General features: G+C 32.4%; 8 protein-coding genes and 1 long non-coding RNA gene across 16 annotated transcripts; 6 read left to right on the top strand and 3 right to left on the bottom strand.

Moving 5' to 3' along the window:
• Window positions 1–6,682: 6,682 nt before the first annotated feature.
• Window positions 6,683–76,732, bottom strand: LOC105226835 (muscarinic acetylcholine receptor DM1). 4 transcript variants are annotated; one of them, XR_007422406.1, is made up of 7 exons: window positions 36,420–36,955; window positions 32,030–32,468; window positions 26,822–28,070; window positions 26,583–26,754; window positions 24,729–24,865; window positions 23,147–24,187; window positions 6,683–6,823 (listed from the first exon to the last, which is right to left on the bottom strand). XR_007422406.1 is itself a non-coding variant. In XM_049453501.1 (6 exons), exons 3-6 carry the CDS (start codon window positions 27,742–27,744, stop codon window positions 23,365–23,367), a joined length of 2,055 nt encoding a protein of 684 aa, XP_049309458.1. In that variant the 5' UTR covers window positions 27,745–28,070; window positions 32,030–32,468; window positions 76,596–76,732; the 3' UTR covers window positions 22,895–23,364. The 4 variants fall into 4 exon arrangements, 3 of the variants coding, with proteins under 3 accessions (XP_049309458.1, XP_049309457.1, XP_049309456.1); XM_049453501.1 differs by lacking the exons at window positions 6,683–6,823; window positions 36,420–36,955 and adding an exon at window positions 76,596–76,732 and having other exon boundaries at window positions 22,895–24,187; XM_049453500.1 differs by lacking the exon at window positions 6,683–6,823 and having other exon boundaries at window positions 22,895–24,187; window positions 36,159–36,955.
• On the top strand, window positions 10,087–13,868 carry LOC105226834 (uncharacterized). Of its 4 annotated transcripts, none has more exons than XM_029550475.2 (3): window positions 10,112–10,198; window positions 10,751–11,245; window positions 13,265–13,868. In XM_029550475.2, the coding sequence occupies exons 2-3, from the start codon at window positions 11,104–11,106 to the stop codon at window positions 13,645–13,647; spliced, it is 525 nt and encodes a 174-aa protein (XP_029406335.2). In that variant the 5' UTR covers window positions 10,112–10,198; window positions 10,751–11,103; the 3' UTR covers window positions 13,648–13,868. The 4 variants fall into 4 exon arrangements, with proteins under 4 accessions (XP_049309462.1, XP_029406335.2, XP_029406336.2 ...); XM_029550476.2 differs by having other exon boundaries at window positions 10,114–10,185; XM_011205916.4 differs by having other exon boundaries at window positions 10,193–10,209.
• Window positions 38,109–40,059, bottom strand: LOC105226833 (activator of 90 kDa heat shock protein ATPase homolog 1). The gene is made up of 4 exons (XM_011205915.4): window positions 39,720–40,059; window positions 39,008–39,641; window positions 38,808–38,943; window positions 38,109–38,734 (listed from the first exon to the last, which is right to left on the bottom strand). Exons 1-4 carry the CDS (start codon window positions 39,865–39,867, stop codon window positions 38,591–38,593), a joined length of 1,062 nt encoding a protein of 353 aa, XP_011204217.1. The 5' UTR covers window positions 39,868–40,059; the 3' UTR covers window positions 38,109–38,590.
• On the top strand, window positions 40,886–46,831 carry LOC105226832 (uncharacterized). Of its 2 annotated transcripts, none has more exons than XM_011205914.4 (4): window positions 40,886–41,118; window positions 43,505–43,569; window positions 43,635–44,018; window positions 44,084–46,831. In XM_011205914.4, the coding sequence occupies exons 2-4, from the start codon at window positions 43,546–43,548 to the stop codon at window positions 46,700–46,702; spliced, it is 3,027 nt and encodes a 1,008-aa protein (XP_011204216.2). In that variant the 5' UTR covers window positions 40,886–41,118; window positions 43,505–43,545; the 3' UTR covers window positions 46,703–46,831. The 2 variants fall into 2 exon arrangements, with proteins under 2 accessions (XP_011204216.2, XP_029406332.2); XM_029550472.2 differs by having other exon boundaries at window positions 40,886–41,396.
• Window positions 53,548–57,341, top strand: LOC105226831 (neurotrimin). Its single transcript, XM_011205912.4, has 6 exons — window positions 53,548–54,111; window positions 55,693–56,175; window positions 56,245–56,688; window positions 56,756–56,836; window positions 56,898–57,032; window positions 57,089–57,341. The coding sequence occupies exons 1-6, from the start codon at window positions 53,934–53,936 to the stop codon at window positions 57,298–57,300; spliced, it is 1,533 nt and encodes a 510-aa protein (XP_011204214.2). The 5' UTR covers window positions 53,548–53,933; the 3' UTR covers window positions 57,301–57,341.
• Window positions 58,311–59,523, top strand: LOC105226830 (tubulin-folding cofactor B). The gene is made up of 4 exons (XM_011205911.3): window positions 58,311–58,546; window positions 58,603–58,962; window positions 59,042–59,163; window positions 59,229–59,523. Exons 1-4 carry the CDS (start codon window positions 58,424–58,426, stop codon window positions 59,347–59,349), a joined length of 726 nt encoding a protein of 241 aa, XP_011204213.2. The 5' UTR covers window positions 58,311–58,423; the 3' UTR covers window positions 59,350–59,523.
• LOC125777804 (uncharacterized) lies at window positions 59,929–60,592 on the top strand. Its single transcript, XR_007422407.1, has 2 exons — window positions 59,929–60,150; window positions 60,488–60,592. It is a non-coding gene; the product is annotated as an uncharacterized LOC125777804 (long non-coding RNA).
• On the top strand, window positions 62,621–84,014 carry LOC105226829 (obscurin). The gene is made up of 7 exons (XM_049453502.1): window positions 62,621–62,818; window positions 72,300–72,602; window positions 72,669–72,991; window positions 73,077–73,472; window positions 73,539–73,700; window positions 79,560–79,794; window positions 79,955–84,014. Exons 1-7 carry the CDS (start codon window positions 62,752–62,754, stop codon window positions 80,122–80,124), a joined length of 1,656 nt encoding a protein of 551 aa, XP_049309459.1. The 5' UTR covers window positions 62,621–62,751; the 3' UTR covers window positions 80,125–84,014.
• Window positions 84,015–86,797: 2,783 nt separating this feature from the next.
• On the bottom strand, window positions 86,798–108,904 carry LOC105226915 (uncharacterized). Its single transcript, XM_049453503.1, has 3 exons — window positions 108,213–108,904; window positions 93,311–93,523; window positions 86,798–91,052 (listed from the first exon to the last, which is right to left on the bottom strand). Exons 1-3 carry the CDS (start codon window positions 108,298–108,300, stop codon window positions 90,733–90,735), a joined length of 621 nt encoding a protein of 206 aa, XP_049309460.1. The 5' UTR covers window positions 108,301–108,904; the 3' UTR covers window positions 86,798–90,732.
• Window positions 108,905–110,519: the final 1,615 nt, after the last annotated feature.

Below are 110,519 nucleotides of genomic sequence, written 5' to 3'. Positions count from 1 at the left end.
ATATAAGCCACTATGACAATGCCTATCAACTTGCTATTTTTTTTGATTTCTATTTAATTTTTTTTTTTCAATTTTATTTACATTTAAAAAAAAATTTTTGATTTCTATTTATTTTTTTTTTAATTTTATTTAAATTTAAATTTTTTTTTTTAATTTTATTTAAATTTAATTTTTTTTTCAACTTTATTTAAATTTAAATTTTTTTTTTCAATTTTATTTATATTTTTTTAATTTTTTCTAAAGATTTATTATTATATTTCTAAATTTATGAAATTATGTTATTACTAAATTTTATAACATGATCATAACAATTAAATTTAATAACTGATATATTTTGATTGTTCAGTTTTGTTGAAAGATATCTAAAATTCAAATATTTTGAATAATTTTTTAAAATGATGAAACCGATTTTGTCAAACTTTTGTACAAAATTATATATTTGTGTTTGTAAATTGTATATTTTATTTTGTAATAATACATTTTTTTTTTAATTTTTTATAATAATTATTATTTTTTTCATTTATTTATTTTTTTTTAATTATATTTATTTTTTTTTTTGCATTATATTTTATTATAAAAATATTCAAAAATTTTTTTAATTTTTTATCATGAATTACTTTTTTTTTGTTATATTTATTATTTTTAGAATACTAATTAGTTATAAAATTTTTGTATTTTTATAAAAATATTAAATAACATTTTTTTTTAATTTGTTCAAAATTTCTTTTTCCAATCTTTTTATTTTTTGGTTTGAATTACGTTTTTTTTATTTTTGTTATATTTATTATTTTTAGAATACTAATTAGTTATAAAATTTTTGTTGTAAGTTACTTAATAATATTTTTTTCTTTAATTTGTTCAAATTTTTTTTTTAATTTTTTTATTTTTTGGTTTGAATTACGTTTTTTTTTATTTTTGTTATATTTATTATTTTTAGAATACTAATTAGTTATACAATTTTTGTTGTAAGTTACTTAATAACATTTTTTTCTTTTATTTTAGTATTAATTGGCTATAAACTTTATTTTAAAGTTTCTTTATAATATTTTTTTTTAATTTTCTTTAATTATAATGTTAATTAGTTAAATTAAAAAATTTTAATTATGTATGTATGTATAATTCTTTTACAAGAGAATGTTTATAATAATCTTTATTTTCAATTCTATATATTTTTATTCTTTAAATTATATTTTTTTGTTTTTGTTATTGTTATTGTAATACTAATTAGTTACACATTTTTTTAAACAATCTTTATATAATAATATTTTTTTAATTTTCTTTAATTATAATGTTAATTAGTTAAATTTATAAAAATTTTTAATTATGTATAATTCTTTTACAAGAGAAAATTTATAATAATCTTTATTTTCAATTCTTTTTTTTTTCTTTAATTTAAATTTTTGTTATTGTTATTGTAATACTAATTAGTTACACATTTTTTTAAACAATCTTTATATAATAATATTTTTTTAATTTTCTTTAATTATAATGTTAATTAGTTATATAATATTAAAAATTTTGTTTTTATTATTTTTTCCCAATTCTTTTTATTCATTTATTTCATTATTTATTGTTTTGCTTTGAATTATGTTTTTTTTTATTTTTATGATTTTTGAAATAATAATTAGTTATAAACTTTATTTTGAAGTTTCTTTATAATATTGTTTTTTTTTTAATTTTCGTTAATTATAATATTAATTATTTAATTTTTTTTTTTAATATTTTATAATTTTTTTGATAAAGAGAATATTCCAAGATTTATTATATTTTTTTTTTATTTTAAATTTTTATTTATATTTTACTTAAATTATAATTTTTTTTTATTATTGACTTTTTAATATTTTTTATTATTATTTTTATTTAAATCATTTTTTTATTGTTATAAGTATTATTTATAAAATTTTTTTATTAATTTCTTTTAGAAGAGTTTAATTTTCGTTATAATTTTTTTCAATATTTTTTATTTATTTATTTAGTATTTATTTTAATTTTTTTTTCTTGATTGATTTGTTATATTTTTTTCAGAATATCAGCTAAAATTGTATAAAATTTGCAGGAAAAAGTAAAACTTCTAAAATGCTCTCGCTTACTTTCCTCTTGAAAGAAATATTTATGTAATTCATGTGTGTCTTATAATTTATTAGAATTCTTGTTATTTCGTTATAAATATAAATTGAAGCCAATTTATTTAAAATAACAATTTTTGCTGTAAAAAAATTGCTGCACAATAGCTTTAAGTTATTATTTTTGTAAAAAATAGCTTTACCATATTTTTAAATTCCTTGTTAATTGCTCCAATGTGTTTATTATTATTCAAGTGCTAATTTCCTTAAGCCAATTTGCTTGTGAAATTGTATAACATTATTCGATTTTTTCATTTAAGCCTTGCCTACTTAACTTATACACACATACATGCATATATTTAAGTATATTTTACATATTTGTGCCATTACTGTTCCTATATGAATTTTGTAATATGTAGTCTAATTGCACGCGGTCGCGCCGCCAGCTCCACTGCTAATTGTCTAACTCGCTAACTCTGGCTTATTCAGAACTTAGCAATTTGATGACATTATTTTTATCGATTATGAATTATTGTCGTGCGCACTCGCCGCAAATGTAAGCTCACTTAGCATGCTGGACGTACGAACGCTGACTTGCGCATGCGCTTCTTCTTATCATGCTTATCCCGTACGGCCGTACGGGAGACGCACAAGTATGAAGATAGTTATGCACCGGATGAAATCGCACTAACACGCTTCCCGTAGCGCTAAGCAAATAACAATATGCACGACTATATGTGTGTGTGTGTGTTTGTGCTTGTTGTTGCCTTTATTACGCATTATTAATTTGAAATTTGTGTATGCAAATGTTGTCGGCGACATTCGCCCGAAATGGTAACACAAATTTTTCAACCAATTTCTTCTTTTGTGTGGGTGGAGATGTGGAGCTGGTGCACAAACACACACTTATAACTATGTGAGGTTGACATGACTAAAACACACTGTTGTGTGTTTGTAGCTATGTCATACATAAATATAGCTGTAAATATGTACACTTGGGCGCCCACAATGCAAGACAGGTTAGCGCTATACACACACACACACATGCACACAGGTATAATAGCATCCAATAGCCGCTTTTATCGGCGGCTGCCTCGCCTTGCGGCAGCCTCATCCAGATTTCACTCTCATTGACAAGTGTTTTTGTACCGAAAAGGGCAATTGCAAGTTTCAATGTTTGCAATTTTTGCTTTTTATTTTTTTGTTTCTCTGTCTGTTTGCTTTTGTTTTTATTTTCTGCTGTGCACCGCATGACTTTATAAGGCGTGTGGCGTTGATTTCATGGCTTTGTGCTTAACTTAATCTAATTAGTTAATTTTAAAATGGTTTTTACATAATATACGTATGCACATACTTACATACACATGTACATAAATGCTTATAAACGTTTGAGCAAACAAGTGACTTTCTCTTTGAGAGACTGAATTAATTATTTTTGCAAAAAAAAAAAAGAAAAAATAAAATTTTCGTTTTCAAATTGATATGATGATACAATTATAGATGATATAGTACATACATAGATAAAAAAAAAGTTTATTAAGCTTTAATAATTTGCAAAAATTATAAAAAATAAATATTTTTGAACTAAAAAAATTTTCTGAGCATCCTTTTAACGAAAAGTTTGAAAAAAAAATTTTTAAAAATTTGTAAAAAAAATTAAAACAAAAAAGTAAAATGGTAAAACAAAATTTTCGAAAAAAATTTAAATTACAAAAAAATATTTTTTAAATTACTTGTTCATTTTTTTTTTCTATATAAACTAATTTTTTAAAATTACTTGTTGGAAAAATATTGAAAAGTAAAAAAAATGATCAAAATTTGCTTAATTCAGTGTTATTGCGAAAACTAAAAAAATATGTAAATAATTTGTTTATGCATACACACATATGTATGTATGTACATACATATGTACATTAGAGCGAGTCGTTTTTTTTCTAAAAAATTGCATTTGCGGGAAATGTTTTACTATTTAATATTTGTTGGCAAAAAAAGTTTCTGAGCATCCTTTTAACGAAAAGTTTGAAAAATAATATATACATACAAATAATTTAAAACAAAATTAAAGAAAAAATAAATGGTAAAACAAAAATTCTGAAATAATTTCAAATTTAAAAAATTGTAAATGTAAAAAAATTTCAAAATTACTTGTTTGAAAAAATATTGGAAACAAAAAAAAATTGCTCAAAATTTATGCATAAAATCGGGTATATGGAAATTGTTCTACTCGTACGCTTTATTCTTAAAAACTTTGCCTAAGAGCTATGAATCTATAACTGGTTTCAGGACAGCATTTTTAAATTGAAGTTTAAAAAATTTGATTGATTATATATGAGATATGTGATAGTTGTCCAATCTGGCCGCTGCCGACAAATGATTAATAGAATATCAAAATGCATCTACTTATTAAATTTCATTTGGATGCCTCAAAAAATGGTCAACAAATTTGTATAATCCCTAAACAACTTCGTTTTAAAAATTGCTGGCTTAAAACGGGTTTTAGACCGATAGGTGCTAAGCAAATTTGCTCAAAATAACCCGCAGAACATTTCAAATTAGTTTTACAATTTTTGTTTTAAACTTTCTTTATAATTTTTTTTAATTATAATATTAATACTTAAATTTTTTTTTTAATTTCTTTATAATTTTTTTTTTAATTTCTTTATTTTTTTTTTAATTTCTTTATTTTTTTTTTAATTTATTTATTTTTTTTTTAATTTCTTTATAATTTTTTTTAAAACAGATTTTTGTTTAAATTTTCTTAATTATAATATTTATTAGTTTTATTTTTTTTTTACTATTTTTTTACGAAAAATTTATAATAATTTTTATTTTCAATTATCCGCAGAATATTTCTGGCATACGCGATTTTTTCGTTTTTTTGACTCCTTATAAATCGACCCGCTCTAACATTCATATGTGCATACACTTACATATGTACGTGTTATATTATTTATATATTTATTTCTATTACGTTAACAAAAAAAAATTAATTTTTTCGATATTTTTTCTCGTTGTCAATATTTTATTGAAAAAAAACTTTAAATTAAATAATTTTAATAAATATTAAAAAAATAGCGGGCTTTAAGGTGGTTGTTCTACTATAGAGATATGAATTTCAGTTAATTTTTGAAGTGTTGTAGAAAAAAGGACAATGTTTTTATTATCAATTTTTTATAACAACTTTTGTTGGAATTCGAAATATTTTTATTTTAATTGCTTTTAATAAATATTTTTACACATGAAAATTACTTTAAAAATTATAAAAATGCTATATTATTTAAAAAGTAGGAATTAAAAACCATCTGAAACAAATTGAATAAATATTTACTATAAAACATTCGCCTAACCATAACTATACCCTATAGAATACCAGCATATGTTGAAATGCGATAAAAGTAAGTATTTCAAAAGCAAAATAGCATATTAAAAAGTAGTTTAAAAATAACATGATTTCGCTTTCTTAAATTTTCTAAGAATTTGTTCAATCTAAAATATTTTTAATAAAATTTCCTAAAAATCCATAAAAACCATTCAAATTACTCGTATCACACGCATTCTACCACTCACACACACCAGCAAGCGCCACTTCCGTGCGCTGCAGGAAAAATAAAAATTGCGTACCGTTTGTCAGATTTGTCGCTTTTCACCAGGCGACCATAATCGTGCAGAAGGCTGCTGTCGCAACAAAGTTGCCAGCCACATGTTGCTGGCACTACAAGTGGCCGACAAAAACCGTGCTGCCAGCTTGTTTGTTTAGTTCATATGTTTTACTTACTTGGTTGAATTCGTACATAAATTAGGTGTCAATCTCAAATTTTTGTGAAAAATAAAAACAACTAAATTGTTTTGTTACGCAACGTATTTTTTATTCATGGAATTACTCTCTTATTTCGTTAAAATTAAGCAATTTGTTTATAGAAATGTGTAACACTGCCTTATCGACGTGTGTTTAAGCGCTGTGGCATCACCGTTTTACCCCCATCGCTTTGGAAACAGCTGTTTGACAAACAACAAAACAATAATAAACAAAGTAGGCAACCAATGGGAATGCATCTCTCTTTTATTAAATTATTATTATGGCAGAAGTGCAAATACAAGCTCTTTTTACAGAAATAAATATTATAAGTATAATAACTTAGCGCTGCAAGTAATGTTTTAAACAACTAGTTGCAGAAATGACAGCTATTATACCGACTGGATGTGATGGTCGCCCCTGGCTGCGGCTTTGGCAGGAGGTTGGACATCTGGAATATTTTTCATGGATGTAATGTCGGAACATTTTTTAGATACTTATTACGGGTTTATTCGGTTGTTTCTAATACGCTCAAATTATAGCGATTGTCTTTTGAGGATTAACGTACTACATACATATGTATGTTTTCAGATATTTTATGCCGAAGTATTGGAACCAGCGCTGAAATACATAAGTAACAAATCCTTATGCTACGTAGTACTCTCTTACAGCACTTGACAATATAGCAATAAACATTGTATTTACAGGTAGTACCATTGTCATGCTAATGAAACTGCAAAGTACTTTGTTCCTGTCGCTTGTGGTTGGTATAAAAACAATCAATTTACTGCCTGTTGAGCCAGCGTGTATTGCGGAATGATTTTGTTGGAATTATGCCATTTTACATTAAAAGGAGCACTATTACAGCAGCGGTAGCGTTGGCAATAATTTCTGTAATAGTTTTACAGTCAAATGTAGACTTTTTGGTAACAGGATGGACGAATTTTCCCGTAGGCAACAAGTGTAACTACATTTGAAAAAAGAATAATGATAATGTAAACCAAAATTAATGTAAAAGTTAATTTGTTAATAGACAAATAAAAAGCTAAATATACTATATTATACTAACAAAATTCTTTCTCTACAACAACAACTATATTATACATCATTTTGCCCCCACACCACATTATAATTATGTCGTATGATTTACTTATACCCATTTATATATGTAAGTTTGCTTACTACATATATTTTATATACCATATATTAAATGTAAGATTTAGACAAACAATCATTAATATTAAGAAAGTTGTCAATATCAAGGTTTTAGGCCAATAAAAAAGCTTGTTTGCCTACGAAATGTTAATATTTGTACAAATTCGCTATTTATGCTTGGATGTTTATGTATATGAATTAGGCAAGCGTAAGCATACAAGAAACTGTCTAGATAAGTGCAGCATTTACTTAAATGCTTTTAAGGGGTCAGTAGGGTAATCTGGCAGGGTTTTTGACATTTTTTTATAGAAATTTTTATTCTACAATAGAACTTTTTTCACATATCATGAGGTACATATATCGTGGAGTGTATAAAAAAAATTTTTCGGTTTTTGATGACATCTGTCGGAGAAATGACTGGGTGAATGAGTTGTGTTTTTCACTGGCGGACACGATTTTTCATGTTTGGATCATCTGAACACAAAAACCCAATTTATACTTAAAAAGTACGTGAATGGTTATCGTTCCTACTAGAATCATGAAAAAATGTTGATAAACAAAAAAGTAATTATCGTTTTTATTTAATATTTCCCCATGTTTTTTTTACATAAATTTTGTTAGAACATTGTCAATAAATTATAAAAAAATATGAATCTAGTAGGGACGATAGCCAGGCGTTTTGTGTACATTAAAAAAAATTAAGCAAATCGTTTGAGTAGTTCGATCGGAATCATGTTCGCCTGTTTAAAAACATGTGTTTTGAGAAAAAACGCGTTTAAAGTTTGAGGTGTGCACTCTGAGCGCTCCGAACGGCGAGCGGTATTATTATTTTTGGGCCTCTTTCGAAACCTTCCAACGGTAGAGTGTTTCTACATTATTTCTAAGGGTATAAGGGAAATGCAAAAAAAAAATTAAGAAAAAAGATTACCCTACTGACCCCTTAAGTGCTTTCGAATAGATCACACAACCATATACAGGTAAAAAAAAAAGTTGATTGAAAGGTGTTAGTTAATTACTTGGATATAGTATGAATCATATGCATATGTATGTACATATGAATGTATACTTAATTCATAGGTATCTTGCATATGATGGGTATAGGGATTAGAATATACTTATATACATACATATGTATATAAATAAAGAAGTTCTTTATAAAATTTTCAAAATAGTTTTCTGTGTTACTACAACAGTAAATTAATTTAATTTGAAAAGAATATTTATAAAAAAAAAATTAAATAAAAAAAAATAAAAAATATATTAAAATAGAAAAATAATAAAAAAAATAAAATAAAAAAAATTAAATAAAAAATAAATAAAAAAATTAAATAAAAAATAAATAAAAAAATTAAATAAAAAAATAAAATAAAAAAAAATTAAATAAAAAAAATAAAAAATATCTATATTAAAAAAAAAAACATAAAAAAAATTATTTTCCATAACGATGCGATAAGGAAAAGGAAAATTATTATTCTGTTCCCACAATAGTCGGCTCTACGTAACCGGAACGAACCCGGATTTTTATCATTTTTATCCGGCCAAGGACTGTCAACTCGACAGATTTCAGCCACTACAACAACAGCAACCAAAACAAGCACAAAATTATTATGCTTTCGGTCAGATTTGAAATATTGTGCAAATACATGACTGTAGATCTTACTATATACAAATTTCTTTAAGAAAAAACTTAATTTCTTTTTAATTGTCTATAATTTGTTAATTACCTATAATTTATAAATATATTTTTTAATAATAAATATTATTTAATGATGCAATTAAATACTGGTTGAAATTGTGAGAAAAATTGTGATTTTTGCACGTGCATTCGTAGAAGGATATGTATGTGTATGTATGTATATGTAAGTATGTCTTTATTGATAAAAACAACGGTTCGGTTGCGGTATGAAAGGATCTTTAACTTAATTTTGATCAGTCAGTTTGTTTGGCAGCTATATGCTACAGTAAAAACCAGTACCCATATGCCCAAAGCTCCCCACAGCAAACATAAAACAGCGGTTTATTGATGGACTGAAAATGTCATTCGCAGCGCCTACACGAGATCCAGGCACAAAGAAGCCGATCAATACAAAGCAGCAAAAACCTCTGGGGACTTGGGTATAAAATAGTAATAAACAAAATCGGTGTTCGAGCATAGCCACCTGACTCAACTGCTGCCAAAATGGATCAGGGTTAGTGATCCAGAACATACTCTAAGAATTCCGCGAAGCTTCCAGTTTACACTCGATTTAGCCTAGACGCAGAAATCCTGCGAATAATCATTGCAGAGCGACCGGCATTACTATTGAATATGTACAACGCCCGCCTCGAAGCTGGAATATTATTGAAGCGGCTATCAATGAAGCTCTTCCCTAGACAACGCGGCTTTAGATCCGGCAGATCAACACTAGGAGCTATAAAATGCGTCATTGAAAGTGTAATAGTGTTGCTGGCGACTTTAGATGTCCGTAACGCCTTTAACAGCGCTAGATGGGTGGATATAATCGAACCTCTTGACAATGTGTGCAAAAGTTCAAAACGATATTTCAAAAACTGAAGGACTAGTTCGCGCTTATATAGACAGACTGACAGCCGGAAATGGCTAAGTGGACTCGGCTCGTCATGCGGATCTTTTATGTATACCTACTTGCATTTTATGGGGTCTACGTCGCTTCCTGCTGGATATTAGAAACTTTTCTTCTTCCTGTTCAGGGCATAAAATCTTTGTTTATGTATTTTTTATGACCTGTTAATGCCAAATATTTACCTAGCACGTTGTAATTGTCCATATACTATGTCTGTATAAGCATAGGTGTAATAAATATATTAATTAATAACATATAGCTACAATATATACATATCTACAAAATATAATTGACCAATGGGCGTGCATTGCCGCACTGACTTACTGCCGCTCAGCGCAATTAACTTATATTCAACACGTAAACTAACATTTAACTAACGCTGACGTTGGCTACAGGTGATGTATGTACATATGTTTGTATGTATATGTAAGTATATACAGCTATGCGCCCACATTCCGGCCTTTTGGTCATATATTTATGAGTTGTGCAAATCCTGACACTTTAGTCCTGTCCGAATGATTGAACCGGAAAGTGCCGATAGTGGCGCAAATTTTTCTGTTTTTGTTGCTCGAATGGTTGGACAGTAATGACGGTGTGCACAACATGTAAAATAACGGTTATTATATACAGACAGACATGTGATTTGCATGCATAAAGGCATTAGAAGAGAGCGAATTGTGAAATATATGAGTTAATGGCGCAAAGTCAGTGGGGAAAACCACATGAACTTACAAACAAATAGACAGTTATGTAGTTATATGCATGCGTATGTATGTATGTATGTATATACACATGCAATTCGAATATTTGCGAAATCCATAGATCTAAAACTCTATCAGTCACACAGTGTGGCTGACATTGATTTTGTGGCTTTGTGGCCAACTAACTCGCAATAGTCGCAACCGCAAACAGCAGACGACGATGACAACGACAATGTCTGTTGGCGGAAATCGAATCATACACGACTTTGAAACTAAAGTAACAGGATGTCAGCTTCAAGTGTATGCTTGCCAAGTGTAATGTGTGCGGTTCAGTGCTGAAGGACATTATCCTCTCGTACATACATATGTATATGTGCATGTAGATGTGCGTATGCGAGTTATTAGTCGTGTGTGTTAACATGTAGCGGCACTATTATGTGCATATTTAATCTCTAGGAAATTGTCATAGTTTTGATTGCAATGGACACTCGATCAGAAATCGATTGACAGCGGGAAATTACAGCCGAACATTCAAATGCGCATATATACATACATACATATATACAGACAGACAAACATTTCGTTGCGAGCGCAATTAGAATGGCAGTCATTAGAGTAAAAAACGATTAGTGGCAGGAAAAAAATTAAATAAATAAGAAAAAAACAGAAAAATACAAGAAATAAGAAAAAAATCGAAAAGGAAAAAAAATTAATAGAGAACAAACTTAGAAAGAAAAAAAAATACCAAAATACAAAAAAAAATAAACAAAATACAATATTAATTTAGCTTAAAAACAACGCCCGTTAATATGGGCTGCTCAACTTCTGCGCCAGCCGTCAGCGAAGCAAACAGTAAAAGAACCTTGTCGGCTAACAAAGTAAGTGACAACGCCACGGATTCGAAATCGAAAATGGGTGATCAAGAAAATAGTGGTGAAAAGGATACATATCGTAAGTAAAATTAATATACACATGCATACATACATATTATATAACAAAATATATGCATGAATATTTTTTTTAACAGACAAACAAACAAATTTTAGAAAAAAATACATCTTTATAACAAAATAAATAAATACACAAGTACATTTTATAAAAAAAAATATTAAGGTACCAGTGGGTACACCTAGTAAGGAACAATGTGTGCGGTATTTTGTGAAAGTAATTTAGAAAATTTAAAATTTTAGGCAAAAACATTGCTGTGAAAGTTACAAAATCAATATTTGCACTAAAAAAAAAAAATTAAAAAAAAAACAGTAAAATATTATACATACAAAAATATAAAAAAATACATATGTATGTATGTACATACACAAAATAATTTATATAAAAAAATTTAAATTTATTGCGTAAATAAAAATTGTGTAGTAAAAAAAAATCATTTAAAGCACAATTTTATTAATTTTAGTAAAAAAAAAAAATGCTGTGAAAGTTATTAAAATTAATATTCGCATTGAAAAAAAAATTAAAAAAATAATATAATACAAAAAATATAAATACATACATATATACACACACACACATAAACATTAATGTAAAAAAATACTGTTTTTTTTGTGTAAATTATAATTTTTTATTTAAAAAAATGCATTTGAACACTATTTTTTAGTTCGAAAATATTATTGACGCAAAATTTATAAATTAGAGGAATTAGTTAAGTGCTTTTTCGGAACTCCAATTAGCAATATACGCCTTTTTATTTAAATAAAAATTCGAAAAAAAATGTTTTTATAAAAAAAACTTTTTTTTTTTAGAATTAGTTAAAAGCTTTATCGGAACTCTATTACTATTAAATTGAGTTTTAAAGCGTCAACGATTTTTCAATAATAAAATTTCATGTTTTATATTACAAAATTATTAAAAAAAAATATTACAATATATATAGTATATTTTGTTTTTTAATACACGTACATATAAAATATACAAATAAAAATTGTCACATATTTTTTGTTATTCTTTTTAATTTTTTTTTGGTTAGTTTTAATAAATTTAATTTGGCCTGGTTTTTATACAAAACATACAATAATATTCAATAAATAAGAATAAACAATAAAATTCGTTAATTAACAAAAGCAAGAAAAACCTCAACTTCGTCTTTTCCGAAGCAATATACCCTTCATAGGTGTATTTTTTATAGCATCAAATAGGATATAAAAGAAATATTAGAAGAAATCAAAGTGCAACTTGTATGGCAGCTATATGCTATAAAAGTCCGATCCGAATAATTTCTTCGGAAATTGTACCGTTATCTTGAACTATCTTTGGTACGTCAGATTTCGAGCAGATAGCTTGTCAATTAAAAAAGTTTTTCATACAAGACCTTGATTTTTATCGATCAGTTTGTACGGCAGCTATATGCTATAGTAGTCCGATCTAAACATTTTCTTCGTATATTGTAGCTTCGGCTTGGATAATAATCCGTGCCAAATTTCATGAAGATATCTCGTCAAATAAACAAGTTTTCCATATAAGAACTTGATTTGGTTCGAGGTCAGGTGGTATGGCAGCTATATGTTCCAGTGGTCCGTTATTGGCGGTTCCGACAAATTAACAGCTTCTTCGGGAGAAAAGAAGGTGTGAAAATTTTCAGAACGACATCTCAAAAGCTGATGGACTAGTAGGCGTATATACAGGCTGAAATACAGATGGGCACGTACATGACTAATTCGGTTCAAGTGATATACATATATACACATGCATAAAGTATATACTTTACAGCCATGACTCTTTCTTTCCCTGAGTGTTGAAAACTGGCACACTTAATATAATATATTAAAGCTATAAAAAACTGTAGACGCCATATACTTTTTTTTTAGAAAAATAATGTCCAATATTTTTTCAAATATTGTTGTTAAATTAAATAATTTTTTTTTGTTATTTATTAATATTTTTTTGTCTTTGCATTTTTGTAATCCACACTTTTAACCCACAATATTAAAAAAATCTCCCGATCTTCACTTCTTCCAGCCGCTTCGGAAGCCTATATAATACCATTAAGCGATGATGCCGAGACGAAAGTTTACACCGCAGGTGCCCCGGAAGCAGAAGACCTACTCGCTGCTACAGTGAAAAAACAACCACCAAAACGCATACAAGAATTGATGGAACAAGCGGCCGAAAATGAGACGGCCACGCTAAATCTACAAGATTTGGAGGAGAAACTCGAAAAAGCGGAGGAGAGGCGCAAGGAATATTTGCAACAAAAAATTACAACAATACAAAAGACAACACAAATGCTGACACGCAGCGGCAGCAAGGAGCTTTTAGATAAACTGGAGACAACACAAATATTTGATGGCAAGGCAGCAGAGAAAGACAATCCGGCCGACAAAGAGGCGGAGAAGAAGTAACTATTTTAGGCTTAAAACTGACTTATGTCACAATCATATGCTTATATATACGTTATAAGTAAATAATTATACACGAAGTATGAAATAAATTTGGTTTTAAGAAATATGCGCCCAAAATGCTGCTTCAAAAATATGTAAAATATTCGTTTTAAAATAATTTTGTGATGTTTTTCATAATTGCGTTTTTAAAACTTACCTTTCAAGACTTAGTTAGACTTAGTGAATTTGCAGTAACTTTTTAAAAAATTTGAACTTTTTCTAAATAATTAAAAAAATTGTAAAAAAAATTTTCGAAAATATTATCTGTTTAAAAACATGAACAATTTCTTTAATGTTTTTTAGGAAAATATTGTATGTATAATTTATATGAAACATAAAAGTTTGCGAATAAAAATTTAAATTTTTTTTTTAATTTATTTAAACATTTTTAAATGAAATTAATTTTTTTATTGAATATTTTTATATAAAAAATTAAAATTTTAAATTGCTTGTAAAAAAAAAAACATTTTATATAAAAAATTTAAATATTAAAATGTTTTCCAAATTTTTTTTTTTTTTTGCCGAAAGGAAAGTGAAAAACAAATTACTTAAATAATTTAAAAAAAAAATTATTAAAACAAAATTGTTGCTTAAAAAAATAAATTAAAATAAATAATAATTAAATTAAATTAATTAATTATTTAATTAAAATTATTTAAAATTTAATTAAAATTAATTTAATTAATTTGTTTGGTAAAAAAAATTAAATTCTTTTAGTATTTTTTTTTAATTTTACCTTTGAAAATAACCTTGAAAGTTTTAAATGAAATAATTTAAAATTTAAATTAATTTATTTGATTAATTTTTTTTAAACTTAAATTTTTTCTAGTATTTCTGTTAAATTTAACCTAAATGGATGTAAAAAAATAATAAAATTAAATTAATTTTTCTTGTTAAATTTAAAATTTAAATTAATTTAATTAAATATTCAATTAATTTTTTTGCAAAAAAATTAAATTTTTTAGTATTTTTTTTAATTTTACTTTAATAGATGTAAAATTTTTTTTTATAAAATTAATTAATTAATTATTCAATTATTTTTTTTGCAAAAAAATCAAATTTTTTAGTATTTATTTTTTAATTTTACCTTAATAGATGTAAAAATTTTTTTATAAAATTAATTAATTAAATTAAATTAATTTGTTTATACAAATTAATAAAAAATTTTAAAATAATAACAAAAACAACAAACAAACGTAAATGGCATTACAATAACAATATGCTCTAATAGCAAAAATTTAGTTTAAAAATTAAAAATTATTCGTTAAGAAAGATTAAAATTTTTTTTAATTAAATTAATTTGTTTTAATTATTATTAACTATTTTTTTGTCAAAAATTAAATTTTTGTTTTAATAATTTTTCAAATGTTTATTTATATGAATGTAAAAAAATTGAATTAATTAATAAAAATTAAAAAAAAATTAATAAAATTAATTAATTCAATTAAATTGATTTTTTTTTATTCAAATTAATATATTAATAAAAAAATAATAGCAAAAACAACAAACAGACGCAAGCGAAATCACAATAAAAATATGCTCTAAGAGCAAAATGAGACCACATTTTGGCATATTTTCCATTTTTGAACTTTTATTTGAACATTTAGATCTTGAAGTTTACGCGTTTTTGCTTCAAACTATTTACAGTATTAATACTATAACCATTTATCGCCAACTGAGTTTTGCTTAATTTAATTCCACCTTTTATTTATTTTATTTCTTTGTTTTTTTTGTGTGTTTTCTCATTTTAATTATATCCAGTGTGCGTGTGTGTATATTTTTCTGTACGCCATGTAACGCCGCAATGCACACATACACATCTAGTTCGTACATACATAGCAAATTTGCCTTAAACTCTATTGATCATTGCAGATTGCACTTAAACCTCTAAGCATTTTCCATTGCGTTTGCGCCCAACTTGTGTTATTTTGCATATATTGTATTTTTTAGTGTGTTGTTGTTGTTTTGTTGTAGTAGTTTGCAATTTTCAATATTTGCATAGTTTTCATTATTCATTTATTTGTTCTTGCCATAATAAAGTTCTGTGGTGGGATTGAATATACGAGTATTTGTTGCTATAAGTACCATTTGTGTTGTTGTTCTTGTTATTATTTTCTTCTGTCTTTTTTTTTAATATAAAGTAACAGATTTTACGCTTCAACTCTTACAACTTCGATAAACGCTTACTGAAATGTATTAATTCATATTAGTGTGTGTGTGTGCGTGTGTAGCTGTGTGTGTGTGTAAGCGCCTAGTCGATAACTGAGTTGTCATTTGCCTTATTGTGTTGTTGTAGATCGCAGTTTGTGTATGAATTAGGAAACTTAATTAATGCATTAACAATTATAGTTGAATTTACAAATATAACAGATACATATACTATATAATATAACGGTGTTATTGTACTATTTCTCAAACGGTTTGCATTGATATATGTAAATCTCTTTTAATTTGTACATATGTATTTATTACTATTTTACTAATAATTAGTTGTTGTTTTTTTTATAAAAAGTCACAACGAATGAAATTTGGCGAAAGAAATTTTGGATTGTACATACATACATACATATCGTCATCTAAAATGCAGAATAACGTAACATCACTTTTCATAAGTTTACAAGCGAAGGAAACACGTTTTAATGGAAACCACTCATATTGGAAAAAAATTTTGGTTTTGGTTAAAAAATGGTTATATATATCTGTGAGGAGTTTTGGTTATTTTTTGATGATACGTTGTTTTGCATTTTAGATGACGATATGTATGTATTGATTTATGTCTGTTTGTGTGTATGTGCAGAAAATATCTTTTTCATGACTCATACAAAAAAAATTTTATAAAAGAAAATAATTTTTAACAAAAATATTTAAATCATTTTAATTTAATACATATATGTATGTATGCATGTATGTATGTAAGTTTGCGGTTTTGATATTCTTTTAGGTCCCACTTTTATTTATTTATAACAGTTTTAGAATTCTGCAAGGCAAGGTTTGGGACTAATACTCGTAATACACATATACTAAAACGCATTAATTACTCGTATATACATATTATATGTATGTTAGTTGTATGCATGTAAGTTTATATATGTACTATGTCTTTGTAAACGTAACATTTTTCTAATCACAAATAAAAAGTCTTTGGTACAAGCAATTATTTGTTTGTTTTTCTGCTCAGCATTATATTCGTTGTTTAGGAACATTACACAGAAGATTGGTGCAAAAAAAAATATAAAAAAAATAAAAATTAAAAAAAAAAATAAAAATAAAAATTTAAAAAAATTAAAAAAAAAATAAAAATATTATATAAAAAAAATGTAAAAAAAATAAAAATAATATATAAAAAATATAAGTTATTTCAAAAATATAAATAATTAAAAGTATATAAAATAAAATTGAGAAAATTAAATAGAGAAATTAATAAGAAAATTAAATAAATTAAAAGACATTTATAATTTAAAAGTATTCAAAATATATTTAAACAAATAAAATATAAATAAAAATCACTTAAAAGTATAAAAAATAAAATTAAAGAAATTTATAATAATTAAATAATAAAAAATAATTAATCAACTGAAAGTAAAATAATAAAAAATAAAAAACAATTAATCAATTAAAAGTAAAATAATTAAATTAAAAAAAATAACGAAAAATTACCAAAAATTAAAAATTAATAATAAAACTAAACAAATTAAAAGAAGTTAATAATAAAACTAAATTAAAGAAATTTATAATAATTTAAATTAACTAAAAAATAATAAATCAATTAAAAGTATAAAAAATTAAGAATATTGCAAAAAAAAATTAATAAGCAAATTAAATAAAATTAATAATTTAAAAGTAATGAAATTACAATTAAATAATTAAAAAACAATCAATCAATTAAATGTATAAAAATATCTTAAGAAAATGAAAAATAATTGAAATCCAACAACAATTAATTAAATTAATAACTAAAGTAAAAAATTTAATTAGCAAATTAAAATAATTAAATAATTTATTCAAAAGTATACAAAAAAAATTATTAAATTAAAAAAAATATAATAATTAAATAAACAAATTTAAAAATAAAAAATCTATTAAGAGTATAAAAATAAAATTAAAAAAAATAAAAAAAATAAAATAAAAAAAACAAAATTATAAAATTAAAAGAAATTATGAATGAATGAAATAATGAAAAGTAATGAAACTAAAATTAAATAATTAAAAAACAATTACTAAATTAAAAGTATAAAAATTATATAAAGATAATTAAAATACATTACTAATTAATTATTCAAAAAAATTTAAAGAAAAATTTAGAAAATCACAAATAATTAAAAGAAATTTATAATTAAAAAAAAATTAAAAAAAAATAAAAAAATTTAAAAAAAATAAAAAAATTAAAAAATTTAAAAAAATTAAAAATAATTATTATAAAATTAAAAAGAATTAATAATTCATTTAAAAGTATACAAATATAATTAACTAAAAACAGTTTAAGAAATACCCAACTCAGACGTATGTACATATATGCCACCGTCTACGCAGATCCTATACGAGATCAAGGCACAAAGAAGCCGAATCCCGACAAGCCGATCAACACAAAGCAGCAAAAAAGGTGCAGAGGCACGCCATCAAGGAAAGCAAAAAACTAAAAAATGGGAGTAACTACACGAGGATATTAACAAAATCCCTGGGTACTTGGGTATAAAATAGTAACGAAAAAACTCGACGCTCGAGCAAAGCCGCCTGAGTTAACCGCTGCCAAAATGGATCAGATCATGGACGCACTCTTCCCTACATACGAAAAAAGGGCTGGTGATCCAGAATATACTCTAAGATTTCCGCGAATTCTCCAGTTTACCCTCGAAGAGCTGCAACTTGCCACTGGCAAGCTCAAGGTCAACAAATCACCCGGCCCGGACGGAATGCCAGCAGAAATCTTGAAAAAAAATCGCAGCAGAGCTAGCGGCATTACTATTGAATATGTACAACGCCTGCCTCGAAGCCGAAATATTCCCTGAACCCTAGGAAAAGCAACGACTAATGCTCGTGCTAATAAGTAAGGAAAAAGGAGATCCATGCTTGAAAGATCCTACGCCAGAAAATGTAAGACTACTTAAACCCAGACTCAAAGCGGCTGTCAATGAAGCTGGAGGAATCTCCTCTAGACAACACGGCTTTAGACTCGGCAGATCAACTCTAGGAACTATAAAATGCGTCAGAAGCCGCACAGCGTAGATCGCATTACAAAAGAATAGTGTTGCTGGTGACTTTAGATGTCATAAACGCCTTCAACAGCGCTAGATGGATGGATGCTATGATATGGACATAATCTCTAGCGCGCTACGCAAAAAACAGAGCTACAACTGCTAATAAATAAGCACACACCCCTCGAAATAAGTATGCAAATTACTTCGGACACAAAATGTAGTAAACTACCTAGGCGTAAGACTGGACCGCAGTCTAACTTTCTGGGTGTAAATCGAGCACACCGCAGGAAAAGCAGCAAAAGTCACCTCCCAACTTAGCAGACTAAAGGCTTAGGGGGGGGCTTAGGGGACTCCGGGCAAGAAAAGATAATGTCGACAACAATCAGCGTGCTATTAAACGGAGCTGAGATCTGGACAGATGTGCATAAAAAGGAAAACCGGTAGTGTAAGGTAGTGGCCAGTGTGCAAAAAGACAGATGAAACATGAAAACGATGAAAACGAGATTGAAATCTATACTTCTGCGTGTAAAATTTCGACAAACAGTTGTTGTAGAAACAAGTTGGGTAAAATTTTTACGAAAAACGGTATAGCGTGCCTTGAGATTCTAGGAATTTAAAGCGAGGATTAAAAGATTTCATACACTACAAAACTCTAATGTTGAACCTTTGGCCTCGATATTCACAATAAGTAAACATTTGTATAGGGAATTCAACGAATATAAAAAAAAACTAACGGAACTACAGTTGGGGCGAGAAATGCCTTTCCTGTTGTAAAAATGAAGGTTAAACATGCATATATTGGGGAGACGAAAAAGTCTTTTCGTATTTTGTCAATAGATGTCGTTGCAATCGTATATCTCCACTGCTACCAATCACATTGTGCCATACCATGTAGTGTTGGAAAGGTTTTAAAATCGAGGAACTTGACGTTCAGAGAAAAATAATTTGAATTTAAAACGTCACACCCTAATACACAGTGGCGCATAATGGCGGAAGTGCACTACAACCGTGCGAAATTTGTGAAAATTAAAAGGCTTAAAACCTCAACAGATACTCCATTGTTGAAGTGTAAAACCAAGAAAAATCAATAAAAGTAACAAGTAAATGTGTGAGTGTGTGTGTGCACGTGCCTTTGCCACATGCACAAACAGGTTTTGCAGCTATTTTGGTATGGGTGTATGTATGTCTGTTTGTAGGGTGCTATGTGGGTTGGTAGGTAACGGTGTATACAAAACTGCATATATGCAAGCGCACGAAACGGATTAACGGTATAACGGTATGTGTACGCAGTTGACTAATGGAGTTTACGCGCAGCTGGCACTGCTCACCCATACAAACACATGTATTATACATATGTATGTGTGTGTATGTACATACATATATGGTGGTATGTGTTTACAAGGCAAACATGCAATTTTCACAGACACACACACACACACATGTACACATACATAGATATCGATATGGATATATTTATATTATTAGCATTTATCTATATATAACTGTATGTATATGTATGTGTGTGTGTGAGCAAGCTTGCTGCCGCGCGCAAATGCTTGTATACTAGTGTAACGGTATGCTGCTATATATTATATATGTATATATTTTTTGTTTTTTATTTTATTTATAAGCGTGGTGTTTCAGTTTTCATAGGTCAATGCCTGTATGTACGAGCATAATTTCGCATGTGCTTAGTAAATTAAATTTATTCGCTAGTTAGGCTAATGATTTGTTACTGTTTTTGTTTTTGTTGTTGCTTTTTTCTGTACACACAATTACATTTTCGTTTATTAAATTTATATACTTACATATATCCCTTCTATTATACATGCAAGTGTGTATGTATGTATGTATGTGTTAGTAATTTGTTTATATTTTTTGTAGTATTTTATTGTTCTAGGAATTACGCTAAACTTCATATATGTATATGTATATATGTATGTATAATATTTTTTCAATTATATTTACGAGTATTTATTAAAAAATCAGTACGTTGGCGGTATAAAATTGTTTCCTATTGCGCGAATACTTATAACAAAATATACACAAAAATAAAGGAATCAAGTCTTTCCAGATAACACAATTATCCTCACTTAGGTCCTTAGGTTAAATGTTATATTGGTTTAATTTTTTCATGTTTTTGGTTAATTTTTTCATTGTTGGTGCCAAAATAAAAAAAAATTTTATAATCTAGTTGATACAATACACCTATGTATATCTTTAAATATATATAAATGTTTATATATATTGTATATACGATTAAGTTGGGGCGCAAGTACGTGTACACATACACATACACATATGTGTATATATACTTATATACAGGGTTGCAAATATTAATTAAAAATATTTTTCAAAGTTCTGATGCCAAAACCATATAGAAAAATAATAAAATAAAACAAAAAAAAACAGAGAAAAGCGTTATCTTCGGTCTGAACTTATATGTACATATGTAATTTCACCCAAATAAAACGTTTTCCATATAAAAACTTGATGCCAATCGTTCAATTTGTATGGCAGCTATATGCTATAGTGATCCGATTTAGACTATTTCTTCCGAGATCGCATTACTAACTTAGGCAATAACCCATGCCAAATTTAATGAAGATATCTCCTCAAATGAAAAAGTTTCCCATACAAGCACTTAAATCCGAACCTTCAGTTTGGATGTCGGCTACATGCTATAGTTATCTGATTTGAACCATTTCTTCTCCGAATGCTTTATTGCGTTATAGAATAACCCATGCCAAATTTAATGAAGATATTTCATCAAATGAAAAAGTTTTCCATATAAACACTTGGTTTTGATAGATTAGTTTTCAAGGCAGCTATATGATATAGTGCTCCGACATCGGCGTTTCCGACAAATTAACACCTTCTAGGTGAGTAAAAGATATTTGCAAAAATTTTAGATCGATATCTCAAAAACTGAGGTACTAGTGCTAGTATATACACATATGTACAAACAGACGGCTAGGGGTAAATCGAATCAGCTCGTCACTCTGATCATTTATGTATATTGCTTATAGGGGCCACGATGTCCTTTTGAGTGCCACAAACTACGTCACAAACTTAATAATATCCTGTTCAGGGTATAAAACAGTAGATCCTAAAAACCGTATTGAAAAAAATTAATTTAATTGAAAAAATTATATAATTAAAAAAATTAATTATTTAATTTTTAATTCGGTTTTTGCAATCAAAAATTAAATTTTAATTTTTTTAACTAAATTTTCAAAAAATATTAAATTTAAAAAATTAAATTTTTAATACCGTTGTTTTTTTTAATAATTTAATTTTTTTTTTTGATTTAATTGCAAAAATTATTTAATTAAAAAAAATTATTTTCAACTTTTCGAACCGTTTTCGAAATAAAAATTTAAATTACAAATTTTTAATAATTTAATTAATCAATTTTTAATAATTTAATTTTTTAAATTAATTTTTCAATTTATAATAATTTAGTTTTTTTTAAATTTAAATGCAAACTGATTTAATTCAAAAAAATGCATAAGGTTACAAACTTCGTGGCAAACTTAATAATACTCTGTGCAGGGTATACTATTTTAAGCCCAAATACAGTATTGAAAGATATGGAATTTTTAATTACAAAAATTATTTAATTAAAAAAAAATAGTTTTAATTCTGTATTTGAATCTAAGAATTAATTTTTTATTAATTTAATTATTTTCATTTTATTGCAAAAATTATTTAATTAAAAAATAAAAATTTTGAACTTTTAGTACCGGTTTGCAATAAACTTTAAATTTTTAATAATTTATTTTTTTTATTTAATAATAATTAAAATACAATTTTAATTTTTTTTTAATTTAAAAATAATTAAATTTTTCATAAATATTTTTTTTAATTAAAATTAAGTTAAAATTTAATAATTTAATTTTTTTAATTTAAAAATAATTAAAAATAAAATTTTCAATACCAAAAGCGTAATTAAAATTCGAAAATCTAATTTTCAATACAAAATTTTTAATAAAGAAAATTTGCAACCCTGTTTATATAGCACACATATATTTACATACATACATATGTATGCATGCTGCAAGTACGCGCGTAGTTCCAACAAACCGGAAACCAACTGAACCCACTTTATACCTATGTAGTATATGTATATGTGTGAGTATGTATGTATGTGTTTACCAATATAGTATATCTATGTACTGCTATTGTTAATATATGTAAAGACAATATCTAAACCACATTACTGAAACATATAAACGCTAATATACAAATAGTATGCTACATACACATTGTTCATGCAGATACCCCGCCAGCTAAAGCAACGAAAACCGTGAGCTTCACACGTGCCGCAACGCAACGTACCGCACCGAACGCCAAGCCAGCGCTTAGCTTATGGCATACGCTTGCACTTTCATTATGTATTAGTTTTAGGATTCTGCTTCAATTCGAAGAGGCCAGCATTGCCCTCGCGGCGACGCATAATCGTCCCCTCCATAGGCCTTACTCAGTTGTACACGCCACGCGTCATACCCTCCCTATTGCGTGTGTGCCACTTGCAGGTGAGTATGCGTATATAGGTCTTGCGGAAGGATGCATTGCATAGCGCATAGCAAACCGGATTTATGGTCGAGTTGATGTAGCAGAGCGCATAGAAGAATTGCCACAATTCGTTCGGTATGCAATCGGAGCATGTGGTCAGCGGTTTGATTAGCACCAGTATATTGTATGGCGTCCAGGTGATGATGAAACTCAAGAGTATGGCCGATAGCGTTTTGGCCGCTTTTGATTCTTGACGCTTCTCTTGTGACTTCTTCTTCTTCTTGGCGACAACACGCGACGTGGCATGCACATGTTTGACCAATTGCCTGGGGATTACCTTCGCATTGAGCGGTATGCGTACATCGTGTGAAACGTGCGACATGCGTCGACCCAACGGTAAACTATATTCGGAATCACGTGATGAGAGTGGTCGTCGTGGTGGCGGTGCAGCGCTTATGATCGGTAGCGATACGTCTTCGTGTATCATTTTGATAGATGGCGCTTCTGGGCCATTATTGGCGGTAGCCCCATCCGAGGGTAGCCGTATTAGTATTGTATAAACGGAATCTTGACTTACCGAACGTGAACTGATGCGATTATTGCCGGGTAAAGAGCGTGAATCGCGTGCACCCGATGCCGAGGAGATCTCTTGCAGTTGCGAGAGTGGTGTCAGGGGCGGCCGTAGCGGTGTGGGTGAGACATCGGGTAGTAGTATGCTTGGTGGGCGTACGCCACAGGCGCTGCCGCCTAAAGAATAGTTGTCGCGTACCACGCTGACAGAAGTGCAGCTGAAAGGGTTTAGAGAACGAAGAGCATTAGTGTCAATTTGATAATAATTATTATAATAAAATATAAATAATTTAATTAAAAGACAACCACGACTAGCGCCAGCGCCTAAAACTATGCAAGTGATGAAAATTTATATAAAAATTTGGTTTTTCGATTTAATTATTTTGGAAAATATTTCTAAAAATAATAAACATTTAATTAATAAATATTAATCGCTAGCGCATGCAAATGAAATTTTTTTTTAGTTAAAAATAGCGTTTTTCGATTAACTTATGTTATAATTACTGTTGGACAGCATTTCTGATGATAAGAAAATTATCCAACGCCTAAAATTATGCAAACGATAAAAATTTACACAAAAATCCCGTTTTTCGTTCTAATCATGTTGGACAATATTTCGAATAGTAATAAATATTTAATTAATGGCTAGCACCAGCGCCTAAAATTATGCAAAACGATAAAAATTTTATAAAAATATCGCTTTTTTAATTGTGCTATAATTTTTTCGATTTAAACTAAACAATAAAAATTAAGATTTACCCATAATCCGAAGGTTCCTCCAACTCATAAGGAAAATCATCGGAATCTTCTCGTCCGGAATGCCACCACGCAATACACCATTCCTTAATGCCACCAAAGCAAGAATATGATTTTTTGATGGTATTGGTGCTTTTGATCTGTTTAAAAAAGTGTGCATTATAGTAAAATGTTTATTTAAAAATTAAAAAAAAAAAAATAAAAATAAAAAATACTTAAAAAAAATTAAATATGTACATATGTATATTAAAAAAATATATAGTATATATACCAAAAAAAATTAAAATTTAGAAAAAAAGTAAATATATTAAAATAATGGTGAAATACAAGTATAAAAAATAGTAAATAAATTTAAAATTTAAATATATGAAAAAAAAAAAATTACATATTACTTTTTTAATATTTTTTAAAACAATTAAAATGTTATGCTGTTAACAAAAATATACAGTAATGCCAATTTTTACAAAATTATAAAATTTCCGCTCATTATAGGGCGCCGAAAGCAATATTACCATTACTAGCCTAAATATAGGCTATAATAAAAGCCGTTTACTTATAAAGTAACACAGGTACCACATCCATTTCGGCAGAGACTTAGCAATTAGACAGTAAAGTTGTTTATATTTTTTAGATTTATATTTTTAAAGCTTGAACACTTCATTGCCATCCTAAATGTAGACTTTATTTTTCTAATAACACACTTTTAAGGAGATTTGGAAAATTAAATTAATAACTTCGAATTCAAAAATTGTACACCCTGAGCAAGTTATATCAAAGTTTGTTTGTAATCCCTAGACGGAAACGTCGGACACTTTATAAAGTATATATAAATGATCAGGGTGACGAGCTGAGTCGATTTCGCCATGCCCGCTGGTCTGTCTATCTGTATATACGCGAACTAATCCCTCAATTTTTGTGAAATCAACCTGAAATTTTGGACACATTGTTTTCTCCTAAAGAAGCTGATATTGGAGCACTATAGCCTATAGCTGTCATACAAATTGAACGATCGGAATCAAATGCTTGTATGGAAAGTTTTGTCAAGTGACGAGATATTTTCACGAAATTCGGCACAACTTATTATGCAAGCCAAAGCTACAACACACGAAGAAACTATTCAGATCGGACTACTATAGCATGTAGCTGCCATACAAACTGAGCGATAAAAATCAAGTTATTGTATAGAAAACTTTTTATTTGATAAAACATCTCCACAAAATTTGGCACGGATTATTATGCAAGCCAAAGCTACAACACACGAAGAAACTATTCAGATCGGACTACTATAGCATGTAGCTGCCATACAAACTGAGCGATAAAAATCAAGTTATTGTATAGAAAACTTTTTATTTGACGAGATATCATTACGAAATTCGACATGGACTATTATCCAAGCCAAAGCTACAATAAACGAAGAAATAACTCATATCGGGCTACTATAGCATATAGCTGCCATACAAACTTACTGATAAAAATCAAGTTCATATATGAAAAACTTTTTTATTTGACGAGATATCATTACGAAATTCGACATGGACTATTATCCAAGCCAAAGCTACAATAAACGAAGAAATAACTCATATCGGGCTACTATAGCATATAGCTGCCATACAAACTGAAAGTTCGGAATGAAGTGCTTGTATGGAAAGTTTTGCTAATTGACGAGATATCTTTCAAAATTTCGGGTTATTGTCTAAGGCAATAATGTAATCACCGAAGAAATTGTTCAGATCGGACCACTAAAGCATGTGGCTGCCGTACAAACTGAAAGATTATTAATGTCGATTGTAAATAAAAAATAACTTTTTGAAATTTAAAGTTTCTTAAAGCAAATATTCGATACTAGACAATACTCACGCTTGATCTGCGTGAATGTAGACCATGATAGCCGGTATCAATGACCACATTGGTCATATAAACACTCTCAGCATCGGCAGAGGATTCGGAGCGCGGCCGCCGCCAATCATGGCCATCACCAGCATTGCCAAAGGGCAACATGCCCGTGTGATTAACAGCGGTATTCTCGTCACTGAAAAAAAAATAAAAATTATAAAGTTTTATCATATATTAGAAAGGTAGAAACATGCCGCGCTTACCTCGAGTTCGAGCGCTTTGACGAGTCCTTCTTGCCCGCCTGCAGATTGGGCAAGTCCTTCTGACGCTTCTTCGTCTCACGCCAAATACGATAGTATAGCACGCACATAATCGTTACCGGAAAATAAAACGCCGCCAACGCTGTGCCAAATGTAATGTACTGATTGGTCTCGATAAACTGTATATAGCACTCGTATTGCGGTACCGTGCGTTGCCCCTCAATATATGGCCAACTGTAAATCCACGGCGGCCACAACAGCAGACTTACGCCCCAGGCAGCGCCAATCATGACCGCCGCCCGATTGGTGGTACGTTTAGCGCGATATGTCAGTGGTCGTGTAACGCTAAAGTAACGATCAAAACTGATGATCAACAAATTCAGCACCGATGCATTCGACGCTAGATAATCCAGTGCGAGCCATGTATCGCAGATATGTGGACCCAATGGCCAATAGCCGAGTATGGTGGTGACCGCAAACAGTGGCATCGATATGAGGCCGATAGCGAAATCGGCAATGGCCAATGAGAAGAGAAAGTAATTACTGATTGTTTGTAGTTGTTTGTCGATTTTGAATGAGATCATAACCATAACATTGCCCGCCACTGTCAGCAAGCTGAGTATGGCGGCAATTATGCCCATGATCACCATTGATGAGATGGAATAGCTGGGTCCCTTTGGACCGTAGATGCCGGTGGCGTTTGTTTGATTTTGTGCTATTTCATTATCTAAGATAATCACTGTGGTCACATTGTCCAACATAGCGGTGAATACAGATGGCGCTAATGTTGTTGTGGTTGTCGTGGTGGTTGTTGTGGTCGTCGTCGTCGATGTTGTCGTTGTGCGGAATGACGGTGCCAGCGGTTCCAGTATGCTTGGCGGCCCGTGCGCCGGCATTGCCAGACGTGCAAAAAATAGTGGGCCCATTTTGATTTGTTGTTGTTGTTGTCTTATGTGTTTTTTTTTTCTTAGTTACAATTACAATTTTCCTTTTTTCGTTTTGGTTTTTGGTTTTTCCTTTTTGGTTTTTGCTTTAGTTTTTTGTTGTTTGTTACGTTTTTGCTTTTTGGTTTTCCGTTTCTTTGTTTGCTTGTTTAGTTTTAATTATTCCACTGATAGTTTTGTGCAAATATACATATGTATTGCTGTTGTTCTTTAATTAAAGCTTTTGTTGCCAAGTACCCAGATGATTAAGCTTCGTGCAAAACGAATGTATTACGAAAACGTACGAATGTGTTGCCCATTAACTGGATCTGAAAAGAAGCATAAGAGGCTTTGTATGAGAAAAATATAAGAAAATATGTTGATGTGAAATATATACGTATGTATGTATATATAGGGTAGTCGAAAAAGTCTTTTCGTATTTCTAAACAAGCTTCAACGTATTTTTTATACTTCTAATGAACTTTAATGAACCAATATATTTTGATCGACCACTTTTTGCCATTTTTCCGCTGGAGTCATTATTTCATGAGTGTAAAATTTTTCTGGTTTCTCGGCGAAAAATTTCGACAAGTAATTTTCATAGGCTTCTCTTGAAACCAACTTTACTCCACTAGAGAAGTTCCACATTGACCGAAACAAATGGTAGTCCGTTAGTGCAAAGTCTGGGCTATATGGTGGTTGCATCAAAACTTCCCAGCCAAGCTCTCTCAGTTTTTGCCGAGTCCTCAAAGATGTGTGTGGTCTAGCGTTGTCCTGATAGAAGACGAAGCCCTTTCTTTTGATCAGTTCTGGCCGGTTTTTTTCGTTGCTTGCTTCAATCTTATCAGTTGTTGGCAGTAAAATGTAGAATAAATCTTTTGATCAGCCTGGAACAGCTCATAGTGGATGATTCTTTTCCAATCCCACCAAAGACTCAGCATAACCTTTCGCGGCGTCAATCCCGGCTTTGCGACCATTTGTTGAGCTTCATCACGCTTGAACCATGCTCTTTTTCGCACTTTATTGTCGTATTTGATCCACTTTTCGTCTTCTGTTACCATTCGTTTCAGAAATGGTTCGATTTTATTTCGTTTCAGTAAAGGATCGCACTTATTAATTCGGTCCATTGAATTTTTCACAGACAATTCATTTGGTACCCAAACATCGTGCTTCTTTTTGTAGCCCGCCTTTTTTAAATGGTTCAAAACCGTTTGAGGATGAATGCTAAGTTCCTTAGCGATGTCATGACTGCTTATATGATGGTCCTGGTCAATCTTTTTCATAATTTCAACGACTTTTTTAACGATAGGTCGAACAGAGCGAGGTGCATCTTTCACATAGAAATTTCCAGAACGGAAACGAGGAACCATTGCTGTGCTACACGATACAGCATCGTCTTCGTAAACTTCTAAACTGAATGGAACAACATCTTTTGACAAAATACGAAAAGACTTTTTCGACTACCCAATATAATGAGATAAAACTTTGCACGAATAGTGCCTTTGAAGTATAGTATGTTATCTTATGATCAGAAATTATGTAAATCGAACCAAAACTGTTGAAGCACCCTGGGCGCATTTTTATTAATCTGTGGCATATTAATTGTAAAAACTTTAAGAGTTGCGAATCGAACAAAGTGGTATAAAATAAATATCTCGCGTGACATAAACGTTCTACAACCTTTTTATCGATAGAAATCTTTTATTGCATTCAAGGGTAGCTGAAAAAAAATTACAAGATTTGAATGCAACGCCCACCCCGTGCCACCCATACCACAAAAAATCAAGTACCTGTAATAACTGTAATAAGTATGAGTACTAGCATTGCTCAACGCAATGAATGGATGACGGAAGTTTCACTTCCAATTCAACACGTCCGATATGTTGATCGATTCGTTGGTGTAAGCGGCAGTTGCAACTATGCCGGATGCTGCATGAACAGCTGATATGCGTGTCTAGTTTAACTGACTGACATGTATTATGCAAAGATGCTGTAGATAATGTAGAAACATAGCAGACACGATATCACTTATAAAGTTTCTTCTTTTGACTGTTGCAAATCAATATCAAACTCAGGGCAAGAGGATGTTCTGGATTTTCTTGCTTAAAAAATAAGCATTTGCGTAGCGTAGAGGCCCACCTATTGTGTATATATTATAATTTATGTATCGGAAAGGCGTATATAGTCCGAAACTAACGCGGAATATAGCAGCTCTGTTATTACTCGATAAAGTTTCCTTAATACCTTACCGCTGGTGGGGGGTAAAAGACTTATATTGAGTGAGAATTAAAACATTCTAATTTTTATTCGGTGTTTCCTTTGCTTTTATACAATTTTTAAATCTAACTTATCTGATTAAATTTATGTATATTAGGGCGGGTAAAAAAAGAATCTAACTTATCTAATTTAATGCATGTATATTAGGGTGGGTCAAAGAAATGTTTACGGGTGTCATAAAGTACCTCACATACTCTGGAGTAAAGTCAGGCGGATGTTCGAGAATCTTCATATATACAGTTATAACTATGGGGGCTAGGTCAAGTTTTCGCTCAATTTTATCTGTTTTAGGTACAAAGTTACACTGTTATGGGTAGCACACGCTCTCTCATTTTCATAGAGATAACTCATATATTGGGAGATATATGCAGTATAAAGTCACCCGAGAGATCCAAAATTGTTATATTATAGTATATGGGAGATAAGGGAACTATTGACCTGCTTCAACCCATTTTGGACATACAGACTTACTGCTGTCAGGAAAGGATTTCAATTAAATGTCTCACACACTAGCCGATATTTGCGGTAAAAAGTCGACTATAGGAACTGGAATTCAAATATTCGGTACTTAGGGACTACAAGCGCTTCATTGGATGATGTGTTTCTGGCTATATCAGTGAAAAATGTTTTGAAATTATAAAACTAACAGCTGTGGTCTTGCGGCATTCATAAGCTGACTCAGCGGAGAATTTATAAAAACTGTTGCTCCTTGATATTAATATTACTTTTAACCTAGGAAAAAAATATTTATTGAATCAGTGAAAACGTTCTTTTTTTCGTTTTTGTTTTCCATAAATACGCGTAGTAGTCTGCTAGAGATCTACAAAAGGAAAATATAGCTCTTCTTAAGTAGTCGCACGAGCTCATTATTAATACAATGCACGACAGCAACCGTTTTGTAAGTGTTAGATCAAAAGTAGACTAAACAAAGTAAACAAATTTATTAGTCTAAGTTGAACGCTCAACACGATTGCAGCGTAGTTTGACTTATACAGGTCTTGAAACAGTGTTTTGAGTTCTTGTATACGGATTGAATCCCAATCAGATCTGAAAAATCAGTAGTCCACCATATTTTTACAGAGATTCACAACTTTTTAGCACAATTTAGGCACCGCTTACTTCGTTCCCTTGACTTTCGGGTCTACATCTGATATTGAAACAATCTTAGCAAGAACAAAACAATCCGTTGTATACACGAGAATAACTCGGATTGCATGCAGATGGCTATGCTTCTATAATTTTACAGTCAAAGGTGTGGCTTGGGGCTATTAACAGCGAATCTATCAAAATTTCTTATATTACGAACAGGGTATATTAAGTTTAGCCATACCTGTCTAGCTTTCTTTCGTTAAATATGCGAATTAGTCTATCAGTTTTCGGGATTTCGATATGAAATTTTGTACACGTTCTTTTCTTGCCAAGCAGCTGTTCATTTGTCGGAATCGTTGATATTGGATCACTATAGCATATAGCTGCCATACAAACTGACCGATCCAAGTTAAGTACTTGTATGGAAAACTTTTTTGATTTCACAAGATATCTTTACGAAATTTGACACAGATTACTAGCTGAGACAATAATGCAATATCCAAAGGAATTGCTCATATCGGATCACTATAGCATATACATATGTATGTATGTAGCTGTCATACAAATATCGTGAAATATTTTTTTAAATTAATCTTATCACTTTTCACTGACTACCAAACCCAGGCCGTACTCCTTATCAAATCTATATTTTGCACACTAATCTCTCGAAGTTATGCCTGCCTCACCCAGAATGCATGATACTGCCACTAATGCATTTTTAATAGCATACAAAGAGGCGCACTGACTGCGCGCATGCATCTCAGCATGTAAATATTGACATATACATACATATATGTATTTTATGTACGTACATACATATGTACATATAGGTGAGTGTAACACATTTCATAGCTGTTAATATTCAATACAAATGGCTGATTTGTTCGATTTACTCTCGCATACATAGTTAGAGGGGACTTACCGCATTGTGTTTGTGATTGTGCGTGCTGGCGTTGCCACTGCCTCTACTTCGGCTGCTGCTGCTGCTGCTCCAGTCAATACTTTTGTCTGCAGTTGGCCGTCGTTATTATACCGCTGCTTATCGTTTGTGTAGCTGTCGTCTTCGTGGTCGTCGTTACTCATGCGAACTCGTCGCATTGCCGCTTTTGTTAGCGCCACAGTTTGACAGTTCATTTTACATGCAAATAAAGGAGTTCCTGTCTTGTGTCCTACTGCCACACTGTCAAGCTGGCTGTCATACGGGCGATTTCACGTCTCAACAAATGACATACATACATATACATATATGTATATAGCTGATGTAAATACATACGCATGTATGTGTGTGTGTGTGTGTGATTATGTACTCGGATGTGGCTGCGAATGATTGTTTATATTGTTTGCGGTTGACGTTGTTGCTGCTGTTGGGCGATAATACAATACAAAAGTTGTTGTTATTGTTATTGTTATTATAATTATTTTTTGTTGTTGTACGATTCTTAATATATGCTGTTGATATTGCGCTGGCTTTAAGTGCTATTTTGCTATTGTTATTGTTTTATTGTTTTCTTATTATTTGCAGTTGTTTTTGTTGGCATTATTGTTGTCACTGCCGTTGTTGCTTTGGTTGTTATTGTTGTTGTTACAGCTGCCATTGTATTAGCCCGTCACCACACTTTACTAATTCACAAAGTTAATCAAAATGAGAGCACTGGAAAAGCACTTTTACACACACACACACAGAGAGAAACACCTATACACGCACACGCACGCACGCAGGCGCGCAAACAAACAGAAATCTGTGTATGTATGTAATAGCGCACACATACATACACCTACGACATTTAACAATACAAAAATATAGCGTCTGTATGTCACAGCATTTGTGTACGTACATAGATAAGTATTAGCGTGACCGTTATTTTCCAAGTTAATTTTTTTTCTTTGAAAACGCCTGCTGAAGTATGCAGTTTTTGGCTTGAAAAGACATGTAACGTGAAAAGCTCTTTATTATGTCCTGAACAGGGTATATTAAGTTCGCCACGAAGCTTTTAATACCCAGAAGGCAACATTTAAGACCCATAAAGTATATATGTATGTATGTATGTACTATATGAAAGATCTACCTAACAAGCTGAGCCTGTTTGTATGTACATATATGAACCTTAATTTTTAAGTTATCAATCTGAAATTTGGCACACATTATTTTCTCCCAAAGCCGCTGCTTACTTGTCGGAACCGCCGATATCGGATAACTTTAACATATAGCTGTCATACAAACTGAACGATTTGAATAAAGTGCTTGTATGGAAAACTTTTTTGTTTGATGAGATATTTTCACGAAATTTGGTATAGATTATTTTCAGACGTAGCGCTAAAATATCTGTGGAAATTTTTCATATCGGACATATATAACATATAGCTGCCGTACAAACTGTACGATATGAATAAAGTGCTTATATGGAAATTTTTTTCTTTTGAAGAGATATTTTCACGAAATTTGGCATGGATTATTCTCGAAGGCAACACTAAAATATCTGTGGAAATTTTTCAGATCGGACATATATAACATATAGCTGCCGTACAAACTGCACAATAAACATCAAGTTATTGTATGGAAATTTTTTTCTTTTGAAGAGATATTTTCACGAAATTTGGCATGAATTATTCTCGAAGGCAACGCTAAAATATCTGAAGAAATTTTCCAGATCGGACCACTATATCATATAGTTGTCATACAAACTGAACTATGAAAATCAATTTCTTGTATGAAAAAATTTTTGTTTCTTAAGGGTATTCGAACTTCCAGGCAACCGAAGTTAAATTTTTTGGTTGTTTTTAATTTAAAACGTGCTTAAATCCGTTTAAAGCGTGTCTAAAACGTTTTACTCTTCCTATGTATTTAGCATGGATTTTTTTTAATATTTTGCTTTAAACAATAAAACCTACAACAAAAAAGAAATTATTCTACAACAAATTTTAGCTTTCTACAAACAGGGTCTAACTGATTTTTTTCACAAACACAAATTAAGATTTTAACAGTTATAACGGGTGATTTTTTTGAGGTTAGGATTTTCATGCATTAGTATTTGACAGATCACGTGGGATTTCAGACATGGTGTCAAAGAGAAAGATGCTCAGTATGCTTTGACATTTCATCATGAATAGACTTACTAACGAGCAACGCTTGCAAATCATTGAATTTTATTACCAAAATCAGTGTTCGGTTCGAAATGTGTTTCGCGCGCGTGTTTTGTTCAGCGATGAGGCTCATTTCTGGTTGAATGGCTACGTAAATAAGCAAAATTGCCGGTGAAGAGCAACCAGAAGCCGTTCAAGAACTGCCCATGCATCCCGAAAAATGCACTGTTTGGTGTGGTTTGTACGCTGGTGGAATCATTGGACCGTATTTTTTCAAAGATGCTGTTGGACGCAACGTTACGGTGAATGGCGATCGCTATCGTTCGATGCTAACAAACTTTTTGTTGCCAAAAATGGAAGAACTGAACTTGGTTGACATGTGGTTTCAACAAGATGGCGCTACATGCCACACAGCTCGCGATTCTATGGCCATTTTGAGGGAAAACTTCGGACAACAATTCATCTCAAGAAATGGACCCGTAAGTTGGCCACCAAGATCATGCGATTTAACGCCTTTAGACTGATTTTTGTGGGGCTACGTCAAGTCTAAAGTCTACAGAAATAAGCCAGCAACTATTCCAGCTTTGGAAGACAACATTTCCGAAGAAATTCGGGCTATTCCGGCCGAAATGCTCGAAAAAGTTGCCCAAAATTGGACTTTCCGAATGGACCACCTAAGACGCAGCCGCGGTCAACATTTAAATGAAATTATCTTCAAAAAGTAAATGTCATGAACCAATCTAACGTTTCAAATAAAGAACCGATGAGATTTTGCAAATTTTATGCGTTTTTTTTTTAAAAAAAAGTTATCAAGCTCTTAAAAAATCACCCTTTACATAAAGTGCACTGTATTCAACTGTTTTCATATAGTACACCATGTCGTATACGCAACATATTGTTCATAAGACAACTGTCTGAGCATACATTGGAGGCATAACTTTAACCGCATATAACTTTTAAAACAATGTTTTTATAGAAATAATCATTAAGACCTTTTTTATAGAGTCTGCAATTTTATATTAGAATATCTACTTTTCAAAATTATAGTTATACTTGGTTTGGAGTTAAAAAACTCAAAGCAAAAGATTAAAAATATCCATGTTAAGCCAAAGGGAAAATTCAAACGATTAATCAGTGTTTAAATTGATAATAAAGTGCTTGTTTATCTTGGATAATTTTTTTTGTATTTTCACGTTTGCAAAAAAAAAATTAACTAGGGTAATAACGCACACCCTAATATTTAAATATATGTATATGCGCGTATATATTTATTTATATTTGTATATATATGTATGTGTATATACATATGTGTATGTGTGTGCGCTGGTTTATAACAGCTGTACGTATGTTCCCTGTTATCGACGAGTATAACACCACATCAGCAGCAGCAGCACAGTGGGAGCGGGAGCAGGAACAGCAGCCCTTCAACAATAAGAACAACAACAACAAAAACTACAGCAACAGCACTGTACACATATGCTGGCGTCTTAAAAGCAACTGCAAGTGTGTATGTGTAGGTTTCCGTGTTCATATGTATGCATAAATATGAGTATATGTTTGTATGTATAGATCCATATATTTGTATGTGGAAGTATATGTTCATAAGTATATCTGTATGTGTGTTTACCATTCACATACACTTTGCTTGTGCTGCCTTTAGCAGTTGCCGCTCCCTAATAGCCAACTAGATGCTTTGCATTAGTTGATAGCGTTGCTGCTGCTGAAAATATGCTGTGCTGGTACAACACACACACACACACAAGTGCATGTGTAAATAAAAAAAATGTATAAATGTATGCTTTGGCTAAATGGATTTTCAACTTTTTCACACTTTCAACGACTTCACCCCACCCACACACACACATACATGCACGCACCTTGGCAACACACACGCACCTTGGCACATTTATGAAAATATTTATTCTTGCACTTTGTTTAATTAAATTTTAGCATAACATTTTTGTAATTACATTTTCCAATTTTCCGTTCACAAATCCGCTGCTAATCCACAGCCTCGCCGTTGCACAGCTCTACATATGCGCATACATAACATAACACTTTGTGCGCGTGTGTGTGTGTGTGTGAGTGCCACACATACAACCACCGCGATATTAATTCAACTAAACTGCCTCACAGGCTTGGCTGTGGGTATCCTTATTTTTCTGCCTTTTATGCTCAACAATCGGAGCAATTTCTAAACACACTTTTTTCCACACACAATTTTCACTTACTTCAATAGCAACGCTTTCATTACACGCATGTGTAGGTATGCTTTTGATTACAATTATTCATTATACATTAATAATTATTTTATAGAATTTTTTTTTTTTAACTTAATTTATTTAAATCACATTTTATGCACTTAATATGATATAAGTAAATAGGTAAGTGAGTAAGTAAGTGTTGATACGCCTAAATGTATACACGCTTATTATAAAACTCAAGTTTATTGCTTCAAATCTCATCCGGGACTGAATGTGTACCACCAACGGAGCAAGTAATCAGTCTTTAGTCTTTCAATTGTACACGCTCTCGCTGCTGTCGCGCTCTCGCTGCCGCTCTCAAATCAAATCAGGATGCTGTGTGCTGGCTTAATTCGCGTACTTACGTTTGTGTTCAACGGACACTTGCCACTAGTACACCCACCCGAAACGGTGGCAAGTGTCCATTGGAATTTCAAACACACACTATGTATCTATTGTGATGTTGCTCTTGCTCTCTCGCATTCTGTTGCTCTGTCATCACTGTAGCACCGAAATCTTAAAGCATTTGTTTGTGTGCGTGTGTGTGTGTGTGTGCGTGTTGTGTATGGCTGGGTTGGTGGTTATGTTAACTTAATGAATGAATGAATGAATATAGACACACACAACTGCAGCAAGGTGGCAGCACGACACGTTGTGAGCGCTCATTGTTTCTCCAATCTATGTAGTTGTAGTTGTAATGTATTGAGCAGCGGACTATTGGGTAGTATACATTTAGGCTGTTTACAATGTTAGACGGTGTGAAGGCGCAGTATTTGAATTCGAATCGAAAATGTTGCCATACTGACAAATGTTTAACGGAACGGTATTTATTTTTTTAATTACAATTATAATTTTTTGTTTTCGAAAATGTTTTTTTATATTTTAAATTAATATTACAATTTTTTTGTTTTCAATATATGTAGATACATAAGTACGTAACCCCGTACAGTGCATAACATGTTTTTCCCACAGTAAAACCAGCGATTTTTGAATTCGAAAATCATATGCGCTCAGAAATTTGTTCCACTACAAGTAAACCACGCGATAAATATGGCGATACTTGAAACGTTACAAATCAGAATTCGGTTCGGTTGAATTCTGCTGCTACAATAACAACAACAATAACAAAAATACTCGGTTTGATTTTGTAGAACCAAACTGTCGTGGCAGCGTTCGAGAATATTTATATTTAAACTCGCTATAACTTTGTCGAATATATTTTTGCTATGACAACAACAATAACAACAGATATAACAACTTCAAAAACTCAACCCTTTTCAAGCTACAAAATTACAGTAAAAATACCGTTATTGCGACGGCAGGAAGTAGCACAGTTGAGAGCCGTTCCCACGACAGTCCGGTCTAAGTAACCGGAACGAACCCGAACTTTTATCCAGCCAAGCACTGTCCACTAGACCGTCTTACTTATGGTATGTTTTCTATCGCTACAACAACAACAGTCTTCGGTTGGCTAAAAATCCGGGTTCGTTTCCCTTACATAGAACCGAACATTGTGAGAACGACCGATACGCTTTTCCTAACGGCGCATTTTTAGAAAATTTTTGTATGACACAATGATTGGTAGCGCTGGAGATATACGACTTCAACGATCTGTATTATTGACAAAATACGAAAAGACTTTTTCGACTACCCAATATTAAATAGAAACTCAATTAATATTTGCCTTCAAACTGTGGCCAGATCTTTCGTTTATTTGCGACTTTGTTTTCAAAATTACATCGACAATCTAATTTCTAAAATGAAAAATAAACAAATCGAGATAATTAATACATGTGTGCCCAAATTAAAATATACATTGATTTCATTACTTTGTTCCAACTTTTTTTTTATCCAAAGATTAAGCAATTTTCCTCATTGTTGTTTGATATTTTTGCGTAAGAAAAAGAGGCGATCAGCTGTAACTAGTTGAAGCCATCACCAAGCGCACGCGAAACTTGGCTGTTCTTAAAGCGTATATAAATAAATTCTAAACGGAAAATAATTAAATAACCTATAAAGTGCAGATCTTTGTTGTGTTTGTTTTTTGTTGTTGCTCATTCAATATACATAGTCATATATATAAACGTCTATGGGCAATGAGGTTTTTGTTTACATGATATTTTATTTTACTACTCAACGCCTAACACAACTAACTAGTTTTACCATAACCCCGATATAGATAAGCCGAAGCCAAACGTTTGCTTCATGCTCTCCCAGTAGTATCGGTGCCAGTTTGTGGTCATAGCATCATATTCGGACGCAGGAATGCCAGTTTGTGTTAGCTTCAATTGGGTGTTGTTTTTCTGCATATAAAAGAGGAAAACCTTGTTATCAAGTCAACAAAACAAAAAGCACAAGAAAAAAATGATTACTCACCGTCTCCTCCAAGTCTATCACAACCTGGGAGTAATGACCTGAAGGCCAGTTTTTAAGTCGCCAAGTTTGTTGAATCTTCTTTTCTGGTACCAGTTCTTCGAACTTACCTAGCACATTACCGCCATACAAAACGAATCTACAAGTTATATATGTATATGTAATAAATATAATTCAACATACATCATTAACATAACACTTACTCGCCACCGCGCGTGGGCATTACTTTAACTGGTGCACGGGTGAAAGCAGTTAACATATCCTCTTTTGTCAAGGCATTGTATAAATCGTTCGCACTACAATTGAACTCAACAGCCATTCTTAATGTCCTTACGTCTAACTTACAGCCAACATTATTCCCTGATTTATCACTGGCTTTCACTGTATTTGCACTATTCGATAAATTAGCTTCCGCTGCGATACTGGAACCGGCTTGTTTAATCTTTGGCGAGACTACAGTATTTTCTTCGCCCTTCTTCGGAAGTATTAAATTTTTGGAATATTCCTCTTTCAATTCCTTGATATACAACGCAATCTGTTTCCGTACAACATCTCGTCCAATATTATACATGAATTGTTTCAGATTTTCCGATTCATCATTGGACTCGTCAATGGTAATGGTTATCTCTATGTCATCTAAATCGTTTTCTTCGGACAAATTCGGTATAGATATTTTACCTTTATGCTCTAAATTGCTATTATTCAATAATTTTCCAGTCCATTTAAGTACCAATTTCCATTCGTAGAAAAATATAAGTTTCCCTTTACGATTGTTAACTGTAGCTTCACCAGTACAATCGTCAACATTATCTACAATACATTCGATGCCATCCTTTTCTGCAACATGCAATTAATAATTTTCAAATATTTTCCGCTATAAGTTTTTGAATTAAAGTGCATTTGCAAAATATTTACCAATCTTAAGTCCTTTAAATAATTGTGCTAAACGGTCCTTGGACCAAGGTGTAGCGTTTTTTTCCGTCCAATGCCAATTGTTGACATTCGTTGCGTCCGGACGTTCTTCAACAATCCAACGTGGATCACCTTCACCCCACTTTGCCATTTTTTTATTTACTAAATAATTTACTAAATCGGTTAGATACTAAATATTTGTTCAGTATAACGTTTAAAAAATTTCTCCGAGCAGTTGGTTCAGTGAAATTAAGAGGCAGAGCAATTTTCTATTAAATCACGTTCCGTGTGGCTGTTGACAGACAAAATGAAAATCGAGAATATTCGCGTATAAACTGACAGCTGATTGGTGTTACCGGATGAATTGGAAATGAACAGAATTTTAGAAACGAATATTCGTATTCGTTTCTTTGCGAAACTTGATAGCGGACCGAATATTAAACGAATTTAGTGTTATAGTATATCATTTAAAATATTTTATGATATAATAAATTTTGAAATACATATGTATGTACTTGTATTGTTAAAATTTTAGTAATAAGAATTATTTACCATTATTACTAGAATAAAAGTTAAATAACGTTTCTATATATTGGATACAAATAGGTCTCATTACAAATCCAATAAGTAGATCATTATTGTTATTGTAATTTATCATCGCTAATTGGTTTTTAAAATATAGTGGTTAGCTAATTGGGACTTAATTCGGAATTATGACAGGAAATTAATAATCTAATAATCTCGGGCAGTAACCAATACTTACTTCTAATATCAGAAAATACTTACTTTAACAAACTATCAAATATTCCAATTGGACTCTTAACTTCTCTCTGACTTAAAAAAAAATTATATTATGATTGAAAATTAAAAAAAAAATAAATTTCACAAAAGAAAAACAAAGTTGTGTGAAAGAAAAATAAAAATACCCAAAAAATTTTAATTTTTCAAATAAATTTTGAGTTTATGTCAGAACTTTCAAAAAAATATTCAAACTTAAAAAACATGTTTAAACATAAAAAAATATGTTCTAACTTAAAAAAAAATATGTTCAAACTAGAAAAAAACATGTTTAAACTTAAAAAAATATGTTCAAACTTGAAAAAACATGTTCAAAATATTCTCTGCCATATAAAAAGTATAATTATTTTAAACAGCGTTGCCAACGCGCCTGCCAACTAAGCCCATATGTTTTTTTAACCTCGCGAACGCGCTCTAAGCCAAGTTTGAGTTCGTTTTAAACCGGTTTTTGGCCAACAGCTATGCATTTGAGTAATTTCCTTTACGGCTGCGAACAGTTAATGTGAAGACTTTGAACGAAATGAATGTGGTAAACGGTGTTAGAAGTAGCTTATTGCCGTTTTCGCGCTCGTAGACACAAATATTTATTATACTGGAGTAGTGCGTAAGTGTGTCTGTATGTGCGATACACTAGTGTGTATATACATGTGTGTGTGTGTGTAAATACCAGCCTATGAAAATATTACAAATTAAGTATTGGAATTTTATGGCACAACTTTACGCCTGCGCTTTTGATTACGCCAAACAACTTTCGCATAGTGAAATTGATGCAACGCCGCATAATAAAAATCCAATGAATATGACAATTTTTGGAAAAATGTTTAGTGATTTCGTTTAAATGCAGCGCAAAAGTGTGGTGTGTGGCTTAAAACACATACGACTGTAAGTATGTAAGTGTATGTGTGTGTAAATTTTTTTGTATGCGCAGTTCGTAGGCTTAAGACACCAGTGGGAATCAATAGCCTACATACTAGCGCACAAACACACACACGCATACATAGAATTTTATGCGATTTTTATACAATATTCGCCAATTGGAATGTAAATCTACATACATAAACTGCAAATTTGCATGGAAAATATATAAATTATTAAAAATACAGTTAACTTTTTGAATTATATACATACATACATACATATATGTACATTTCACTAACTGCATATCAACAGAAGAGGTGTACGGTAAATGCACAAGCATATGGAGGCTCATTTTTTAGTGGCCAAGTGTTGTGAAAATATCTCAAGTAAACAGTTAATGAAGGCCAATGGCATTGGTGGTAACTAATCTTGCGATATTGTTCGTGTCGAACTTCATTTTACGCAGGCGCAGAGTGAAATATGCGTGAACATATTTGCTTTACATTTATGTACATTTGATATTCGCCTAATGTTGCTTGATATGCACAACACGGTGTGGTGAGGCTTAATGAAAAAGTTATAATACCGAATCAAAACAATAAAACGATGAATGAAAATATTAAAAAAGTGCGATAGCTATAGCGATGTGGGGCAATTTGGTGTGTTCTATGTTATATTTATAAAATATGACTATTTAAATTTTAAAAAATAAAATTGAAAAAGAAAATTAAAAAACTACAAAAAAATAAATAAAGGAAAAAAAAAATAAAAAAAAAATATTATTATAAAAAAATTTAAAACTACAAAAAAACAAATGAAAAAATAATAAAAAATATTTAAAAAAAAAATTGTTATAAAAATCAGCAAAATATTTCCTCTTTCTTAAACAAAACTGATATTGGCAGGCCGATGAGTTTGCTAGAGAGGCCACCATTTCGCCAATTTCATCCGATTGGAAGCGAGTCAGTTTTCCGATGTCTTCTGTCGTTCTGACGTTTGACCTTGAGACTTTAAATGAGCACGCAAAGTTTTGTGGCGACTGTGAGATCCTTCTGGTCCTCCGAGCTATTTGCTCTTAAAAAACCAATCTCGCCGCAACTGTATTGTTCCAACTGGTTTCTGTCCAATAGGTTACCACGCATTGCGACCAAAGCTGTATGTAGAAAGGCGACATAAAATCAGCGTTTCACTTTCCCCTCTATTGCCCGACTTTAGCCAGACTGAGATTGGAATATGTCGGTAGACACGCCATTGGTGAACCTAGCGAAGTTGCTGGGATTGTGATAAACTCAAAACGCTTCGTCGATCTATATGATTCTGGTGATCCACTTTTAGAAGTTTATCGAAAACAGAGAGACGAACTGTCCGCAATTTACAGAAGCAGGCTCAAGGCCCATTTCCATTTACGTGGATAAAGATCACATCTTCTCGGTCGCGCACAGCAGGCTCCTGGAGTTGGTCAGGATGCTGGACCTTTGTCATCATATGTGATAGCAGTACAAAGCCTCAGTTTTCTTAACTATCTATCTATCTACAGATTTGATGAAATTGGAAAAATAGTGGCCTTCTTAGCTAACGCATCGGCTTTCCGATTTTCGGCGACTCCGCTGTGACCTTGACAAGTTTTGAGCTAAAAAATACATTTAGAGGCAGTACATTTACTACTACCTTGTTGGCAGCCACATACGTTTCAAAGACGCTGCAGTGAGCTGGCAATCTGAAAACAGAGTTGATAGAGAGCCCTGACCGAGATTCCATCACCTTCTCTCCCTCTAAAACCTCACACCTTCACCCTTCTTCTGAGCGCTCTACACCAGACAATGAGCCTAAAAAAACTAAACCATAAATAAGGTTTTATAGAGCCATAACACCACTTTTGGTGAGAGGCCCCACCTCTTACCAATTGCTCTGCTACAAACGTGGAAGGCGAGCGATGCCTTACTCACACTCTTCTCGATTTTTTGGTATTCATGAGAGCTTTCTATCATGGATAATACCAAAGTATTTTACCCACCGGTTGAAGAATAGAACTTACCAACGGGGGAAACTTTGTATATTCTAATAAATAAAACTAGCTCAATTTCACCGAAGTAACCTTACTTAATTATTTCAAATATTTCTGTTGCTTGCAGATATCATATGAAATAACAACTGCTTGAGACCATAGTTTACTATGCTACCAAATACGATTAGTCAGGTAAGCGTATATAAGCCTTAAAGTTAGAACTTTGCTCACCAACCGCACTTTACTTTCACTGATAGGACCGCGGCAAGGACTGGACCTGTCTGCACGAGGCTGCCGCAAATGGCAACGAGGAAATGCTGCAGACGCTACTCGCTGGCAATGCAGACCACACGGCCAAGGAGACCAAATTAGGCAATACACCGCTGCATGAAGCGGCGTCGCGCGGCTACAGCCGCTCGGTAAAGTTGCTCTGCGCGCCCAAACCCAACACGAAACCGCCACCGAAGAGTAAGCAGAAGCAAGAGGCAACGAAACAAAGTCGTGGCACATTACAAAATGCAACGCTGGGCTTACAAAACTTTGCCGGTTTTACCGCCTTACATTTGGCGGCACAAAACGGACATAATCAAAGTTGCAGAGAGCTGCTAATGGCCGGCGGCAATCCGGATATTGAGAATTATGTAAGACCATGGTCTTTAGAGATATTTCGACTATTTTCAATTTAATTTTATTTTACGTTCACTAGTATGGCGACTCGGCGCTGCACACGGCCTGTCGGTATGGACACGCGGGTGCCGCACGCATTCTACTCTCCGCCTTCTGTGACGTCAACAAGAAGAATCTAAATGGCGACACACCCTTGCATATAACCAGCGCCATGGGTAGACACAAATTGTCGCGCATACTGCTGGAAGCCGAATGTGAAATCAATATACGCAATTCGCAAGGTGAGACGCCGCGCGATATAGCAATCCGTAAGGGTTTCGGCAAAATACTGGACATTTTAGACAATCCACATCGCTTACGCAATAAGAAAGGCAAACCGGCAACGGGTGAAGAGGATAAGACGAAAGCTGCGCCCTGCACGTCTAAAACGCATGCGAATGAGGTCAGTTGGTCGCCATACGGCTGTCATTACTTTCCAGATATGCGCGCATTTCCATCGCCAAAACTGGAGACACTACCCAAAGAGCCGCTGAAGCGTGGCGAACAATACTATTTGGATCTCGCCGGGCATATACGCAAGGGACCGATTGGTATCGGTAATATCTGCTACTGCGGTCCATTCTTCAAGCACATTGAGGATAAAATCAATTCGAATAAGCGACATTTGCGCAAATACGTACACACTGCTAAGGAACATTTGGACGATAAGGTGCAAGCTTTAGCGGCGCGCACAAATCATCAGATTGAGAAGTTAACGCGCACGATGATAGCCGATCGTGTGGAATGTCAAACTCGACGTTTATATTTGGAGAACTATTTGAAACGTGGCGATCCCTTACGTTTAACGGCGGACGTTACGACGCGTGGACGGGAGGCACGTGAAATGTTCGACACCTTGAAACGCTGTCGAAGTCTTGAAGTTCTGGAGAAACTCGACATGTCGGAGGGTAAGTTGGCGAACTCGCGCAGTTACGATCTGCTCGATGCGAATGCGAATGCGCCGGAAGTGGTTGTTGAAGACCGTATGAATGAAGCGCTGTGCTGTCCACACTCCACTGAGTTGCAAAATCATTTGAGCGAAGACTCAAACAATGAGTTTTATGATGTTTCGAAACGTTTGGGTAGTTTACTAGCGAAGACGAACACATTTCTGACAGTGCCCGCACATGCAGTACCAAATTCACCGACCAAAGCAGCAGCGGAAGCATTGGAAATAGACGCGAATGACGATGGACTGAGCGCGCGTGTGCAAAATATGCATTTGAGTCCATCGAATAGTGAGGCATCGAATATCACACCGGCTCAGTTGAGTTCCGAAACTGGTGCGATATCGAGCCCCGATTACAATTGTAATTTCCGTACGCCACACGGCGCGGCAAAACGCAAAGCTTTTGCAGCGACAACAGAAGAAACTACAACCACAGCATCATCATCGATGGCATCACCAGCCGAACGTACACAATACAGAGATAAACCGATTACTAACTACGGTAATGAACGACAGCTGGAGTACTTGTACAGCATACAGAAGCGCGGCAGCGTCATACAGAATGTGATAAGCGCATTGCGCAAAAGTCATCAGAGAGCCGATGACAGTTTGGTGTTGGCGAAGACACGCAACGAATCAGAGTACACACAAGAGGATAAGCTGGGCTATAAAGATGAACTCTTTCAGGTGCAACGTTCGGCGGAATGTGAAAGCAAAGAGGCTGCGATGTTGAAAGAGGTCGGTTTGCCACTTGAAAATTTGAGCGTGAGCACGCATGCCTTCGCAATGAAGGGACGAGACTTTAACGAAATGCAACGCTTACAAACACAAGTTGGCGAATACACAACACCAATATACAATGAGCAGGAGGAGGCGCGTTATCAGGATTCCTCCTACACGGAAAGTCATCCGGGCGAAGACTGTTTGGATTCGTTGGAAAGCGTACAGCAACAACCGTCACAACAATTCACGGGTGCGAATAATGCGCCATTATATGCGCAACAAGTCTTTGACAAAGTCGGTGTGGCGACTCATGGCTCAACGCCCTCACACGCCACAGACTCACCGGATTCGCAGAATTATGTTTTTCAGACAAACTACTGGCCCGAACGTTATGTGCCGAAAGACGCCTACTTTCACGATTTGTCACAACGCAAATGCAAAGTTGCACAACCAAATGTTGCAACCCCGGCCGCTTCAATAGTAAAACCGTCAACCGAAGAGCCTACGGCATACACGAATGCTTTGCCGAAGTTCAAAGTTGCTAATGCGGTAAAAAGTATAGAGAAGCTTAATGGTCAAGTGCTGGCGAATACTTATATACGTGATCCCACCGTTAGGAGTAGCCTTAAAGCCAAATCTTTTGTAGTGCCTGCAGTCGTAAGTGCAAGCCCGAAGAGTTGCAGCGCTTGTACCGAAGCGATTTGTAATGGAAATTGCACTTATGACGAATCGCTGAATATAATACGCGAGCCGCGTATTCGGCGCCCAATTCACGAGGAGGAACAAAATGAAGCAGTGCCCATTGATTTCACGACAACACAAGTGGCGAGTTTGAACGAAACTGGCGTTGTTACGACATCAGCAGTTCATAATGGCTTGGGACCCTATAGCGCTTACAGTCACGACGAAGCTGGTGCGCTCGCTGGCAAAACCAGCAGGCTGCCGGCAGCGGGCTTCTATGCGAGTAATGTGTCTAGTTTGGTCTGACGTTGCTATTAATCCTAAAATTTGTTTAGTGTTTAAATATTGTATTATATTATATAACTAGGTATATATGTATGTATGTGTGATCCTATAAGTTATGTAGGGGTGTCCAAATAATTGTAAAAAATATTGCTAGGCATTAAATATATTAAATTAAAAATAGAGATATAATGATTTTTTTAAAGTTGCTTTGAATTTCTATAATTGCCCTCATGTTACGCTTGAGGTTAGGTTAGGTTAAGAGACCGATTTAAACAGTGATCTCACTTGGAAATCATAGAACGCTAGATTATTAGATCCTTAAAAATCGACAAAGAGCTTTGAGACGGCTAATGCCAGTTTCGGTTATATCTTCTGGATTGCCGAAGGTAAGACTACCGAGATGTTTCAGCCTAAGTCGTGCAAAGTCTGGACAATGGAAGCGAAAGTACCTGGATGTTTCTACCGCAACATTCACCATACAAGTTAGACAACTAGCGTCCGCCAAGATTCTTAGCCTTACCGCATGAATGCACGTTGGACATTGTCCAAAAATAACTTCTACGAATGCGGCAAGATAAACTTTGTTCAAGGCAATGAGTTCAGTAGATCTCCTACGTTCTTCTCTAAGCAAAAAAAAAAAAACAAAGGGTCGCATAAGACCTCTAAGCGTGATACATTGGTTCAGTGCTAGAATACCAGACGCCAAGATCCAACTCAGTCCGATTCCGCTGTGAGTAACGCAAAGGTGTATCCTCTGCAGCTACCAGAAATTCCGCTATGACCAGGCATGAAGTAACTTGATGCTATTTCTAGTAAGGAAATGTGATCCTAGACTAGATTTAAGCACACAGTTAGCGATATCAGGGTTAGTTTTGGTGTAGAGCTGTCATAGTGAATGCTCATCTTCCTGAAGGAAGCTGCACTCGCCACCTCGATAGCGATCATTTCCACCTTAAACACACTACAGTGGTTCGTTAGTCTAAGATTAACGGAGAGTTCATTTGATTGTTGGAAAAGGCTTAGGCTTCAGTTTTATCAAAAATACAAGCCTATGAATGGTATAAAGTCTTCAAAAACGGACGAGAGATCGTTAAAGACATGCCTTGTTCTCGACGACCTTCGACCTCGTCAACTGATGAAAAAAGTGAAAGATGTGTGGCTTGAAAATCGTCAGGCAAGTGTTAGAAAGATGTCCAGAGCATTAGACATATCTCGCGAGTTCGTTTGAACTATTTTGGTGGATATTAATCCGTAAAACAACGCCAAATCAGCTCAAATCAAGGCGATGCTTATTATTTTTTCGATATTCGTGGTTTGATGCATTAAGAATTTGTTCCTGACGGACAGACGGTCAATAAGGATTTATGTATATTTGCCCGCATTAAGGCGTTTGCGTGAGAACATCCGTAAAAAACGGCCGGAATTGTGGAAGAACAATTCAGAGATTGGTTGATTATAGCCGTTGATAACGTCCAGGAAATATCGGTGGAATGATGAGATTAGTGCATACACTTTGATAGTAGGAATTTCCAACAATCACACTATTGAATACCAAAGAAATTGTATAAAATAGGTATAGAGGTTATGTTGCTAAGAAAAATCTAGGAATTTCGAATTTACTTAGTGTAACGTGAAGCCTTCGTTTTTTTAAATAGATTTCTTGTGATCTGATATCTTCCTGATATCAATATTAAGACGGCGAAGGGCTGCTGAGATCCGCTTTGGACACAAAAACAATTTTAATAAATCTCAAATATGCCTTTTGACGTAGTACAGAAATCGGAAATACTATATACCAAGCAAACTTATTTACTCCAAATATGCGCTGCTGCTGCATTTCTTTTAGCACTTACATAAACATTTATTCCAAGCCACGAACTTCCTATTCTTCGTTTCATATACTTATACTCGTACATACTTATTCACGGATATATATTTATGTATGTAAGTACTAAAATAGAATTAACATTGAATTGTCTGTCAAATTGGAAAATAAAAGCCTATTATTTTCTTTTGCATTTGAATGTGTTCGGCTGGAAGAAAGCGCGACAAAGTGGAAGAAAGCAATAAGTGGCTGACAAAAGGAGCATGTATCCATACAAACAGACAGCATACAGCGTAACTGTATTAAAAATGATATTGAAGATGTTATTTACTTGATTTTAATGTCAACCAAAACGGAATAATCGGAATAATAATCGCAATGTACGTACTCGTAGATAAATACATATGTATACAGTTAATCATAACAGATTAATTTTTTGAATATAGTAAACAGCTTGATATGTATGTTATTATTTTCCCGACCACGCATTGAATAAATATTGAATACGTCAGTTATTTCGAGGCGTCACATGTTTTAAGAATCGCCGAATAGTCGGAAAAAATTAAAAACTTGAAACAGAAGTTCGCCATTTAACTATTATCAATTTCATAAGCCGGTTAAGAACTACAAATAAGTTCTTTTAGTGAATGAAATGAACGAGCAAGTAAATATAGGGTTATACACAGTCATTTCTAGCTCTCAGAGCAGATATTATCTAACAAAAATACGATTTAGTTAAAGTTAAGACCAAGTTAACCAAGCTCAAAATCGAAGACGCAGACTTTTAACTCGAACCAAACACCCTAAAATATGACAAGCAGTGCTATTTACGGCCCGTATACCTATCATTGACGTTCTATCCCTATTTAAGTTTATTTGGAGAATACTTCCCATATGTTTTGCTTGATCTGTAATCCGAAAAACTCTGAATTGAATTGCAGAGAAGTAGATAACATCCTGTCTCCAGTTAAAGTTGGGATATCTTGATGAAGCAAGCTCTGCTGTACTCTGAACAGGTTCATATAGAACTTGGCCGGAATTTCGAAAAAGTGCTATAACTCTGTAACCAAGTAAGCAGGTCAGATTAAGTTAGATAGCTGATCCATCAGCATGGCGGAGGAACCACACCTAAACTGTTATGTTCAGTCCTTTGTGAAGTAAGACGACAAAAATCCTGTAGTTGGATATTCGCTATCGACAAAGCACCCTGAACCTATCACAAACCCGCTTAGATGTTTTTTTTTTATTTTCATCCAATGAGCTTTTTCCTTGAGAAGGAAATACAAGGAGGAAGTTTTGAGATTATTCTACCTCATCTTCTTCCAAAGAACTGATGCTGCTGCTATCTTAAAATCTTACAACGTTAATCCCGATCGGACAATGTCTAGTTAGAACCACTACATTGAAAGGTGGTCTTTGGTGGGAGTAAAGAGTCCGCTAGACCTTGAGCGATTTATCCAAAGCCAAAAGGACCTTGCGACTGCACAGCTGCTGATAGTTGACCAACGCTTGCTGAGCTGGTCTGAAGCCCAACAGTCCAATAGTGAGCCACAAGAAGCCTACGGAGCTCCTTTGCTTTTCTATTCCGCAGTTATTGAGATTGAAGTGCCCAAACAAGCACGCTCATCACCCTTAGAGTTTCCTACAATACCGCTGTGGCCAGGTATCCTAACCAGTGTAATCGTCAAATAGCTTGATGGTAGAGATAGTGGATAGTATCCACTCTGATGGATGCTGCGCCCCGAAGCAGTAGATCTTCGGCTATCTTTACAGCAGCCACCTCCGTTTGGAAAGCGTTGCAGTGATCAGAAAGCCTAAAACTGATGGAAAGTTCCCAACATCAAATATTCCCCGAAAGCTTTAATCCATCCGTAAAAAAGCCCACTGCCCCTCTCCCTCCCATTTTTTAACATTTTATTCTTAACTTAACTTTTTCATTTGAAAATTGCATGCATTTTCTTTCCATAATCCACTAGCAACAACACTGTAATTTACAACTAGTTCGTGCTTTGACAGTTATGTGGAAAGGTCAGCAACATTGCGACTCTTACACATTACACCATCTGTCTCGATGTCGCAAAGGCTTTAATTATTTTTCAATAGTTCATTCTTAAGAGTGGACAGACACGCTCACACACACACAAACTGGGCCACACATTCCCCGCATGTCGATATATCAATCGAATTAATGCCATACTCACACACACGCACTTGAGTTGTTGTGTTGTATGTGCGTGTGTTGCAAGTTTTTAATTAAGTATTCTTGTCAACATGCTTAGCCGCCGTCGTCGATTGGCGTGACCGATGATGATGCTCATCTTTTGGCTACACACTTTGTGGTATCATCGTTTAAATTCAATTCAATTTATAACCAATTACTTCATTAAATTTAACTTGAGCCATCATAGCGCTCGCCTTGTCAATGTTTGGGGTGTTGTTCGAGTCGTGCACTTTTCGCTGTTGTTGTTGCTGTCAAATATTTGATTTGGAAAATTAGTTGTATATTTATTTGTATTTGGGTACCATTCAATTTCTAGTTTTGGAAGTATGTTTGATAGTAGTAGAAGCAGTAAGAGTGACGCAAAGCTTTCATGTCTGACATATAATATATGTATGCAAGTTTCGTTTTGACCTCAATATGGATTGTAGTCCGGCATGTACAACTTTCCTCTGAGAAAGTAATGAGGTGTACTTAATTATCATAAAATGTTTCTCCTCATCATCTTCTTCCAAACAGCTGATGCTGCTGGCAACCAGTAAAAATCTTACTACATAAATTTCGATCGGACAATGACTAGGTTGATCCCCTACAACTATTGAAGGGTGACCCTTGCTGAGAGCGAAGAGTTCTCTATACCTTTTGCGATTTACCTTGGCAGTTGACCAACGCTTGCTGAGCCTACGGAGCTCCTACGCTTTTCCATTCCGCAGTTATTGAGACTGAAGGACCTGTCCAAGCTAGCTCATCAGCCTTACATTTTCCTGCAATAGCGCTGTGGCCAGACTTCCAAGCCAGTCTAATCGTACAATAGCTCGATGGCAGAGATAGGAAGCTTAAACAACCCTTCCCTAGCCTTGAGTACACAGTCAGCGAAATCAAAGCTAATATCAATGCCCTACTATCAGAGTGGATTGTAACCACTCTGTAAGAGACTGCGCTCTGAAGCAATAGTTCCTCAATAGTTTCGGATTTATTAGCGTACTTACTCGGCTTCACAGATTTTAAACGAGTTTTTCTCAAAACGCTTTCCCAGAGTCGGTGAGAAAATTACACCGAAACGGCTAGACTGGAAAATTTCACAACACCCTATTAGATATATTCTGTAAGAAAATGACTGAAGTAATAACTGTAAAATCAATAACTAACCAGATATTAAGCAAGCGCCAAACCTTGGAAGAGGCCCGTGAATAGAGGATCGACACACACCACCTGCTGCTTTTGACACCACGAGAAGCAATGACACTGAGCAATACCAAAAGCTCCGTCAGAATCGGGAAAGACCTCTCCGAGCCTTTCGATACCAAACAAGGTTTCAAACAAGGCGACTTCCTATAGTTCGACTTCTTCAATCTACTCCTGGAGAAAATAATTCGATCTGCAGATTTAAATAGAAAAGGTATAATCTTCTATAAGATTGTATAGCCGCTTCGTTAGTTCTGCTTTATCCAGACTGGATAAGGAAGCAAAGCCAATGGGTCTGGTAGTGAACGAGCGCAGGACGAAATATCTCCTGTCATCAGACAAACAGTCGTCGCACTTGCCTTGAAATCCAACGCAGAATAACTCTTGTCAACAGGTACTACTTCGGACTGAATAGGCACCAGAGAAGTAAAGTCCTCTCTCGATGAACAAAGACCAAACTCTACAAGTCATTCATCATCACCGTCCTTCTATATGGTGTATCTAATGAGTCTGGTTACGAGTTTTCGAGATAAAGGTTCTGGCGAATACCGCAGTAGATGGAATGATGAGTTGTACGCGATATATGACGACATTGATATAGTTTAGCGAATTAAGAAACAGCGGGTAATATGGCTAGGTCATGTCGTCCGAATGGATGAAAACACTCCAGCTCTGACAGTATACCCGCCGGGGAAGCAGAGGAAGAGTAAGACCTCCACTTTGTTGGAAAAACCAGATGGGAAAGGACCTGTCTACACTTGGAATCTCCAAATGGCGTAATCGTTGGAATCTTCTATCTGCGAGTTAACAAGAAAGGTCTTCGCATTTAAATATACATATAACGGAACTTTGAGTGCTCTATGCCGGTTGTTGAGCTCACAACTTCCGGACTTCTCCATCTCCGCCATTATAATAACAACTTTAATACCGTTAATTAGCAGCTCCGGTAAAATATTCATACTTTTTCTTAGTCTCACTCTTCAAATTTATGCTTAAACTGCTGTCTCCCGCAGTCACATAATCCCGCTTTTACGGCAAACGCTCATTTTTCTCAATTTCCGTTCGCCATTGAATAATCGCTTTTGAATTAAACGACACACCGCCCGCTAAATTGTCACCTTACAAAGTCGTTTACATATGAAATCAAACACACTCACACGCACGCGCGTTTATATGTGTGCGATCTTTTGTCCGTTCAGAATTGAGAATAATGTTTCTTTCACTCGTCTGCGCAGAGCAAAATGCAGCCACGAAGCGCAATCTTCCCATGACTTTCTTCTAATGATTATCTCTAGTTATGCGGCGGCAGCACGTTTATGGGTCTTAAAAAGTCGCCGAAAATTTGGACTTGTAAACATATATAAAATACTATAACTAACATGTGTATGTGTGTGTGTGTGTGTGTGTAAGTCGAACGCATTTTATGCATTCTTCAAGTGAAGCTGAAGTGTCTCTGCATTTGTTTGGCAATCGACGAAATACAAAAATAGGGAACAAGAAAAAAAGCGGAAGGCAGCAGAAACGGAAGCCAGCGACGTCATTCGTTCGCAATTTGTACAGCTCGCTCTTAGAATGAACTGTGATCAACAGCGTGGGGGCATGATCACTGAAGCTGGCAATAAAGCGGCGCTTACAGTGCTCGAGCCATTAGAAAGCACGAAGCTAAGACACTTTTTGGTATGCCGGAGGCGCTCAGTTCGCGACAAACACTCGGACGATGCGCAACGCTGGCGAAAATGCAATTTCGGAAGCGCTAATTGATCGCAAAGACGCCAATACTTGTATAAAAAATATATAGTGCAGTGAGAAAATTGTTGTGTTGAAAGAAAATATACACGGATAATTTATGAGAAAAAAACATAAAAAATTAAATAATCAAAGAAAAATAGTATTGAAATAAAAATTAATAATAGCTTTGCTATTTAAGTGTTAAGCCGCAAGTATTTGAAATCAGCACCAAAACTAGAAAAAGTATCAAAAGTTACTTTAAAAAAATTAACTTAAAAAAATCTAGTAAACCTACAATGACACCAGCCATTTCAACCGCAATCCACCTTATCACATTTGCGGTTTTCTTTGTGGTGGCGAGTACAGCTTTGACGAGCTTGGATAATACTGTAGAACCCGCTGAGTTGAAACGTGACGATTTGGCGAGAAGATTTCTGGAAAATGACACCGTTTTATTAGCTTGTGACAATCATTGTACGTATTCTGCTTCGTGTAACTATTTATAAGGAAAGTCGATATTGAACTTCAATGAAGGGGCATGAGAGCTTTAAGCGTGTATTCTAGTCTCAAGCCCTAAATTTCGAGCATTTTTATTTATATTTGAAGAGTACACAAAATTAATTTAAAAAAAATTTATTGAGTAAAGCATTCTTTAAGTAGAGCGTCATCATGATACTCTTGGGGTCATCTGAAAACAAACACTTTTAACAAAGAGATTCTGCAATTTTTGGAAAAAAAAAGTATTTTATACCCACGCGACGCCATTTCCGGTGACGTTCGGAAGAAAGATGATCGCGTTGGCAGGATAACACCTTACAGGATCATCTAAAGTGAAAAAATACGTGTTTAGTTGAAACCTTAACTTAGAACTCGGGCGAAGGAAAAAAACTGAAAATTGGATTTTTGGCAGACATTTTTCCAAAAAAATGTAAATTTCAGTGAAATATACGCGACGAAACAAATCCTTCGTTCAAGCCTTGGGGAATTGTATTTCAAAGACCTGTGTAAAGTTCCATGAAGATCGGTTGAGTAGATCTTGCTAATCGGCTTCAAGAATACAGTTTCCAGAAAAACGTGTTTAAGGACGGCACACAAGTTCTCAAGTCTGTATCTCCGAAACTATTACTCGGATCAACATGAAAACTTAGGATAATATTCTAGAGGTGTTGTAAAATTTAATAAGACAATAAAAAATTCGATTTTTTGAATCTTTTTTATTTCTTCTTCAAATTTCTGGACTAGAATACCCCCTTAAGTCGTCTTCGAAGAAATTTGTTGAGGTTCTAAATTTCCTATTTTTAGAAAAACTTTCGGGTTTGGAGCAAACAATTCACCGAGTAAAAAATACCGGTTGCTAATTAGTATAGATTTTTTTGGAGAAACTATTCGCCGAGTAAAACTTAATCGGTGGTAACTTAGTATAGATAAAACAGAAAGGCAATGTTATTGAGACTTCTAAAGCAGGATATGGAAAACACTCGCACCAGGCAAGTTTCGCTGACTGCACGATCTAAATTTAATGCTTTTTGACACTCAAATATTGGTGTTCGTGATATAGTAGACTCCACAAAATACTTATGCGACATTTCACGGAGCGGCAAATTCAGTTTGGGGAACAAGAAAAAATCACACAGAGCCAAATCTGGTGAATATGGTGGTTAATAGATGGTATGCACTGAGTTTTTGGATTTAAATTCGGCCACAAGCGTACTCTTTTTGAAAAAAAAAAACTAGTTATAATAGGGCGAGTCGAGCAAGAACGCGTTTCATACCCAAAATATTCAACTAATTCATTAGAACCTACTGACGAGAGATCTTAAGCTCTCTTGCCATCTCTCGAGCGCTCGCCACACCATTTTCAAGCACCATATCCTTCACTTTTTTAATATTTTCATCAGTTGAATTCGTCCAGAACGAGACATGCCTTCAACGATATCTCGATTTACTTTAAAATATTGCCTGGAATTAAAAAAATGTTAACGCAGGGCTGTATTTGGACAGAAAACCTAGTTCAAACACGACTGCCCCCTAAAACTCATAACTTCTATGAACTAGTTTCGTTTCAGTACGTGCGTTGGTACAAAGAGGACCAATTAATTGTCGATTCACGCGACAGCAATGAGACATTAACGCCCGATCGCATACGACTTTGGTCCAACGGTAGTTTACAAATTGCGCAGCTGCAACCGATGGATACCGGCGATTACAGTTGTGCATTGAAAACCGACAATGACACGGAAGTGCAGAGAGTGCACAGCATAATAGTACAATATCCGCCGACGGTCAAGACGGAACCGGAAGGTATTATTGAGTTGCCAATCGGCGCGGTATTTCAAATAATCTGTGAAGCTCGCGGCGTGCCACAGCCCAAATTGTATTGGCGTTGGAATGGCAAATTGGTGGATAATCAGCTGATCGGCAATCGTTTGAGTATGCAAATCGAAGTGGGTTCACGTGCGCAAACCGGGCCGATCGAATGTGTGGCCAACAATAGCATAGGTGAACTTGCAGTGGCGGGCATGTTTTTGAAAGTGCAATGTGAGTAGTTGGGTATAAGATTTATATATATGTATGTATATAAGTATATTTTATGAAACCCGTTAATAGTTCCACCAGAGGTGCGTTTGGAAAGGAATATAATCTACACTAAAGTCGGCATACGCAGCGATTTGGAGTGCCTGATCGAAGCGGTGCCACGCGCAAGTGTTAACTGGTTTCACCATGGCGTACCGATGACCTACGATTCCCGAATAAGTCGCTATGAGCTCGAAATGCAACCGAATGTTTCAAATCTACAATACAACACTGTCATTAAGCATACATTGTCTATTAGAAATGTACGCGACTCAGATCTCGGTTTGTATGAGTGTCGCGCCGAGAATAAATTGGGTTTCAAGAGCGCGGCAATCGATTTGACTGGTCGTCCCATGCCGTGTGTCTTCAAAATCAATCCAGGTGTGCAGAGTTCAACCTCACATGTGCTGGTATGGCAGACGGAAAGCTTGTCGGCGTTAATGGAGTTCAAGTTAAAATTTCGACAGATACCATCAGGTAAAAATAGGCAATTTAGCAGAGTAAGACGGCATTTTATACAATTTAATTTTACTTAATGTTGCAGCCAGCATAACACCGCAAACTTTGGATACTGATTTCAAAACCGATTGGACTATTTTGACCATACCATCAGAGCTATCTGCCGGTAATTTAGTCACATTAAGATATGAATGTAAAAGTTGTAAATATTATTTATCTATTTTTAGGCCCCATCCATATTACAACATACACCTTACATGGTCTACAGCCAGCAAGTGTCTACGAGGTGGTAGTATTCGCACGCAACCACTTTGGTTGGAGTGAGAGCAGTAAAATTGTGAGATTCGCAACGGGTGGCGAAGGTGAGACAAACCAAAAACAATTATAAAATATGTTTTGATATTGCTGATTCATTTAGTTGAATTACCAAATTACTCCACGGAATCGGAGTTGGATAGCAACGAGGAGCAGTCGTCTTTAGAAAGTGTAGAGCAGCCGGAGGAAAACTCGGTGCATTTGAATGAAATTTATGAAAGCAGAATTATTAACTCGGCAGCGGCCAAAGTATGGCGGTTTATGAATTTAGCAGGTTTCATGGCATTTGCTTATGTAAAATATGTATTAATATGATATTTTATAATAATAAAAAAAAGATAGTAATATTACAATTAGCAGTGGATTTTGTACATTTTTAAGCTAAATATATAATAATAACAAATATTTTAAATACCTTATTGGACCTTTCTGTTGCAACTGCATTAAAAATATTCCAAATTGAACGGCGGTTCTTGGCGCAGTTGACAGAAAGTTCATACACAACTTCCATCTCAAGCCATAAAGATACTCATGCACACGCATTTGTTTACAAACAGTCATGAAATCAAAAAACCACGAATTTTCCAAATAATATTCTAATTAGAATTTACAGGTTAGTAATTCACTTTGCAATGGTTATGAGGGATTTCTTTTGTATAGTAAAAGTTGGCACTCAAGAACTGCTCTTTAATATTTATATTCGCGCTTTATTCTTCATTAACACTGGCACAAACTCACATAGACACAAAAATATCACTTAAAACACACACTTTGCTCAATAAATATAATAATTTCTATAAAAGTGTTTATTAAATTGATACGCACATTATCTGCACATATGACTCGTAATGGACACATACTAAATTAATGCACTTGGGAAATAAATCTAATATACTACGCACACCTTTTATAAACACGATAAATTTAGTTGGTTGTAACTTTTTAATATGTATATTAAAATTCACATTTATTTCAAATTAACAAACTTAAAGCGCAGCGGAAAAATTTTAACCGGGAACTGTCAAATTTGCGAACTGAAGATGATTGGCAAGTCAACGATAATTTCGGAAATCGATAGCTGCTTCCGAAATTTCAGCTATTTATTTATATTTATGTTATTATTGTCACTATTTATTCTAATAACAAAACTTTGAAACATTTAAATAAACAAAAATAATAATAATTTAAAAAACCACATAATTAAATAATAAACCAAATAATTATAAATTAAGAACAAACATGAACTGCTATATCGACACCAAAACAGTCCAATCTGTGAGACGCTTCACAAACGAAAATGTAACGCCGTCACATTAGTATGCGTGCAGCACATTACTAAGCAACTGTCAAAGCGAAACAGAAAACAACAAAAGCGAATTTCAAGTCTGATTTCATTAAATTAAACTAGATTTTGTGGTACACAGAAACCTACGTAATAATGGAGCCCTTGCAGATCAATAGTGGTGAGGATTATGTTAAAGTCAATATATCGAATTCCAAAAACGACAGCATCGCGCTGGACTTGAAATTTGCAAAAAGCCTTACAATCGGCCAACTGAAGGTTTGTAGTTTAACACAACTAAACATTTCTAAGCTGAGCCACTTTCCTACTCATAGTGCAAATTGGAAATCATAACAGGCGGCAATGCAGCCACAATGCAATTGGAGTTGTATAATGGCGATCGACTGGTCACAAGTCTGCATGATGACAGCGTTTTATTGGGCGCGTTGCCCATAGAAACGGGTATGCGCATACATGTAATCGACAACTTCAATTGGATAGCGGATGTGGAGAAATTCGAGCTAACCGATGAGCAATACGAAACCAAACAGGATACTGTGCGTAATTTTCTGAAAAAGAACCGTATGGGCAAGTACAATGAAGAGGAGGCGCGTCAAAAGGAGGAAAAATTGCAAAGACAACGGCAGCTGGAGCAGGAGCGCGCAGAGTTGTGCACTATCGGTGCGCGCTGTCAGGTGTGTGCTTAAAGTGGTGTTTCGATTTTGATTTTTATGTTATTGTTTTTGAAAGTAATTAAATGCTTGTGTACATTAGGTGACAGTGCTTGGCAATCCAGTGCGTCGTGGTACCGTCAGATACAATGGGGCAATTGATGGCAAGAAGGGTATTTTCATTGGTGTGGAGTATGATGAGCCACTTGGCAAGAATAATGGAAGGTACGTGCATGCTAAATTTTTACATTTTTTATTTATTATACTTTATATTTTGAAAATATTCACAGCGTTGATGGCAAGTCCTACTTCTCTTGCGCACCAAATTACGGCGGCTTTGTGCCACCGACGGCAGTAGAAGTGGGCGATTTCCCACCAGAGGATACAGGGCTCGAAGAAGATGAGATTTAAAACAAGACGACTTAAAGTATACTCTACGCATTTGTGATTGATTTTATTTAAAAACTTAGTAACGTATATACATATATATATTTTATAAAGCTAATTTTGTATAATTTAAATTAAAATTTTTGGCGCATATGGCGTAATGAAATAAATTTACAAAATCAATGAGGAAAAACACCACCACCCACACACACCTTAATTAACGAGCCGGAACACCTTGCGACAGTTGCGCCTTTTGCGTTCAATTATGGTCATAACTAGCACAACAACTTCACTGCCATACTGATATGTATACCATTTATTGTTGTTATACGCGTCATCTCATGACTAAGCGCCGGCAAAATGCGAGCAGCCAAACATATGCCGCTCCGTTGCTGTGCCTCATGCTTTGGCAGCAAAGCGCAATGCGCGATAAAACTTGTAATGGCAGCAAAGTCGACAAAAGCATATACAACAACCGGCTGGGCTTTGGGTGCACACACATACACAGACGGACGTCGTTTTGACAGTTCATTCATTGCGGCGCTAAGGTGCACAAGTGCTAGCATATACTTAGCCAAACGCTAGTACCAACATTTAGTAAGATTCAAATACGAACGCGGTTAAGTATTGCTAGGCGCGCGCGCTGCTAAACGACAGTAAACGGACTATATATTGGAATTTACGCTGTTGTTGTTGTATTTTTAATTAGTTTTGTTTTTTTGTTAACAGAAAACAAAGCGCTAGTCAATATTGATAAGAATGCAAATTGATATGCAATCAAGTGCAATTGTGTAGTTGACGGAAGCAAAAGTAACAAAAAATAAAGTAAAAAAAATATAATAAAATCGTAAAAATAAAAATAAATAAAGCAAGCGCATATACTTACTTACTTACATACATATGTAAGAATGTTTGAAAGGAAGCTGCTTGAGGGCGCGCGAATAAGTGAAATAAATTTAAAATTCTCGTTTTGTAAATGAGTTCGCGCACAAGTCTGCCATATATAGCATTGTAAATTTACATACGATTGATTTGCTATATTATTGGACTTGCATATGCCCGTCTGTAGCTGCTGCCAGCGCCGATTTATTTAGTTTTCATACGATTTTTGTTTGTTTTTATTGTTTTTGGGGTCGTAAAACAAGTGTGAATTTTATTTTAGTGCCAGTAATTTGTGTACAATACAATACGCGCTGCTTGTTTTTGGAAAATTTATATATAACTGTGCTGGTATTTGGTACAGCAGATGCCCCTCAATACAAGTAGCGTGAGTGTGTGTGCGTATGCATATGAAAAGTCGTGCTGCTGTTTAAAGTGTAATAATGCAATGCAATTACGTCTGGCAGACTTTCCCAAAACTATTTATAAATTAAACGGCTGTTTATATTTTGTGAATCATAAAACCGCAATTAACTGCAAATTTGTTGAAAAATTTGGAAACACATTACACAAAATTATTAAAAACAAAAAAAGCAAAGCGGCGCAAAACGCTTTTTGTAAAAAGTGACGTAAAAGGTGGAAATTATTTAAAAAATAATTTCAAATTAAAACCCATAAAAAAATAAAATAAAAAAAAAATTTAATCGAAAAACTATTTTTTTTAATTGAATTAAACATTTTTTACTATAAATGAATTTAATTTTTTTACTATAAAATTTCCTTACTTTATAAGAATTCTTAACTATAAAAAATTTCTTGCTATAAAAATTTGTTTACTATAAAAAAATTTTATATTATAAAAAATTTACTATACAAATGTTTTTACTATAAATTTGGACTATAAAAATTTTTGGTTATAAATTTTTTCTATAAAATTTTTTTACTATAAAATTTCTTTACTTTATAAAAATCCTCAACTATAAAAAATTTACTATACAAATTTTTTTTCTACAAATTTGGACTATAAAAATTTTTTGCTATAAATTTTTTCTATAAAAAATTTTTTACTACAAAAAGCTTTAAATTAAAAGCATTCACTATTTACCAAAAAAGTCATATTTTCATTAAAAAATTAAATAAAAAATAATTAAATGTGAGGCGAAAAGTGGAAATTATATAAAAAATTAAAAAAACATTAACAAATCATATAAAGAAATTGAAATTAAAAATTAAAAACTATAAAAAAAATACAATTTAATTCAAAAACTAAATATTTTAATTGAATTCAAAATTTTTTACTATAAAACATTTTAATTTTAAACCTTAAAACCTTAAATCTTAAAAAAAAACATACAATTTAATTTAATAAGTAAAATTTTTTTATTAAAATTTTAGCTATAAAATTTGTATACTATATTTTTTTCTACTAAAAAAATTTATTTTGACCACAATAAAATTTAAATTAAAAACATTCACTATTTATTTTTGCTATAAAACGTTTTAAATTAACTAAATTTTACTATAAAAAATTTTTAATTTATCTTTAAAAAAATTTTTACCATAAAATTTTTATTTAATAAAAAAAATTTTTACTATAATTTTTACCATACATTTTTTTTACTATAAAAAACATTTTTACTACAAAAAAATTAAATTAAAAACATTTACTATTTATTTTTGCTATAAAACATTTTTAATTAAAACCATTAAAAAATGCAATTTTATCGAAAAAGGAAAATTTTTTAATACATTTTTTTTACTATTTATAAAAAAATTTAAACCATTAAAAATACAATTTAATTGAAAGCCCAATTTTTTACATATAAATTCCACCATAAAACTTTTTTTATTATAAATTGTTTTTTACTTTAAAAAATATTTTTAGAAAAATTAAAAAAAAAACATTCACTATTTATTTTTGGTACAAAACATTAAAATTAATTACATTTTTTTACTATAAAAACTTTTTTGGTATACAAATTTTAATAGTAAAACAATTTTACTATAAAATAGTTTACTATAAAAAATTGTTAATTAAAAACATTCACTATTTAACAAAACAAGTTATTATTTAAAAAAATTAAATCAGAAAGAATATTCGTGGGATTCTCAAATGAAAAAAAAATACAAACAAAATTCAGTATAATGGTTAAAAAATAAACAAAAGCAATAATAATTAAATAAATATTAAAAAAAAATATTTTTTTTTAGCTAGAAAATTTAAAACATAAAAATGTCATTAAAAATTGGATTTAAAATTTCCACCCTCTCAGAAAAAAAAAGATAAAAAACAAAACGAGTAATACAAAAAAATAAAAAAAAATTCAAAAAAAAAAAAATTATTTTGGCGTATATGTAGAATTAATCTTCAAATTTGGAACCACATTTTATAAATTATAAAAAAAAACATTAAAAAAATAATAAAAATTTTATATTAAAAAAAACACAAAAATTAGAAATTACATTTCATATAGTACAAAAACCCAAACCACATTTAAAAAAATAAAAAAAATCGATTACTCTACAAAACAAAAAAAAAAAATCAAAATGAAGGGCGGCACAGCACTTCTGTTAACCTTATTTTTTGCAACTATTTGCCTGCAGTTTAACACTGGTAAGTGGGGAATTATTTGAGGTTTTCGCTTTTGCGATAACACTTGTTGAATTATTTGCAATGCTATCGAATAATACTTTTACTAATAGCACTTAATGCGGTTGATAATAACCAATGAAATTAGCACATGCTAGCAATATTTTTTTTTTAAATATATATATTATATATAAATATTATATATTAGCTTTGATTATCAATCATCTGCCAACACATACTTTTGCAGTGGTGCTGGGAAAAAGGGGTGTATAATAGGTTCTTGTGAACTATTCGACACTTACTGTCAATGAAGGAGGGGCACACAGAGTTAAGGTTCGGTTATATTTGGTTATAGTTTATGTTATAGTTGGTTATAGTTTAGGTTATAGTCGGTTATAGTTTAGGTTACAGTCGGTTAGGTTAGGTCGGCAGTACGTAGACTGACTAGAGGTGCAGTTTAATTTGAATTGAAGTAACTAGCTACGGCACGGTGCCTGCTTTTCTTTTATAGAGCCAGCTAACAGCCAGCTTCGCATGAGGTTACCTTATGACTGTTAAATCACATCTCTGTTAAATCACATCACTGTTAACTCCCATCACTGTTAAATCACATCCCTTTTAAATCACATCACATCGCGGTGCCTGCCTTTCTTTTATAGAGCCAGCTAACAGCCAGCGCCCCTTAAGTTACTTTATGACTGTTAAATCACATCTCTGTTAAATCACATCACTGTTAAATCACATCACATCGCGAGCGGCACCTAACACTGGCCAGGCATGGTGCCAGCTTTTCTTTTATAGAGTCAGCTAACAGACAGTTTCCCGTGAGGTTACATTACATATTACTGTTAAATCACATCACATCGCGGTGCCTGCCTTTCTTTTATAGAGCCAGCTAACAGAAGGGTTCGCCTTTACGACTGTTAAATCCCATCACTGTTAAATCACTTCCCTGTTAAATCACATCACATCGCATGCCCTCCTGTACAAGCAAAGCGTGGATCGAGGTCACCTTGGTGGGAAAAGGAGCGCGCTTTTGTCAGGCGTTGCATTAAGGAACTCTTCAAGCTGGCTAAGTTGGCCGATGAAGAGACCTGCTGGAAGGTATGAAAAGATGTACTTCAGGAATATAAAAAAAGAAATTTGTAAAGCCAAGCGGGAGTCGTGGAAGAGCTTTTGCGACAAGTTAGAAAAGATAACCGCAGTAGCTGGGCTTAGAAAATGACTGTCCAAACTTTTGGGTAACAGCAGGCTGCTACACAAAAAATGTGGAGAATGGTCTGAATTCAGTAAAGAATTACTGGTAGACTTGGTCAACACAGATTTTCCAGCAGACGCTACAGATCTTCAACCTGTAAGAGATAGCATCTATACGGAAATCATTATGAAGGACTAGATATTTTGGGGAATCAACGGCTTCGAACCGTGTACATTGACATCGGTAAACACCGCAGTCGATGGAACGATAACGCTCTGCGAGATTTACGTCGTCATTGACATAGTTCAGCGAATGAAAGGGCAGTGGCTGCGCTAGCTAAGTCATATTGTCCGGATGGACAAGGTTTCCGATTCAGTACCCGGTGAAAGCAGAGGAAGAGGATGATCTTTGGAGAGAGCAGGTGGAGAAGGACCTGGTATCACTTGATATAGACGGTATTTGTCCAGCCATGATGCAGGACAACAACGCTGCTACTTTATCTGATCACAATATTCGAAGGTTGTTTAAGGGTTAACTACCAAATGAAACTCTTTGGAGCGGCGAGGCTCGTATTCATACCGAAGGCGCCCCTTTATTTCAAATGGAGACCAAAATCGCTTATAAAACTAATTTTTATATCATTTTAGGAAACTTATAACCATTTTGGGTGTTTGCCACCCCCTCAAATGGCTTTAGGCGAGAAAGTGTAGTACTCGTATATTCGAATTTTGGTGACAACACTTTGTCGAAAAAAGATATATCAAATTATTCTTTCTTAAATTAATTTCTAAAACACGAAATTTTGTGGAGGATTAAGCGATTTTTGACATGATCCCGGAAATTTTAAAATGGTTTCCAAAATACTGAGACCATTTTGTAAGCTTCGGAGTTTCAGTACTACTGAATTTATTACAAGCCACAATATCTATGTTTTTGATTTAATAATAAATCATTGTGTCATATAAAAAATATATATAATATTTCTGCAAGCGTGTTAGTGTTAGTCAGCCTTGAAAGCCTCATTAACTGTCATTGCAAACGGGGCTCATGCGGAACGATTCAGTTTTTGCTGACATAATTTCCCTTTATAATTGCAACAATTCGCTAATAATGATGAGTTTAAAATATTTGTAATACCCGGAATGACATAACTAACATTCGCAAATTTCAAAAAGTATGCGTAAGAAAAGAAAATGAAGACCCGCCGAGTTCTAGAGCAAAAAATCGACTACTCTGTTTCAAAAAGTAGTCGCAATTTGTGGATTCCACTGCATTTTTTCGAAAAACAGGGTCTATAAAACAATGATTTCCGACTACCGAGGATGTCATGAAACGTATAATTACTGGCAATGAGTCCTATGCTTGCAACCAGGAAACAAACGATCAATCGCCCGTATATCGTGGCAAAGGTGACTCGAAGTCGAAAAAACTACGTCAAAGCAGGTATAATCTTGATTTTTGACTTTTTCCTCGATTATTGAGGTGTGGTACACTCCGATTTCTTTTCGATAAGCCAAATTGGCAAAAAGGAATGCATTGGTACAAGTGTATTGAGACCAGTTGGGATTACTTTGAGGAGGACGAGATAGATTCTGAAGAATAAATTAAGAATTTTAAAATTATGAACACAGTCTTACTATTTTTTGTCTCAAAGTATTGTGTTATGCTTTTTGGATAGACAACAGCAGATAGTAACCGTCTCAAGTGTCTCATTCTTGTAGTAAGTAGCTGAACTCTTGAATTCTAAGCCTTTTGGAAGAAGTGGCACTTCGTACTCAAATACATATTGGGAACTGTTGTTATAACAGCGTGAAATAATCACAAATGATTTTGAAAACACAGCCATGCCGACTGATTAATCTATGTAAACCCGACAGGTTGCATACTGATTACGAGGACCCGATAGCCCTTAGTATGATTCGTATCATATGTATGAATGGACCGAATTAACATCTGCGATTCTTTGCTTAAACGAAATGAAATCGAACCATTTCTGAAGCCAATGGTAACACAAGACGAAAAGTGGATCAAATACGAATACAAAAAAATCAAGATCGAAAAAAATCATGGTCCAAGCGTGGTGAAGTTCAACAAATGGTCGCAAAACTAGGATTGACGCCTCGAAAGATTATGCTGAGTGTTTGGTAGGATTGGAAAGGAATCATCCACTATGAGCTGCTCCAGCCTGGTCGAACGATTGATTCTATATTTTACTGTCAACAACTGATGAGATTGAAGCAAGCAATCGAAAAAAACGGCCAGAACTGATCAACAGAAAGGGCTTCGTCTTCCATCAGGACAACGCTAGACCACACACATCTTTGATGACTCGGCAAAAACTGGGAGAGCTTGGCTGGGAAGTTTTGATGCATCCACCATATAGCACTGACCTTGCACTATCGGACTACCATTTGTTTCGGTCAATGCAGAACTTCCTTAATGGAGTAAAGTTGGCTTCAAGAGAAGCCTGTAAAAATTACTTGTCGCAGTTTTTCGCCGAGAAACCAGAAAAGTTTTACACTGATGGAATAATGTCTCTAGCGGAAAAATAGCAAAAAGTGGTCGACCAAAATGGTACATATTTGGTTCATTAAAGTTCATTATAAATGTAAATAGTTGAAGTTTGATTAGAAATACGAAAAGACTTTTTCGACTACCCAATATATAGAACTCTTTAGGGTCTCCGACATCTGCTTCTGGCTGTTACAAAAATCAGGGCAAACTTGATATAACGGAGTATGAGAATTGCTAAAATTTTTTTCAACTAATTCCAAAATAATCTGTATATAAATATATATATAATAAATCCAAAATTCAAAAGAAAAAATATCACCAACTCTTCATAGCCCCGAAAATAAGCGCTGATGTCAGCAGTAATGAGAAAGTAATTTACTACTTTTAGCGCTGACATGATAATTTCTTAAATAGTAAACATTTACTATTTTAATAACAAAAACTATTCATGTTTGGTGTATTTACACATACAAGTACATGAATATACTCATGTGTTTATCAAAAAAATTTTTGTCAAGTACGTTTATCAAACGAGACTAACTTAATTAAAAATAATTCGCCAAGAGAGAAAATGAAAAAAATTCTAGATATACATAGTATATCCATTTTTTGCTGGAATGTGTTATAACGTGATTTTTCCAACAACAAAAGAGGTGCTAAGATAAAGAATGCTGCTTTTGTTAATGTTTCAAACACTAGAACTATAGTGCCGTTTGGTATGTATGTATATACAAATTCAAATCTATGCATGTGTGTGTGTGTGAATATTTGTGGTTCTGACGTATATGCACATATACGCACACACATGCACAGGCAGCAGATAATTTATAAGGTAAACTTTGATATGATAAATAGCTGGAAGTCGATAAGATAGCAACTTCGCCCACAGGCCAGCAACCGAAAGTCACCAAAAATGCGATATTTGTTGGTGCGCTAATACTCAACATTAAAATGGAAAATAATAACAAAGAAAAATATGATATTGTTTGTACATACATACAGATGCGTTGTACATAACTGCTAATTTATGTACACAAGTTCACTTCCTATTTTGGCATGAGTTACTTAGAGTTAAGGCCAAACGTTACAAGAACAAAAAAGAAATAAAAAAAATACAACTACAAAAACAAAAACATTTAAAATTATAAAAAAAGAAGTTACAAAAACAAAAAAAAATAAAAAATTAAAAAAAAAAGAAAGAAATAAAAAAAAAAATTAAAAAAAAAATACAAAAAAATACATAAACATTAAAAATTATAAAAAAAGAAATTACAAAAACAAAAAAAAAATTAAACAAAAAAATAAAAAATATAAAAAAAATTACAAAAAAAAACAAAAACATTAAAAAATTACAAGAGCAAAAACATTAAAAATTATATAAAATTATACAAAAACAAAAAACTAAAAAAAAAAATACAATTACAAGAACAAAAACATTAGTAATGATAAAAAAAAGAAATTGCAAAAACAAGAAAATCATTTCCAAAAAAAACCAATTACCAAGCAAAATATCACTAAAAGAGATAACAGCAAAAAAGACTCATTCTTGTATTTCATGACATAAACTGCTATAAATAGTAATTTCATTGTAAAGAACTTGGCCAAAATGCCAAGAAAATAACAAAAAATTAATTACAAAGTAAAAGCAAAAATTTGGCCAAGTAAATTCATTAAAACATGTGCACAGTTCGCGCACAGTATTAAGGGACTAAGTACGCACACACAAATGCATACATGCACACATCCATATGTAACTACATATATGATATATGTATGTATGTATACCCCATTAAAAGCGGATCAAAAGTTATCTATATGTCACTTGAGTCAGTAAAATAATATTGTGTATAAAATACATGTCGATTTTTTCAACATGTCGGTCAATATGAAGGACGAATATTGCATTTCGGGCGTAGCAACTTTTTTCGGGATCCCGGAAGTATAAAAAATAGAAATTAAAAATCTTACAAAATATATTGTAAAACCTGTAGTGTCATATAAAAATTTTAATCCCGAAATTAACGGGATCCCGAACTGCCAAACAGATATATCGAGGTTTGTCACTGCTACCTATGGTCTATTGTGCCTTTTAATATATTATATCACATATGGTCACAAAGGTTCAGCACTCTGAACAATTCCAGAAGCTTGCTGGATGCGTTTAATACTAAAAAATTTAAGTTTCCGATTACACATAAAGTACAGAACAAGAATTCTATCATAAATATGTATGTATATCATAAAAACACTAAGATTCCGAAAGAAGTTGCGGGATCCTGAAAGTGTAAAACAAAGAAATATGAAACCTAAATTTATTGTACAAACTGAGTTCTAAGAGATCTAATATCGAACAAAATTATCGGGATCCCGACATGTCAAATTTTTTAATACCAAAATTTTGAAATTTTCGAATATGAAGTACAGAACAAAAACTTCTTCCTCTATCATAAAAAAATAACTACAAAATTTCGTGATCTTAATAATATTTTTAAAAAGGAGCCTCGAAATTTCGGAATTCGTAAATTGCATTTCGGGATCCCGAAAATATAGGCATTAAACTATATAGCACATTGGAATTTTAAACTAGCGAGTTCTAAACGCTCATATTTTAAAACATTAATCCCGAAAATTTCGGAATCCTGATCTTATAATTTTTTTAATACCAGTAGTTTTAAAATGTCGGAATTGTAAAGGATATGGGAATTGCAGTAAACCGAATACTTCTTAACATCTTTAGGATCGCGTCTTCATAGTATTTTACTACGAAAATTCGGAATTATAAAGTACGAATAATCAATATTGCATTTCGGGATCTCGAAAATATAGGCATTAAACTATATAGCACATTGGAATTTTAAACTAGCGAGTTCTAAACGCTCATATTTTAAAACATTAATCCCGAAAATTTCGGGATCCCGATCTTATAATTTTTTTTTAATACCGGAAATTTTGAAATGCCATAATTATTATGTATATGGGAATTGCGGTAAACTGAATAAATAACTCTTCACATCTTCAGGATCTCGTCTTTATAGCATTTTAATAACAGTGCTTCAAAAATTCGGAATTATAAAGTACGAATAATCAATATTGCATTTCGGGATCTCGAAAATGTAGACACGAATATTTAACGCTCACATCACAAAATCCCGAAAATTTCGGGATCCCGAATACAGAACTCTTTAAATTATATCAATTACCAGTATTACATTTCAGCATCCCGAAAGTTGAATTATATAGTATATGCGAATAGTAATACAGCGAATTACTGTAAATTAATCCCGAAAATTTCGGGATTCCGATCTAATAATTTTTTTAGTATCGGAATTTTAAAACGTCGGAATTATAAAGTATAGTACACGAACGGAACTACACATATGATTTAAAAAAATTTAAGCATTATAATTTCGGGACCCTGATCCCGTAATTTTTTTAATAATGGCAACTTGACAAGTTGGAATCTTATTTTCGAATAAGAATGTAGGTATATGAAATTTCCGGTATCATACATGAAAGAATTCTTTCAAAACACCTTTTCGGTAAAGTGTTGGGATTAAAAGACACATTTTCTATTTTATCTGAAAAGTGCATTAGGACCTTTGTTTGAAGATCAAGTAATAAAATCAGTTAGATTTATCAACGCAAAATTCAATTTTGCCAGATTCTAAAAGCACAGGTTATAACTGCAAAAACTAAAAGAAAGTTCAGAAATTTTCTTTGGAAAGAGAGCATTATGTAGCAGCCGTGTTATACATGGGTAAAAGGTAATGAAATTGCTGAAGAGAGAACCCATAGATATAGTAAAAAGTCCCTACCAACTGTTCAAAGAATTGAAGAAGACTCTAGAATCACCAGATCTCTGAACTACTATTTAACCAAACAATAAATCTCAAATATACAACGGAATCATGAAATATTTGACCGAAATTTCGGTATTATGAAAGCATTGCCTAATTGGCTACCTCAACGTGCTTCCACATACGTAGAGTGCCTCAATGAATTTTGTATATACACAAAGTAAAGTAAGATTTTAAGGTAGCCAGAGTCCTTATCAGAAACATGTGATTGGCAAATATATATATATAAATCGTCAATCGCCAATCGCCAAAAAAAATTAAGGTCAACAAAACAAGTTCACTGATTTTCACGCTTGTAGGTTGAAATGCTTGGCTTAATTTTGCACCACTTTCGCCAATTATTGATCGGATCGCTGTTATCTATATATAGTACATATTTAAGTATTTGTGTCTACATACACATTAACATAGAGGGGGTGCGTTCTTTTTTTGATTTACTAGGGTTGTTCAAAAGATAGTCGATTGGGTGGATTTTAGCAATTTTGAGGTTTGGCGCTCATAGGTGAAAATAAGACGGAATCTCATACAATATCTATACAAAGAACGAAGGAACTCTACTCGAGAGGACAATATTGAAATACCTACACTAAAGAAATTAAATTTTAGCTTGTCTTTAGCACTTAGCTAAACGCCCGCAAAGATTTATACTAGTCTTATCTAGGAACATCTCTTAATCTGTCATCTAATAGCTAATATCTCGTACAAAGTGAGGTTAGAATTTGGTTCGAACCTCTTTATTTCCTTATGTAGTTGGGTGATTGCGGATATGCATGTGGGACATTTTAGTCTTCGTAAGGCCTATGGATCTATACTTTATGGTGTGATCTAACACTAAATGTGCTCTCTGCTCGACAGATAAGACACTTTCTCATTTTCTACCACTTTTAATCTTTCTTCATGTTTGAAAATTTGATCCGCTATGTTATATAGTAGCTATGGGAGGTTCTACCTGAGATCCTGAAATATAATCGTTAAGCTAAAGTTCTTTCCTCAACTATCGAGAAAACTCCTGGCTGTCTCGGATTCATTAAATTCATATCCATAACTCGGCTGGTTAGTGGGTCAACTTCTAGTATTGCCATGACTTATTGAAAACCGTCATGGGAAATACTACTTATTCTTTATAAACCTTTATGGAGTATTATTATAAAGAAAACTTGGCCGAAACAGCTCTTGGTCATGTAAAAACCTAGTAAAATGTATTTGGGGGGCTGAAAGCAGCAAAGATTTGAACACGAAACTTAGAAAGCCTAAAACTGACAGAAATGTTTGAAAGACTAGACTACAAACTTGAAAATTGATTTGGAATTGAACGTCTTCGAGGTTTTAACCAATATAGTCTATGACGCTATCCACTTCTTCATATAAAAATCTAACAAGCTCATTAGTACAATAAAACGCTAAGGACGAATAAAACCGAAAGAACTTTGTAATATCTTTGGTTTATGTATATTTGATTGAAATAAGTCCCCGAACTATAAAGTAGCACTACATCTTGGGAGGGTTGGATTTTGAACGTTGCTTTCTACTGGACCAAAGCTTTTAAAGACCACCTTAACGCAAGTACCCGAAAGGTTTCAAAAACTCAAATTATTTTTTCAGGCACAATTCGAGTCGGCATCTCAGATATATGTGTTTTTCTTCTTATTTGCTTTCAATGTCCTACCTTGGCACGTTGCGAACCGTTTTATTTTCGGTACTGTAATCTGGTACTGGATGGCTTCCAAATCTATCAAAAGACGAAAAAATACTTCATTCTAACACTTAAGTTTTCTTCCTATCTTACATCACCGGTTTAGGTTATTGAACTAGTGCTAATTAAATTAATATTTCATGTCATTTACATTTCCACAAATCACTGATGGAATCACTGATCTCACACGGAAAAGTGTAAATTGCGAAATCAAATAATATAAACGTCTAATTTGAATTTTAGGTGTGGCTGTTGAGAACAAAACTGTTACCAGCAGTCCCGTCGGCGACATCGATTACGTAAAAGATGACTATTATTACGATGATGATGAGACAGACGCAGATGGAGGCGATGTGGACAATGAATATATTGATGATGAGGAAGATGACGACGTAGAATATGCGGATGAAGTGGCAAACGAGGCGGCGGAAATGAAAGCAGCGGAACTGAAAGCAGAACCACCCTATTTTGAAGAAGCGGAAGTCAATATTTACACACGGCCAGGCGAGAATCTACTGCTCGACTGCGCGGCCAAGAATATACATTGTGAGTACAAGGCGGGGAATCGCTGATATGTAGAGACTAACTCAGCTTATATGCGCTTCCTTACAGCAAAAAATGTGATCATGTGGTATAAGGGTAAAATAGTGATCGCAACCGGACAATTCGTTATGGATCCCAATGTGGATGTGCTCAAGAATAATTCGCTGGTGATACAGAATGTGACCGCTAAGGATGCCGGCGACTATTACTGCGAAGTGCTGCCTGAGAAGGTGCGCATGCATGCGCTGGTCGAAGTCGATGAAAGTCTAATGATATTCTGTGATGGCCATGAGGTAACCAATGAGACTTTGGTGTTTGTACAGGGTGAACCACACGTCTGTGTATGCAAATACTATTCGCTGGAAAATGTGCAGATCAAATGGTTTATCGATGTGAGTTGTCGACACTAAAGCAATTGGAGTGGATTGAATATACAAGACTTAACTACTTTTTTTTTATTTTTTCCTATCTCCGCAGGGCAAACGCGCCGAAAGTTTGGTCGAACGTGTGCTAGGCGAGGAGCTCTACATTGACAATGCAGATACCAAACATGGTGGCATCTACCAGTGTCTAGCCGATGATCTGTCACAAGAACCGCCGCATGCCATGATCGTTGTCGATGTTGTTTACGTGCCGAAGGTCTCCACTTATCGGCATTATGTCAATACGGAACAGGGTGGCAATGCCGAGTTGTATTGTGACTATGCGGCAAATCCGACTGGTGAAGTGTTGTGGCTGCGTAACGGTAAAAGGCTGAATGCCTCGCATAAATATACATTCAACGAGATCGCACATAAAGAACGCAAACGTTCGATCTTAACCGTTATGGATGTGAGCGCTAGCGATCTTGGCGAGCATGTATGTCAAGTGCAGGTGAGCAGGCATGTTGAAATATATATTTGAGTTGTGTTCTAAAAGTTTTTTTTTTTAATACACTAGAATGCCATCGGCCGTGGCGAAACGAAAGTGCATATCATTTACGAGCCGGAACATCCACAATTGGAGGACTTGGAAGTCAAAGGTAACCAAGCGGTGATACATTGGTTGGTGCGCAGCATACAGCCGTTATCGGAGGCGGTGTTGGATTATAAACTGGCGGGCGTAAGTACAATTGAAGTTGCAAATTTTTTTAGAACTTCAGTAAGTCAGCCTAGTCGAACCCTAACTCGAAAATATGGCTGCTGAAGGACTTCCAATAGCTCAACGGTTCCGCCTGGTTTAAATGTCATTAGTCGTCAAACTCCAGGCAGGCTTGTGTTTTTTATTCGGCCTCGTTTATAATCTTTATCGTGTAGAGATATCTCAAGCCAGTTTCCCAAATTTGTGGACAATTTCATAAGAGCACTCTGTCCCCTTCATTAACGACGAGGTACCCAACTTCGCTGAAGGTCTGACTATCTGATGTGGCAGCTTAAAATAAGACTGCTCTTGGGATCTTATGTCCGACACAACATACCAGCTTTCGATTCAATATTTAATAGTCTCACGAACCCTATCTGCATCTGAGAGAGAAAGCTTAATCGACCCAGCCTAAGGACTACACACTATGGTATAATCTCGCGATTGAAGAGTAAACCAAAGGCCAATGACACATTTTTGGGGTCTTCGTAGGGGAAGTTCAGTATAGCACAAAAAAGTTATTTGTGGTATCTTGGAACAGCGACACAAACTTTTCGGAGTATTAATCAGAGATTTTGAAAGCTTAAGGTACGACTTCATGTAAAATCGATAGTTTCTTCGAACTTCGCGTATTTCAAACCTAAAATTACGTTTTCGAATTAAGAGTACACTTCTCTGACATTTTTATTTGTGAGAATTCCGCAAGTACTAGAGCTACCTGTAGGCGACTGTTATCTTAAGAAAAGCTTTTTACGTCGAAAATGTCGAATAATCGATTGGGTCGGACTTCAAACTTAAATTACAATCACGCTAAGCCATTTCGGTCGAACTAAGAGCTTACTTCTCTAAATGCTTGGTTTGCGAGGGTTCTGGAAACACTACGGCTAACTGTAGGCTACGGATTGTCTTAAGAAAAGATCTTTACATCGAAAATGTGGAAAGATCGGTTGTTATCGTATCGGGGCGATCGGACTGTTTCATTTTGGTGGAAATACAAGTACGTTTCGAAGCTAGACTTGCTTGGTAATAATAACTTTATAAAACTGAAACCAGAAAGAAAGTGTAACGTAAATTCGGGACGTTCGTTGTTAGATCTTTAGGAACTCAAAGTCGATCAGACGGAAATTCCAAACCGCAAAGGAACTCCCGGAAACAGAATAGCTGACGAGATTGGCAAAAGTGCCATTCATCTGGCTAACGAACCAGTACAGAAAATACGGAAATCACTAAAAACCATATGGAATAAAATTTTCGAAAGGGCTCACAGACGGATCAGGCCAAGATGGAATGCCTTAAGGGCCTTAAGGATCGCCACCTTCATCAGCAAGAGTCCCGAAAGAAAACACGTATGCTTTTTGCTCACACGGTCTGAAAAGGACTGCAGGGCGGTTATTGGTCTAATGGCAGGCAGCAATCTATTGACATCACATCCGTACTGAAAGGGCATAAGTAACGACGATACATGAGGAAAGTGCAAGGAAGTAGGCTTGAGAGAGACGCTGAAACATTTGTCATATGACCGTCAACGTTTTTTGCGAATCTTGAGAGCTGTTTGGTATCTAGTTTTGATACTTCATCTAGTCTCTTCATCTGTGATTCAACTGCGAACGTCCTAGATATCTAAGACGATTACTAGATATTGCTGGACAGAACCATAAGAAGTGTTTCAGTGTCTCTTTTATGAGCACTTTCTGCATGTATCGTCGTTACTTGAACTTTCCGGCTCGCGTGTGATGTCAGTAGGTCTCGTCTTAGATATCTAAGAGCTTCGACGTTCAAGGTACTAAAGGGTGATTTTTTAAGAGCTTGATAACTTTTTTTAAAAAAAAAACGCATAAAATTTGCAAAATCTCATCGGTTCTTTATTTGAAACGTTAGATTGGCTCATGACATTTACTTTTTGAAGATAATTTCATTTAAATGTTGACCGCGGCTGCGTCTTAGGTGGTCCATTCGGAAAGTCCAATTTTGGGCAACTTTTTCGAGCATTTCGGCCGGAATAGCCCGAATTTCTTCGGAAATGTTGTCTTCCAAAGCTGGAATAGTTGCTGGCTTATTTCTGTAGACTTTAGACTTGACGTAGCCCCACAAAAAATAGTCTAAAGGCGTTAAATCGCATGATCTTGGTGGCCAACTTACGGGTCCATTTCTTGAGATGAATTGTTGTCCGAAGTTTTCCCTCAAAATGGCCATAGAATCGCGAGCTGTGTGGCATGTAGCGCCATCTTGTTGAAACCACATGTCAACCAAGTTCAGTTCTTCCATTTTTGGCAACAAAAAGTTTGTTAGCATCGAACGATAGCGATCGCCATTCACCGTAACGTTGCGTCCAACAGCATCTTTGAAAAAATACGGTCCAATGATTCCACCAGCGTACAAACCACACCAAACAGTGCATTTTTCGGGATGCATGGGCAGTTCTTGAACGGCTTCTGGTTGCTCTTCACCCCAAATGCGGCAATTTTGCTTATTTACGTAGCCATTCAACCAGAAATGAGCCTCATCGCTGAACAAAATTTGTCGATAAAAAACATTTCGAACCGAACACTGATTTTGGTAATAAAATTCAATGATTTGCAAGCGTTGCTCGTTAGTAAGTCTATTCATGATGAAATGTCAAAGCATACTGAGCATCTTTCTCTTTGACACCATGTCTGAAATCCCACGTGATCTGTCAAATACTAATGCATGAAAATCCTAACCTCAAAAAAATCACCCGTTATTTGAGCCCAAAAATTTTCACTTTTAAGTTTTTTCTATGGTCTTGGTATAAACTTCTATGAAAATCTCGCTTCTAATATAAAGTCTTCAAGTTATTATGCATATGTATGTAGCACCAACAATAAAAGTGGCATAAATAAGATAAAATTAACATACCTGTTACTCTTGATGGGGATTAACTCACTTCTAATCGCTGGCAGACATTTGCTTCGGTCATACATCTGTATATATGTTTGTATTGCAATTACTTGGAATTCAATTATCTCCCCTCAGTGTTCATCTCCACTGTGGAATATCACCGCTTTGGGGATGAATGTGACTCACTTATATACATATATAAATACATATATGCTATGTAAATGAAGGTGTGCTTGTTTACAATCCACAAATCTTATCAGTTTAGAGTTTTATTTTGTCAGTAAGCAAGCAGATTGCGCAAATTTTCTGAAAAAATATACAATTCAGATTATTTATGCAACTGTCTTGCGTGTGTATGTGTGTGTGTTTATAAAAGTGGCAAGTTTTGGAAAATAATTTTAATTTTTATTTTGTGAGATTAAAAGTGCAGATTGCAGCACACGCTGACGGCCAAATTCTTTTATAAACAAAATGTTATTGCCAAATTGCTATAAATCTTAGAAGCAGAGATGGCAGATGCCAAACTCAACGGAGCAATAATTTTTTAATATTTTTTGTGGAATTTTCGATTTAAAAAAGTAGAAATATACAGCTTGTTATGTATCAGAAGAAGAATTCGAAGAGTACACTATACATTATTCGACAGGCTTCTGAATAAACTACGACGGGTCCTGGGATACTGCAAAATTTCGAAACAGATCTTGGACATAAGTCGACATAGAGTTAGGTTAGGTTAGATTGCTGATCTCTCATTGCGGCGGGAACACATTTAGACTGTTAGGAACAGTCTTTGGTGATGCCAAATGAAAAACTCCAATAGTCGGATATCAGCTATCGCCAAAAAGGTCCTGAATTCAACACAAATCTGTTTAGGTGTCTTATTTCTATTTTTGGTATTTTACCTTGATGTCTGAAAGTATGAGATTCGAGATATTTTTGCCATGATAAGGCAAAAGCGGGACATTTAAGATGGAAGTTTTGATATGATTCTATCTCATCTACTTCTAAACACCTGATGCAGCTGGCATCTGCAGAGATATTCAATCTTACTGCATGAATGCCGATCGGACAGTGTTCAGTTAGAACTTCTACAACAACTGAAATGTAGCCTCAGCTCAGGACGAAGAGTACCTTCAATCTCTTACGATTTACCCAGAAGGGGCTTTCCACTACAAAGCTGCTGATAGTCGACCAACATTTGCTGATTTGCTCTTAGGCCCAACAGTCTATTGGTAAACCACAAGTTGTCAAAGGAGCTCCCAACCGTTTCTATTCCGTACTAAAAGAGACTGAAGCACCAATCCTAACAAGCCTAACAGTTTCCTGCAATACCGCTGTGGCCAAGTATACAAACTGATCAATCATAAAATATCACGATGCTAATGATAAGGAGTCTTGACATCTTTTCATTGGTCTTGAGCGCACAGACAGTGAACTCAAGGCTAAGATCGCTGCTCCACTATTAAAATAGTCATTACTCTGAACGAGACGGCTGGGCTTCGGAGCAGTGGATCTACTGCTACCTTTATGGAAGCCACCTTCGTTTAGAAGACGATACAGTGGCCCGGAAGCCTAAAACTGGAGCTGATGGAAAGTTACTGACAGTGTACTCCTCCACCAAACCTCCCCGCAAGCTTTGATCCATCCGTAAAACAGCTCACTATCCCTCTTTTCCAGTCAGTTCGGTTTATTCGGCGCCTTTCACAGCAATGACTTGGGGCTGTGTTCGACGTTTTGGCACCAAATTTGGTTCAGTGATGTGGTCCATTTCTGGCTTAATGGGGATGTAAACAAGCAAAATTCCCGCATTTTGAACGAAGAGCAATCAGAAGGTATTCAGGAGCTGTCATTTCATCTAGAAAAAACAACGGTTGGGTGTGATTTGTGGGCCGATGGAATCATCGGTCCACATTTCTTCAAAAATGATGACGATGAGAACGTAACCGTCAATGGCAACCGCTATCGCGCCGTAATAACCGACTATTTGAAGCCTGAAATTGAAGCTCGTGATCTCGGTGATATTTGGTTTCAATGGATTTATTGAGAGTACACTTCGCTGAGCAGATAATTTCACATTTTGGGCCGGTCGATTGGCCACCAGGATCGTGTGATATCATACCGTTAAGACTTTTTCCTATGGGGATATGTAAAGTATAATATCTATGCGGACAATCCCGCTACGATTCAGGCCTTAGAGCAATGCATTACGCTTGGCAATTGCCAGTTACCGGTCGAAATGCTCGAACGAGTTATCGAAAATTGGACTCCATGGATGGACGAATTGAGACGTTGCCGCGGCCAACATTTGAAAGAGATAAACTTCAAAAAATAAATGTCAAAGAATGTGCTTTCGAAAGATATTAAACTTTCACCATAAAATATAAAGTTTCTGTGTTTTTTTTTAAGTAGGGAATCTCGAAATGGATAACCCTTAAAAAATAAGATCAAAGCGTGTGCTGTGAGGAGGAAGTTGAAAATGAGTGATAAAATTCTATAATCTATTTCCACGAATGCTGGCGGCCGCTGATTACAAGCCGTAAAACTTTTATTTTAGATTGCGAAACCGCAGAAGACGACACCACAACCACGTGCACCGCCATGCAGTACGTGTTCTATGTAAATAAGGTGATTCAATGTATCTACAAACGACTATCTATTCGATTGCGCCACTTGGAGACGCGCTGGGCGATAATCGCTAACGCAATTAGTGGTATTTAAATTGAATCACGCAGAGCGGGTTAAGGTTATCGCAAGAATTCGACTTGAGTTTTATCACAACGCACATATTTATATGTTTGCCACTGTATAGCGGGCAGATACTGCTCAGCTGCTGATAGGAAAAGTGCTTCTATGTGTTCTTATTATATACATTATTTGCTATATATGTACATATATTTATATTTTTACTATTATATGTATATATGTGGATTTATCTAATTTTATTAATTTCCTTCACTTCCCCACCTGCCCTTTCTCAACTAGTCATACACTTGGAGCAAGGTATCTGTGGTGCATACACGCCGCCATGCGGAAAGTCACATTTGGAAGGTGACTCACGAGATGGAACTCACGCCGGGCAGTTGGCATGTGCGTATGCGCGCGAAAAATACCGTTGGCTGGTCGGCATTTTCCACGCAGCATGATTTCGTAATTAAAGATAATGAAAGTGATGTGGATGCTTACGATGTGCTCGATGGTGTCGACGACGATGCTGAAGGTGTGTACATAAATAAGGCAAATAGCTGTTATGTGCGTATGTCGCGTTGGCAACAGGTTATTGCAACATGCAACATGCACGTACAAACAAGCATTTTCATAAAGTTTTATATTTATGTGATATTGAAATTTAATTTATTTGCGTTTTTGCTTGCTTTCAGATGGCTTGGATACAGCTGGTGCGCCGAAAAATGTGGTCGCTGTGGCTAGCTTTGGCGGTGGCGGCTCGAATGGCGGCGCAGCATTGCAAGTGGCAAACAAATTATTTGCGCTGCTGAGTGCCGGTAGCATGTTTTTGTTGTTGTTATGCTCAAAAAATGGAATTTTATAAAACATTACCAAAGTGTTTGGGATAAACTAGTGGTTAGTTATGTGCATACATACATGCATACGTGTTTATGTGTTGCGTTTTGTGCATTTGTGTAGATATGTATGCAAAGAAGGCATGCATACACACATGCATGCATATGTAAATACAATATTTATTTGCTTGCATAACTGTATGTTGTAAATTTTTGTGTATTTTTATTATATAATATTATTTATGTCAAAACTATTGGTGCCAAACATAGAGTTAGTCAAACAACACACACACACACACACACACTATATAAAAGCAAGGAACGAGTCACAAATAAATATTCTAAATATTTATGTTACAAATAGTGATAAAATTATGAGCTAAGCAACATAAGCGTTATCTATTAGTTAAAAATATTCTTCCAAAAATTTTTAGGTTAAAAAAAATAATGAAAATAAGAAAAATATTTCAAAAATATTAATTAAATAATAAAAAATTTTAATTTTAAAATCAAATTTGAAAAAAAATATTTAATATAATTTTTATTAAATATATTATTTTTTAATTTAATTTTTAATTTCATTTTTATTTTCATTTTTAGTTCAAAAAACTCTTTTTGTTTGGCGAAATTTTAATTTTTTAATTTTAAATTTGTTTAACCAAAAATTATTATCTTTGTTATTTTTTCAAATAAAAAAAAATTAAAAAAATTTAAGTTGAAAAAATTTTAAATTTGTTTAATGAATAAAAATTATTTTAATTAATTTTTTTGTCTGAAAATTCCTTTTTTTTGTATTTATAATCAAAAATTATAACATATATGTATGTACATATTAAGTTTTCAATAGAAAATTTAAATTTTGCAAATTTTTTAAACAAAAATTGATTTTGTTTGTGTTTTTATTTTGAAACACAGAATCAAAAGTAAAATCAGGTAATAAGTTGTGGACAAAATGTATGTTGAAGAAGTAAAAACAATTAATATAAGAATATATTTAATTAACTATGTTTGTTAATAATTTAAATTGAATAAACATGAAAAGCAAAATAAAGAAATATAATATAAAGTTTTAAAAGCCTTCTTTCAAGTCATTGTTCAAGTTTCAAGATCATTAAGAAACAAAGATTCCGAATTTAAAATTTATAATTAAATTTGTTTTTTTTTTTTGCTTCAATTTTTAAATAAAAATATTTTTCTTTTCAATTTTAAAATAAAAGTACATTTTTCAAAAATAAGTAAAAATTAAAATTAGAATAAATTCAACAAATTTTAACTTAATTTATTAAATATTAAAAATCCAAAAAATAAATTTAAATTAAAAAAAATGTATTAAAACGTTGTAAAATTAGTACGAACTGTATTTCTTTAATGTAAAAAAATATTTTTTTTAGTTTTTTTGTTGTTTTTAATAAAAAATAATTTATTTATTTTTTTTTAATTTAATATTCTTTTTATTAATTTTTGTTTTGCGGGTAAAAATGGTTATTAAATATTAAAAATGTAAAATTTTTAAAATCCAAACTTTTTAAAGAGAACATTTTTTTAATTTTTTTTTGTTTTTAATAAAAAAAATTTAATTAATTTTTAAATTAATTAAAATTAATTAATTTAATTAATTTTTTTTTTAATTTACAATTTTTTTAATAATTTTTTTTGCGTCAAAACCTGTTTCGTGCAGTTATAAGTTGAGAATATAAAAACAATTTTTTAACAGGAAATATTTTTTAGTTTTTTTTTTTTGTTTTTTTTAATAAAAAATATTAATTAATTAATTTTTTTTTTTAATTTAATATTTTTTGATTAATTTTTTTGCGGGTAAAATTGGTTATTAAATATTAAAAATGTAAAATTTTTAAAATCCAAAAATTGAGAAAAAATACTGCAATGTTTTTTATTTTATTTTCTTTATATTTTTTTTAAACTAAAAATGTGTGTTTTTGTTTCGTTCAAAATTAAATGTATTATTTTATTAAAAAATTTCTAAAAGCTTATTTTTACTGTCAAAACTTTTTAAAGAGAACATTTTTTTAATTTTTTTTTGTTTTTAATAAAAAAAATTTAATTAATTAATTTTTTTTTTAATTTACAATTTTTTTAATAATTTTTTTTTTGAGTCAAAACCTGTTTCGTGCAGTTATAAGTTGAAAAAATAAAAACAATGAAGATGTGAGTAAATTGAATTATGTTATATATATGTTTTAATAATTAAAAATTATTAAATAGTTAAATTAAAATTAAAAAAATTGTAAAATTTAAAAAAATAATGTATGCATGTTATTTTTTTAATTTTAAAATATTTTGCTTCATTAAAAAAATATATTGAATTTAAATCTTAGAATTAACTTTATTTTGTTTAAATTTCAAAGTAAAAAAAATGCAAACTTAAATATAAATATATAAAAAAAATTAAAAAAAAAATATTGTATAAATTAAAAAAAGTATAATAGTCGTTACTTTTCTTCATTATTTTTTTTTTTTGAATTTAAATTCTTTTAATTAACTTTTTTGTTTGAATTCCAAAAAAAAAAATTTAGCTGTATAACCTTCTTCTAAAATTGTGCCAAAACTTGCTTCATACATTTGTAAATGAGTACCCTACACCTCACCTAAGTTATTAATAAGGCCAGTAAAAATATGCTTTCTGACAAAATGTCATAAAAATTTAAAAAAAAATTTACTAAAACAAATAAATGTTGATTAAAAAAAAATTTAAACAATCGGTATTCAAAAAAGAGAAAAAGTTGAAATGAAGAAACTAATAAATTACTAAATAAATAAATGTATATTTTTTCGCTTGGTACTCTGAAAACTATGTATGTAGGTATCTTTTTTTTATTTTATTATTGTTATAATTTTTATTTATTTTTTATTATTTTTTTCGTTGATTTTTGAGAATGGATATCTCGTAAACATTTAACCTCATCGAAATATTATACTAGACCAATTTATAGAGCAATAAATTTCTTATACAGCTTTGACTTTTGCAATTTAAATATTGATTTTTTTCATTCAGAAGAAAAGAAACATTTGCCCTAAAATAATGAAAATTTTACTGTTAACATGTTACGATTTCAATTTTCTATAAGATCTATAAAACGTGTTATTTTTTCAAGTAGTAATTGAAAGCGATATATGATTTTTTCTAATTGTTAAGAAGAAAATAGAAAACTGTTAGCCCAGCGGGTTACAATTATAAGCTCATACTTGGAGAGACTTGCTTTGAGATGTTTAAAACCTCATTTTTCAGAGAACCAAGTGAAAAATAATATTGGTTGGTTTAACCCACCCTAATATATAGTTATATATCTATTTGAAAAACACCGAAAAACTCAAACGAAGAATCAAATATAATCGCTTTAAGTGTCTTTAGCTATTAAGATTGTTAGCAAAAGTGGTTTGCTAGTAAAAAAAATTATTGCACAAAATTTCAAAAAACTTAATTTTTAAATTTTTTTAATTTTATCAAATTTTTTAATTTAAAAAATTTTAATTATTAATAATCTACGATTTTTAATTGCTCAAAAGTAGATGTAATTTTTAACTTTTTTAGATTGCTCAAAAATTACTTTTAAATTTATTTCTAATAAATTACTAAAAATAATTTAAGACAAAAACTGCAGCGCTTAGTCTTCCAAATACCAAAAAAAACAGACAATTTTTCAAAGAAAAACCAGCTAAAATCAACTTAAGTCATTTTAGCAGCTAATTAAAATTCCTTGCAACTTAGCTTGCTACAAATAATTTGAAAATTATAAAAAAAAAAATAAATAAAAATAAAAACTTTAAGCAGCCAACCCTATAAATTTTAAAATATAGAAAAAGTATAAGGCCGAAGCAAGCCACTACAAGATTACGCTTTAGTCTCATTTTAAGTCATTTTAGCTGTTAAGTGAGATGCTGAGAATTTCTAATATATATGTATGTATGTAATTATGAGTATTTAGAGGCCTTAAGAAGTGCCTGGTTATAAATAAATATACTAATATATTATATTAAATGTTATATAATTGTTTTGTTGTTAATAAAAGTATGCAATTAACGGAAGAGAAATCGATTTTTCGAAATGGATTTTGTTTTTTGGAAATTTTTTTTTTAATTATTAAATTTTTTCAGTACTATAAATCGTCACCTAAAATGCAAAATAACATATCATCAAAAAATCGAAATTGAGTTTTTTATTGCTTACGACGCACTACATCTGTATTTGTAGCATAAAGTTTTTAGCTTCCGCTTTCAGATATAACCAAAATATAACCAATATATAACCCAATTTATACCCATAACTATATTTTCAAAGGTCAGTTAGTGTTGTGGAAAATGCATAAATAAATTCAATTTTGATTCCGCTTAAGTTTGGCGGCAGCATCTGGGCGACACGGCGGCACTTTGACTGTGAGAAATTCGATATATTTTGATTGAAAATCGCCAAAAATTGGCTTTGGTCACGTTCGCGTGGTATTGTCAGTCTGTTGTGTGTGATTTGTGTATGAATAATTTGGTGAATAAATACAAAAGAAATAAAGTTAGATACAAATACCCATGAATAATTCGGCAATACTATTAGACACGAAATTTTCCACAGAATTTATTGTTGGGTGGGGCAAAAACAAGTCTATCGGAATTTATTGTGAGAAATAAAACAAAGTACAAAGAAGCAATTTAAAGCATTAATTATTTTTTGTGTTGAAATCATTGCTCAACTTCGCTTGGTATCTTTAGGTTACAGGCCCATAACCACCTATGAATTTCAAATATATCGAATTGTATATATGTATATAACGAAATCTCCCATAACCGGACACTGGCTGGCGGAACCATATGGTGGATACGAAAGCAATATGATATCCAGTGCAAGAACTTTTGCCATCGTTTTCACTGACTTGTGATACTGTGTATTATCCTGATAAAATAAGACTTTCTTTTTCTTTAAATGCGGCCCTTTTTCCGCGATTTTTTCCTTCAAACGGACCAATAAGGCTATGAAATAGTATCTCTTAATTCTGCTTCCCTTTTCAAGGTAGTCAATAAAAATTATTCCATGTCATCCCAAAATACAAAAAGCCAACTGTTGCATTTTCCCGCGCTTTGAAGCGGGTGCAGTTCACTCGATTGACTATTTATTGGACACCGGCTGCTGTCAAATTTATACACGCGTCTTTTGAAGGTTAGGGCTAACTAAAAATTATATGGATTTAATTCTAGTAGAGCCATATAATTGTTAGACCGGGGACTTTTCAATTGACCTGTTAGAGCGTCAGTTTATTAGAGCTTTCACTGTATTTGAAAATATTCTCCGAAATTTGGAAATTCATCTGACAAATACTCATAATTTCGATGCTGTGAACTCATTTGTACGAATTTTCTAATTTAGTATAAATGGCTCTCAAAAGATGAGGAAAATGTCTTCGAAAGGGATGTACCGAAAAACATTGATAATAATTTCGATCTTTTAAGCCACACTGAAACCCAGTAAAATGTTTTTTGTTAAAAAAAATTTTCCCTACAATAAAAAGTTTTTCTAAAATGATTTGTTTGTTAAAAAACATTTTCTAAGGACAATTTCCCTTACATAAAAAAAATTTCCCCTAGAATAAAAAATTTCACTAAACGTTTTGTTTGTTAAAAAATTTTCTAATAATAAATTCCCTTTGCATTAAAAAATTTCCCTTACATAAAAAAATTTCCCCTAGAATAAAAAATTTCACTAAACGTTTTGTTTGTTAAAAAAATTTCTAATAATAAATTCCCTTTGCATTAACAAATTTCCCTAAATTAAAACTTTCTCACCGAAACGCAGAAAAATGTTTTTTGCTACAAAAAAAATGAATGCTATAAAAAATTTCCCTTACATCAAAAGCTGTTTCTAAATTAAAAATTTCCCTGAAACACAGTAAAATGTATTTTTGTGCAAAAAATATTCAAATTAAAAAATATTCTCTTACTACAATTTGAATCGTTTTTACTGCTGGTTTAGTTTGAAAAAAATTGCATTTATGGGTACACTAAGTGTAGAGGTACAGTTTAAAAACGATTTTTGGGTACATACTTAAGACTACGCAGAAACATTTTTGAAGAAAAAATTAAATATTTCTCCTATTACAAGATTCTCCACTGCTGTTCTGGCCTTCTTCGTGGGCAATTTTTTCATTTAAGGAGATATCTTAACAAAATTTGGCATAGCTTATTGCCCAAGGCAACACTGCAATCTCCGAAGAAATTGCTCAGATTCAATTTCTATAGAATAAAGCTGTCATACAAACTGGACGATCAAGTTCTTGTACTCCTTTCGAATTATTTGTATTTGTGAAGGATATTATAGTTTCTTCCGAAGTTAACGCTTTGTTTTTGATATTTATTATATATAAAATTATTTTTAGCACAAAAATATCTAAATTATTTGTTAATAAATTTTATACTTACCGCCATTTCACTTAAATAAATCCATGTGCCATTTTTGCCACTTCGAAAAATAAGTACATACGGTTTTATTTTTCCGCAATTTTCTTTAACTTTTTTTGAATCTTGCCATACATTTTAAAACTGCAATGCGTGCAAATGCCTGCTAGCCACCTTCAATGCTACTTTCTTTGCTTTCTTTGGGTTTGCTTTAACTTTTAAGTACACACATTTTAACATTTTTCGTTTGTTACTCTGCTTCATTTGGTTTATAATTTAGTTTTGATTTTGAAAAGGCATTTTTAGTGCTGCTGCTTGCTGCTGTTGCGCTGCTGGTACAGAAGCTGCCACCGTTTTCATTACATTACATTTTTCAACTGTTTTATTTTGCTGTTTTTGCTTTTGCTTTTGTTTTGACTATTTTAATTATAAGTTTCATAATAATAATAATATCTTTCAGCTATTAACAAGCATAGCTACAACTACAATACAATACAATATTTCAATACAATCCACCTACATACGTCACCACTTTCAATATCCTAAATAAAAATTTGTACTCACGACAGCGTAAACAAGCAGTTATAATAGAGTTTAATGCGCACTTATATAAGTTTTCACCGTTATTTATATATGCGTGTGTGTATTCATTTTTAGAATTTATTTTCATAGTTTCTGAAAATACTTTTTTAAATAAATTTTTTCATCAAAAAAAGTTTTTTTTTAAATAATTTTTAATATTTTTTTAAAATTTCAATTGCTAGAAATATTGTTTTTTTTTAATAAAAAAAGTTTTTAGTAACAAAAATTAAAAAAAAAAAATTTTGATTGAAATTTTTTTCTGAAAAATACTTGATTTTCATTTTTAAAGCCTTCACTAAATTAAGAATTATTAATTTTATTGCAAATTATTTTTCACTTAAATTTATTTTCTTTAAAATAATTGATATTTTTCTTAAAAGCGTTCGTTTAAACAAAGTAAATTTTTTTGATAATAATTTTTTTTGTAAAATTTTTGATTTTCTTTTTTAAAAGTGTTTTTAAATTTTTTTGCTAATAATTTTTCACTGAACATTTTTTTCCTGTAGAATACTTGATTTTCTTTTTCGCTAAACAAAAATTTAACCATTTTTGCTAATAATTTTTTACCGAAAATTTTTTTCCTGTAAAATACTTTTTTTTTTTCAAAAATACTTGATTTTCTTCTTAACAGCATTCGCAAAAATTTTCGTCAAACTACTCGCTATATTCATACTACTTTCTGCTTCTCGCTACCTCTGTGTAAAATAATGGCACTTTTCGGTTTCACTGCCTCCTCTTCTACTTACGTACATATGTACATACATATATCAATACGTATGTATCTTAAATTTGCTTCAACTAATGCTTGCCTCTCAGCAATTCTTTAGCTTCGCTTTACATTTTCATTTGGATTTTCTTAAGTATTTCTATTATAACTGCTGTTTAGGTTTCCAAGTTCCTTTCGACAATACAAAGTCCTTACAACGAGTACATAGTATGCTATATATATTTGTATGTAAATAAATATGTGTGTGTGTATATATATCCAAACATATACGTATGCAATTATAAAATACTAAATCAACAGCTAAGGTTTAGAACAAAAACTACTTTACGTACTTATGGCTGACTCGTGTATTCCATACATATATTTCCGTCAATATTTTAGCTTTGAAGAATTAAACATTTTCTTTTGAAGTAAATATATGCAAAGTTTGCATAAAAATGTTTTTGCTATATAATTAAATATGTATAAGTGCGTGAGTTCAGAGTAAGAAAAGACGATTTGTAGCGGATAATATCAAAAAAAAAGTATTCATCCATTAGATGAACATAAATGGTGGATAAAAAAAATTCATCTCCCAACAGAGAAAATTTACAGTTGAAGCAAAGAAATTAATATTTTCGCAACATAAATAATATACATCGAAAGGACGTATACACAAAATTTTGGCAGAAAATCAATTTTTCGTTTCGAAATTTACAATTACAACCATCGTAAGACACGTAGTGTTTGAAAATATTATTTGTAGCCAAGATTGTTTTAAAAACTAGTATTCATTCAATAGACGAACGCAACTAAAAGCCAAAAATGTATTTATTTTATGTGGCAATTTGGAGTTGAAGTCAATTTAAGAGAGCGTTGCCTGTATTTGAAAATATTCTCCGAAATTTGAAAATTCATCCGGCAAATACACGTAATTTGTAAAAATTTTCGAATTTAGTATAAGTGGCTCCCAAAAGATTGTGAAAATTTCTTTGGAACGGATGTACCGAACTACTTTGAAAATAATTTAGATTTTTTAAGCCTCACTGAAAGCCAGTAAATGCTTTTTTGTTGAAAAAAAAAAAATTTTCAGTACAATAAAAAAACTACCTAAAATGTGCTGTTTGTTAAAAAATGCCTGATAAAAAATTTCCCCTACATTAAAAAATTCCCATAAATTAAAAATTTTTCAGTGAAGCTCAGAAAAATGTTTTTGTTGCAAAAAACGAATGTTCAAAAAATTCCCCTTACATTACAAAATTTCCCAAATTAAAAATTTGTCACTGAAACTCAGAAAAATATTTTTGCTGCAAAAAAACGAATGTTCAAAAAATTCCCCTTACATTCAAAAATTTCCCTAAATTAAAAATTCTTCACTGAAACAAAAAAAAATGTTTTTACAGCAAATAACGAATATTCCAAAAATTTCCCTTACATTAAAAAATTTCCCTAAATTAAAAATTTGTCACTGAAACTCAGTAAAATGTTTTTTGCTATAAAAAAAGCAATGTTCTGAAAAATTCCCCCTGCGATGAAAAATATCCCTAAATTAAAAATTTGTCACTGAAACTCAGTAAAATGTTTTTGCTGCAAAAAAAGAATGTTCTAAAAAAAATTGCTCCACATTAAAAGATTTCCCCGACAATAAAAAATTTCCCTAAATTGAAAATTCTTCAATATTTTTTGTTTTGTGAAAACCCCCATTTTGTAACTTTTTCCTTTGGTAAACGTCAATCGCTTTGCCACATTTTTACCAAAAAATAATTTTTTCAATTTGTTTGTTGGAATCATGCCAACCAGGCAGCACCAGCCAACTCCAGCGGAGACTTTTTTTACAACTTTCGACGCGTTGTCATTTTACTTGCAAACTTGCTAGTTGAAAATGATTTTTAAATCATAAAATCATATAAAATTAACTTTATAATAATTTTGCTGTTTTAAAGGTTTTTATTTGAAAAAATAAAATACTAGTTACACTAGTAAAATAATTTATCAAACTTATTTCTGTGTTTTATAAGTAGAAATATCTATATAATGTAGATACATACATATATGTATATTTATAATAAATACATGCTATTTTTTTAACTGTTGCAAATCGTCTTTAATTACTTTTTACAATTCGAGAATACGCACTTAGAATAAGAAATGAGTTTTCATCGATTCGACGTACACTATAGTATTTGCTTAGATATAAATCTCTATCTGGCAACACGCAACTTTATCGCAAAGCTTTATATTTTTTCTATTATACATACTCAGAAAGATTTGACATACCAGCGCTATTTGAGTTGTTTACAGTAACTTAAAATATTCAACTCGGTTTAAAATTTTCTTTAATTTTTGTTTGCTAAAATTATCTACGCTGGTTTGCATGTAACGGGTTTTTTTTTACTAAAAATAAATTTTTTCTTCATAATCATTACAAAAATAAGCATTCTAGGAAAAATTCGAGTTCATCCTTTCGACGAAAAGTAAAAACACGTATACGTCGTTTCGATGAAAATCCATTTATGTGCAATTTAAACTTGAAATATGCTAAATATCATTGCTTCACAACAAATTTATAGTTTTTCCAGCGCTTTAAAGCTCTTGCAAGCCAATTCACTGCACATACATACCTACATACACATATTCGTTTAAAGTACTATTGTTTTCATCGCTATTATACTGTGTACTATACTATCAAATGCACTACATTATATAATTGCCTGCCTATTTGGTATTCGGTACCATAAACGGGTACTATATATATTTATGTACTAACTGCCTGTGGGTTTAAGTCTTCTGCTATAAAGTATGCAAGTTGTGGTATTTAGTGGATGCAGACAAAAAATTCAAAAAAATAATAATAATAAAAACAAAAACAATTATTCTCAGCTATGGTACAATTACAATAATATCTTTTTTTTTGTTTGCATTTCTCACAAGAAGCTGCTTACGAACTGTGTGCCTAAAAGAATGTATCTAAACGTAAAATGCCAAAGCTCAATTCTCGCGCCAGCAACGTGGAGAGCAGTAGTAGAGCGCTTGCGCTCACCATTATCTGTTTATTATCGGCCACAGGCTCCTCGCCGATTACCAAATGTATGTCCATTTTGGCTTTCTGCGGCATAACGGTGCACGAGTAGTCGCCTGCGGTCTTCTCCGACACGTGATCCACAACCAAATTCATGTCCTTGTCCAGATGATAGAGTGTTGCGTCGGCGACGATTTCCAGCCCAGTGGTGATGGTGTTGTTGTTCTTAAACCAGACAATTAGGTGTTGCGATTCTATTGGCAGAGTGCAGAGCGGAGGGCATGAAGAACGGCGGAGTGTGTGTAGTGACGCGGTGAGGGTGGAGAGTAGAGAGAAGAGAAATCACAATAAAAATCAGCGCATCAAAGGAAATAAGGGCAAGTACATGTATACACATATGTATTTGTGTATATATGTATGTATTATATATATGTATGTATGTGTGTTTAGTCGTAATATTTGTATAGGAATACTAATTAATGCTAAAATATTTTAATGCAAATTGGTTTGAATGTCGATGAAAAGCTGGGTTGGTTGGGAAATACACACACATACATGGAGTATGTATGTGTGAAAGTGGGTAAGTAGGTGCAGCAGGGGTTGGTGTTGAAAGGAAATTATATTACGCATAGATCAATCCGAGGAAAAGGTGTGTGCCAGAAAAGTAGGTGTGAATTGCCATAAGCGAATGGAGGACGTGCATAAGCAAGTACATGTGTGTGTGTGTATGTAGGTATGTATGTGAGTTGATTTCGAAATTAATTTACATATTTTGTTTTCATGCAAAATAGAGAAATATATGTATGTATGAATGGAGATGAATGTATTATGTGTCAGCGAGTGCACATGTGCCTAACTATATATGTGTATGTATGTATGTATATACATATGTAAATATGCTTATGTAAGTATGAATGCACGGTTATGTATATATGTATGTATGTATGCATGTTTGATTAGTAAGGAAAGCTACGATTTTTTATATCAATGAATCATGCGCGACCAAGCAAAATGAACTGAGCGCAGGCAAACCCAAATTTACATGCCGCATATGTACGAAGCACGTTTGATAAGACAGTGACATTTTTTTTTTATGTTTAAATTTCTATACCCTAAACAGGCTATATAAAGTTTGAAGTGCCTATAAAATATGTATATACAATATATATATTCGATTTAGCCATGTTCGTCCGTCTCTCTATATATACCCGAACTAGCTCCTCAGTTTTTGAGATATTGATCTGAAATTTTGCGCATGAGTTTTTCTCTCCAAGCAGCTGCTTATTTGTCGGCTTCGCTGATATCGGACCACTATAGCATATAGCTGCCATACAAACTGAGCGATCGGAAACAAGTACTTGTATGGAGAACTTTTTCATTTGACAAGATATCATCATGAAATTGGGTATAGCTTATTATCTGAGATAATACTAGAATCTCCGAAGAAATTGTTCAGATCGGATTGCTATAGTGTATAGCTGCCATACAAACTGAACGATCGAAATTAAATTTTGTAAGGAACCTTTTGTATTTGAAGTGGGTAGTATTTTTTTTACTCGAACAACTATTCGTAAAAGATCTCGAATAACCGCTTATTGACAGTTTTTCTCCTATTTTACAGTTAAAATATGTATATCAGGGTTTTTTGGGTGGAATGCGGTCTCGTATGTTGTGTTAGAAGTTCCGCTATGTTAGCAACGTTCTCGTTTCGGCCATAATCGTCTCAGGTAGTTTCAGTCTGTTTCGAAATAGCAAATCAGCTTATAAAATAATAAAGAACTTTCTGAAAACTTTCCATGTGATCAAATTTTACTCGGACTGATATAATTAAACTACGCGTAAACCATATTGATAAAAAAGTGCAATTTTATTTGTCAATCCGGTTCAAATTTGATCAGAAATCTTAACATGTGATCAAATATGACTCGGACTGGTACATTTAAACTACGCGTAAACCATATTGATAAAAAAGTGCAATTTTATTTGTCAATCCGGTTCAAATTTGATCAGAAATCTTAACATGTGATCAAATATGACTCGGACTGGTACATTTAAACTACGCGTAAACTAAGTCGATAAAGAAATTAAAAAAGTGCAAAAGTGTTTTTATTAATCCGGCTCAATTTTGATCAGTTGGAAGGATTCGAGAGATTTCGTTATTATTTTATGTCCTGTTATTCTCTTTCATGGGACTGGAAACCATTCGGCTTCGCTGTTTTTGCACAAAACGCTTAGAATTTCAGACACAGTGCAATTGTAGTACTCATAACGGACGTCCTTGACTTCGGCGCAGAAAAGTATGCTTCGTAAACACCAGAAACTAATATTTTTCGATTTCAAAATTATATCAACGTTGAATATATAAAAAATATTGTGTGTAAACTGTTATTAGCTAGTAGTCTGTGTCCTCACTGACTTATCAACCCGCCCGCGTTTGTGTTTGCGTGCCAATTTCTTATTGTTATGCCGTCTTTACTTCCTTGTTTTTTTGTTCGATTCATTAATTACTTACCATCATAATCCTTCACTGGACAATTTAAAGTCACTGTGGCGTTCTTTTTGGCATAAACAGTTTTCTTTGCTTCCTCAAAATACGGAGTTATTGTTGGTTGTGGCGGTTTGGATGGCGCCTTTATATTCTCAGGGCTTGACTCGTCGTAAAAGTAATCTGGATCTGTGCTGTCTGTAGATTTTTCACCTGATTTCTGCGCGACATCTGCCAGTACTGTAGAGGAAAAGAGTAGAAGTGGGGGCAGGTTAGTAAAAGTTTGGAAGCACTAAAAAGTTGTTGTTATAAATGGGTAAAATAATATATTTTTTCGAAAAAGCGCTGAAAGTGGAAATACAAAAATACTTTCAGTCACCACTGAAAGTGATAACTCTAGTTTCGGGTAGCAAAGCCGCTATGAAAAATATTTTTTTTTTTCAAATATTTATTTACTTATGAATGAGCAAAATTTTTACTTAAATATATTAAATATATATACAACCCATTATTAGGTAATTAAATTTCTACTTAAAAGCTTATCTAGAGCCTTATGACATGATTCACCTTCAAAAATGTACATTTTCGAAGAAAATCGAGTCATTATTAATAGCGAAAGCAAAATTAATTCGAATCTTTATATATATAAATCTTCTGACCGTGTGTTTGCCTTGGAATTGCTCCTAAACGGATGGACCGATTTTGATGAAATTTTGTGTGTACGTTCAAGGAGATTCGGGAATGGTTTATATTTACAATTTGGTCCACTGGAAAATGTTTTTTAAATTATTTTTTCATTTTTAATCAATTTTTAAATTTGGAATGTTTGACCGATGGATGGCGCTACCATCGCAGTATCCAATATTCAAACCTTAAATTGGCGTAAACGTGTATTAACACGTTGGCTGCCACGTCGCACGTTTCCATGCGACACCTAAATGTTACACTGAGGCCACGTCGCACATTTCGTGCGACACTTAAATGTCGCGACACTTAAATGTTAGGTCACGTCACACATTTTCGTACATTTTAATATGGAAGTTTACATGGAATTTGGATTCTCTGGCCTGCGGTGAACATTTTGGTGTATTTCCCATGGCCGCTGTGTATTTTTAACAAGAAATAATAATAATAATAAGAAACAAAAATAAGTTGTTGGCCTCAGGTGACCAAAATTGTTAAATCACATTGTTACTGAACGATCAAAATTCTAAAAAGGCTTTGGCAGCCAACGTGTTAAACAAGACGATGCCAAGTAAAAGGCGACATCTGTGGATCAAGTTTTTATCACATCGCTTAATATCTATATATATAAAAGAAAGTGATGTTAGTTACTACGCTTATAACTAGAGAACGCCTGGACCGATTTCGGTGATTACCACCAATTCGGATAGGTCTCCGCCCAAACAAGGAGAATACTTTAGAAAATTATGGAATTTTTTTTTTAGGATAATTCCAAAAAGTATCTTTTTTCCATAAACATTTTTTTTTCAATTTTTGTTTGTTTTGTTTTTCAATATTTTGATTTGTAAATTATTTGAATAGTTCAATTTAGGTCGCTTGCTTTTTTATTCCGGCTATTCAAAAGAAAAATTATTCAGTGAAAACTTTACGTGCGTTTCACACAAAGAGGTCAATTGCAGATTGAAATTTGTTACGAAGCCACGAAGAGGTCGCCCTAATATCGGCCCATCAAAGTATGGCAGCCAAAGGCAAGGCAAGGCAAGAAGTACTCCCAGGATGCGGTGACATACGTGCGGAATTATGGATCGCGGTCAATAAGCAAGCGATCGTCACGATGTCACAGCACGACTTTTCAAACAACAGTTACGATGTTTCATGGAGTTTATCTTGGAGTAGGGTAGGTATATGTGGTACTGTTAGATGCTAAATGTACTCTGTTGAGTGGCAAAAGAGAGGTTTGTCGCACGTACATATTCTTCTTTGGATGGTGGATAGTTGTCACACCAGATCAAATTGATGAACTCATTTCTGCGGAAATTAATGATGCAGAGAAAAATTCAGTATTATATGAAGTGATGAAAACCAATATGGTTCATGGACCTTGCGGACACCACAATCACACTTCGGTTTGTATGCCTGACGATAAATGCGTGAAACATTATCCATGTGCTTTTCTGAAACACAAACTGGAAATGATGGATATCCACTCTATCGGCGTAAATATCGAAGTTAACAACACATCAAAGTTGACAAGACATGGGTCGTACCATATTCGCCACTATTGTCTAATTCACATTCAAAAGTCATGTGAATGTTGCGTATTGTAGTTTGGTGTAATCGATAAAATGCGTTTGTAAATACATCACCATAGGAAGCAACATGGCGGTTATTGGTTTTAAACGACACGGTCGATACGTGAACTGAAATAAAGTGCTTTGTAGGATATTTCTTTTGAAATTCATGAACGTTTTCCGACTGTTGTGCGTCTCGAAGTTAATTTGGGGAATGACCAAAGAGTCTATTTCAACCCAGAGAATACAGTACAGTCAACAGAAACACCACCAGCAACAAAATTAACATTTTCTCAACTTCCGTCAGTGATCCGTTTGCGAGAACATTGCTCTATTCGAAATACGTTGATATTACACATGGGATGCATCATCGAAGAAATTATTACGCAGAAAGCAGGCTCATCCAGTAGATAGACATCCAGGTGTGTTCTCAACTAATGCATTAGAATGAACTTACACAATCCACCCGAAAAACACATGCCACTGAAGTTCACACACATTTCGCGATGATCAGCCTTCAAATCCGCGTTATGGGATACGACCAAAAATTACATTGCCGAAGACATTTTACATTGCATACGCTAAGAATTGGAAATGGGTCAATACTGATTGATACTTCCCATGGTCTGATATCAATCCCATATGCCGTTTATCAATTCACGAAAGATGGACTCATCACGAATGTTTATACGAACATTGGCCAAACTGTCGTAAGTACGATTCCTTGAGTGTACGAGCAATCTTAGCTGCCACAAATACCTATGTTGTTGACTTAAACTGGAAAATTCAAAGTCAAATTCCAGGAGACTTGCAATCATACAAATCGATCGATCGTCTGACAATGAAGACGACACCGTGAATTACCAGTGGAATTTGTAAATTCTTTGGAGAGGCCTGGTATGCCACCGCATCATCGCAATCTGATTGTGATGCACCTATCAAATATAAGGGACAGAATGCTTGATTCTACGGATTTATTTTGAGTTCTAACGATTTGCCATTTCGGTTCAAAAGTATTCCGTTTCCAGTGAAAATTGAATTTAAAATGACGATCAACAGAATAGTCGCATAGTGGGTGGCATACATTTGGAAATGCTATGTTTTTCACACGTCCAGATATACGTGGCGTGCTCAAGAGTTGGAAAACCATCTTCTCTATACATTTACGCACCGGAACAGAAACCAAAAAATTTTGTTTATCAAGCTGCGTTACATTGAAGAAAAATGTAGACAAATAGCAAATAAATGATTGTCAATAAAATATGAATTTTTGTCTTTTCATTTCAAAACACATAATTTCGTGCAGGACAACGGCTGCGGGGTCAGCTAGTTATATTATATGAATTGAATATGAAGGTTTTTTTTTTACAAAAAAAAACGGAAAAAACAAAATTTTGGAAAAAATTAAAAAACTCTTGGAAAAAAATTAAAAAAAAAATTAGAAAGGAGAAAAAAGTTCAAAACAAATTAAAAAAAATACTTAAATTTTTTCCAAAAATCATAAAAATAATTAAAAAAAAAAATCGAAAACTTATTGGATACCTTAATAAAGAAGGATTAAAAAAATATTTACCAAAATTAAAAAAAATAGAAAATAAACTCTTATTTTAAAATAAGAAAATACGCCAACTTATTTTTCCAAAAATCATGAAAATAATTTAATAAAAATCGAAAATAAGCATAAAAACCTCTGTAATAAAAATTACAATTTTATTCCAAAAAAAATATTAGAAAATCGAAATTGAAATAAGAAAAGTGCTCAATCGCTCATTTTTATAAAAATTTTAGTAAAGGAATATTTTTGAAAACGCACTATGTATTTAAAGAACATACATATGTACATATATTCTTAATTGGATACCCATACTAAAAAAATATGTTTAACAGAATTTTGTGAAAATTCTAAAAAATATAAAATACAATTTAAATTTTTTTTTTAATTTTTTTTGAAATTTTTTTTAAATTTTTTTTTTTAATTTTTTTAAGAGCTTTGCAAGTTTGAAAATCGATAATAAAAGATGAAAATCAGTGAATTGCTGATATTTATGAATATTTTTATAATGAACATTTTTATTTACTATTGTAAATATATGTATGTATATATTTTTTTAATTTTAAAAAACTCCAAAAATTTCGAAAAATATTAAATAATTTTATAAAAATCAAAAATAAAAGAAAATCTCTCAATTAAATTTTTTTTGTGTTTGAAAAAATATGTTTAAAAAATTTAAAAAATATTAAATAAATTTATAAATATTCCAAATAAAATAAAATCTCTTAATTAAAATATATTTTTTTAGTTTTGAATTTTTTTTTTAAAGAATTTATTCTTAAAAAATTAAAAAAAAAATCTCCCATTTAATTTTTTTCTGTTTTTGAGAAATTATTTTTGAAGAATTTAATCTAAAAAAATTTAAAAAAAAATATTAAATAATTTTATAAAAATCGAAAATAAAAGAAAATCGCTCAATTAAATTTTTATTAAAAAAAAATAGTAATTCAACAAAATGTATTGTTTATTGGATACCCTTGTATATAAAATATAAAGAAAAATATAAAATATAAAAAAATATATACAAATTGAAAAACAATAATATAAAAAAATGTACAAAAAAATTAAATTAAAAAAATCTAAATATAAATAAAAAAATTGAATAATAAAAATCCAAATTGCACACGCTTCACACATTCACTTTGCCCATATTTTACCAACAATTTTACTTTTATTTTTTACGAATTTTTATGCGCACATTAACGGTTTTTCCAACTTTACAATTTCCACGGTCACATTTACTCAAGCCAAATTTGCTTTCTCCGCCGGATATTACGAAAAAAAAATATAAAATAATAAACGCATATAATTTCATATGCTCATTGAGTGCGCTGAATGATCGAAAGGCTACGAATAAATAGCAATAAAAATGTGCGAGATAATACACAAATGGAAGGTCAATTAAAATTTCCAGCCAATAATGGGACAATGAGTAATTTAATGAAGAATTTAAGTACGTGAGAGCATGTGTACCTACATGTAACTCTAGCCTTATATGGCTATGTACAACTATATAAGTACATGCAACGAAGTACATATGTATTCGCCAATAAGGGTTAATATGTATGGAGATTGTTGAAAAAAAAAACGCAGCAACAAAAAAGCTGAAAAGTCATGGACAAAACAACAGTTAATTCTAACAACAGTAGCAGTAACAACGGCAGTTTTTTGTTGTACAAAAATTTCTGAATTCCTCAATTAAAGAATAAAAATAATAATAACAACAAAAACAATAACAATAAAACGTTCAAATGTCACGTTGAGCATGCGTAAATACATTTAGCCACCGTCCATATAGAGGCCATGTAAATAAGCACAACACACTTGTATGCCACACATGTATGCCTGTGTGTGTGTGAGTGTACGCATTTCATGTAAGTATGCAAGTATGGCAGTATGGAAGTGTTTAAGTACCCTTGTGCACATGTGTATAACACTTTTAGATCGTGGAGAAATTAAAGAAAAAAGAAGCGCTCGCACACACACACACTTAGCGGCAGACTCATGCACAGCAAATAATTATAATGAAGCAATTAAACATCGGCATAGCTTAGTGGTGGATTATAGCGTATTCGATGACTTCGAGTGGCGGTAGCGAACCCGCTCATTGGCATGCGGCATGCTACTGTGGCCGCCACAAACTTGGGTGTGCACTTACAATTGCGTATACTCGTATGTATGTTTGTATGAATGTACAGTGGCGGACAAAAGTCTACATACACCCCCTGTTTTCTTCGATGTGAGAGTACAAGAAGTTTTTAGAAAAATGTATTTATACAGTTTTATTCTAATATTTATTATAATAGCAATTAACTAAAAAAAATCCATTATTTAACATAAAACAACAAATTTATGGAAGAAAAACTCAAAAATTGCTTTGACAAAAGTCTACATACAGTTCAAATCTCATACTTTGTACATTGTTATATTAACAGTAAGGTAACGTTAGCCTTTTTCTTTTATTTCAATATGTTTATTGTTTGATATTTATTGAATTTAGTTGTGGTTTAAACACTTCAATAGCTATAATGCCTCCGTGAAATGAAATATCAATTGATGTAAGAAATTTGGTGATAAAAGAAAGAAAAGAAAAAAAATCATATGGTGAAATTTCTAAAATTTTAAACTTGAGTCGAGCAACAGTACAGACAATTCTAAAAAACTTTAAAAATAATGGTTCCAACGAAAATAAACCGCGCAGTGGACCCCCAAAAAAACAATCTCGTAGAGACGTCAGCCTGATTCCCAACGAAGTAGACCAAAATCCAAAAGTAAATGCTCCAAATATAGCCGAACGCGTAGTAAGTACATCACAAATGAGTATCCAACCAAAAACAATAAAAAAAACTCTAAACGATAACGGATTCCACAGTAGAACACCACGGAAGAAACCTTTTATTTCTGAAAAAATCGGAAAATTCGTTTAAAGTTCGCCAAAAAACACAAAGAAAAGGAAATGGATTTTTGGAAAAAAGTTTCATTTACAGATGATTCTAAATTCACTCTTTTTGGTAGTGATGAAAGTGCTAAAATTTGATGGAAAACTAACGCCACGCTTGAACCGAAGGACGTAGTATCAATTGTGAAGCTCGGTGGCGGCAGCGTAATGGTTTGGGCAGTTGTTGCGGCCTCTGAAGTTAGAAATTCGGACTTTATTGAAGGTGAAATGGACGGTTATAAGTATAAGTCTCTGTTGGAACATAATTTGAAGCCTTTGGTGGATAATTTAGGGCTCGGTTCCGGTTGGATATTTCAACAAGATAACGATCCGATGCATGCGGCGCAAATTGTCAAGGATTGGTTGCTTTATTATACTCCAAGTCAATTAAATACACCACCTCAAAGTCCAAATATGAATATTATTGAACATGTCTGGAAGGATTTTGGAGCGTAGAATTAGAAAGAACCAAATTTCTAGCTCTGCTCTACTCTAAGAGCGCATATTGGGACCTTGGAACAGCATTACATTTACAGCGTTGACAAATTTAGCAGAATCAATGCCACGGCGTCTTCAAGCAGTTATAGATACCAATGGGGACCCAACTAAATACTAAAACGTCTTAATAACTAGCATTTTTTACAGTTTTTCGCACTGAACTAAGATATTTTTGTACTGTATGTAGACTTTTGTCAACACAATATTTGAGTTTTTATTCCATAAATTTGTAGTTTTATATTAATTAATGGATTTTTTAAATTTGTTGTTATTAGAAAGAAGATTAGAATAAAACTGTATCAACACATTTTTCTAAAAAGTTTTTGTCCTCTCACATCGAAGAAAACAGGGGGTGTATGTAGACTTTTGTCCGCCACTGTATGTGAGCTTAAAAAACAGATGTGCGATATGCGAGAATTTATGTTGGGAACGCTTGTGTGCCGATTGTTAATTTAATGTTGGGTGGCTTGCGGCTGCTACCTATTGCCATTGATAGTTTGAAACTAAGAATTTTATGAAATGTGGTTGAAAAAAAAATAAAATTAAAAAATTTTAAATATAAAAATAAAAAAATTATTAAAAAGTAAAAAAATTTATAAAAATAAAAAAAAAATAAAAATAAAATATAAAATAAAAAGTACAAAAAAAATTAAAAAATAAAAATATTTACATACATACATATACAAACAAAAAAAAAATTAAAAATAATTTGAATAATAAAAAATTAAAAAATATAATAAAAAAAATTAGAAAATAAAATTTTAAAAATTTAAAAATTAAACAAAAAATGTAAAAATATGAAAATAAAAAATTAATTAAAATATCTAAGCAAAAAAATTTTTAAAAATATTAAATTAAAAATGTAAAAATAAAATAAAAAAAAATAAAATTAAATTAAAAAATATGATATTTAAAAATAGAAAAATTATTAAAATATAAAAAAAATTATAAAATTGAAAAAAATATATATAAAATAAATATATAAAAAAATATATATATAAAATTAAAATAAAAATAAGTTTAAGAATATAAATAAATAAAAAATAAATAAATAAAAATGTAAAAAAATATAATAAATCAAAAATACAAAAAATAAAAATAATTTTAAGAATACAAATAAAAAAATTAAAAATAATTTGAATGATAAAAAATTAAAAAATATAATAAAAAAATCAGAAAATAAAATTAAAAAAATTTAAAAATTAAACAAAAAATATATTAAAAAATATGAAAATGAAAAATTAGTTAAAAAATTTTAACAAAAAATTTTAAAAAATATAAAATTAAAAATGTAAAAATTAAAATAATTTGAAAAATATATATTTATGAAAAAACTTGAATAATATTAAATAAACAAAAAATAATAATTTGAAGAATATAAAAAAAATAATTAAAAAAAAAAAAAATTTTTTAAATAAAATTAAAAAAAAATAATAAAAATATGAAATTATAAAATAAAATAAAAAAGTTAAAATATGGAATAAAAAAAGTAAAATAAAATAAAAAATTATTTGGAAAATATATATTAAAAGAAAAATAATATAACTTGAAGAATATAAATTAAAATAATAATTTATATAATAAATAAATAAACATAAATTGAAGCATATATGTAAATAAAAAAACAAAGCAATGCATTTCTTATAGCAAAAAAAAATTATAAGTAGATCCTACCATTTTTTATGACAGCTACATACATACATATGTACATATGTATAGTATATGTTACAGGGGGTCGGTCTGAACAATTTGTTCGGGTATTGTAGCACTGTTTTAGGCAAAAATCTGTGCCAAATTTCGAGAAGACATTTAGACAAATAAAAAAGTTTTCAATACGAGGACTTGATTTTGATAGGTCAGTTTTTATGACAGCTATATGCTACAGTGAACCGATCTGAACAATTTGCTTAGAGGTTATAGAGCTGCCGTAGGCAACAATCTGTGCCAAAATTTGAGAAGATATCTTGTCAAATAAAAAAGTTTTCCTTGCAAGAACTTGATTTTGATTGCCTAATTTGTATGACAGCTATATGCTACAGTGAACCGATCTGAACAATTTGCTTAGAGGTTATAGAGCTGCCTTAGAAAATAATCTCTGCCAAATTTCATGAGGATATCTTGACAAATGAAAAACGTTTTCATACCAAGTCTTAATTTTGATTAGTCAGTTTGTATGGCAGCTATAGGCTATAACAGACCGAACGCGGTGATTCCGACAAATGAGCAGGTTTTTAGTGAGAAAAGATTTTGTGCAAAATTTCAGAGCGATATCTAAAAAACTGAGAGACTAGTTCGTGCATATGCAGACAGATAGAGAGACAAACATGGTTTAATTGACTCAGCTTGTCAGGCTGATCATTTATATACATTACATACATCATTTATATACATTATATATATGTATACACATACTATATATTCTTTATATGGTCTTCTACGTTCCCTTCCATCTGTTACGTGCAACGTGGTCAACTTAATATACACTGTTGTGGGTATAAGATACACAAAGCTGAAACTAAAATCCTTTCGATGCCGAACCTAACCTAACAAGCAAACGTTTCATTAAGTGTGCTTCTAAGGACGCGTGTAAAAATTCTTACATGCACATATACCATATATACAACCATACATAAGAGCACGCATACACATGTACATATGTACATACATAACAGCACACATCCATTCATGGCCAGCAATTTTCCGCGTAAATGAGTCATTATTTCGGCATTCAGTCTTGTGCTGCCTTGCATATTAACAACAAATGTTAAGTAAAAAGTGCCAAATATAAGAATGTGACACTTCAGCAAATATTCGCGTTAAATTATGACGAATGTCAAAGGCAGATAAACAACAGATGGAGATATTTAATTCCCCTATTTACACTTCAGTTCTCAGAACTTTAATCTCGCTTGCACAAATATTGCAATGTTGCGAATTTGGAGCGTAGCTGCGGTGTGAGCCGCAGGATTTATGAGAAAAATGCGTAATTTACAAACATACATACATGCAAATAAATACTTGCTTGTGTGTGTGTGTCAGCATGCACTCATAGATGGTTAAAAAAATGCTGGGAAAATATATATAAAAAATAATTTGCATATGTGTGAGTGTGCCAACACAGTTATTTACTTTGCTTTTTGCAACAGTAAAACCACTTATATATATGTATGTATATTATATATACACACACACATATTTACATTATGGCCGCAGCAACAGCAGCAGCAGCAGCTTCTGAAAAGCTCGCATGCTGCGAAACAATTTTGTACTTTGTGATAAGAATTTAATACACTAGTGTAATAGCGCGCATACTCAAACTAACTAACACACACATACATGCATAGTACAATATTACATATGAACACACACATATTTGGAGCTGGGATCTAAGCGCTTAGCTTTGTTGTTACATGCAAACTTGCATATTTATATTTATATAAATTCCTAATCGATGAAAAGACATAAAATAATATCTATGTACATATATACTTGTATATGATGTATACACATGTTTTCACAAAACATAAAAAGCGACAAAAATGGCATGTACCAAGTAATGAAAATGGAAATGGAAATAGCAACAGAAATAGACACAGAAATAGAAATACAGTAATCGCAATGGCAAAAACAGTCAAACCGAGGGGCGGAAATCAACATAAGCACACACACACGCGAGCATATCATTGGAAACAGATAATCATACTTTTACATGCACACACACTTGTACTAACTGTAAATTTTTTATGAATATCAAATTTTTTAAAACAAAAAAACGTTAAGCGATATTAAAGCTAATACCCTACACAGGTGCAATTTTATAGCATTAATGGGTTTAAATACCTTTATCAGGATTATGGGCGCGCTATTTGTATGGCAGCCATATGCTATAGTGGTCCGATTTAAACAACATGTTCAGTGTTCTGTAGCGTTGCCTTGGATAACAGTTTATACCAAATTTGGTGAATATATCCCTTCAAATGAAAAAGTTTTTTATATAAGAGCTGTCCGATTTAAACAACATGTTCAGTGTTCTGTAGCGTTGCCTTGGATAACAGTTTATACCAAATTTGGTGAATATATCCCTTCAAATGAAAAAGTTTTTTATATAAGGACTGGATTTTGAACGTTAAGTTTGTATGGTAGCTATATGCTATAGTGGGCCGATTTAAAAAATTTCTACGGAGATTGTAGCGTTGCCTTGGACAATAACACATGACAAATTTCGTGTTGATATCTTGTGAAATAAGAAAGTTGTCAATATAAAGGTTAGGTTTAAATAATCACTTTGTATGACAGCTATATGCTATAGTGGGCCGATTCAAACAATCTTTTCAGATATTGAAGTGTTGCCTTGGACAATAACACATGACAAGTTTCGTGTTGATATCTTGTCAAATAAAAGAGTTTTCCATACAAAGACTTGATATTAAACGATCAGTTTGTATGACAGCTATACGCTATAATGTCATGATCTGAACGATTTGCACGCAGATTATAGTGCTGCTATAGAAAATAACCTGGACCAAGATTTGTGATGATATCTTGGCAAAGAAAAAAGTTTTTCATACAAAGACATAATTTTGATCAGTCATTTTATAGAGGTCCGATAACGGCACCTTCGATAAAAAAGCTGTTTTTTTGGGGAAAAAAGGTATACATACTATATATGCTGTTCAGGGTATAATTATACTATATTTGTGTTTTATACTTGTGAATGCCAGCGCACAAAGCGGGAGTCAGCGTGCACATGTTCCATATGCGTGCATAAATTAAGCGGAACACATGTATACACATACATATGTTACATAGCTGTATTGGGAGTATCTAAAACGTGCTGCAACATGAATTTAAATTTTTATTTTTTATCTGTATAAATCTACAAAGACATTTAGTTATTAGTTTTTCGACATATGTACTTGTATATAGAACTATAGAGAGAGAGAGAGAGAGAGAGTGACACACAGAATTGTGAGTTTCGAAATATAAATTATTCAAATAATTTTGTCAATTGACCTGATTTTCTTATCGTATATCGTTTTTAGCACTTCAACTAAACTAAACGTGCTTTTGACCTTGCTAAGTTATTTGCAATAACAAATTTATAATAAAAATAAATAAAACGTTGCATACAATCAGGCGCTAAACAATATTGTTTTAGTCAAATAACTTAGTTTTTATGAAAATTGGGAAAAAAATTCATTTAATAATATAAAAAATGTATTCACGAAAAACAATAAAGAAAAAAATCGTATTTTGTTAATTATTAATTATACACTGAACAGAATATAATAATCTTGCTACGAAGTATAGTATGTCCCACGCAAAAGAAAAAGTGGGAGATCTTAACAAATAGATTTGTATATACAAATAAAGTAAAATTTAAATGATCAGAGTGTCAAGCTGAGTCAATTTGTCTATGACTGTCTGTCTGCTTGTCTGTATATATGCTGACTAGGCCCTCGGTTGTTCATACATATATTGATTTTAAATTTTGCACACGATCTTTCCTTTTCAATAAGCTGCTTATTTGTCGGAACCGTCGATGTCGGATCACTATGGCATATAGCTGTCATACAAACTGAACGATCAAAATCAGGTTAAAAATATTTTATACCCTTTATGCTATAAGAAAAACACCTGTGAAGGGTGTTTTAGCTTCGGACGAGGTTTACTATTTTTTTTTTGGTGTTTTTTGTTGTAGTACATATTGCAGAAAACTGGACGTATTTTCAACTTCCAAAAACCTCCCGCATAACGTGAGTATCTATTGGCAAGACTATTATTTAATAATATTATTTTTATTTATATCTTAATTTTGAGCTAAAACTTCATTTATTTATATTACATATAATTATTTGTTTGTATTATTTAATTTTTACACTTCTTATTAATTATTTTAAATTATTTATTTTATTTTAATTTAATATTTTTTTCATGAAGTTTTAATTTTCAAGGAAAATAAAATTATTTTATTTTAATTTTAGTTATAATTTTAAACACATATACTGTATATTCATTTATATAAATTTTTTTAAATTTAATTTGCTTTAAATATTACTAATATTTTTTAATTAGTTTTTTTTCTAATTATATAACTAATTTTTTTATTTCTTTTTTTCTTTAAAATATATATTTTTTTCAAGAAAATTTAATTTTTATGGCAAACCCAGGTTTTGTTTAATTTTTTATTGTTTATAAAATTTTTTTTATATATTTTTTTTATATATTCTTCTATATATGTATGTATGTATGTATTATTATAGTTGAATTTAAAGAAAAATATATTTAATGTTTTTTAAAGAAAATGTTATAAAAAAATACTTTCTCTTAATAAATGTTATATTATATATTATATATTTTTTAATTTTTTAAATTTTATAATTTTTTTTTACTTTTACGAAAATGCTATAACAAATAAAAAAGAGCAATACGAATAGTGAAATTAAAAAAATGTATTTTAGTAAGCAAAAATAATTTTTTAAAACATTTAAAAAAATTTATAAATTAAATTTTATACTTTTTTATTTGTTCCATTTCGTAAAATGTATAGATAATCGATTTTTTTATTTATTATATAGTTTCTAATTTAAATAAAATTTTAAAAACAAAAAAAAATGAGAATAGATGTTCAATTTTTTCTATTTACTTCAAGATTTCATATATATTAAAAAAATAGTTCGAATTTTTAGTAAAAAAAATATATAAATATACGAATATTTTTTGTATCAAAAAAAAAAAATTAATTAAAATATCGAAACGAATTTTATCTATTTTTTCAAAACACTTAATAATAATTAAACAAATAAATAATTTTAATTTCTAACAAAAATATAAAAAATATACGATTTTCCTTTTGTAAAAAGCAATTAAATAAAATTAAAAAAAAATAATAATAATCGAATCTTCTAAACAGTTAAAAAAAATAATAGTTTCTTAATTTTCCTAAACAGTCTGAGAAAAGTAAGCAAAAATCTGGAGCTTTAATGTACATATATAATATTTTTAGGGAATTATAAATTATGTATAATATACTTTTGTTGCTACTAAACCTGCCTTCAACTTTTTGCATTCCAAAAAATTTTAATACCCAAAAGCTAACACATGATTTGTATGTAAATAAATAACTACAAAAAAATATTTAATAATTTTAATAGCAATTTTTTGCACAAATTGCAGCCTAAGTGCCAATAAAACAATATTTCTTTCAAAAACCGGCAATATGCTGTTTGCTCTCATACAAAAAATACTAAAAATTAAATTATATGTATGTACTAAGAGTTTTTTTGCAGCATTTTTTTTAAATTCTGCGCTGAAATTTAATATGTGTACACATAAATCACATGCCCGCCATATACACGCACATGTATGTATATATATTAATGTATGTATGTATGTGTATATTTTTCCAAAAAATACTGTATATACGCCGTGTGTCCTTAGCATAGCTTTCGCTGCTCTGCCATTAGTTGGGTGACGACAGCCTTTCAGCCGCAACTATTCACTACGAAAACTATTTGTTTCCAAAAACATGCCACACAACCGCACACACACGACATGTATGTTTGTGGAAACATTTCAAAAATAAGAAAAGCATCAAATATTTCTTTTCAGATGTTTCCCCCCCCACCCGCTGCGACTAATTGCGAAATTTAATATTTTTTTTTGTCGGTACAAATGCTCACATACCCGAATTATTGAGGCACCCAAAAATAACCCATCCCAGCAGCAGAGCGGCGACGCTCGCGGAGACTGCATTGTTGCGCACTGATGTCATGGCTGGCTGGCTGACTTGCTGACTAGCAGGCTGGCTTTCCCGAAGTGAAAGAGAAATTTTCGATAATTTGTCCCAATGACAATTTGAGGAATCTGCTGATTATGGCAGATAACTATACACTAGCGGCGCGTTTGTCTCTTTGTGTGTGTGTGTGTGTGTGATTAAACACAAGCAGCTGCCGAAAAAATTGAATTCAACGTTTTTGCAACGACCGATACACGTTTACAACAAACAAAATCAATCGTTGTTCTATAACTGCACTTTACAAATACAAGCAAATATTTTCTCAAACAATTTTCTCGGAAAAAATATAAATTTTTTTTTCAAAAATTTTTCAAAACTTTTTTTTTTATTATTTACGAAATTTCTTTTTCAAATTTCTTTAAAAAAAACACTGTATTTAATTGCAATTCAGTTAACAGGACTACTTTGTCCGTTATGCTTTGGCGTTGCTATTTTATTTGTGCAATGAACACCAGCGAAGGCGGAATGTTTTGATAGTTTTTTCGCACAGCCACACAGCGTACTGAATCACTACATTCGAAATATCGGACTCAGGCGAGCGAATCGTTTTGTCGTTGCCGTTGCTGCCGTTGTCGTTTGTCGTTATTGCTCGTTCGGCATGTTTATTTGTTTGTTTGTACACAGCCACATACGGATGTGCCGCATGTATGTATGCCCGCTTGTGTGTGTGTAAGTATGTCAGGCGTAGAAATATGAAAGAATGACGTGAGACTCCTCTGCGCGAAGAATACCCAATATTTATTTCAGCACCGAAGCATAAGTACGAGCAGATAGTTGGATGTATCTAACCAAACTCGCCTGCATTCGCGCGAACAACAACAAAAATATACATAAGCATGTATGTGTGTGTGTGAGTGTGTGCGCTCGCGACCTAATGAATGAGTGTATTTGTGAGTGTGGGTGTGTGTTTGTATATGCATTTCTTGTTAATAAAAAGAACCGAAAAAACAAAGGCCAAAAAAGTCTCAAAGTCACCACACTGCGACGGCATGCGCCGAAGCTCCAGCACACAACAGCAATAACAACACAACGAAACGACGCAACAACAACTCGACTGAGTGCCACCACCGTTGTTGTGCTTGCCACTGCCAATGCGGCTGCTGCCACAAGCACACACACATACATACACACAAAACAAAAACAACAAAAACCTGCGCGGCCGCTCGCGTTCAATACTCGCTGATGTACAATATTTCCTGGGTGCGTACAAAGCGTATGTACATATGTATGTATTATATGTATGTTTCTATGTATGAAAAAAATATGCATGTTTGTACTATATGTGAATTATCGTAAATATGTATGTATTATGTGCACGTTTGTTCGATTGCGTATAACAGCTGTGCGCGTATAAAGGTTATGTCATGCATTTTATAACAGCCAGCAAAGCAAGTTCGCTACATGTACACATATGTACATACATATGTCTGTATGTTCGCGGAAGTGCATTAGAGCGGCAAACAATTTTCGTAGCATACATATGTGCGCAAAAGCACTAGCTGCTCAGCATAAGTTTCGTTCAGTTGGGAAAAGCGGAAAGTGGCGAGCTTTCGGCCCGGGCGTGTGCTTTTTTATGTGCATACATACATATGTACACATATATGGGCATTAAATTTCCCACGATTGCTGTTTTTGTAGCTAGAAAAATGTCCCACTTGAAAATTGCAGTTGGTTATTTATTGACGGTGCTTTTAAGCGAGCAGCTTTTCGGTGTTTGCTGGGAATGTTTACGAAAGATATTGTTGTATTTATAGAAATATGAGCTTATAAGCCTATTTATTGTTTGAGATGAATAAAATATTTATATATATGTGTATATGTATGCACAAATATGTACATGTAAATAATATCTTAAAATATGTAATGACTACAAGATAATTATTAAATATTAAAATGTAAAGAAAATTAATTGCAATAATATGGAATATTTCTTAAATTTACTATAAAAAAAGAAATAAGTAGAAAAAAATTTTATGCGAAAATATTAATAATTTTTTAAAAATATTTTTCAATAATTTTTCTACATAAAATTTTTAATATTAGTTTTTAAAAATTTGCAATATTATTTTTTAAACATTACGAATTAGTTATAAAAGTCCTAAATAAAGCACGATTTTAATAAAATTTTTCAACAACTATTTTTAATCATGATTTTCAAATTCTTATAATAATGTTTTTTAAAATTTTTATAAATT

This window comes from Bactrocera dorsalis, chromosome 3, assembly GCF_023373825.1.
Source record: "Bactrocera dorsalis isolate Fly_Bdor chromosome 3, ASM2337382v1, whole genome shotgun sequence".
Lineage (NCBI taxonomy): Eukaryota > Metazoa > Arthropoda > Insecta > Diptera > Tephritidae > Bactrocera > Bactrocera dorsalis.
Note: the sequence above shows the minus strand (reverse complement) of the source record. Positions and strands in the feature narration are given on the sequence as shown.

Excerpts from the sequence above, each read along its gene's own strand:
- LOC105226831 (XM_011205912.4), top strand. The coding sequence starts at position 53,934 with ATGACACCAGCCATTTCAACCGCAATCCACCTTATCACATTTGCGGTT. Across the intron at positions 54,112-55,692 it reads ATTAGCTTGTGACAATCATT|TTTCGTTTCAGTACGTGCGT; the intron begins GTACGTATTCTG and ends TCTATGAACTAG. Across the intron at positions 56,176-56,244 it reads CATGTTTTTGAAAGTGCAAT|TTCCACCAGAGGTGCGTTTG; the intron begins GTGAGTAGTTGG and ends ACCCGTTAATAG.
- LOC105226830 (XM_011205911.3), top strand. The coding sequence starts at position 58,424 with ATGGAGCCCTTGCAGATCAATAGTGGTGAGGATTATGTTAAAGTCAAT. Across the intron at positions 58,547-58,602 it reads TTACAATCGGCCAACTGAAG|TGCAAATTGGAAATCATAAC; the intron begins GTTTGTAGTTTA and ends TCCTACTCATAG. Across the intron at positions 59,164-59,228 it reads CTTGGCAAGAATAATGGAAG|CGTTGATGGCAAGTCCTACT; the intron begins GTACGTGCATGC and ends AAATATTCACAG.
- LOC105226832 (XM_011205914.4), top strand. The coding sequence starts at position 43,546 with ATGCTACCAAATACGATTAGTCAG. Across the intron at positions 43,570-43,634 it reads TACCAAATACGATTAGTCAG|GACCGCGGCAAGGACTGGAC; the intron begins GTAAGCGTATAT and ends TTTCACTGATAG. Across the intron at positions 44,019-44,083 it reads ATCCGGATATTGAGAATTAT|TATGGCGACTCGGCGCTGCA; the intron begins GTAAGACCATGG and ends TACGTTCACTAG.
- LOC105226834 (XM_049453505.1), top strand. The coding sequence starts at position 11,104 with ATGGGCTGCTCAACTTCTGCGCCAGCCGTCAGCGAAGCAAACAGTAAA. Across the intron at positions 11,246-13,264 it reads TGGTGAAAAGGATACATATC|CCGCTTCGGAAGCCTATATA; the intron begins GTAAGTAAAATT and ends CACTTCTTCCAG.
- LOC105226833 (XM_011205915.4), bottom strand. The coding sequence starts at position 39,867 with ATGGCAAAGTGGGGTGAAGGTGATCCACGTTGGATTGTTGAAGAACGT. Across the intron at positions 38,944-39,007 it reads ATGCCCACGCGCGGTGGCGA|ATTCGTTTTGTATGGCGGTA; the intron begins GTAAGTGTTATG and ends TATAACTTGTAG. Across the intron at positions 38,735-38,807 it reads TGATAGACTTGGAGGAGACG|AAAAACAACACCCAATTGAA; the intron begins GTGAGTAATCAT and ends TTTTATATGCAG.
- LOC105226835 (XM_049453501.1), bottom strand. The coding sequence starts at position 27,744 with ATGGGCCCACTATTTTTTGCACGTCTGGCAATGCCGGCGCACGGGCCG. Across the intron at positions 24,866-26,582 it reads TACATTCACGCAGATCAAGC|ATCAAAAGCACCAATACCAT; the intron begins GTGAGTATTGTC and ends TTTTTTAAACAG. Across the intron at positions 24,188-24,728 it reads GAGGAACCTTCGGATTATGG|CTGCACTTCTGTCAGCGTGG; the intron begins GTAAATCTTAAT and ends AAACCCTTTCAG.
- LOC105226829 (XM_049453502.1), top strand. The coding sequence starts at position 62,752 with ATGAAGGGCGGCACAGCACTTCTGTTAACCTTATTTTTTGCAACTATT. Across the intron at positions 62,819-72,299 it reads TTGCCTGCAGTTTAACACTG|GTGTGGCTGTTGAGAACAAA; the intron begins GTAAGTGGGGAA and ends TTTGAATTTTAG. Across the intron at positions 79,795-79,954 it reads TGTCGACGACGATGCTGAAG|ATGGCTTGGATACAGCTGGT; the intron begins GTGTGTACATAA and ends GCTTGCTTTCAG.
- LOC105226915 (XM_049453503.1), bottom strand. The coding sequence starts at position 108,300 with ATGACATCAGTGCGCAACAATGCAGTCTCCGCGAGCGTCGCCGCTCTG. Across the intron at positions 93,524-108,212 it reads TGGGTGCCTCAATAATTCGG|TACTGGCAGATGTCGCGCAG; the intron begins GTATGTGAGCAT and ends TTTCCTCTACAG. Across the intron at positions 91,053-93,310 it reads TCCAGTGAAGGATTATGATG|AATCGCAACACCTAATTGTC; the intron begins GTAAGTAATTAA and ends CTCTGCCAATAG.